Genomic DNA, 144,179 nt, shown 5'->3' with positions numbered 1-144,179 from the left:
TAATATTCCATAGCATTGATATACCATAATTTATTCAGCCATTCTCCAATTGATGGGCATCCAGTTTCCAGTTTTTGTCAGTACAAAAAGGGCTGCCACAAACATTTTTGCACATGTGGGTCCCTTTCCCTTCTTTAAGATCTCTTTGGGATATAAGCCTAGTAGAAACACTGCTGGATCAAAGGGTTATATCTGAATTATTGCAAAAGCCTCCTGGTTGGCCTCCTTCCTTCATGTTTCTTTCCCCTCAGTTGTCAAATTGAACTTCCTAAAATACAGGTCTGATTGTGTTATTCTTCCCTCCCCTTACCCTTTATTCAATAGATTCTAGTGGTTCCCTATCTCTAGAACGAAATATAAAACCTCAGTTGACTTGCCTCCTTTTTACCTTTCCAGTCCTATTATACTTTATTCACTTTCACATATACTATGATTGATCTCATGACATGGATCTCTTGCTGTTTTCTGCATATATTCTGTTTCTGACAGACTTTTCATTGGCCGTCCCTCATGCTTGGAATTCTCTTTCTTTCTCTTTACCTTATAATTTCCTTTAAGTCTTAGCTAAGGTTCAGTCATCTGCAAGAAATCTTTCCCACTACCCCTTAATCTTAGTGTTTTCCCTATGATATTACCCCCAATTTATCCTGTTTGTTTCTTGTTTGTACATAGTTCTTTGCATGTTTTTTTGTTTTTTTTTTTTTTTTTTTTTGCTGTAATTCAGTCATGACTCTTTGTGACCACCATTTTCTTGACAAAGATACTGGAGTGGTTTACCATTTCCAGCCTTCTCCAATTTATTTTACAGATGAGAAAACTGAGGTAAATAGGGCAAAATAACTTGCCCAAGACACATAGCTAGTAAGTGTCTAAGGTCAAATTTAAACCCAGATCTCCCTGACTCCAGGCCCAGTACTCTATTCATTAGCTGCCGTGTGTTCATGTGAACTTCCCCTTTAGACTCAACTCGAGAGAAGAGAATTTTTTTTTTTTTGCCTTTTTTTTATATTTACATTGCTTAGCACATGTGCCTAATATATAGGAGATATTTAATAAAATGTTAATTCATTTAGCTGAAGCTTATTTTGGTCTGAAGCATATGACATTCAAAGTATAATATTAATGATGATAACTAACATTTATATGGTATTTTAATGTTTGCAAAATGTTGTACATCCATTGTCTCATTTGAATCTCACAACTCTTTGAGATAAGTGCTATTATTATACACCTTTTACAAATGTGTAAACTGAGGCTAAGAGATATCAACTAACTCCTTCAGAATCATATTACTAGTAAGTATCTGAGATGGGATTAGATTTTGGGTCTTCAGAACTACAAGTCCTATAGTCTCAGATGTGTTCTGCCCCTACCTTTCAGCCCTTCCACATTCATTTCCAGAATATTTTATTAGAATAGACTGAAAAATTTTTAATAGTATTTTGTTTTTCCAATTATATGTAAAGATAATATTTAACATTCATTTTTAAAATAAAATTTTGAGTTTCAGTGCTTTCCCCTCCCTTCCTTACCTTCCTTTCTCTAACACAGTGGGCAATATGATATAGGTAACATATGTGCAATAAACTGATTAAACTAGTTGATGCCTTTCCCTGCTGGGTTATGTTGTCCAAAAAATTTCCCAAGAAATTAGTTATTTTAAAAACATATATACATATGTGTTGCATTGGGGCATCTTTCATTAATATATCTATTAAGGAAACACATCTCCAATTCTAAAACTTTAATTTGAAATGTTTGGAACCAATTAAATATTCTAATTTTAAAAATCCATCTGTTAAGATGCCCCTCAACTTCCATAAAATATTTCAATTTATTATTTAAACAGGAAAGTACTGCCTAGGAGAAATATTTATTAAAAATATTTGTGTCATTTGTGTATATGTATAATATGGCTGTATATGTTTATATATATATATATATATACACATAGCTGTTTGACAGGGACAAGGGTTGTCCTTACATAATGCACACCAATGTTCCCTACCTCCCTCTAAATCAAGGCTGATCCCTATAGCATATAACCCAAGAGCAACAATTTCTTTTTAATGATTTATGTCATTAAAATTACCTACTATAACTTGAAAGAATAAAGTTATGGATTTAGTTAAGTCTAACTATTGCTTCTAGGATGACCTGTAGAAGTAAAGTTATGTTTGGGGTGTGAATAGATGTGTGTTTGTGTACCTGCATGTGTAATTTTTTGTTTTACATTCATAAATCCTGCCTTCACATTTTTAGTATATATGACAGCTAGGGGCTAGACTTGTATCTGAGGTCTTTTTTCTGCTTAAACATATGACTCTAAGTAAGTCACTTAGCTGTGGTCTACCTCAGTTTCCTTATGTGTAAAATGGGCATAATAATAGCACTTGTCTTGCGGAATCATTTTGAAGATATTTGTAAAGTGTTTTGCTGACCTTATTATATAAACATTGGCTATTATTGCAATTCTTAATTCACATGTCCATAATTAACATTTATATGAGATTAATTTGTATCTGTTGATATACAGTATTTTTATAAAGCACCCCCCCCCCTTTTAAAAAGTAGGCTTTAATTGATGTTTTTCTTCTTATATTACAGCCATTTTTGGAGATGTCATTCTTTCTACTCCCAGCTTCAAAACTGAATTGGTCCCTGAAACAAAAACAGCTAACAAAAATATTCATGACAGTTTTAATGTAGGCAATATCCTGTCACTATAATCTCCCACTTTCTGCTAAAAGGAAGGAGATATGTTTTCTTATTTGTTCTCATGGACTAAGATTAGTTATTACAATTACAGTTTGTTTTCTTTATGTGTTCTTTTCATTTACATTCCTATAACTTGTGAATCTTTTTTTTTGGTTCTGCTAATTTCATTCTGCATCAGTTTATTGGGATTTTTCTGGGTATTGCACAGTAGTATTCCATTTCATTTAAATAATAAAATGTGTTCAGTCATTCCCCACCTATTATTTACTTTTTTTGGTGGGGAGAGGAGGTAATAGGGATTAAGTGACTTGCACAAGAAACTGGAAGCTGAGTGGATGCCCCTCAGTTGGAGAATGACTGAATAAGTTATGGTACATGAATGTTATGGAATATTATTGTTCAATAAGAAATAATCAGCAGGATTGTTGCAGCCAACTTTAAAAGCTCAAAGCATATGAGCCCTTTGATCTCAGAGGCAAGATGAATGAGGCAGGAGACTTAGAATGTGAAAAGAGCTCTAGTTTATTATGCAGCACAGACTTGTTGATATACATTTCTGTAAGCATGATCAATGCATGAACAATAAACAATCCCTAATCACCATTCAGAAAAACAGCTTGTGGGCTTTGCGTATGCATGGTATCTGCCAATGGGAGAGCGCCAGTCCAGCAATTTAGCAACTCACTCACTGGAGAGGGCCTGTCAAGGCATCACATAGCCCCTGGCTGTGACCCTCTGGCTTACCTGTTCCCATGATCATAAATCAATACTTCTTGCTCAACAAGGATATTTCTGCACTGTGGCAGAAAACTTATTGTGCACCAAAGGTCGAGGTGGTCTCTGTGCTCCCTCTCAGTAGAGTCCCATAGCCTAGCACAGGATGATTTCAGAGAGGCCTGGAGAGATTTACTTGAACTGATGCTAAATGAAGTGAGCAGAACCAGGAAATCGTGGTACACAGCAACAACAAGACTATACAATGATCGATTCTGACAGTCATGGCTCTTTTCAACACCGAGGTAATTCAGGTCAGTTCTAATGGTCTTGTGATGAAGAGAGCCGTTTGCACCCAGAGAGAAGACTGTGGGAACTGAGTGTGGCCCACAACATAGTATTTTCACTTTTTTGTTGTTGTTTGCTTGCATTTTGTTTTCTCTTTCATTTTTTTCCTTTTTGATCTGATTTTTCTTTTGCAGCATGATAATTGTGGAACTATGAATAGAAGAATTGAAGAACATATATTTGATTATTTGTTCTCTAGGGGAGGTGATGGGAGGAAGTAGGGAAAAAATTTGGAACACAAGTTTTTTCAGGGGCAAATGTTGAAAATTATCTATGTATATGTTTTGAAAATAAAAAAGGTATTTTTTTTAAAAAGTGAGTTGCCCAAGGTCATACCAATAGTAAGTAAGTATCTGACGTCAGATTTGAACTTAGGTCCTCCTGACTTCAGAGCCAATGATCCATCCACTTCACCATCTAGCTGCCCAGGTTATTGACTTTGTAAGATACCTCTTACCTGAAGGCTCATGGCATTTTACTCCATGAGGTTTGATCAGATGAACCTTGCAGTCTGTTGAAATCACTTTTCTCATGGTTTGTAATGGCTATAGAAATGGTTCTTGTTTGGATGGACCCCTTGCATTGAAACTCCCTCTTCCTTTGATTGCAATCTCTCTTCCTTCCCCCATCTTCTTCCTGGATATCTAAAGAAAGAGAAGTGCTGAAAAAAATCCTAAGGCAGAAGGACTCTTAAAAGCAGGAGCAGAGCTAATTTTTGTAGCTGTTAGAGATAACCAAAGAATTTTGATAGATTCCATGCAAGACTTTGTATTATAAACCAAAAAGGACTTGCGTGTGTAATTCCTAGCAAAGTACACATCCCTCATTGAGAGTCCAGAAAATTAGGTTCCCTTGATCAATATGTGGGAGTTTCAGTAGATAATTGATGAAGGAAGTAGTGATTGTGCTCTGGACAAATTCTGTGATTTGCTATCACAGATAGAATAGGGTACATCTTCCTATTTCTCCACTTGTGTGATCACACATCTCTTGAGGTTATGCCTCAGAGGTACTGGAGATCCTACTTTGTAGACCAATAGTTTAGACAGATAATAACTAGGAGAATATGAATAAGTAATCTGGTCAGGAGTCTAAGGATGCTATGAACAAATCTTTTCTCTTTTTGACAGATTTAACTTATATAACTTTTATAGTGGAATTGATAGAGTACTGAGTTTGATATCAGGAAAATCTGGGTTAAATTTTAACTTCTTGTATTACCTACCTGTGTAGGTTAGCAACTTATTTTCTTGCAAACTACTTCTTAGGATTTACACACTAAGTCAAAGACAGGTTGTGATTCTTTAGGTAACTTACATTAAATACTAGTCTTAGGAACGACAAATCAAGTGTAATGTTGCTAACAGAGAGAAATGAAAAGTTAAACATTCACAGACAATCTTATTGTTAGAAATGTGAACTCTTTGTAGGTAAATGGGATCATAGTACCTACTTGCTGAACCAAGAGGAATATAAAGAAAAAAAAAATCAAGCTTCATACTCAAAACATCATCTAGCCTATGTCTCTACATGAGAAATGAAATTTATAAAAGCATGAAAATCATAAATATATTGAAATTAAAAAACATTTTTGTCCCAGTTATCAATATCTTTCAAGCAAAATTATTTTGCCCTCAATTATCCAGATAATGACTTATTTATCTACTTTGTTTCATGAGTATAGGCAAGGCCTTAGAGTTATTTTAACTTTTTCCTGACATGTGTAAATAACTGATACAAAAAAGTGATAATTTATTAATTAAATTGTGCAGGTGACCACCCAGTACTTAATGAGAACTAGCAATTAGTGTATGTAAATCAGCAGTCTCTCTGTCCCTGTTCAGAATAGAGGAAGAGTTAATTTGTAAGAAAGCTTGTCTCTGGTCCATTTACTTTACAAAAGTCACGTTTTCTCCTCCAAAAATTCCAATACCGATCATATTTGTTGTGAGCTTTATCATCACTCTTAATGCCCTTGCAAACAGAAGAAATAAAATGCTAACAAACCATCATCCATTACCTAATTATATTTATCTAGACAGATAATGTTGGGGGTAGAGGGGGAAAAAAAGAGCCCATGGTAAAAAATATGTTTCTCATTTGGCAAACAAAGATGAAATTTATAGCTTAATTATTCCTCATAGTGCCATAGAGAGACTTTTCTGTTAATCATGCTCAGATCCTAAGATTTTGATTTTTTTTCCCAAAGAGGCTTAAAATGTGTGTTGATTCCCAATTAAATCAGCTCCCCCTTCAGTGGGGGAGTTGCTAATGGGATTTAAATGCTGGTGAGGTTTCACTAGGAGCCACAGTTGGCAATATTTTTGACATTGATAAAATATTTCTCTTTGCATGAAACAAATGTCATATTGTACAATATTATCATTTTACAACTGTCATGTTGATGATGAAAACATCAACAGCATTTATCTTAATTTAAAAAAAAAACTATGGTTTAAAAACTTGGGAGAATTAAGATTGTTGAAATTATTCTAATTATTGGGTAACACTAGAAATTTCACATAGTCACAGAAGTACTACATGCATGTACTCCTTGATTCATTTCTAGTAAGCAATATTCCCAGGTGGCTACAATTCTTCCTATGTAGTACAATAGTAAGGGACCAGTGTTTGACATTCCCATAGTCAATCACAAGGATTACATCCATCTTATCTGTAAGGACATTGGGGAACTTGCTCAAGAGGTAGTTTTCCTAATTTGATGATTACCCAAAGTCATTCTAGCATAAAGGCTAAAGTTAGATATTTTACCACTCCCAATAATTTAGAAACTGATTTTTTCAATAGGGACCAGATTTAGAGCAGTACCTTGCTCAACAGCCCTTCTATTATGTGAGTATAACAGAGAGTATATTTGTAAGGTGGACACAAAACAGGCAGGAAGCTGAACAGTGGAAAGAACATTAACTCTAGAAGCAGAGAACGCTGGTTCAGATTAACATTTATTTCTGGGGTTACCTTGGAAAAAAAATCACAATTTTCCCAAGACCCAAGACTTGGATCTTAACCCAAGACCTCAATTTTCATCACCTGTAAACTGAAGTCAAATGTCTCTGATATCTTTCTCAGCACAATCTTTTTGATTCTAAGATCAGAGGATAATAGTTTTAAAACTGTTTCCTCATCTCTAAAATAGGAGTGATAAGAGCACCTAACTCAAGCCTTAAATGATTTTATAAAAGCTGTCTTCCTATTATTCAATAAATATTTATTAAGCAACTATTAAGCTATTGACAGGTGCTGTACTGGAGAAATTTTAAAAGTATAGGATATTATACCTGGTCACACAAGGAGCTCACAATTAGTGGCTGTATTTAAAAGATTTTGTGAAAGAAAGCAATTGGAATTGCTTTGAACATTGTATATTCTGATGATAGTCTGAATTCATGCAAAGGACAAACCAAGAAAGACTGATTCATTTTATAAAAAGATCCACAATAGAATAGATTCATTTAAATCTCATTCTTTCTGTTCACCTTTAAATTGTGATTTAGCTGAACAAATGTTGCTGTTAATCATAGCATTTTGGAAACCCATCCATTATAGAAAATGAGATACATAGCAATCATTATTCTTTGGGATTATCATGGTTTATTTTGTCAGTGTCTACTTGGTACCGAAATTCTATAGGAACTGACATTTTTCAAGCAACATATTTTCTATTGAAAGAGCTTTTTAATAAGGGTATACATGCCAAGAAGAATCAAAATACTAATTCTGAAGATAGAAGATCTTGGTTCAAGTGCTGCCTCTGAATTTAGCACCGGCATGATCTTGGCCTAAATAAACAAATAAAATCACAACCTCTCAAGGCCTCAATATCATCATCTATTAAATGAAGTGTGATTGGACCAGATGCCTTTCTCAGAATAATCTGAGCACATAATTTCCATGAATTTAAACTAAGAAATATTGAAAGAAGCACATCCTATTTCTTCCTATTAGAGGAAACTCTAATTCCTGCCATAAGAGAAAGCAGATTAGAGCCAGAAGCCTGGTCATTCTGCTCTCCTCAGAGAGGTCATAGAAAAAGGGGAGGAGATCCTAGGTTAGAATTATCTCTTTGTTCCCTTAAACACTGTTAGTCTTATATTTATAGTTTTTAGGTTCAAGCTAAAATCTAGTTACTATTTATTAATGGGAAAAGAGGGACCTCGAGTTCTATATCCAAGGCTTAACCTCTTTCTCATCAAACACTAGTTCTACAATCAACAGCTATAACAAATAAACAACTTATCCAAGTTAGTAGCAAAACAGAAATTAGAGCAAATATATATAGCAGAATATTATATAGGAGACAATAAAGAATGAAGGAGCAAGGAACAATACAGAATGGGAGCAAGATAACTTAGATCACCCAAAAGAAAAAGTCCCAGATTTCACCCAGGTGGAAATCCCCCACTCTATAGTGCAGCAAGCAGGTATGAATAGGGACATAATGGAGATTCTTAGTTCTTCTTGTGTTAGTTTCTGTCCAGATTTTATTCTTCAGTCACCTGAAGTGATGTTAAAATCACCTGTTTATCTCTCAAAGCCACAAGTTGGAAGCCAGAAGTACATGGAGGGATTGCAAAGATTGAAGAGACTCTAAGAGACAGAATCTGGTAGTATCCTCTCTACAAATTCAAGACGGTTATGATGCCATTAACCAACATTTCTTTGAAATGGTTTCTGAGATCTTCTATGGTAGATAGGTACCTGCCAGGATATTTCTCTGAAGTGTCTGAAATTGAGCTAGATTCTGTGTATTGTACTTTGAGCACATCCCAATCCTATTTTTGCAGTAGGAACATGTCTCTCTTGCTAAGTTCCAGTTTAAACATACTTTTCTATGCTGGTGATACTGGAGAGTCTACAAAATCACACATCTGAAAAATCCAGCTCAGAAGGTGAATAGCTGAATCTCCTATGTTGTTCACTAGACTCTCTTGTGAACTTCCATTTTCTTTTAAGCCTCTGCTCAGTCTTCCTGGACAATCAAAATGTGCAGATAATAGGTTTTCAGTATCCTACTAGAATTTTGAAAAGACTAGAATTAGTCCAATAAGTACTGACATTCTACTCAGGATTGAAGAATATGCATATTTCAGAGATGGAGTGTTCTTTTCTGTTGACACTACAACTTCCTTGGGACATTTCAAGTTCATGTACATATATCCCACAAGTCACTAATTTCAATCTGAGGCACAGGCTTTAAAGATATTTTACTCAAGTATCTATTATTAAAAAAATTAGAAAGTTGTGGCAACTTGAGATTCACTCTTCAGGACATCATTACAGTTTACATCCTCAGTTTTTACTGTCAACGATTCATGATGTCCTATGAATCTAAGTGGAATAGACTCATAAGAAGTTGATGATAAGATTAATGTGACTATCCTTGGGGATCCTTTGCTAGTTCTACTCTGATTTCCTAAAGCTAGATTAGAAGAGTGACCAAGATTGCATTCTTTACTAATATATCTAACACAAGTATAGCTAACTAATCTATGATTATGATAAGAAGTGGATTTGTTATTCTGATAATGACCTGATAGAAGTGTTGTGATGACAGGACTTTGTGCCCTCCATTCCCTGTAAATAGCAATTGCTGCTGTTTTGGTCAGAAATCCTGAGTGTCTTTCCCTCAGATTTTTTTTGACTAGATAAAAGAGGGCATTATTTGCCTCAGTCCTTACCGAGCTATAATCACTGAATTGGTATTGCCTCTGTCAAACTGAGACCTGTTAAAGACATTAGCTTAAAAAAGCCAACGTCTGGCAGAGCCAAGATGGCAGAGAGTAGAGAGGAGCTATTTGAGTTCGTCCTAGAGATCATTCAAATCAACAGCAGATTAAGCCTCTGAACTAGTTTTGGAGTGACAGAACCCACAAATATTTGGAGCATGACAAATTTCCAGAAGAAGATACTTTGGAAGAACTTCAGAAAAGGTCTGTTTCAATTAGGCAGGCGGAGAGGCTACCGAATCCAGATTGCAGTGCAGGGAGACCAGGGTTGGGAGCTGGGTAGGAAGCCAAGGCTTTCTATGAGATTCTTAGGCTACACTGTCCTGGTTACAAGTCTGTGGTCCAGCAGATTTGCTGTAAGACACTCAAAAGCAAATACAAAAAACAAATGATGAGCCTCTGAGCCCCAGAAGAATGTGGGACCTGGCCATACCTATCCAGAACTGGAAGTTAGTCAGCAGCATCAGCCCCAGGCAGACTAAAGTGACTGTCACTCCTTTGCCTTAAGAGCAGACTTCAACCTTTAAAAAAATGAGCAAAAAATCCAAAAAGAACTCTGACCATAGATAGCTTTTATAGAGAAAGAGAACAGACCTCAAACCCTGAGAACCCTAAAGGCAAATCAGTTCCAGATGAAGTCTCAAAGGGTGATATGAGTTGGTCCCCATTTCACAAGGCTCTCCTGGAAGAATTCAAAAAGAATTTTAAAAGAGAGATAGAAAAATGGGGAAAGGAAATGAGATCTTTGCAAGAGGGTATAGAAGAGGAAAACCATAAATTATTTGAAGAAAACTCCTTACAAAATAGACTTGATGAAATGGAAAAATATAACTCCTTACAAAAGAGACATGAAAAAGAAACCAATTCATTAAAAACAAAATCTGTGAAATAGAAAAAAATGCAAGAACAAAATACTTCATATGCAGGAGATAAAAAAGCTACCTGAAGAAAATAGTTCACTAAAAATCAGAATTGAATAAATGGAAATGAATGACTCAAGGAGACCTCAAAAATCAGTCAAACAAAACAAAAAAAAAAAAGAAAAAAAATAGAAGAAAATGTAAAAATACCTCATTGGAAAAACAATTGACCTGGAAAATAGATCTAGGAGGGACAATCTAAGAATTATTGGACTTCCTGAAAGCCATGATAAAAAAAAAAGAGTCTAAACATCATCTTTCAGGAAATTCTCAAGAAAAACTGTTCTGATGTCCTAGAACCAGAGGGTAAAATAGCCATTGAAAAAATTCATCAATCACCTTCTAAAAAGACCCAAAAATGAAAACTCCAAGGAATATAGAAATTAAATTTCAGAATTATCAAATCGAGGAGAAAATATTGCAAGCAGCCAGAAGGAAACAATTCAACTATCAAGGAGTTACAATCAGGATTATCCAGCACCTTCCACTTTAAAAGATCTAAGGGCATTGAATCTGATATTCTGGAAAGCAAAGGTCAGCAAAACTGAGCATCATATTTCAGGGGAAAAGATGGACATTCAATGAAACAGATGAATTTCATCCTTCTGATAAAAAGACCAGAGCTGAATAGAAAAATTTCTATTCAAACATAGAAACCAAGAGAAATATAAAAAGGTAAAAAAAAAGGAAAAAAAATAATTTTCTTTTAAAAGTTAAAAAGCTTATATCTCTGTATAGGAAGATGATATACTTAACTCTTGAGATCTATATCAAGAACCAAACTAACAAAAATCATATGATTATCTCAATAGATGCAGAAAAAGCATTTGATAAAATCCAAACACCTGTTTGTATTAAAAACACTAGAGAGTATAGGAATAAATGAAGTTTTCTTTAAAATGATAGTAACATCTATTTAAAACCATCAGCAAGCATCATATTTAATGGGGGCAAACTAGAACCATTCCCAATAAGATCAGGGGTGAAAAAAGATTGCCCATTGTCACCATTATTATTCAGTATTGTATTTGAAATGTTAGTTTGAGCAATAAGAGAAGAAAAAAAAGATTAAAGGAATTAGAGTGGGTAATGAGGAAAACAAATTATCACTCTTTACAGATGATAAGAGGGTATACTTAGAGAACCCTAGAGAATCCACTAAAAAAAACTACTAGAAACAATTCACAACTTTAGTAAAGTTTCAGGATACAAAATAAACCCACATAAGTCATCAGCATTTTTATATATTACCAACAAAGTCCAGCAACAAGACCTACAAGGAGAAATTCCATTTAAAAAAATTGTTGATAATATAAAATATTTGGGAGTCTATCTGCCAAGGCAAAGTCAGAAACTATACATACAAAACACTTTCCACACAAATAAAGTCAGATCTAATCAATTGGAAAAATATCAAGTGCTCATGAGTAGGCCGAGTGAATATAATAAAAATGATAATGCTACCCAAATTAATCTACTCATTTAGTGCCACACCAATCAAACTCCCAAGAAATTATTTTACAGATCTAGAAAAAATAATAACGAAGTTCATCTGAAAGAACAAAAGGTCAAGAATTTCTGGGGAATCAATGAAAAAAAATGCCAATAGTGTAGTTGTCCCAGACCTAAAACTATATTATAAAGCAGCAGTCATCAAAAACATTTGGTTCTGGCTAAGAAATAGGGTAGTTGATCAGTGGAATAGGTTAGACTCAAAGGCCAAAATAGTCAATAACTATGGGCAATCTAATATTTGACAAATCCAAAAACCCAGCTCTTGTGATAAAAACTCACTATTTGACAAACTTCTGGGAAAATTGGAAACTAGAATGGAAGAAACTAGGCATTGACCCACACCTAACACTATATACTAAGATATGGGTTCGTGATTTAAACATAAAGAGTGACAATAATCAAATTAGAAGAACATAGGATAATTTACCTCTCAAATCTATGGAGAAGGAAAGAATTTGTGTCCAAAGAAAAACTGGAACTCATAATTGAAAAACAAATAGATAACAAAACTAATGCAGACAAGATTGGAAGGGAAGCAATAAATTGGGAAAATATTTTTACATTTTAAGGGTCCTGATAAAGGCTTCATTTCTGAAATATAGAGAAAATTGACTCAAATTTATAAGATTTCAAGCCATTCTCCAATTGATAAATGGTCAAAGGATATAGACAGACAATTTTTAGATGAAGAAATTGAAACCATTTCTAGTCATATGAAAAAGTGTTCTTAATCACTATTAATTAGAGAAATGCAAATTAAGCCATCTCTGAGTACCACTACACACCTCTCAAATTGGCAAAGATTGCAGGAAAAGATAATGATGAATATTGGAGGGAATGTGGGAAAAATACATTGTTGGTGGAGTGTGAACTGATCTAACCATTCTGGAAAGCAATTTGAATTTAAGCCCAAAGGGTTATCAAAATGTGCATAACTCTTTGATCCAGCAGCATTTCTACTGGGCTTATATCCCAAAGAGATTTTAAAGGAGAGAAAGTGCAAAAATGTGCAAAAATGTTTGTGGTAGCCCTTTTTGTAGTGGCAAGAAACTGGAAACTGAGTGAGTAGATGCCCATCAGGTGGAGAATGGCTGAATAAATTATGGTAGATGAATGTTATGGAATATTATTGTTCTATAAGAAAAGTCCAGCAAGATGATTTCAGAGAGGCCTGGAGAGACTTACATGAAGTGATGCTAAGTGAAATGAACTGAACCAGGAGATCATTGTACATAACAACAACAAGATTATACGATAATCAAATTTTCACTTTTTCTGTTGTTGTTTGTTTACATTTTATTTTCTTTTTCATTTTTTCCTTTTTGATCTGATTTTTCTTGAGTAGCAAGAAAATGGTATAAATATGTATGCATATATTGGATTTAACATATATTTTTATGAATACATGTTTATACAATTATCTTGTAGCACAAGAAAAATCAGATCAAGAAAAAAAACTGAGAAAGAAAACAAAATGCAAGCAAACAACAAAAGAAAGAATGAAAATACTATATTTTGGTTCGCACTCAGTTCCCACAGTCCTCTCTCTGGGTGTAGATGACTCTCTTCATCATAAGATTATTGGAACTGATCTGCATAATGAGATCATTGTTAACATATATTTTTACCATGTTTAACATATATTGGATTACTTGCCATTTAGCAAAGGCGGTAGGGAGAAAAGGGGAATATTGGAACACAAGGTTTTTTAAGGGTCAATGTTGAAAAATTATCCACACATTTGAAAATAAAAAGCTTTCACACACACAAAAAAAAGACAAGAAAAAAAGCCAAGGTCTCCCACTGCATCTAGGGCCATTTCCAGTTGTTTGGATCTATATTTTGCCAATAGATTCAGATGGTTCTTGAGGAGAAAGTGAGACTGGTGGCTTTGCACAGCCCATCTCACTTAAATTCAACTCATTTGCATATCATGCCATCATTTTCCTGAAGTTAGAGTCCTCTTCAAAAAGGACAAACAACAAGGGTGCTTATGATATTTATATAACACAGGAGGTAAGACCACTTCCCTTCTGGGTGGAGTTGAGTTCTTGGATATAATTTGATCTCTCTCTGTAGGAATGCTTTAGTTTGATTAGAAGGGCTCCTACTTCTTTAAGCCATTCTTTATCTTCAGGCAGTGGTCAAATCTGAAATTCACAGAAATAACTTCCTATTGTCAATTCTTTGGAAGGATTAGAAAAAAAAACTTGAGTCATCTCACTTTTCTTAACATCAGAGGTATTAATTGTACAATTTTACTTTGTTAACTTCAAACAGTGGGCTGATTATGGGGAAAGGAACAAGGGAGGGAAGACAAATGCCTGGCTTGAATTCTTTCACTGTCCAATTCAATATTTGAATGTTACAACAATAGCAATAGAATGAATATATTAACCCTGAGTGCATTACAAATTAATTAGTTTATTTACCCAAAATAACATTGCCAGCGTGTTGAACTCCATTAAGACAATGCCTCTAACCTCAAAGTTGACATTTTTCTCTACTAAGATCAATTTTTGAACAATTCTATATATCATTCAACAAGTGGGCCTAGGAAGTGACAGATCCCACTGGAATACTTTTTTTACTATGCACAGTTTTCAAGTTGTCATGTAAACAAACATTTATTAAGCACCTGCTACATACACATCAGGCACTGTTCTAAGTGCTAGGGAATACAAAGAAAGGCAAAGGATAGTTCTTCCCTTTTAGGAACTCACAATCTTGTTTATGAGGATCTGAGTAGAAGATGATGAATTCAAAGAAATATACCACTTGAGCTGACTAAAAGTATCTTCTGCTTTTATTTTTATTTTTTTTAATCTCCTGATCTTTCAGTTAGTGTTTATTTTATTTATTTATTTTTTAAATAACTTTTTATTGACAGAACTCATGCCAGGGTAATTTTTTACAGCATTATCCCTTGCACTCACTTCTGTTCTGATTTTTCCCCTCCCTCCCTCCACCCTCTCCCCCAGATAGCAAGCAGTCCTATACATGTTAAATAGGTTACAGTAGATCTTGGATACAATATATGTGTGCAGAACCAAACAGTTCTCTTGTTGCTCAGGGAGAATAGGATTTAGAAGGTATAAATAACCCAGGAAGAACAAAAATGCAAGCAGTTTACATTCATTTTCTAGTGTTCTTTCTTTGGGTGTAGTTGCTTCTGTCCATCCTTGATCAATTGAAACTGTTAGATCTTCTCTTTGTTGAAGAAATCCACTTCCATCAGAAGACATCCTCATACAGTATCATTGTTGAGGTATATAATGATCTCCTGGTTCTGCTCATTTCACTCAGCATCAGTTCATGTAAGTCTCGCTAATCCTCTCTGTAGTTGTCCTGCTGGTCATTTCTTACAGAACAATAATATTCCATAACATTCATATACCACAATTTACTCAACCATTCTCCAATTGATGGACATCCATTCATTTTCCAGCTTCCCACTACAAACAGGGCTTACAAACATTTGGCACATACAGGTCCTTTCCCTTTCCCTTCTTTAGTATCTCTTTGGGTATAAGCCCAGTAGAAACACTGCTGGATCAAAGGGTATGCACAGTTTGATAACTTTTTGGGCATAGTTCAAATTGCTCTCAGAATGGCTGGATGTGTTCACAATTCCACCAACAATGTATCAGTGTCCCTGTTTTCCCAAATCCCCTCCAACATTCGCGTTATCTTTCCCTGTCATTCTGCCAATCTGACAGGTGTGTAGTGGTATCTCAGAGTTGTCTTAATTTGCATTTCTCTGATCAATAGTGATTTGGAACACTCTTTCATATGAGTGGTAATAGTTTCAATTTCATCATCTGAAAATTGTCTTTTCATATCCTTTGACCATTTATCAATTGGAGAATGGCTTGATTTCTTACAAATTAGTCAATTCTCTATATATTTTGGAAATGAGTCCTTTATCAGAACCTTTGACTGTAAAAATGTTTTCCCAGTTTATTGTTTCCCTTCTAATCTTGCCTGCATTAGTTTTGCTTGTACAAAAACTTTTCAATTTGATATAATCAAAATTTTCTATTTTGTAGTCAATAGTGATCTCTAGTTCTTCTTTGGTCATAAATTCCTTCCTCTTCCACAGGTCTGAGAGGTAAACTATCCTATGCTCTTCAATTTATTTATGATCTCATTCTTTATCCTAGATCATGAACCCATTTTGACCTTATCTTGGTATGCGATTGTTAAGTGTGGGTCAATGCCTAGCTTCTGCCATACTAATTTCCAATTTTCCAGCAATTTTTGTCAAATAATGCATTCTTATCCCAAAACTGGGTCTTTGGGTTTGTCAAACACTAGATAATTAAAGTTATTGGCTGTTTTGTCCTTTGAATCTAACCTATTCCATTGATCAACTAGTCTATTTCTTAGCCAATACCAGATGGTTTTAGTAACCACTGCCTTATAATATAATTTTAGATCTGGTACAGCTAGGCCACCTTCATTTGATTTTTTTTTTCATTAATTCCCTTGAAATTCTTGACCTTTTGTTTTTCCATATGAACTTTGTTGTTATTTTTCTAGGTCATCAAAATAGTTTTTGGGAAGTCTGATTGGTATAAGCGCTAAATAAATAGATTAGTTTAGGTAGTATTGTCATCTTTATATATTTGCTCACCCAATCCAGAGCATTTGATATTTTTCAGTTGGTTAGATCAGACTTAATTTGTGTGGAAGTATTTTGTAGTTTTGCTCATAAAGTTTCTGATTTTCCTTGGCAGATAGATTCCTAAATATTTTATACTATCAGTAGTTACTTTAAATGATTTCTCTTTGTAACTCTGACTGTTGGTTTTGTTAGTGATATATAGAATGCTGATGACTTATGTGGGTTTATTTTATAACCAGCAACTTTGCTAAAGTTGTGGATTATTTCTAATAACTTTTTAATAGAATCTCTGGGGTTCTCTTAAGTATACCATCATATCATCAGCAAAGAGTGATAATTTGGTTTCCTCATTGCCTATTCTTATTCCTTTAATCTCTTTCTCAGGTCTTATTGCCAAAGCTAGCATTTCTAATACAATATTAAATAGTAATGGTGATAGTGGGCAACCTTGTTTCACTCCTGATCTTATTGGGAATGGTTGCAGTTTGTCCCATTATATATGATGCTTACTGCTGGTTTTAAATAAATGCTACTGATTATTTTAAGGAAAAGTCCATTTATTCCTATACTCCCAAGTGTTTTTAATAGGAATGGATGTTGGATTTCATCAAATGCTTTTTCTGCATCTATTGAGATGATCATATGGTTTTTGTTAATTTGGTTATTAATATGGCCAATTATGCTGATAGTTTTCCTAATATTGAACCAGCCTCCATTCCTGGTATAAATCCTACTTGATCATGGTGAATTATCCTGGGGATGATTTTCTGTAGTCTTATTGCTAATATTTTATTTAAGATTTTAGTATCAATATTCATTAGGGAGATTGGTCTATAATATTTTTTCTCTGTTTTCAGCCTACCTGGTTTAGGTATCAGTACCATGTCTGTGCCATAAAAGGAATTTGGTAGGACTCCTTTATTCCCTATTTTTTCAAATAGTTTATAAAGCATTGGCATTAATTGTTCTTTGAATGTTTGGTAGAATTCACATGTAAATCCATCTGGTCCTGGGGATTTTTTTTAGGGAGTTGATTAATAGCTTGTTCTATTTCTTTTTTTGAAATTTTTCTAAATTTAAGCAATTTACTTCCTCCTCTGATAATCTGGGAAGCCTATATTTTTGGAGGTAGTCATCCATTTCGCTTAGGTTATCAAATTTATTGGCGTAAAGTTGGGCAAAGTAACCCCTTATTATTTCTTTAATTTTCTCTTCATTGGTGGAAAGTTCTCCCTTTTCATTTTTAAGACTACTAATTTGATTTTCCTCTCTCCTTTTTCTAATCATATTTACCAAAGGTTTATCAATTTTATTGTTTTTTTCATAAAACCAACTCTTAGTTTTATTAGTTCAATAGTTTTTTTTTTACTTTCAATATTATTAATTTCTCCTTTTAATTTTAGAATTTCAAGTTTAGTAATTGATTGGGGGTTTTTAATTTGGTCTTTTTCTAGCTTTTTAAGTTGACCTTCTCTTTCTCTATTTTGTTCCAGTAAGCCTCTAAGGATATAAAGTTTCCCCTTATTACCACTTTGGCTGCATCTCACAAATTTTGGTATCATGTCTCACCATTGTCATTATCTTGAGTGAAGTTATTAATTGTGTCTATAATTTGCTGTTTCACCCAATCATTCTTTAAGATGAGATTATTTAGTTTCCAATTACTTTTTGATTTATTTACACCTAACTTTTTGTTGAATGCAGTTTTTATTGAATTGTGATCTGAAAAGAAAACATTTACTATTTCTGCCTTCCTGCATTTAATTTTGAGGTCTTTATGTCCTAATATACGGTCAATTTTTGTATAGGTTCCATGAGCTGCTGAGAAGAAAGTATACTCCTTTCTATCACCATTCAGTTTTCTCCAGAGATCTATCATACCTAATTTTTCTAATATTCTATTTACCTCTTTAATTTCTTTATTTGTTTTGTGGTTTGATTTATTTAAATCTGAGAGTGCAAGATTGAGGTCTCCAGCTATTATAGTTTTGCTGTCTATTTCTTCTTGTAACTCTCTTAACTTCTCCTTTAGGAACTTAGATGCTATACCACTTGGTGCATATATGTTTAATACTGATATTGCTTCATTGACTATAGTACCTTATAGTATATATATATATATATATATATATATATATATATATATATATATTATATAGAAAGATATAGTTTCCTTCCTTATCTCTTTTAATTAGATCAGTTTTTGCTTTTACTTGATCTGAGATAAGGATGGCTACCCCTGCTTTTTTGACTTCGCCTGACGCATAATAGATTCTGCTCCAGTCTTTTACCTTTACTCTGTATGTATCTCCCTGTTTAAATGTGTTTCCTGTAAAACAACATATTGTAGGGTTCTGACTTTTGATCCAGTCTGCTATCTGCCTCCTCTTTATGGGAGTTCATCCATTCACATTTATGTTAAAATTACTAATTCTATATTTCCTGCCATCCTAATATCTCCAGATTATGCTTTTCTTTTCTTGCCCTCCTTCCCTCCTTAGTATTAAACTTATTGGTCCACTTGCGTCACCAACTTTCCTCTCTTTAGTATTCCTCCCTCCTCCCTTTGAATCCCTTCCCTTTCTTGTCCCTTCCCTTATTACTCTTTTTCCTTTTCCCTTTTCCTCTCCCTTTTTAATGAAGTGAGGAGAAGATTCTCCTTAAAACAAATGTGTCAATTATTTCCTCTTTGAGCCAACTCTGATGAAAATAAGATTTGACAATGTTCCTCCCCCTCTAAGTTCCCTCAGATAAATGGTTTCCTTTGCCTCATTGCGCTGTAGTTTCCCTCTTTTATCTCCTTTCCTTTTTCTGATACTATCCTTTCCATTTCTACTTCCCTTTTTATGCTATATCAGTAAAATCAAATTATACATGTGATTTTTATGTATATCCCAACAAATACAGTTCTCAAAGAGTTCCTTTTTACCTTTTCTACTTGTCTTGAGTCCTGTTGTTGGAATCAAATTTTTTTTAAGTCTGGTTTTCTTTGGAAACAGATGGAATTCCTCTGTTTCATTAAATGTCCATTTTCTTCCATGGAAAAATGTTCAGCTTAGCTATTAGTTTATTCTTGGCTGCATTCAAGTTCTTTTTGCCTTTGAATATCAAATCCAGGCCCTTGATCCTTTAATGTTAGGGCACCAGATCTTGTGTGACCCTTATTGCCTTGGCACCTTGGTATTTGAACTGTTTTTCCTGGCTGCTTGTAGGATTTTTCTTTAGTCTGAAAATTCTGAAGTTTGGCACAATATTCCTCAGGTCTTTATTTTAGGGGTCTTTTTCAGAAGGTTTCGATGGATTCTTTCCATGCCTATTTTACCTTCTGGTTCTATTACTTCTGGGCAGTTCTCTTTAATGATTTCCTGTAAAATAGTATCTAGGCTCTTTTTTTTTCATCATAATTTTCGGTATCCAATGATCTTGGTTTTCTCTCCTAGATCTATTTTCAGGTCTGTTGTTTTCAAGTAAATATTTGACATTTTTCCAATCTTTCATTTTTGGTTTTCTTGACTGATTCTTCCTGTCTCAATGAATCCAGTCATTTCTATTTTCAGTTCTGATTTTTAAGTGTGTTATTTTTTCTTCATTAGCTTTTTACTTCTTTTTGCATTATGTCTGATTGAGGTTTTAAATGAGTCATTTGCTCTATAAATTTTTTCCATTTCACTAATTTTTTTAGTGAGTTATTTTTCTTTCTCAATTCAAATTCTGTTTCCTAACTTATTGGGGTTTTTACCTTTTCAATACACATTTCAGGAAATTTTCTTTTCCACTTTTCAATTTTTCTTTTAGTGAGTTATTCTTTTCTGTACTTTCTTGCAGCTTCTCTTTCCTTTCCCCATTTTTTCTTCTAGTTCTCTTTTAAGGTTTTAATAGTCTCTTCTAGGAGAGCCTTTTGTATTGGGGACCAACAATTGTCTGAGACTGTCTGCTATTAGTCTCTTCAGGGTTGAAAAGATGTTCTCTTTCTGGTGAAACTATCAATTTCCCTTTTGTTTTTTTACTCATTTTTTAAACCTGTAGGGTTTGCCTTTGGGAGGAGGTTTTCAACCCCCAGAGCAGTGAAGGTGATGGACAGGTAGCTGCCTGGCTCGCTGCAAAAGCAGTGGGTACTTGAGTGCTCTGGGAAAGGTTCCCACCAACTCAGGCCTGAGGGCAGGCTGGGAAAAGTCCCGCAAAGAACCCCGCTGTGTGAGATGACTGCCCTGGGGCTGGGCCTTTGAGCAGTGGGAGTTTCACTATCCCAAGCCAAACCCCCCGGGCTGTGGGTGTTAGCAGTTGAGCAGTGAATGGTTTGCAGGGATAAGTTCTTGCCCGGGGCCAGCCTGTTGGGGAAGTTCTATTGCCCAGGCTGGCCCCCACTGTTGATTAGAGGCTGCGGCTGGCCCCCCTGCCATGTGGGTTTGTAACTGCCCCCCAAAAAGCCCTGATCCGGGGATGTTCAGGGCTGCATTTGCCCTAGTCACTTCCGGGTTTGAGTAGCTGGTCGTTTGGGTTCTGGTGTTTTTTTTAGATCCCTTGTTTTAGGTTTAATTTCCGGTTTACCGTAATCAAGGAGGCGTTACAGGCAGGTGGTCTCTATCTCTTAGCCCGAGATCCCCCGCCCCTGATCCGCCGGGATGCTGCCTCCATTGCCTGTCTAGCATTCCTGGCCCTCAGGACAAACCTTTCCTGGTGGTCTTCCAAACTTGGTAATTGTATTTTCTGATCTTCTTGAATTTAAGTAGTGAAGAGCTATTTTGGGCTGGATAAAATAGTGGGTTATGAGGGGAATGAGAGGAGCTTAGAAAGTTGTGTGTTCTCTGCCATCTTGGCTCCGCCCCTATCTTCTGCTTTTAGAGGATCATACTATGTTGTGGGAATATTTATGTCCATGAGGGATGCTTCCATATCTAAAATCCTGAATGTGAATAGTGTCCCCTAAACTCTGGGAAATACTACATACCTTTTGGTAACATCAAAGTCTCTCACAGTCTCACAGACTTTTAATAGTGCAGTTTTCAGTTTATGTGAGTCTATTTATATTGTTCAGTGGTTTCTCATGTGTGGGAGGAATCATAGAATTGGTCTAACATCCATTTGGGAAATAGCTCTTGAGGAGTGCCCAGACCAGTTTGATATAGTATAGGGTAGTTAGGTGGCTCAGTGAATCTCAGAGGCTTGAACTTAAACAGTCAATCAATAAGTATTTCTTAAGTGCCTACTACCTGTTAGTCATTGTAATAAATGCTGAGGATACAAATATAAAAAAGACAGTTCCTGACCTCAAGGAACTTAAATGGGCAGCTAGGTGGCAAGTGATGGGCACCAGCCCGCAAAGGACCAGTTAAATCTGTTTCAGACATTAACATTTTCTAGCATGTGACTACGTCCTTAACCCCTTGCCCCAAAAAAAGAGCTTACAATGTAATGGGGGGAAATAACAGACAAAAGGAAGCTGAAAAGTTGAAAGGGACACCCAGTATGATGGAGAAAAGACCCAAGTTCAAATCTTGCCTCAGACACTGTGTCACTCTGGGCAAGTCATTTTTAATTTGCCTCAATTTCCTCACCTGTAAAATGGGAATAATAATGATATTTATCTTCCAGGATTATTAAGATAATATTTGATTGTATATTTCATAGTTTTCATGATAAGAGATATTTATGATTGATTCAGAAGAATAATTTTTATTTGAATCCTAACTCAATTCATAGTATATGAAATATCAATTTGAAAATGTAATCACACTACCAGCAAATAGGTAGGTAGTATTGTTGAATACAATAATTAGTAGTCTCCTCCTGTTCCAATAATAATTTTAATTTGAAACTAAATTTATTGGTATGATAGTAATTGCAAATTTGGTTTCTTTTAATACTTTTAAAAAAATTCTGTAAAGGTTTTTGTAAACATCTTTTTTATTAATAGTTAATCATAACATGGAAAAATGTTGGGTAGTTTTTGTATCTGAAAAATATTCCAAACTCTACAACCACAGATCATGAAAAATTCTTATAGAATTTTGCATTACATATTCATGTCAGGTTAAAGAAATTTTATAGTGGTAATGGAGTGCCATGAAATAAATAGTTGCAATCCAGATTACTGTAGTTTATACTTTTCTGTATATTTCAAACCAGGTATATACTATTTGTATTGAGCATACCACAGAATGAGAATTAACCAAAGTCCATCAATTTTAATATGTGTTTTGGTTTGTAAACAAGATTATAGTAATTTCTTGCACATTTTTGGAAAATAATTGCATGAGAACTTATGTATCTGCTTTCAGATATACTGTGTAAATAAAAGTTTCATTCATAAAAAAGACAGTATTTGTAAACTACTTTGGAAATCTTAAAGTATTATATAAATATTAGCTAGTATTGGTATGTTTGTCAGTGGGACTGATGACAGTATGACCTAAATTCCTGGTGCTGGAAGTTTAAGATTGAAGTTTAGGCTTTGAATGCCAGGTTAAGGAGTTTATACTTTATTTAGAAGGGAGTGGGAACTACTAAAAGTCTTAGAACAAAGAGCTTTTTAGAATGGCAATTACACATAGTATAATGCCCTGTGATCAAACAACCTGTCCTCTTAGGTTTCTTGAAGTTAAGAACACAATTTATTTTTTGAAGAAATGCTGTGGGAAAAGACAAATATTTATCACAAAAATATGTAGGTCTAGGATTGAAAAGATTCAATATATGCAAATTCAGATTTATAAAAAATATAAATAAAGGGAAGGAGTCCCAGTAGTCTGATTATATGCATTAATTGAGAAATTCTTTAATTTAAAAAGTATTATTTATACTGTTCCTTTGGTAAAAGCTCCTTAAGTAGATTTAAGGTCAGTCAAATGATAATTCTATTTACAATAAAAACCTCAGAAATACACCCCCCTTACATATATACATATGCACACAATATACATATTGTGTTTATATATGTATATATACACATATATACATACATACATATAACACCTCTATCATGGTTTGATACATTAATGCCAACAGCTGTTAGTTCTAGAGTATGAACATCAAAATGAATTATTTGAAAGCATTGTATTTATTGCTAAAAGCCTTTTTACATGGTTATTAGCAGGAATATAAGATGAAAATAGATTTCATTATGAATTATCAATTCATTTGTGTAATAGGGGCATGTCTATCCAACTACATTTTCAACAGAAGCCAAGGGAGCAATCAATCACTTTGTGGGGTAGGGTTGAAGAGAAGGGAATAAACTCCTAAGATAGCATTACTTCTTGAGGACTATATTCAGGGGATATATGTAGGATGCAGGGGAATTGAAAATACATATTGAAATAGAAAAGAAGAGGTGGGGGGCAAGTGGGGAGTGGGAGAAAAGGGATAATGTATTAATAGTGGGCTGGAGGTCAGTTGTTTGACCAATCTTATCCTCGATTTTCACTTCTTGTAGATACTACTGCTATTGCAGCTGCTACTACTACTACTATTATTACAATTGACGACAACGACTACTACTATTATTACTACTGATAACTCATAACTTTTATATAATGCTTTAAAATTTACAATATGCTTTATAAATATATCTCATTTTACAACCTGAGAATGCTATTATTATCTCCATTTTACAAATGATTTAGCTGAGGCAGACAGAGTCTAATGGACTTTCCCAGGGTCCCACACTTTGTAAATGTTTGAAACTATTTGAGCTCAGATCTTCTGTCCAGGATTCTATACAATGGTTCATCTAGTTGTCCTTGTAACATTATTCTTTGAAATATGTTGAGTTGGAGATGTCAGTGGGACAACTAGAAAGAGATACTCTCCAGTCAGCTAAATGTTGTGTGAATAAAATCCATTCATTACAATGCTAGGATTTTCCTTCATTTTCTCTCTTCACCCCTTGTCTTAATTATTTGCCACACAATAAAACTTTTATTCTTCATTGATCACCTCTTCTGAAACTCCCAATCCCTCCTTCAGTCCCCACAGTGGGCTTTTCTGGGTCCTCCTTGATCTCTCTGAACTGTTTGAGGCTATTGAATGCTTCTTCTTGGACATTGCTTACCCCTTCTCCCCTGCCCTTGGTTTTCATGACATAATTCTTACCTGATTCTTTCCTACCTTTCTGACTCCTTTACTGCATCATTAGCCTTTTCTTATCCTGTCCCTTTTCCCAATATCTGCCCTGGGACTTCTTTTGTTTTCTTCCCTTAGTGATTACATCACTAAGAAATCACTAAGATGTGATTACATCTGTTTCCATGAGTTCAAGTAAAAATGCAAATATGAGTTCTATGCAAAATAATTTCACATATACATTTGTAATCTCTCTCCTGAATTTCATTCCTATCTTATCAATTAAATGTTCTGTCAACATTTACAACTCATTAATTCCAGAATTTAACAAATCAACTCTCTTGTTTCCTCTTAACTTTCCTCCTAAAGCTTTCCTTCCTCAAAACTTCCCTATTGATCTTCTAAGTCATTATTAATCTCAGAGTCATTCTTGAATCTCTTCATCACCTGCTATATATTGAATCAGTGGCTAAGTCTCCTTGATACTCTTTCTGTAATAATTCTCACATCCATTATCTCTCCATGCATGCAACCACCATCATCTGTCAAATGAGCTGGAGAAGCAAATGGCAAAACACTCTTAGTATCTTTGCCAAGAAAACTCCATAGACAGCATGGTCATTAATGTCACGAAGAGTTGGAAATGACTAAAATGACTAAACAATAACTCTATGCCAAGCATTGTGCTAAACACTTATAAATATTAACTCATTTGATCCTCACAATAATCTTGGGGAGTGAGCATTATTGTTATTCTCATTTTACAGTTGAGTAAACAGAGGCAAACAAAGACTTGACCAGAATCATACAGCTAGTATTTGGTTCTTCATTTGAACTCAGCTCCTGACTTTAGACCCAGGACTCTTATCTACTGTGCCAGTTAGCTGTCTGTCAGGATCTAAAAAGATACAAGAGTTCAAAGAAGTTTGGCCAAATGAAATATGATGAAGTGTAATAGGGATAAATATAAAACTATTCAACTGAATTCTTTAAAAATTGACTTTACAAATGCAAACTAAGATAGACAGGTGTTTGGGTTTTTTTTTTTTTTTTTTGGTTTTGTTTTGTTTTGTTTTTTGAGAAAGATCTGGGGGTTTTAGTAGGCTGCAAGCTCAGTAAGAATCAACCTTGTGATATAGTAACCCAAAAGGTTAAGATTGTAATAATAGTGTATGCTTAGGCTATAATAATAATACAGCATAATAAAAGAAGCAACAGGTCCATTATATTCTTTTCTGGTCAGATCACATCTGGTATATTTAGAATAGGAGACAGTTAGGTGGTACAGTAAGTAAAGTGATGGGCCTGAAATATTGTGAGTGACCTTTCACAGCCCTCCCTCACTTAAAAACAATTAATTCACTTTCATGTCATGGCATTATCTCCCTGATATCAGATCCTCCTAAAAGACAGAGGAAAAACAACAATAACAAGAGCAACAATTTATCACAGTGATTGACACATAGTAAGTACTATATAAATGCTTATTCTCTTACCCACATTTGAAAATTCACACATTTGTTGATTGTTTTTGTTTTTATATCACCTCCATTCCTAAATGTATTCTCCCTCAATTCTTATAATAAAGAACAAAAAAGAAAGTTTAGACAAACGAGTCAGCATAGCAAAAAAGCCCAAAAATATCAAAAAATATTTTATATGCATATGCAATGCAAATAACTATAGGGCCCTTCTTTCCCCCTCTATGAAAAAACACAGAAAGAATAGAGTAGCTAGGTGGCTCAGTGGATAAGAGTACTGGGCCTGGAGTCATGAAGATATGAATTTAAATCTTACCTCAGACATTTCCTAGCTGTGTGATCTGGGCAAGTCATTTCATCTTGTCTTAACTTCCTCATAAAATGGGTATAATAATAACCTCATTCATCAGGGTTTCTATAAGGATCAAATGAGATAATAATTGTAAGTCACTTAGCATAATTTCTGGCACATACTAAATGCTATATAAATGTAAGCTATTATTCTTATTAGGTATGGATATGTATTTGAAGAAGGATATTGCATGTCAGAATGTTTCAAGAGAAGAGTGACCAGGATATTAAAGGGACTTAAGTCCATATCAAAAAGGATTTGTTGAATTGGAGATATTTAACCCAAAAAAGAGAAAACTTTAGGGAACATAACAGTTATCTTCAAGTATGCCATACAGAACTAGACTTTTCCTGTTTGGTCCCAGAGGTGGCAGAAAGTAGAAATTACAGTGAGGTAGATGTCAGATTATTATAATGAAAAACTCCATGACAATTGGTACTACCCAAAAGCAAAATGTAGCCCTGTCCCCAGAAGGTAATTGTTTTCCCATTTTTATGGGTCTTTGAGCACTGACTCAATGACTATTAGCTAATAATGTGGTAGAGGAAATTGTTCATTAGTTACACTTAGAATTGCAGATGATTTCTGGAGTCTTGTGATTATAATTGTATGATCACAATATACATGCAACTGACACTCAAATGAGTCCTGTGAAGTCATAGAGTACATTAATTGTTATCCATTATATTGAAGCTACTTGAGTCCATATCAAAAAGGATTGGTTGAGACAGAGATGTTTAACCCAAAAAAGAGAAAACTTTGGGGAACATGATTGCTATCTTCAAGTATGTCATATGGAAGATTTGACTTGTCCTGTTTGGCCCCAGAGAGCAGAGGTAAAAGCAAATGCAATGTTAAATAAAGAACTAAGGCCTCACAAATAGACATCTAGTCTGGTTGAAGTGCTCAATTAACAGGATAAATAAGGGTGAACATGGATTTACAATGAATATGTTCTTGAAATGCTACATGAAAGTTTATCACTTAAAGCATTTAAATTTTTTTTCTTTAAACATAAGTCATATAGTATTAGAAAAAATGAAACTAGAGTTTTTTACTGTCCAGCAACAATATTTTTTGCTGTTGCCATGGCTCTTTGGAAATGGAACTTAACACAAATAACATCTTCTATTTGGTTAAATAAGGGTACTGTTCAATGTAAACTTAACTAGTTCTTTTAAATAGACACAGTAATAGTGACTCTATCCTTCAAGTTAAAAACAACCACTGAGGTATGGTGATTGAGAGAGTAAGCCTCCATAAACTATGGATGTAAAAGTTAGAATTAGAATTAGAAATTCCATTCCACTGGCCTTACAGTATAAAATACCAGCTAGTATAATCTTTTTTTAAAGAACACAAAATACAATGACATGATTAAAGAATATACTTTCTGCACAAAGCATGCTGGGAGTCCCTGTTTTCAGTTAATTGGAGATATGTGTGTGCATCCAGGATGGAATAGATTGCAAAGAACCACCATTCATCTTCCTTTCAGTTAAACTGACCCAAGGGATATTTTTTAAAGTTTGCATATAAAAAGGCACAGTTAGTGTAAATTTTCAGTCAGGGATATTCTATAGATTAGGTGCACAGTGCCCATAATTGCAAATTTACTCCTCTGAGTCTGATGAAGAATCTCATTTTTCAGATCTGCCTTGCAAGTATACTTTTCAAGGCTCTTGTTCTGAGATGCCAGGCCAACATATATATGTGTTAACTTAGCACATAGTAATGAAATCAGGCACATTTCATTATAAAGTAGAATTCTGAAATTCTTCAAGGCAGTAATAAAACCTTAAGAGAAAAAAGTCTCTATCAAAGTGATTCATTCTTCTACCTGGGATATCAATTCTTCAAAAAGAATTTTAAAATCCTACCATAATTTTTGAGTTGGCTTCAAAAAGCATAGGAAACAAAACATTTGAATTTATGACAAAAGGGGTAAATTTCAGTAATTCTCTGCCAAGATAACTAGTTAAAAAAATGAATCCATTTTACAGATATCACTGTAGAATTGTTTGGAAAGTACTTGTTAGATATTGGAAATTTTTCTCCAACATGGCCAAGTGCAGCTCAAAAGGTAAAGTGATTCTTTAGCATGGGAAATGCTGCAAGGTCAATACTTGTGTTTTCCATTTTTTTTTTTTTTTTTACTACATTCAAACTCTACTCCAAAGTCTGCTCTCTGAAGAATGACTTAGATAAGTTTACTGGTTTTTCATCAGAATGTTGCCCAAAAGTTATGATTTGATTTTTTTAGCCATAGGAACTCATGTAGATATAGGAAGTTAAATTTTTTTTTGACTGATTGAATTACAAATTTTCCAAGGGCTATTAAAGATTATTTGGGTTACTCAAAGGATTACCCATGCCAATGAAATCACAGATTCTTGTGTCTTCACTCAGATCATACCATGATGATTTAAAATGTTGGGGGTTTCCTTCAGTTCTCAAAAGTTAATCTATTACTGATTTGCTGGGGGGTGGAGGGAAGGAGGAGAGGATTCTATTTCTATTTTTAAAGGACTAGCCTAGCTAAGATTAAAGATCACCAGGTGAAGAATATTTTCAGCCATAGTTTCTCATCAAGTCCATGTACTATTCATAAAATATAAGATATTTGATAAAAAAGTAATAACTAACATTTAATAGCACTTTAAGCTTTAAAAAGTACTTTACAAATATAATCTTATTAAATCCTCAAAATAAATCCTGGGGGTAGATGTTATTGTTCTTGTATTACAGATGAGGCAGTTGAGACAGAGGTTAAATGACTTGCCAGCATCATGTAGCTAGTAAGTGTCTGAGATCACATTTAAACTCAGGTCTTTCTGGATATAGGAATTTGTTCTTTCTAATCCTCTGTCTACTGGGCCACCTAGCTGCTTCCTTGAGGGCAGAAGTCTTTGTTTTGTTTTGTCTTTTTATCTTAAGGACTTAGCATAGTCTTAACTTAGAAGGCACTTTAATTGTATTAATAAATAGAAGGCATTTGTTGTATTAAAAATAATAATAAAATAAATTCCTGAATTGACTATTAAAGCAAAAGGCAATTCAGTCTGCTTGAATAGAGTGCCAACATCAGTGAACAGTTTTTTGATGTTATAACTGCTCTGTAAAAAAGGAGAAATAAACAGAGTCTAAGCAATTTGGTTGATAGACATAATTGAAAATGAAGGAGGGTTGAAGATTTAAATCACTGAAGTTATCTGGAGAAGTATATTAGTTATTGGCGAGACCACTAGATGGAGCCATAGTGCATAGCGTGCTATATTTGCAATCAGCACTTCCTGAATTCAAATCCTGCCTCAGCCAGTTATTAATTATGTGACCCTGAGCAAGTCTGTCTTACTTTCCTCATCCGTAATGCAATAATAATAATGCCAACTTTACAGAGTAACTATGAAAACAAAATGAGAGCATATAAAGCACTTTTCAAACCTTAAAATACTATATAAATGCTAGTAACTAAGATGTAACCTGTAACAGATTTTTTGAAAACAAGAATCATTCAAGACAATCAAAAATATATTTTAAAATAGAGTAAAACCTCATTAATTTGGGGTTCAACTTATTTCAAATTGTAATAATCATTTGATAGATTGGACTGAAATCAACTTGTACAAATCTCTTGGACATAGGACACAGGACAATTTAATTGGGATCCAATAAAATTTCCAGGGATCTACTGAAGAAAACAATGGCTTTCAAATGTTCTTTTTAGGGTCATTATGAATTTATCTAATAAGGGAATTAATTATTGATATTCACGTTTTCTAATATATTGACTATAATGTCCAGGCTAGCTTTCCAGAGGATCTCTGGATAGGCCTTGGTCTTTAGGTGGAGAAGTGATAAAGGCAGAAGAGCCACTACGAGGCACCCTGCTGTCCTTGATTCAAGTATACCTTTCCAGAGTGCCAGCCCTCTACAATTAGCAGAATGCAAAATTATATATTCTGTTGAGAACTTTTATGAAAAAACATTTGAACAGAAAATATGTAACAAATAATGTTATTATAGTAAGGGCAATTAATTCTTAATTTAAAAGATGACTTTTACTTATAACTTAGAATTTCCCTTATAGAACTATTTATCATAGAGTGAAATTCACAAAAAAGATAATTTGGGACATTGTAAAGGTTTTTAGTTTCCGATCAAACAGATCATTTTATCTCATTTCATTTGGGTAGTCCCCAAGAAGACAAAAGAAGTATAATAGAGGTTCAAAATCTTCTATGTACATAGTATGAAGTCATGTTTTCAGGATAGAAAGTGAATGATTAGAACATTATTATTTAAGTAAGCTACATTTTGAAACAGCTTGTAGCAGTGTTCAACTGTTTCACATTTGGAGCTCTGTAGATGGTGAAACTTTGGAGAAGTATAATTGAAACAAGGTGTTAATTCAGTGGAATTGATGAGATGATTGTTCTCTAATTCACATATATACTTAGTACTTAGTATGGTGATGTAATGGTTCTCCAAATTCACTCATAATCAGTATGCTATAATAATGTAATTATAATAAGGTATATTAGGGCTAATATAGACATTCTGTCTTTGACTGTTCTCTTGGTGGTTCTCCTGCCTCCTGCACTATGGGGGAGACTGGCAGACTGGTAGACTGCTGGAAGAAACTGGGGACAGTCAGTCAGCTGTGAGTCAGACTGCTGGAAGAGACTGTGGAACAGACTGGTTCAACTGGAAAACTGAAGGAGAGAGGACAGTCGCCACAAGGGTCTTTATCTTAAAGTCTGAGCACCACCCAGTCCTCTGTCTATCTATCTCTGAGTCTGTCTCCCTCCCAGATCTCTTAGCTCTTATATTCTCTATTATAAGTACATCATCTACCACTACACACCTGTCAGACTGGCTAGAATGACAGGGAAAGATAATGCTGAATGTTGGAGGGGATGTGGGAAAACAGAGACACTAATACACTGCTGGTGGAATTGTGAACGGATCCAGCCATTCTGGAGAGCAATTTGGAACTATGCTCAAAAAGTTATCAAACTGTGCATACCCATTGACCCAACAGTGTTACTACTGGGCTTATATCCCAAAGAGATCTTAAAGAAGGGAAAGGGACCTGTATGTGCAAGAATGTTTGTGGCGGCCTTCTTTGTAGTAGCCAGAAACTGGAAACTGAGTGGATGCCCATCAATTGGAGAATGGCTGAATAAATTGTGGTATATGAAGGTTATGGAATATTATTGTTCTGTAAGAAATGACCCACAGAATGATTTCAGAAAGGCCTGGAGAGACTTACACGAACTGATGCTGAGTGAAATGAGCAGAACCAGGAGATCATTATATACTTCAACAACATTACTATATGATGATCAATTCTGGTGGACCTGGCCATCTTCAGCAATGAGATGAACTAAATCAGTTCTAATGGAGCAGTAATGAACTGAACCAGCTACGCCCAGCGAAAGAACTCTGGGAGATGACTAAGAACCATTACATTGAATTCCCAATCCCTATATTTTTGCCTGCCTGCATTTTTTATTTCCTTCACAGGCTAATTGTACACTATTTCAGAGTCTGATTCTTTTTGTACAGCAAAACAATGGTTTGGACATGTATACTTATTGCGTATCTAATTTATACTTTAATACATTTAACATGTATTGGTCATCCTGCCATCTAAGGGAGGGGGTGGGGGAAGGAGGGGAAAAATTGGAACAAAAGGTTTGGCAATTGTCAATGCTGTAAAATTACCCATGCTTATAACTTGTAAATAAAAAGCTATTAAAATGAAAAAATAAATAAATACATCATCATAGTGTCAACTAGTAGAACTATACTAAGTACATGTAAACTAGAGAATCATCTCAATTCCACTGAGTTAACATCTTGTTGAAGGATTAAATCAATCATTCTGAGTCTTAAGTATACCTTTTCAGAGTTCCTGCCCTCTGCAGAATTGCTGTACTAATACTAAGATAAATATATATGAAAATACTAAAATCTTAATTGATGATACATTCCATAGACAACTTTCCCACATTTGTGTTTATTAAAAACCAACATTGTAAGCAAAATCTGTGCAAAAAAAAATCTGACTTTTGAGGCACAAGTTTTCATAGAAGAAGTTATTGTCTAGGATTCCCTCTTTGCTATAATTATGTCCTCACCCTCTTCCTGCAACAGTTTCTCTTTTGTTAGATTTTTTTATCTTAGGCTCAACATCCACAAGGAAAGTACTCAGTGTTTCTAATTGTATAAGCTCTCAGTTCTTCACAGTCATTTTCACAGCTTCAAGATGTATATGGATAGTATCATCCACACCTGAGACTGTTCCAGCACTTTTGTTCCATTCTTCAATTCACTGTTTACAGTTTCATGACTCAGCTTCATCAAAAATTTCACGAGTTTCATCCTTCTTGCCACTGTCAATGTTTTGGTCCAATAGGTCGTAAAACCATGACTGCTATGGTATTAATATGGACAGAGGGAGTGAATGGCTGTTTCCAGTGTTCTTACAATTCTATTTATTTAGGCAACACATATTTACTGAGAATTCACCATGGGCAAATCTCTGTACTAGACACTATATGACATTCAAGGCATAGCCTTTACCTGCAAGGAAAAGCACCTGTCATATTATGTGCAAATAATTAGTACTCTAATTTAAGGAATTTGGGGAGGTCTGTTCATTTAAAGTAGGTTCAGGAGAATCTTTGCTTGACAAAAGTTCTTAGATTTTGTCACTATAAATTATAGTCAAATACTTAGTGGAATTCCGGAATGGAACCTGCATAGTAGGTGTTATTCCCTGCTCTTCTCTTATCTTCCCATACAAATTACAACTTTGGTGATTGTCCAACTGGTATGACTTTTGTTCATATCCTATCATATGTTTTATATGTGGGGTCCACCTGACATGCTAGGAGTCTTCCGTGAGGTTTCTTGACATCTCAAATCAATGACAGAGGAGATATCCATTTCTCTCCTATTATTGTATAGACTTTAAAAGTATATTTAAGAAAAAAAAATGTTACTTTTTGAATATTCAGAAAGATTATTTCCAAAACTATTTTTAATTAGTAAAGGCTTATTGCATATCCTTTTTTTAAACGAGACAAGTGAAAATGAACTAAAAGAATCAAAGTAAAAGAAATTTCTTAAGAGTTTATCAACATGGTCATGAATCTAGTTTTAATTTATTTCCCAAATGTCAGTCTTGGATTCATCATTTGTTTTCTCTTGAGGACTGCACATGGGGAAAAGATTTGAGCACCATTATATATGCTTAGGCTTGAAGCTAAAAATAGATGTTTTGCATTTATTAGCCTATTTGCAAATAGGCCCATATATGAATTGGCATCTGAGATGTGTAAATACAGAAAGAAAGATGCTTGTAAAACAATTAAGGGAGAAAAACACTCAAAAAAAGTTTAAAAATTGAATATTCCAAAATAAGGTAATACAATTTTTAAAAAAATACTTTGAGTTAAACTTTAGACTATTTTAATAAAAAAAAATTTGACAAGGTAGAATTTTAAATTGTTTTATTTTTCAGCCACAAGTTCAATTTTAAATTATAGGGTTCAGATAGGAATTAACTAATTTTCTAGTCCAATTCTCATTTTAAGGATAAGGATACTATAACTTGGGGAGGAAAAGTGATGTTTCTACACTTGAGCAGTACCTGCTAGATAGACCTACCTATTTGCTAATGGCACAGTTTCAGCATATGGACACCATCCTTCATATAGATTGACTACTTCGGAGTGAGTCTATTTAGGGACTCATTTCAGAAGTAAACTGATTCAGAGTTGTTCTATTACTAGAGATTCAATCCTGATTCTTTAGTTTAGGAATTTAGAGAAATTGGTCTTTATAAGAATGCTTTAGAAACTTCTTTGAAGTTCTCTGATGAATGGCATAATATTGCCACATCTGCCAGGTCTTATCTGTCATTTCTAGGAAAATCACTTAGTGTCAAATAACCTATGTGGATCAAACCATGTTTTTGCTTTTAAGATTTCCAAATTAGAAATCTGGGCTTATTCTCCAATCTTCCCTCAAAAACTTAAAGAGAGACTGAATGACAAAAGTCATTTTAGTACTTGAAACAGCTTCCTGCACTCTGAGGACTTGTTGTTCCCTTACTGTTATTCCCAACTCTTCTGTCATTGATCTGAGCAGAGGTGGAGTTGTGATGCATTCAGCTCTCTGGAGGGATTTCTGAGCCACACTTTGACTTTAAAATTGAATTTCACTGGATCTCAAAGGTTCTTTCTCTAGGTAGATAGCCTACATTCATGATCATTGGGGAAAAATTGTCTTCTTTCAAGTGATCTGCACAAAACATTAACAGAGGAAAAATGTCCCATCACTGTCAATGGGATGAATATTCTATCAAAATTCTTCTCTCATTCTCCTGTATTGAGATTAACTTTACCTGCTGAACCTTGTAAAATTTATTTCAGTGGCCTATGACTACCATACATCAGCATCCGACCCTTATCTATATAAAACAATAAGCATGATCTTAAGGCACTCTTAGAGCCTGTCTAAGAGATGTATATTTGCTGACATACAACCTGACTCAAGCCAAACATCATTACCTCTGTGACTGATTGGAGGGCAGCCATAACTTAACAGTTTTATTTCCCTCTTGCAGCTGAGCTCCTTGACCATGCTGGCTGAGCTGACACGGCATTTCAAGTCCTGTTACCAGCTCAATGGTTCTCTTGTAAAAAAGCACCTCTTCATTTAGCCTCTCCATCTTGATCATTGCTGATGGGCTATCAATAATTTCAAGCTGGTTGAGCAGTTGGCTGAAGGTTAAATAAATTCTGCCTGGTTGTTTGCATGATCGTACCCAAGCGGAAGAATTCCAATTTGAAGCAGGTTTCCTTATGAGTGCTCCTTAGAAAATTCTTGTAGAGTCAAATGGGTTAAAAAATTAAGTTTGGAAGGCCCAAGTACACTTGAAATGGAAACAAAGACTTCACAACACTCTGAAATTTCTTTTAAAAAGAGAAGAAAAGGTAAAAAAAAAAAAGATCTCTTGGTGTCCTTAAATTTTTCTCTCGTTATTAAGGCTGGAATTTTAAGTATATATTTAATTCCTCATTAGCAGGAATATTTTTTCCATAACAAAAAACTCTTTTTCTACATTGGCTTCTGTGTTTGTTTATCAAAAATAAGTAACACGACAAATTCTGTACATTGTGATTTAGTTGACTATGTATAAGAAAGCATCATGACTGCTAGTGAGTCAAATGAGCTTTTGATGTACTAAATGCCAATTGTAAACTTTTTAAATATAGTGTTCTAAATAGGCTTATTAAAATGTTATAAAGATGAGTATCTGATTTAAGAAAATTACATTTACTGGGGTTTTTTTTTTAAAGGCATAAATCAACGTTATAAATTTCTTCTTTAGTGTTAAGACAATGATCTGGCAGGGGGCTCTCCTGACCTTGCAAGTGGGTATTCCATGAAATTAACAACTGCTGGTACTTTACAATGCTGCTGTATTATATCTAGGTGATTATCCCATTTTCTGAGTGTAAAACCGTATTTGAGATGTTTGAATCAATGTAAAATTTCTTGAGTAGGTGACATAAATTTCCACTTTTTTTGAGGTCATCCTTTAAAAGAAATGCTCCCTATATAAGAATAATCATCCTTTTAAAAAATGTTCCCCATATAAAAGAATTCTGTTTCTATATAAGTTGTATACATGGGCTCCATAGCAGTTAGATTTTTCAGGCATGGATCAAGTGTACTCTCTGGAAATTAGAGCATGGCAGGAAGCAGCAACCATGATAACAACTCTCACAGTCTGCATATGGTCTCCTCAGCCCCTGATTATGTATTTATCCATCCTTTGCATTTTCAATCACTTGCAATCATGAAATGATGAACTGTTTAAGAGGATCAGAAGCATGCTAGACTTTCTGTAGGGCATCAGGGCACACAGCTTTGCTTTGCCTGATACAGCTCATATTGTCTTCTTTCTGATTTGATAACCTATAATGTGCAGCTGCTTGTTAGGGAAGAAAGAAAGAGCATGAGAAAATGATCTACAAGGAAATGAAATAATAAAATGGTGGGAGTCAGGTAGAAGGTAACACAGTAAAGTCCAATTGTTAAAAATAAAGTATTTAAATGGAAACATTTAATCTTAAGGCAATTGATTAGTTCTATTATTATTTTTTAACTAATTTTCATTCCAACCATTATAATTTTTGCTTTTCAAAAGTAAAGATAGGTTTTTGCTTCTTTCCCAAAGGAAAGCATAAAATCTTTTCTGGAGACAATAATATTGATTAAAAAACACATTTATAAGATAGTTTAAGTATAGTCCTATTTGGAGGTCAAATAGATGGATTGTGACCTTCCAAAATTTCTCTAAACTTAGAAATCTCTTCTTATTTGCTTTAGACTTAGATCAAGCAATCTAGGTTCATCAAGGATGGAACTTTTTAACTTAATCTATTACCTTGTAACTGACTTTTTACATGAATCTCAAAGTCCACCCATAAAGTGTACCAATCAGCTATAGAGGCTGCAAAATATGGCAGCTTTAAGATAGCATCATCTAGAACTTTTCAATGCACCTATCTCAATTAAAGTCCTGTGTGTGAAACACACACTTAAAAGCAATACTCATCTTTTGTTCTCTTCAGGGAGGATAATTGTGATTTAAACTTTATTAGACAATGATATTTCCAACTATTTTTTGAACTCTCGAAACATGGCTATTAAAATATTTGCCTATTATTCAACAATGAATTCTAGGTTAGCAATAGCTTGTCTTACCCTAAAATTGTGGTATGACAAAATTTTTTTTGAAAAGTTAAAATGAATTAATTTGGGGAGGGTATTTCTTAATTTGGGGGAGTGGGAAGAAAGAAAGAGGTTGGGAACTTTATAGCAATCTCTGAGATAATTGGAGACATCCTGGGGTGTAATAAAGGCAGAGTTAGAAATCATTGACATAGTAAATCAGAAGACCTTTGGTGCTCTTCATATGAATGTGTCTCTACTGGGTAAACCTATATATGAGATAGTCAATGGTACTGCTGCCTAAACCATTGGAATAATCAAATAGGTCCTTTCAAAGTAGAGGCTCAGGTTAAGGAAAAGGAAAGCAATGAGTCCCAGCTTCCTGCTGTTAAGGTGATCACCTTATATATATATATAGCAATTATTCTCTGTACTAAGAATCATTTTACCATGCACCTCAAGTAAGGACTGAATTCCCCACAAGGAAACAAGTTATTTCTAATCATTTTGAAGTGCTCAGCACATTTATGAACCACAGTAATTAATATATCTGTCAATAGAATAGAAATGTAGCTCTAATAAAAGAGAAGGTTATAGTAAGTCAATAATTAAGATTAGCAGTTTGGCAAACCATTTGAATCAATCTCACAAATTCATGTCAAAGAATACTTAAAGCAGTAACAGGAGGCTCTATAGGGTAGCAGCCATTGCATTTTGTTCTAAAGATATGTTATCCCCATCTCTATCTATATAAATATATAAAACTTATAAACTTCAGAACCATGGACAAGTTGCTTCAACTTAGAGCCCAAATTTGTTCATCTGTAAAATGAGGCTAAACATAACTCCAATATCTACCTCATGAGAACAAATGTATTAATCTATATAAAGCATTTACAACTTTAACATCCTGGTATGGACCCTTATCCCCTCTCTTGCACAGGGAGGATTTCAGTAACCTTTTGTTTAGTCTTCTCACCTCATTTCTTCCTCCTCTACACCATTCTCCCACTCAGCTACCAAGGGGATCATTCTAAAATGCAGGTCAAACCATGTCATCTTCCCCTTCAAACCTATCAAAAATTTCAAGGGACTCCTTTATACTCATTTCAACCTTTAGGATCAAATATAAAGCCCTCTAGCTTTTAAAGAACTTAATCACTTAGCTCCTATCATAAAAACTATTCTAGATTTTTTTGTACTTTGTTCCCCAATACTCTATGATTTAGGACATTCTGTGATCCAATGACTCTTGCTTTTACTTACATAATTCATCATTGCCAACTCCACTATCTCCTATGCCTGGTATGCTTTCCTTCCTGACCCCTGCTTCCTTGAATGGATAGCTCAATCTCTATCTCTATCTCTATCTCTATCTCTATCTCTATCTCTATCTCTATCTCTATCTCTATCTCTATCTCTATCTCTATCTCTATCTCTATCTCTATCTCTATCACTATCTCTATCACTATCACTATCACTATCTCTATCACTATCTCTATCTCTATCTCATCTGGCTATGGAGGTATGTATATGTAATCTATATAAGATAAAATAGAGATAATCAATAGAGGAAAGGCACTAGCACTGAGGGAGACCAACAGGGAAGAGATTTGAGGGAAGCCAGAAAAGCCAGGAGGCAAAGATGAGGAATACAAGAATAACATATATCCATACACACAAGTAACAAAAATGACACATTAACATGGTGGTCAGAGGTAGGGGTTATTCCCCTCCCCCCCCCCCAAAAAAAAAAGAATGTAAGAATATAACCTCCTTGGGGGGGGTTGTAATCTGGGGTGATGATCTGAGATTTGAAAAAGTATCTTTTGTTCTTTGCCTCTGGCTTTTATCATATTATATTCTCCTTCTAGAATGGAAGTTCATGCAGGCAGGAACTGGATTGAATAGGAAACAAACACCCAGCCCAGTTAAGCATTTGATAGCCTCAGGCTTTCTTCACTCATATTTTTAGATACTGCTTCAATGGGGAAAGGAGTTAGGGGTTTCAGGAGGAGAACTCACATTAGGGAATAAAAAGGGACTGCCCCTTGCTTGTGTCTCTCTCTCTCTCAAACCACACTTTGTGTATCAGAGACTGCACATCCTTTCTCATGAGAAAGAAATAGAACTTTTTTCTGCACTCATATTCGGATTCCTGACACTCTTAGTGTAGCTACCATCCCACATAATCCCAATCCTGCAAAACAAACCTCTGGCTATCTAAAATAAGTAATCACAATTAAGTTTTGGTGTTAGTATTCTGTATTAATTATAAATTCATCCTGTACATTTGAATATTTTCTAGTAAACTTATACTCAGATAGCATTATCTATGCTACCTTCAGTTTTTATTGTTGGAGATCATGATTTCATTACTTGCTCTTTCTGGATCCAGGGGAAGCATATTTTTCATTCTCACTTTAACTCTGTACATGTTTACTTGTGTTTCTCAAGTACAGCAAATTGATGAGTTATATTTTCTAATTTATACTGCAGTTTTCTTGATTTTATTGGCAGGCTTAGCCCAGTAATATTAAAGGCTATGATTTTAAAATTTCTCTTATTCTTCATCAGATACTGATATATTACTTGGTATGTATGTATGTATGTATGTATGTATAAGCAGCAGTACTAAGTACCTGCTGTTTATTTTGCTTGAGGAAATATAATACTAGTATTCTTAACAGTGACTACCCCTCTCCTTTGTGAAGACTAAACACAGCAAAAATAGGAATTGCCTTTTAAAAAAAATGATTGGAGCAACTAGGTGGCCCTGGAGTTGGGAATACCTGAGTTCAAATCAGCTGTATGATCCTGGGCAAGTAACTTAACCCCAACTGCTCTACAAAAAAACAAAAACAAATCAAAAAACCCCTCCAAAGCCAAACCAAAACAAATGTTAGTTACTTGAAGTTTGTTTAAAGCAATCTGATCTTGTTTCTAAGTTCACTTCACTTTCTTCCTTTGTCTTCACTTTTCCTAGATCCAGATCCCTTGATTTTTTTTTTACTGTTATTAATAATAACTGACATCATATAGCTTTTTAAAGTTTGCCAGCACATCATATATATTATTTCTTTTGAGATTTTTTTTCTTTTTACTCTTTCATGGGCAGGATGATTTTCCTTTTCTACTAGTCTTCCTTATCCCTATCCTATTGAGTCTTAGTATTTTATTTTCAACCTATGACACTTTCTTTACTTCCTTTCTCTGGAATATTTCTTCTCTTTCATATTATATAGAATTTGACCATGACTGTTCTTGTTTTGTTCTGTCAGTGATATGTCTGAGACAAGATGAGACTTCAAAAAGAAAATGGTCCTGTTTCCTTTAATACATAAACATAGAGCAAAAATTTCATGCCATATGAATCTATTTATCTTTATTAGGTTTATTTTATTTTGAAGACATTGCTCATTTCTAGTTTCCATGAAAGAATAATTGAGAATCTGTCATCTGTCATCCTATTGAATTTATACTTGTTCACGTAGGAATTGTTTTTAAGGATATGCTTTCTTTGGGTACAAGCTATTTTCTTTTGTTTTTGGAATATCATATTCTGATATTATCTTTCCCTTCCCATAGCTGTTCATAACTTGTTTCAAATTGACATCATTTGACATGTAAAGAGATTCTTCCTAAGTAAAAGACTTTTTTTTTTTTTTTAAACTACAAAGCTCTAGAACTTGGTAACTACATTTCTGGATGAGTTGAATTTTGTATTCCTCTGGGAAGCCAGACTATGGGTCTGCATGTTGTCTCCCCATGCTCCATGTTTCTTGGTAAGATATGGTATTCAAGCATTTTATTTTATCATATTTTTCTGAGAAGCCAGTAGTTCTTGGATCATCTCATTGAACTCCATATTCGAAGTCATGATTTGTAGGGATCTCAAGTATTCTTTCAATTTTACTGCCTTTTGATTATATTTTGAAATACATGTATAACTTTTGATGCCAAGGAAATCCTGGTCCTATCTCAGATAATTATGGAGGTTCTGTTGTGTCTCCAAAACAGATATTAGTTTTCCTTAAAACATAACAAAGCTGTGGGACACAATTGACTTTTCCTTCTTTTGATGAAACTTCCTGGTCATCCAAGGACTTGAAAAATATCACCTGGGTGAAGCTGAGTCTTCTCCAACTTGAAGGAATATTGAAGATGGCATGAGTCTCCCTATCCTGCTTGTTTATCAGAGTGTTTCCAAATGCAGATGAGAGAGGCCACAAAAAGTGTAGTGCTACTATAATCTTGCTGTGTTAGGGCAAAGCAAACTTCTTAAAAAAACCCACAACTCCATAATAAAATTTTAAAATATTCCATTTGTCTTCACATTGGACTAAAATTAACAAGGTACTGGAAGTTCTATTTGATATTTATTCTCTTTTTCAGTATCCACTGGCTTTCAACCAGATGTGTCCTATCAATTATCTTCATAATTGACTTTTTAATTTTTTTATACCAATTCTAGTTTCTCTATTTAGAGCTTTTTTAATTCTTTTATTAAGCTTTTCATCCACCATATATTTCTATCCTTTTTCCTCACGGTTCAGTTGTTTCTACTGCCCCATTATTATTTTATTTAGAACTTTCACACTAACTTTAATAGATTTAAGGCAAGTAGAACTCTTAAGTCCATTAAATTCAATTGCCTCATTTTATAGGTGAGGAACTAAGGTTAAGAGAGGTTAAGTGACTTGCCTAGGTTCACTCTGCTAGAAAATATCTGAGGTAGGATTTAAATTCAGGACTTCCTGAATCTATTTCCTAAAGTATCTCCACAATGATATGTTCCCTTTCTTATTGTCTCATAATATTGTTTCATTATATTAGTGCATCTTTTTTGTCTCCTCATTTTAAAAATCTCTCTATTGTGTCTGGTAAGATTTTCCTTGTGAGGATTTCCTTGTTCTTTTACTTTGTATTTGTTTTGGTTTTGAGATGAGGGGAAAGCACTTACTAATGGAAGTTTCCATCATCTGGAAATAGAAAAACAATATTATGTGTTATCTATTTAACTAACATAACTATTTCCAAAGTAATTATCAGCTGGTATTTTTTTTTTTTGCTCCAAAAAATAAAAGTAGACGAGACAGTGAATCCTATTTTATTATACAGAAAAGAAGAGGCACTAAATAAATTACCTCATGCCAGAGAAGATTCGCTTCATTTAGAAGGGGATCAGAGCCAATTTCATTTAGAAGGGAACCAGAGACAATGTTATATAATAAAAAAATTTCCTAATGGTAATATAATAATAGAAGTTTTAGTTATGAATTAAAATAGAACTGGTATAATTTGAATTTAGTCAAATCCTAACCACAGCAAATGTTATTGTGTTCCTTGGGATTTGTCAAAAGGGGTTTGAATACTTTCCAATGATTCTAATCACATTCTGAAAGAAGCACTTTTTGTTTTTTGAGACCAGCATTTTTGATTTATTGCAATTTCCATTCCTGGATTTCAACTTATGTTGTATTATTCCAAGGGATCAAAGCACTCTACTTGATAAAAAGACATAACCAGGACATTGTACAACATAATGGCTGTGTCTACATAGTCTTGACATGAAATAAGGGAATGAAAATGAGTGGTGCCAGAACTGGTTGTGATGTGGTTAGTGGCAGTGCAGAGAGTTGTAGGAACCCCCTTTGGTCGACTCAGGTCCAACATGAAAAGGATTCATGAACCCGAAAAGTTTGAATGGCAAAAGGGAAGGTTATTCTGTTGGCACTGAGAAGCCAGCTTTGCTAGGAAGGCAGACTTCTTAGGGATAAGGTCCTGGCAGAGAAATAACAAGAAGTTATCACCGAGAAGAAGATCTCTTCAAACAGGCAGGAGTTCTGGTAGGCAGCTGTGTCCCTTGGCAAAATATAATTCCTACTTTGGACTTCTGCAAGGATATGAGTTTAAAGCTGTTATTTTATAAGATATCTGAGACTGGGGTTTCAATTGAATGAGATTCCTTCAGTGTTGTCACTGCCCCCAGGCCTAAGTTTCCAATTGAATGGGACCACTTAAGTTGGAGCTAAGTAGGAGTGATCCTGGACTCATTTTCATCTCAATAGAGGATGCAGCTAGTCACCACCAAGATAACAGAATGAAGCCACTTTATCTTGATTCCCTGAGGCGAGCCTTTCCCAGAGGAGAGTTTCTCAGAGTTCACCCCCATCGCTTCCCCCCCAAATTCAGGGAAGACAGTTTCAGGATTCCCCCCATCAATTGTATCTTTTCTTTTTTTTTAATCTTTGTGTTAATGTTTTTCCCTTTTTGTTTTTTTTCTATTTTGGGGGTTGTTTTGTGTTTTGTTGATTTTCCTTCCTTCCTTTCTTTTTTCCTTCTTTCCTTCCTTCCTCCCTCCCTTCCTTCCTTCCTTCCTACCTCCCTCATTCCCTCCCTCCTTCCTTTCCTCCTTCCCTCTCTTCCTTCCTCTCTTCCTTCTTTCCTTTCATCCTTTCTCCCTCCCCCTTCTCCCTCCCTATGCTCTCCCTCCCTATCCTCTTCCTCCTCCTCTTCTTCCTACTCTTCCTTCTTCTTCTTCTCCCCTTTTAATTTTAACTAGCACTCTCTTACAACATATAAGTACAGTCAAATAAACTAATCATATTTGCAAATGAGGTCCAAGGCTGAGTACAGGGACTGTACCAGGGAAAGAAGGTGGGGGTACTTCCATTCCCAAGGCTCTGTGCTTATTTGCCTGAACACATATTATAATGTAAGCACTTCCAAACCAAAGTTTTCTGACTGTTGTCAGGGAATTAATACATACCTAATATTTAGTATGATCTTCACAGAGGTAAGAAATACATATTCAATCAGACCTCATGTAGACTTGATTTTGAAGGTCATGAAAAAAGAAATTTTTTCCCAATGAACTTAGGTTCATGGACTTAGGGATTGAGAGCTAGAAAAACAACCTTAGAAGTTTTTCTGGTCAAATTCCCAAATGAAGAAACTGAGCCTCAGAGAGGTTATATAACTTAGTAAATATCAATATCATTATATTAATGATATTAATCATGATATTTATAATAAAACACTTGATAAGACATTTCCAGTAGAAATTTGCCAGTAGAGATTATGTTAACATAGCTCAAAAATATTTAAAGTAATTTGAGCATTTTTATTCCAATTTTTTTGTGAAAGGTGAAGAGTTCTATTATCTAGCCTAATGTTATAAATATGAATTATTACAAATAAAACCATGATACTTCTTAATTGAAGTTCCCCCCCTCCCCTGAACTGATATAATATACAATGTTGACCCTGGATTGACAACATCTTAAAACATAAGAAGAAAATTAAAAACCAGATCTTCTCTGGAAGAAAAGCAAGATCAATATGTAAACAGCAGCAGGGCCTCATCCAGCATGTGTCACATAAATATCACACTATCAAACAAGAAATGTAAATTATTATACATACCCTGTAATTGAAAATTGTATTATACATTAGTGAAGTCACCCATTTATCTAATCATAATCAGTTCCAATAAAATCTCATTTAGGAAAGTTGAATGTAGTTCAGGGTGATTGGTTATGTGAATTTCAATCACAGAAGTCTCTGTGTTCTCAGCCACTTCTCATAGAGTTTTGACAAATCAGTAACTTTTCAAACCTACCACAAATGGTAGACACATATGCCTTTTCTTACATATTAAATTATGAAAGTTCTCACTTATTTAAAATATTTAGTGGTTCTATTTGGGAAAATGTTCAGTTAAGTTCTAATGTATATATATAGGTATGTATATATATGTAAATTCTGTAAACCTAATTTATTATTCAATATGGGTGATGTTAAACTTTTACACAGGCATTCATTTTTTAAAATATGTTCTCCAACCTGTCTACTAGTCAAATTTCACAAATTCCCTACTTTCTACCATAGAAATAATTTTGAATTTGACTATGATCTGGCCTTTCTCTATAAGAAAAGATGGTATATGTTCCCATCTCTTCCAGCCAGATAATAAAATGATAGTCACCCCCTCATTGCTTACTCCTGATAAAAAAAGTTCCAATTGGAACCTGGAAAAATAGAAGAGCAAGAGCTGGAGTATAAAGAATATAAAAAGCACCAGGTTATGTTCTAGAAAATAAAGACATGAGCTTTTCAGCTACTACTTATGTTTCAAGATCCAACTTGTGAAATCTTCCAAATAAAAATGATTTTAGTTTAGTTCATTTCTACAAGTATTTATTAAGGTACCATGGTAGGTACTGAGAACCTAAAGACAAAAACAAAATAATTCTTGTTCTCAAGGAGCTTATATTCTACTCATTAATTTTCCCCAATCACCACCCCCTTCTAGTTTTCTTGTTATTGTCAAGCACAACACCATCATCCCAATTAGCCAGGCTCTCAATCTAGATATCCTTCTCAGTTCCTCATTCTCTTCCCTCTCCAACCCCCAATATCCAATCTGTGCCAAGTTCTATTGATTCATTACCCTAGTGTAGGCCTTCATCAAACTTGTGCCTGAATAATTGCCATAATCTGTAGGTTGATCTATCTGCCTTGATTCCTTACTCATGTCCATGCTTTATTTGGCTGTCAAATCGACTTTCCTAAGGTTTAGGTTCAACTTTGTCACACTCCTACTCCTTCCCTATTACCCTAACAATCAAATATAAAATTTTCTATTAAGCTTTCAAAGCTCTTCATAATTTGTCTCCTTTACACCCTTCCAGTCTTCCTAAATCTTACCTCTCTCTACATATCCTAAAATCCAATGGCATTAGTCTCCTTACTATTCCTCACCCAAGACCATTTCTCTCTGAACTTTATTCATTTTTACTGGTTGTTCCTCATTCTTGTAATTCTCTCAATCCTCATCTTCACCTACTGGCTTCCTACAGAATTCCTAAAATTCTGATTTTCATAAAAAGCCTTTGTGACTTTATTTTAGTGCCTTCCTTCTATTAATTATCTCTGAACTTATCCTATATATATCATTTACACATATTTACAAATAACTGTGTAAACGATATATATATATATTGTCTCTTCCATTAGATTGTAAGCTGCTTGAAGATAGGGACTGTTTTTACCTTTCTTTGTATCCCCAGCTTTTAGCATAGTGCCTGGTGGAGTGCAGGTGCTTAATAAATCCATATTGGCCCATTGAAGGAAACATTCTGTTCTCAGATAAGAAATATAAAATAATTTGAGGACAGGTTGAGATGAGATCAGGCAGTTTCATAGAGGAAGTAAAACCAGAGTAGAATCTTGAAGAAAACAAAGGCAGAAATAAGAAGTTGGAGTCCGGGGTATCCAGTCATGAATTCTTAGGCTGAAGCAAGAAGGAATCTAAATTTTCCTAAATCCAGTTCATTACCTCCAATTTCTAGAATTAGTCTGCCATCTTTGAAATGGCCAATTCTCCCTGTATGATAAGATGAATATATAAAAATGACTATGTCTTCAAATAGAAGTACAAAAAGCATTTTTGTCCCATGATGCAATCTGGATTCTTCTTGGCTCCATCTCCAATTTAGATTTCTTGTGCCTATCTGCTCTGAATCTTGGCACTTTCACTGCAATGAGTTTTGGAAAACCCACTTATATTGCATCTTTGCTGTGCTTGCACCTCTAAACAAATGATAACTAGTGGACCATAGCTCTTCCCTGTAATGATGATAGATGGAAGGGTCGAAACAACTTCCCAGCAGTCTATGAGAGTAGGCTGTGAATTCACTTTTGGAATTTATCAATATAAGATGCATTAATGGATATTAATATTAGGTCATAGCAAATGTGAATTTAGCTGTGTTTGAATCTATCACCAGCTGCCAGGAGTTCTTTGCTATTTTTCTTTTAAATTGTCAATAGATAAAACATGAGAACTAACTCTCTCTTTCTCTGTCACTCTCTCTCTTCTTATTCACTGTCTTGAATTTGCATACTGACGAAAGAACATTTTTTTTAGTACCATCTCAAACAATAATAATTATAATACATTTTAATTTATGGGCACCCATGCCTGAAGGCCTCCAGGCATTTTAACAGAAAATAACTAAGAGAATAACTTACAATCAAACAAGTCAAAATACCCAAATAAATAAATCCCAGAGTCAGCCTATAAATAAATCCATGGCATTCTGGACTCAGCAAGTCAAAAAAAAAAACTATAAATAAGATTTACCACTGGCAAAGATGAAAGGAAAAGTGAAATTACTTTCTCTTTATCCCAGTGAATGTCTTAACAGATATTAATCCAGCACTAGGGTACTGGGAAAACTAGTGATTTTACAGGTGTCATTTAGCTTCTCTATATTGTCTCTATCCTTGGGCATGACCCTTCTGGCACCATTTTTTGGATAATCTGCCAGGACCTTTCAGGGATGGAAATTTTCATCACTTCTACAACCCTGCTGATTGACTTCTCCTTGCTTATAATAGTAGAGGTGGAAACTAGTCAGATTCTCCAGAACCAGACCTCTCCCCTCCAAATAAAGCAACTGGCCTTATTCTCTGAGCTATTGGCCACTCACCAATCTGTCTAGGGATCTAGATACTAATTTATCAAATTTGGGAGCAGCCTCTCAAAGGACCAGAGTTTTTTGATTGGTTGCCAAAGAGTTATTATCTACCTAATACCAAGTATTTCACAAATACTATCTCATTTAATCTTTACTACAACTTTGAGAGATAGGTACCATTACAATTAAGAAAACTGAGGCACGTCAAGGTTAAATAGCCATTTCTAAAGAACTCTCCTTTTGTTGACTTGGCCCAAGGTCACACAACTAGTGAGTACTTGAGGCCTGATTTGAACTCTCAGGTTTTCCTTCTCCAGGCTCTAGCCACTGAACCACCTGACTGCTTCAATAAAATTGTGAGTTTCTCAGAAGCAGAGATTATTTTATTTTTCCATTTGCATCCCCTGAATTTAGCACAGTGCCTTCTCCTTCATTCATGAAGATATTAATTTTTCCTATTCAATAGATAAAAAATTGAATCAAAATGAGTTTAAGTAATTTGCTCAATGGTACATCATGACATGTAGGATTCCTGTTTTCTCACTTTCAGTTTCCTTCTCTTTGTGTTAGATATAAAACTTAGTTTCTGCTCCAGATAAAGTTATCACAATCTAGTCCCTAGGTAGTCCTTAGTATTCAGCCCTTGGTATGTTAGATCAGGTCTTGGGTGGGGTGAAACTTCTTAAGAAATTGTGTTCTCTTATTTCCAAGCCACCATTTCATCACCACCAAAACCAGCCCACATTCAGGCTGCACCAGCTGACTGAGAAAGGAGGGGAGACGGGGCTTGGCAGATTCTATGTCCAATTACCAATTCCCGTAGCTACCCTCAGTTTTTAGTGTAATTGATGTGTCATCGAGTTTGTCCTGTGATTTGTTACGGCCTTGTTGATTAACAGGGGCACTGACAGAGTCCATTGTTTCTCTGCAGTTCTTTTTGCCAGGAATGTGTGTTCAGCAAACAAGAAAAAAGCAGGCAGAAACCCTGGTGGGTCCGATTCTTACTGTTGTCACGCTTCCTTTTCTGACATTGCTGGGGGAGCCATTACTGGTCTCTCCTGAATCCAAGCAATAGGCCATTTTAAGTCCCCATGACAAGGGAAAGGTTTGGAATACCACCCTCGTCTTTTCTTATACCTTAAGCAATTTGAAGGGCCTGGTTATATAGATCCAAATATGAAGAGGATAGCCAAAACTTTGGAGCAGTCAGCCAAGCCTAGAACTCTTCTTCTCTTGCAGAGTTTAAAGAGGCAGCAGGATATAACAGGGATAGCACTGAACTAAGAGTCACAATCCATACATTTTAGAGCTAACTTTGCTACTAGTTAGCTAAGAGACCTTGAGAAAGCCATTCAATTTCTCAATGAAACTATTGTTATTATTTTAAATCTTAATCAGGACAATTAGTAGTGGATAGAAAGGTCTTACATTAAGACTATCTGAGTTCAAGTCTTGCCTTAAGATATTAATGCTATGACCCTGGAGGAATAATCCTACCCTATGGTAGGAATAATCCTAACCTACCTCCTCCCCTGAAGGATACTCTGACTTTTCTTATGTCTCAGTTGGCTCAGAGTTCTGATTGATTGTTTCCACTTAAACTTCATATAAAATGAGAACAAAAGGAGTAGCAACTATAAGAGGCAAGATGGCATTGTGGATAAAGCTCTGCATGGAGACTCAGAAAAACCTAGCTTCAAATCCCACCTTAAAGACTCACACTGTTGATGTTAATTTCTTGAAACGCAAGTTCAAAGGAACTCCAGGAGCTCTCTGATTCATAGCTGGCTAGAGGACAATCAATAAGTCAGATAGGGGAACTTCATTCAATTGAATCAACTAGAGGTGTCCTCAATATCTCTCCTTGTTGAATATTCTTCTTGTACTATGGCTAAATAAATCTCTTTTCACTAACTGTTGAATGACATACTAGTATTTAATTTTGTTACAATATTGAACATAAACTATCAATGAATTGACCCAAGTCAAGTCTAGCAGAAAATACCTCTCAGTGCTACAGGAAATCCTCCAAGTCTTAAACTGAAGAACAATTATTACTGTGGTACGGTAGAGAAAACTTTCTTATGGAGAACAATCTATCCCTATGAATCAGTGTTCTGCAACCCCCTCTCTAAAACAAAACAAAATAACAAAATAATAACTATGCAAGTTATTTTGCTAGGGTCTAAGGTCATGAAAATGAAAATAGAGCAGGGAAAGGAAGGAAGATGAAATGAAGTAGAAATCATAGTTCAATTTGGCCAGAAGCTAGCCTGAGAGAAGAGAGTGGACTAAAACAAAGCAAGAAAGGTAGTTTGAAGCCAGCAAGCCTGTATAAGTCTTAAAAGTAAAGCTAAAGATTCTCCACATTATCCTAAAGGGGGGACCACAGAAGGTTTTTGATAGCTAGATTGATAGATAAGGTATTTATTCAGCACCTACTCTGTGGCAGGCATTATGCTAAGCACTGGAAATTCAAAATAGGCAAGCAAGACATTCCACACCCTCAAGGAACTAACATTCTCATGGAAAAAACCAACATGTAAAGGGGAACAGAAAAGGGAAATAGATAAAGGGGCAAAGAAGCTCCAGGCCCTAGGATAGATTCCAAAGTTCCATTGGGAGGGAGGCAAGGATTATGATTAAAGAGCAAATATCATGGTGAGAAGACCAGGAAGTGTTATAGAAGCTGAGTAAATTGAGACACATAATAACATGGTTAGGACTTGGGTGGATAGAGAAAACCTGCATATATTTATGGATAGAAGGAAAGAGATTAGTTAAGAAACCAAAAAAGTTATCAAAATCATTTAAAATAATAATAATTTTGATAATGAAAATGTAATAAAGTTTTAATAGGTGTAGACATACCAAATGCTCATAATCTCCAAACTACTTGGAATGAAAAACTCTTGAAACATAGAGACCAAACAAGAGAAATCAAGCAGATAGGAAAAGAATAAAATTCATATAATCCCCATCATGTTGTGTGGTGCCACAGCTATCTCAAAGATGCCTAAGAGTACAGGAGTAGATAGTTCCTTATCCAGAACTATTTCTTTGTAAACTTCAGGTGAGATGAGAACAAGATAACAAGATAATAACTATAAGAGTCAAGATTGTGTTATAAAGTTCTAGGCTTGGAGTCAGAAAGACCTGGATTCAAATCCTGATTCTATCACTTACTGTGTGACCCTAAGCAAGTTACATACTGTATCTGAGCTGAAAGCAGTCAAAGGAAAAAGTCTGATCAAATATATCAAAAAAAATTCAGATCAAATTCCAAAACACAAGCCAGAAAGTGAAACAATGGTCTGTATTAGGATAAAAAATTTCCAGGGCAATATCCGAGGATGAATTTCAGAAGAGACATAGAAGCAACTTGGATTCTTCCTTCTTTTAAAAATGGTCTAAACTCCAACATCTCACACTACATTCCAAAATAAGGTCAAAATGGGTACATGATTTAGACCTAAAAAGGAATACTATAATTGAATTAAGAGAACAAGGAATGATTTACCTGTCAGATCTATGAAGGGATGAATTTATGAACAAACAAAAGAGAACATTATAAAATTCACAATGGTTACATACAAAAAATAATTGCATTAAATTAAAAAGTTTTATACAAACAAAGCCAACACAACCAAATTAAAAGGAAAACAGAAAGATGGGAAACAATTTTTACATCAAATATTTCTAATAAAGGTGTCATTTCTCAAATATATATAGAACTGAATCAAATTTATAAGAATACAAGTCATTGCCCAGTTGATATAGTCAAAGGATATGAAAGGCAGTTTTCAGATGAAGAAATCAAAACTATCTATAGACATATGAAAAAATGCTCTAAATCACTTATTGATTAGAGAAATGCAAATTAAAACAATTCAAACATTCTGGCTAATGTGACAGAAAAAAATGATAACTTTTGGAGAGGGTGTGAGAAAATTGGGATTTTAACTCATTGTTGGTAGAGTTGTGAACTGATCCAACCATTCTGGAGAGCAATTTAGAAGTATGCCCATAGGACAATCAAATTGTACATATTCTTTGATCTAGCAGTACCACTACTAAATCAATATTTCAAAGAGATCATGAAAAAGGGAAAAGTACCTATCTGTATAAAAATAATCATCACAGCTTTGTGTGTGTGTGTGTGTGTGGTGGCAATGAATTGGAAGTTGAGGGAATGTCCATCAATTGGGAAATGACTGAACAAGTTGTGATATATGAACATAATGAAGTACTATTTTACTGTAAAAAATAATGAGCAGGTGGATTTCAGAAAAATCCAGAAAGACACATAAAATATTATGCAAGGATCATATATGGTTGACTTACCTTTTCTCAGCAATATGATGATCTAAGGCAATTCCAAAAGACTCATAATGAAAGATGCTATCCACATCCAATGAAAGAACAATGAAGTCTAAATGCAGATAGAGGTATATAATTTTCACTTTTTTGTTATTGTTTTTGGTGGCTTTCCCCTTGTGTTCTGTTCCTTCTTTCACAACTTTCACAACACATGACTAATGTGGAAATGTTTCCATGGTTACCATATGTATGGCTTATATCAGATTGCTTGCTGTCTTGGAATGGGGAGAGAGGAAGGGGAAAAAAATTAGAAAATATTTGAAAAAGAAAAAATACTATCTTTGCATGTAATTAGAAAAAAATAAAATACTATTTACCAAAAGAAAGAAAGAAGAGAAGAGAAAAAAGAAAATAAAAGAAGAGAAGAGAAAAAAGAAAAGAAAGGAAAAGGAAAGAAAAGAAAGGAAAGGAAAAGAGAAAAATGGTCTAAACTAATGGCTGGAGCTTTTGAGCAGTTTTTGTTCTGGGATGATGAAGGCATGTATTCTCATGAAGCCAAGGAAACAGGTTAGGGAGAAGCCTGAGCAGTAGAAAACCTGGCGAAATGGAGGCAATGGGGGCAAAGTCAGATTCACTGCTTTGAAAGTTTATAAATACTGTTGTTTTAAGCGCAGGAGGTATGACTGTTGATGTTAAGGAAACAATGGATCTTTACTACTACTCAAGCCATTTTCTATGTATATTTCTTACTTCACTAGGGAGCTGCAAAGTCTTCCTCGACATTAAAAACTTTCAAATCATGCTCAGGGACAAATCCTGAAAGCTTATAAAGTCCCCTCATCTCTCACTGTCGTATTCCTTATCGGCTGACAGTTCTGGCTGGTACCCAGCTACTGTTGGGCTCTGGGCCAGTCCCTTTAATGAATTTCTCTAATTTAGTCCATACTATTCCGCCTCTCTGTGAAATGCCACTTGGACCCATCTTGTCTAATATTTGAATCAAATGTATTTAATGACTGTCCCTTCATTAAACATTGCAAGCCTTTTAAGGCCTTGGCAAAGAGGTGGTTCACTTTTTGTAAGCAAGTTCTGCCCCAAAGTCAACAGCCAGTGCCAAGTGAATCCTTGCATTCCTTCACGATTATTCTGCCGGGGCCTCTTGGGTGAGACTGTCTCTGTCACTGGGGAAAGAGCAGCTTTTCCAGGCCAATGGATTCGTGGCTCTGGCTATATCTCATGTCTTGACACTAGATGTCAGCGAAGGGTAATTGTTGTCTCAATTTAGAGGCCAGCCTAGGTAGCTGCTAGGAAACCTTAGTTCACTTTTTTATAGCAAAGGTGAAGTATGGCTCCATCCCCACTCCAGACATATATTACAATAAAAGGGGGATATCGGCGTCTAGTGTTTTTAAAGGCAGTCGTAAAAGATGAATAACGAGGCAGTTTAAAACTAAAAGACAGCTGCCAAGCTCAATGGCCGTGATGGATGCCTGAACACCCAGTGTGGAGAAAACCCGTTCTCCAGAGACCACCATCCAAAAAATTAATTACTCCCATTCAGCATCTTTAAATGTGCCACTTAATATACTGCCACCATAATTAAATTTCCAGCCCTGTGACCTTGAGACCATTTCCTGAGATAATAAATGAGATCAAGGTTTAATCGATGCAGAGCAAGTTGAAATTGTCCAAGGAAGCGAAGAACCATCATGATACAACTCAAGGTTAGGGGTGGGGGTGGAGTGTGTGGAGTTGAGGAAAGGTGGGAATGGAAGCTAGGACTTAATGATCGTTCCATTCTTTGGAGAAAGGGGTTGATTTTCAGTTGATCTTATTTGCAAGCCAGGACAGAATACTTTAATAGAAAGAGCGCCTCATGCTAGGAAGCCTGAGTTCTAATCTGGATTTTGCCAGTAATAACTATCTGGGTGGGCTTGGGCAAGTCAATTAATCTTTCTAGGTTTGAGTTTGCTTATTGATAAAATGAAAGGTCTCACTACTAGATAGTCTATGTGGTCTCTTCTGATCCAAAAATCCCAGAACCTCATATCCTCCAGGTTCTGATTTGATTGGTTCAGATGGAGGTGGGTGGTATAGGAAAAGTGAATCTGGAATCATAAGTCTGAGTTTACAACCTTGCTTCGCCAGTTGCTACTCATGTGGCTTTGAACAATTAAATTTTTTTTTTTGTATCTTGGTTTCCTCATCTAAAAAATGAGAGAATTGGACTAGATGATTGCAAAGATTCTCTTCTTACTCTAAAATTATTATTTTAAATCACAGGGCTAATTGAATATCAAAGGAAAGAGTTTAATAAAAATGAAGAGAGGAGGATCTGAGAAGATTAGATAGAGATAGAACCACACTAAAAAAGAAGGGCAAATCTAGGGTAAATCACCTGTGTGGCTTCTCTGATCTTCCCTGTTGATGTTTTGGTACAGGTAATCTTAAAAGGGCATAGAATAAAAATGTAGCTTGATGGATGGTTATATGTGAAAAGAAAGAGCAAATTGACTTATTCTTAGTTAGTACGGAGCGATTATAGTGACAAAGATTTAGAGATAGAAGGGATCTAGTTCAAATCCTTCATTTTTTTTTAGCTGAGGAAACATGTTTAATTACCCTTAAGAACCCTTCTCTATTAAGTGCCAGAAGCAGAATTTGACCTAGCACTCTTTACCATATTGCCTCTAGTTCATGCATTCAGGATGTAGTTTTTTTTTTTTTTTTACTCAGGCTGATAAACTAAAAAAAAAAAAATTAGTATGTGACTGGTGGAGAACCTCCCTTTTCCTTCCTATTCCCAAGTGTCTACCTCCTAGAATTATTGTTCTGGTACCCACTTTCCATAGTTGTGTAGACCCCTCAAATAATAAGGCTTTGATCTTCCTGGATTATTATAGCACAGGCACAGTTCAGTTCTTTCAACAATCACTTATTAAACGGTTTATGAATACATGCTACTATTCTGGGTGTTGGGTATATAATGAAAAAATGTTCCCTGACTTCAAGAAGCTTACATCTATTGCTCAAATGTTACATTTTCTGAACATATATGGGATAAACCTTTTTTCTTTCCTCTGAGTTACTTTCCTTTCTTCCCTTTTCAACCACTTTTCCACCACTTTTCCAGCCCCCCAACTTCCACAAATATCCTAATACATGTTATGAAGGTTGTCAATATGACCATTTCAGAGAAAAAAATTGAATATTGTTGCTGTTGTTTCCAATTTGGTGGATGACAAATTCATGGTTTGATTAGGGCTGGACTTAAATTAAGAAGACCTAAGTTCACTTTTGTTTCAGGTAGTTACTAGTTGTATAACTGTGGGCAAGGCACATAACCTTCCTTACCCTCAGTTTCATCATCTGTAAAATGAGAATAATAATGGCCCCTATTTCATATAATTATTGTGAGAACCCATTGAGATAATATATGCAAAATACGTTACAAATCTTAAAGCATTATATAAATGCTAGCCTTTGCTAATTAACATACTTGTTATTCAATTGTTTCATGATGTTTGATCCTTTGGGATCCCATTTGTGGATTTTCTTGGCAAAGATCCTTTTCTAGTTCATTTTCTAGAAGAGGAAGTAAGGCAAACAGAGCTAAGACCCCTGCCCAGGGTCAAAGAACTGTGTGTATGAGAGGCCAGATTTGAACTCAGGAAGATAAGTCTTTCTGATTCCAAGCTTAGTGCTCTATCCACTACATCACCTAGCTTCCTGTAATTAACATATTGCTTCGCCATAAATTGAATTTACTGTATGAGGACTAGCAAAACTAAAGAAATAAAGGACATAGCTAGTATAGTCCTTTAAAATGCTTAGAATAAACTTGGAAATTCATTCATTCAAGAAAAATGTACAGAGAACAAAATTTGCAACTATGAAAACAAAGAAAAATTCCAATTGATGCTTTGTCTTCTGTATTAAGAATAGCAGAAAAGCAGAAAGAGGGGGCATACTAAGAAAGAGGGTATACTAAAGAATCATATAGCTTTTTAGATCTTCTGTAAACATTAATTTAATTAATGGTACTCTAAATGTGTGATCCTTGTCCAATAACCAGTAAGTTGACATACTACTAGAGGAACTGAATAATATCAATATTGACATTCTCATTATAAATTAAGGCAGAAGACATAAAGAATCACTGACTTCTTTATTATGGATGAAAGGAAGGAATGGGAGGGAGGCTGACAGGTTCTTTTAAAAGGCAAAAAAAGAGATGGGAAAGTTGCTAACAGGAATCATCATTTCATGGCATGCCTGTTGATCTTGATTTTTGGCACTCACAATGAACAGAAGCAAAATGACCACTGGGAAGATGATTGTTCCACCAAAATCAAATGAAGATAATGAAGAGGCAGTAAATTTGATAATGTGTATTGAAGAGATCTTCCAAAGCAAATCTTTAACTTTCTGCCCATAACTTCCCTCCTTTGGGTTGTCTTGGAAACAGATCCTAGTCATCCTCCTAACAGATAAGTGAGGTGGCAGTTTTCAAAGAAGAAACACAAGCATCATAACCATATGAAAGAATGTGCACAATTTATATTTTGAGATAATTTTGGACTTTATAGAGGTTATGAGATACTGTGTGGCTCAGTGAATCAATCAACCAATAAACATTTATTAAGCACCTAATATATACCAGGAAATGTATTAAGTGCTAGGGATCTAAAGACAAAAGTGAAACAGTTTCTACATTAGAGGAACTTATATTCTAATACAGGAGACAACATATACATGTACTTATTCACAAAATATATACAAATGAATTTGGGGTAGTTTGGGGAATGAGGATAAGGAAAAGCCTTACATAGAAGGTGACTTGAGTTGAGTCTTAAGGAAACAGATATTTGAAGGGGCAGAGCTTAATAGATAATGCATTCTAGGATTAGAAAACTATCAAAGTAAAAATAAAAATGGAATTTTACGTGTATGAATCAGAAAGTAGGTTGTCATGGTGCGATCCTCAAATGTTTGTAAGTGAATAATGCACAAGAAGACTGAAAATGAATGTAGGTGCCAACTTGTGAAGAATTTTCAGTCTCAAAAAGAAGTTTTCAAATCATGGGAGTAATAGGGAATCTTTGGCCACTTTAGTTTATTGAGAGGAAAACCATTTTAGCATGTGGAAAAAGTCTTGAGATAAGGAGACCAAATAGGATTATTTTTCCCATCATCCAAGTAAGAGGTAATGAGGGCATGAATTGAGGTGAGGTAGAAGGATAGAGAGAAGGGGATCCATATGAGAGATGTTTGGAGATCAAAATGACAAAATTTGACAATTGATGGATATAAGTGGGATTAGTGAGAATGAAGAGTCTAGGATGACACTGAGGGTCAGAACTTGGGTGACTATAAGGATGATGGTGGCTTTGACCATAAAGGGGAAGCTCAGAGGAGAAATGGTATCAGGCAGAAAAATAATAAGTCCTGTTTTGGACATGTTAGTTTGGAGTGGAGGGCATCTAGTTTGAAATGTTTAATAGGCAATTAGTTTATAGGCAAGCTTAGAGCTCAGAAGAAGCTAGATATACAAATCTAGGGGTCATCTGCAAAGAAGTGATAATTGAAGCTTTGAGAGTTGATGAGGTCACCTACTGATAGTGAAGAGAGGAAAAAAAAGGATTGTCCAAGATAGAACCTTAGAGTAGGTTCTATACTTAGTTAGAAGTACTAACTTCTAACTAGTTAGAATTCAGGATGTAGTTTTTTCTTTCACTTAAATCCACTTTTTTCTTAAATTCACTTAAATTCACTTTTTTCTTTCACTTAAATCCAATTCACTTGCAAGTCAAGACATTCAGCCTGTGATGTCATTGGTCCTCTTCAAAAACAAATGACAAAAAGCATCTTTTCTGGGGAAGTTCAAATAATATACTAACAGACCAATCAGTGGGAAGACACACCTAGGTTTAAAAGACCCCATAAACCCTTATTAGGGGTCTCTGGTAAAGTAAAAAAAAAAAAGCCTAGATGACTGAGAGAATGTGATATTCTAGACCAGAGGTGTCAAATAACACTTCTGAATTAACCCATAGGAATGCAGTTCCTATATGTTTTCAGTGTGTTGATGTATCAATAAAAAAAGAAATGTATAAACCTGTATTGTTTTCTGAGTCAATTTCATAGTCAGGAAGAATCTCATTTTTATCTGAGTTTCTTTCTATTTATCAATTGCCCTAGACAGCACTATGGAAATTTGGAAAAGGAAGTTAGACATTCCAAAAGGTAGAAGTGAAAAGGGAAATTATTTCAGGAATGGGGAACAGTCTGAACAAAAACTTGGAAGAAAGAAGTATCATACTGGAAATGTTTGCCAGTTTAACTAGACTGAAATGTATGAGGGGAGTAATTGTAATCAACCTGTTAAAACAGACTAGAATATCCTGCTTCAACGGTTCTTTAAGGATTCCCTACCATTGGAGTCTTTCCTTTGAATCAAGTTTTTAGCTGCAGAGGCTACTATCAAAATGCAATTATATACCTTGCTAAAGGAAAGTGGGTAATTGTATTATCTTGAATTAGTTTATCAGTTTAACTAGAGGTTTGGCCATATGAAGTGGCCTGAAGGGAGGAGGAGAAGGAAGAGGAGGAGGATGAAGAGGAGGAGGAGGATAAAGGGGGACAGGAGGAAAATACAACGACAACACAGCAGCTACTAAGGGTAATTTCTGAATGAAAGTTTGAATGGGTCACTGAAAAAGGGAAGGAGGGATCCCATGGGCAATAGAGGGAAAGGGTAATGAAAAAGACCTAGATGCTTCTGGATAGGAAGCTGAGTAAATCTCAGAGTACAGACCATACAAAATTATATCTCAGAAGGGTAAAATATAGGCATACAATTCCATCTCTCAGTTTCACAGTTGGTTAATGATCAAACATTTAGAATTGCCTCAAATTTTATCTTTAGTTTCCCCTTCTATCCTTTTCCTAGATTATCTTTTCTTTTCATTTTAAAGGCAGGGCCATTGAGTCCCTAAATTGCTCCAAAACCAGAAGAAAAGAAGAAAAGAAGAAACAAAGACCAGGAACTTTTTCTTGGGTACAAAGGGTGCTTGTGTTTAGAACCCGCAACTTGAAAAACAAGAAAATCCCAAAGATAAATACTGTCTCTCAATCACTTTGTAAATTACCTCTGCCTTGTTCCTTGTCACACACAGAAGCAAGAGGCTTAAAGGACTTGTTCCCTTTAAGCAGCAGAGATTTACTAAAGAAAGAGAGAAAAGTTAAATTAAGATTTCTGTTGACTTTGCCACTGATTGATGTTGCTGGATGAGTTACTATTCCTTAATAAATATGAAGAACTTCAAAGATTACTGAAGGTGATAGAGGACTGCAATAAGACCGATACTTAGATGTTTGTTTAATATCTATCCTGTCACCACAAACTGGTATATATGTTTCATCTCTTTCCAGAATGAAAATCTCACAGGAAAGGGACAAATTTACACAAGTAGGTAAAAAATAACAGTAAAAATATAAAAAGAGGCAGCATGTGATAAATTTGGAGTCATTTAACAGGGTTCACATCATAACTACATGTAATCTTGGGCAAATCACCTTCTTGGACCTCAGTTTCCTCATCTATAAAATCATAGAATTAATTCAAATAACCTCCACAATTCCTTTCTTCACTGTCTATAATTCCATAAATAAAATTTACAAACTATACATAATTCATTTCAGTATTTAAAAGAAAAGATTATTGCTATATTTTCTTTTAAAACAAGATTCTACCAAAAAACATGTAACAACCACCCCACAAAAGTACATTCCCCAAAATAGTTGAACAAAGCCACTGTTTGTTACTAACAACACTATTTCTATGTCATTTTCTATGGTTTAGCTTATCAATCATTAGCAGAGAGGGTCAATCCTTTTACTTTGATAATATTGTACTAACATTGACCATTGGATTTAATTCAGGTTTTGTTGACTCAGTACTGACTTTATTTATATAGTTGTTGTCATATTCCTAATCAAGTCATTATTTATTAAGTACTTCCCTTCTAAGTACCTGGGTACCTGCTAAGTGCTGGAGAGATACAAAGAAAATGCGTTCCAGAAAACAGTTCCTGCTTTCAAGGTGTTCACAATCTGATGAGGGGGGGGCAACATATAAAGGTCCACATACAAGCAAAATATATGCTGGATATATTCGAGCTAATTTTCTAGGGAAGATACTAGGATTAAGGAAAACTGGGAAATGTCATCTCATAGAAAATGAGACTTTACCCCATGCCTGGAACTTTTTCCCTTCTCATTTCTGCCTCTGGGTTTCCCCGATTTCCTCCAGGTCTCAGTTAAAGTTTGTGATGATAATTTAGAGATGGAGTTTTAGGCACAAGTTTTATTTAGGTCCATTGTCATTGGATTACAAAGTAGAGCTAATGTAGAGAGGAGCAAGGGGAAATGGAGTAAGGTATAAACAGACAGGAGGGGCCAGACAATCAATGGTAAGGTATTGAAGTTTTGACCCAGAGCTCAGAAATTTATCATGTGTTGACAATGCTTGTGCTCTTTTAGCAAGTAGAAAAAAAATAGTCATATAGCTAAATACCAGTTGGCTGCCTTCTTTCCTATTCCACCATACAGAGTTCAAATAAAGATTTAAGATTAAACTGATTGACCTCATGTAGGCAGTAAGTAGTCACCAGGTTGGCAGATGGAAATATATGTGGGTATATAAATCAATCTAATTTGGAGAACCCAAAACATAAACTTAAGTGGATCCAAAGCAAGACCCAAATGCACCCAAACCAATACTGGGTAGGATCCAAGCATTTCTTATAACTACTGGGATACCCTGGACTGTCACTGAACTCAGCCTGACCTCTACAGTAAACTTTTGGTAGACAGTCTTCTTGCCATGTAAAGCTAAGGTCAAAGAATATTAATAAAGGATGAATAATATATAATAAATATTTTCTTCATACTCTCCTCTTTGGGGCTTAAAGCCTACATTCTCATAAGAGCAAAAGCATAATTAGATAATAAAAAGCTGGTTTATAATTTCAAAGGGAGTTCATTAAAATTACCCCAAATTAATGGCATCCTCCTCACGACATCTCATGTAGAGCTTGATAGAATATTTTTAGAAATTAGTAGGGCCAGATTGGTGACAAACTTTTCCCAATGTCTCATATTCAGAAGGATCAATTTGAGTAGGTCTCTGGGGACTTATATCAGGAAACACGAACATAGGGGCCATGAGTATTACAAAAATCATAATCCCATGCTTCCTTCAATGTCATAAAAAATTGAACAAACTTAATTAAAAGGAATCCTAATTCACATATCCTTAAGGATACAAACTTCATTAAACAGACTTTATAGGTAAACTAAGTCAGGCTACAGATTAAACTATGTTTAGAGTGTTCACAATGGATTAATTGAGAGGAATTTTGCATATTACCAATGTAATCATGAAAACTAGGGTCAGAGAAATCCTTCTTTATAGTTAGCTAGAGGAACAACTAAATCATTTTGGGGAATTCACATTTCCCTTTGGCTTCTACCTGAGGAATGTCAAACAGTTAACATTAGTATTCTAGAAGTCAAATTTTGATTAGGTAAGGTTAATGTAAATAGAAGACTTTCAATTAATAAAAGAGTTGCAGAAGGAATAGCCCTGATCTTCAAACAATAAATAAAAGGAATCTTAACCCTATGAAACATTTGAAGTCAAAACAATGAAATTATAATTATCAATATTAAGTAACATCATGTCTCCTTGTTCCTGGTAACTTACTCCTAACTAATGTCTATTTAATCATCATATTTCATCTTAAATCCCAGGTGATTCATATTGTCATTTAGTTCCTGGAAACATCTCTTAGAAATTCTGGAATAGGAATCATTGTTAGGGCAGCTCTGGAAAGGATTCTTATTAGTTCTAAGTCCCTTGTAGAGATTTCCTAGGTAATATTGCTAAAATCTACCAGTACAATTTAGTAAAACTTCAGTTGGTTTTCCAACAAACTTGTTTGTAAGGTGAAAACCAGTTTAAACTTTATGAAAATTTTAGTTTTTATGTACTACTTCAGTGAATTTTAGTTTTTACATACCACTCGATTTTTCTATTTATACTTGTACTCTATGCTAAAGGAAGAATCTTTAAAAATATTAAACAAAGATTGCAATATTGGAGGAGGGGCAGGAAACATAATTTCAAATTTTCTTTACAGTTATTAATGTAATTTATTTGTAAAATCTTTAATCCAATTTTGAGAACTTATTTCTAAAACATAGCCAAAGTCTACTTTGGCAGACATCCCATTAGAAGCGTTTTGAGAGAAATTAATATTATATTATAATATTAATAACTAATTATTAATTGTGATCGACCCTCTTCCCTTCTATTTTCTGTAAAGGCCCAACTCCTCTTAAAGTCAGTCTTTGAAAGCATGACTGATTGAGGAAATTTTTCTGGACCCTCAAGGAACATAGCTGTCTATATTAATGGAAGCCTACCCAACTAAAAGACATAATTTCTGTTTAGAACATAAATAGAATCCAGTCTAAGTGAATCTTTACTCTGAGGGAAGAAATTCCTGTCTTTGATCTTCTCCATTAGAGTTTAGTGTGACCCAACTTATGAAGAAGAAAACCAACCAGAAGTCTTGATGGAAATGGCATCCCTTATCCAGATTGCTGGAGGCTATTGAATCTCAAGATCAACTCCATTCTCAGCAGGAGGAGCTGAAGACTTTTATCCTACTTCTTCATTAAATGTCCATCAATCAAGGTTGATTTTCACTTGTCAGGAGAATTCCCTTTCAGAAGGTATTTAACACATTTCTGGGTCTTGGCATCTTTGGTTACCAAGAAAAAGTAGTGACCATCAATTTATCGATTGCCAGCTACCTAATTAATAAATCAATTATTAATTAATGAGAAACTCTCAGCATTTTCATTCATCTCAGTTTGTAAACCACTTACACACACGCATACACACACACACACATACACACACACACGCAATCCTCTTACTATCCTGAAAGAATGAGATACATTATTCTATGTTTCTTACATTGTTAAGACCTAATCTTATCTATAACTATTCTAACAGCAAGGGAATGGAAAAACCTAAGAACTCATTTTGCCTAGTTGCTTAGATATGGAGTTGATTGTAAATTCAGATTAAAACAGTAAGATCTTTCATACTTGTATTCTAATATAACAACACAGAGATATTTTAGTGTCGCAACAACAAAAACTTTTACAGTTCACCTGCCCCAATTATAGAAATTTTCTATGAAAGCAAAAAGGAGGGACATAGTTTTTAACAATTTCATTAAGGTCATAGACTGGCCTAGAATAAACATAAAAGGGGAAAAACTTCCAAAGCTCTATTTGATTCCTGGTAAGATTCATTGTTAACAGTCAATCATTTAACAGTTTCATATTAATTACAGAGCATCACAACCAGGCTTTCAGAATTAACAAGGTGGAAAATTTTCCTATTCAGGAAGGAAATAGCATAATGGATAAACTGAGTGAAGAGGATTCTACCTTTGCTTTTCCAAGGTCATTCCCTCAACTTTTTCAGGCACAGACATTCACTTGTAGCAGTCTTATCAAGTATGGCATTTGCCATAGTAAGGTCAAGTATGAATTAATTATGTCATTTGCCTTAAATGGTAAACTACTGGCTTAATGACAATTTAGACAATCATACCTGAAATCAAAACTCGAACAATACTAAATGATAGTCTCAAAAGATCTCAAAATAGCAAATTTCACTAATCACAACTTAGGGCTAGGTTAGTATTGTTTTTCTCATGCTTTTGCAATATTAGTTAACAACAAGGTTATATAGGTACATATTAGGCTTTATCTGATTTATTTTTCTTTGGTTTAAATACATCCGAGAGCAGAAATCAATCATTTAGAAATTAAGAATAATTGCCTTCTGATATTTCACACCTAATATGAATATCTGACAGTTTGTTAAAAAACCCAGAAAAAATATAGCTGCTATAAGCTTCCAGACTAAATAAATATATTGTCTATTGACCACCCTCTAAAGCAAAAATAAAATCTTTAAATATAAAGTCTGTTATTTCGAGGTTGGCTCAAAATTTTAACTTCTATACATACTATTTATTAACAGATACAATTTAATGATCGTTATAAGTGATACTCTATCAGGTAAAATTCAATTCTTTACTGTATATAAACTTTTAAGTCACTTTACTTCAATTGTGACTTTTCTTAAGCTGTTTGAAAGGTCATCATTTCACCATTTCACCATTTCATACTTTAGAACTTCACAAAATCTTGTTAACACTTCTCTCATAGAATTGATATGATATGTCCAAATAGAAAGTCTTCAAAAATTTACAGATGAGGGGGAAAAAGTCTGTGGCAATTTCCCCTCTTCAAACAGTAAATTGTCTTTATAACAACTTTGAGAGATAGGTGCTATTTTTATCCCATTTTACTGTGAAAAAACTAAGGCAAATAGAATTGAAAGACTTAGTCAAGGTTACACAACTAGTAAGTGTCTAAGACCAGATATTAACTCAGGTTTTCAAAAGTTATAAAGGTTATCACTTTAATGCCAATTATCAAATGTATTTTGCATTAAGTTCTGATTTACCACAGTTACCCTAATAGAAAAAAAAAAATCTCACTTTAAATGATTCTACATTAAAATTTAGTTTCAAGATAAACTTCAACTAAATCAGATCTAGATTTTAATTACAAAAGGTAATGCTCAAAATCCTAACTTTTCCCAAGAGTCATTAGCTGCCAAGACTTGAAAATAGTCATTTTATAATTTGTCATGATTATAATTTTATATATATATATACATATATATATATAAAATTATAATATAAAACTGAATTGCTTTCACTTAGTTCAGTTTCGAAGATCCATGGTGGCTGTTTCACATTCCTATCTTTTTTCAGAGTCCATAAGGTAGGGTAATTGATTAGTATAAAAATACCAAATGGTAGAATCATGAGATAATTTTCCATGTAAGAGGATTCAAAAATGCATTCTATTGAGTTAACATTGACTGGCAAAAAGTTTTTTCTTGTGCATTTCATATTATGTATATGAAATAACAATATAACACAAAACTCTTTTGTGATAATGTTTGAAAATCCTCAAGTGAAACACTCCTCAAGTGGTCCTTCGAGGACAGAATTTTAATATGATACACTCAAATAACATACACCATGTTGGAAATTTATAGCGATAGTTTCCATTTAATGCATATTAAGTTTAATAGAATATTGTCTGTCTGAAATTGCTAATAGGCATTTTTCTAAAAATTTCTCTTATCCATCTTTTCTCATTGAGATAAAAAACAACACAACTTCTCAAACCTTTAAACCTTTTATTTTTATTTTCAAACTCTTCATTCTCACTATCAGCATAGTGTTGCATTGCCATTTATATCTTAAAATACATCCACAATGAAGAGAAAAATACAAGTAATAATTATAGTAATAACCTTTCTTAAGGTGTCACCCACTCTCTTCTTATCTCTCATATTAAAGCTTCTCTCTTGAGGTTTTCTTTTTTTTTTTTATTTGGTCTCTTTGTTTTCAATTTTTAGGAGGCTCTTAGGGTTACCCAAGGTCACACAGCTAGTAAGTATCTAAGGTCAGATTTGAACTCAGATGTTCCTGATTCCAGGACCAGTGGTTCTATCCACTATCTAACACCTGCCTGTGCCTTGTGTTTTTCTCCCCTTTCAAGAGGTTTTGATTAAATCCCTACAAATTTCAAAACCACATCTTTCTTGTTATACTCCAGTTATATACACTTATACTTTGTACACTTCACTTTACTCTTGCTGCTTTTCTTGAGTCCATTTCATCTTATTTTCAATCTTATTCTAATCTAACAATTCAATGCTTCACTCCTGAATAGATTCTCTTATGCAATAGCAATTAATTGCTAAACTTTTACTTTTTGAGTTGCATAGTCTATTTCAATTTAATTGTCTTCATTCCTAATTTATCTAATCAAATTCTGTTGAATCATTTCAAACTAGCTTCAATTCTATATTCTCTAGGAAGAGAAATCATCTTTATTAAAAAAAAAAAAAAAAGATCTGCCACCCATGGTGCCTGTTTCACACTCTATCAAAGCCATTCTTTTTGTTGTTGTTCTATTTTGAAAATTTGGTACATTTCTTGAGTCTTGAGTTGATGAGAAGGATCAAAGTTTAAACATAGTCTCTCTTTTTCAACTATCTTTTAGGAAGAGTTTTTACTCATCATTTTCTTTTTTTTTTAACTTACTCTTCAGTGTTTCATCTCCAAAGAGAAATTCTTTTCTTAGAGCCTTCCTAAATTGTAATACATAAATAGAAGTTGAGTGGAGGAAGAAGCTTCTTCAAAATAGCTTCAGGCCTCTATTGTTAGTCACTAAAAAGATCATGGATAAACCAACAATAAAGGATCAACACCATCATGAAAGAAAGATCTGTGATTTCATTAACATGAACATTCTCCCCAGAAGATTGCATTCTTTCTCCACATCTTTAATAGATGGATTCATGAGTTGCTGTGATCAAAATAATTCATCATCTTGTATCCATTTTCCAAGTGACAGTGAATAATTTGGACTTTTAATTTTTTTAAAAAAAGTATAGTTATCACATTTAAGTCCAAGTAACTTTTGCTAACCAAAACAAGAACAACTTATTCAAAGAAAAAAGCTTATGTTTATAAATATATTGATATGGTTCTAAAATCATTTTCTGCAGCTTGTGTAGACTGTGGTGTCAGCAGAAACCCCAAGATGGCATTATTGTCTTGTTTTCTAGATTGCTCGTTAAAAGAAAACAAAAACAAATCTGATTGAAATCCATTTAAGTAAGGGATAACTGTGAAAGGAGTGGGGGATTTTGTCCAATAATCAATACCAGAGCAATGGGCAGAATACGGAGCTTGATGGAGTTTGACGGAGATTACAGAAAGGTCTATCTAAAAATATCTCCACTTGTCTCCCTGCCGTATTTCATCAATGAAAAGATTAATCTACCAGAGTCTCCTATCTAAACACTAATATTTACAGAAAGGGGTAGCATAGCAATAGGCTAACTAGCTAGCATTTATAAATGCTCTGTGCCAAACACTTTATAAATATCATCTCATTTGATATTCACAAAAATCCTGGGAAGTAAGTGCTATTAAATGGAAATATAATAAATTTGTAAAATGGAGGCATATTTTATCAGAGAACATTAAGGCAAACAGTGTTTAAGCATTATTTGAACTCAGAGCTTTCTGACTCCAGCTGTGCCCTTCACCTATAGTAATTAATTATCTGAAGCAGGATTCAAACCCAGATTTAGCATTTTACCCACTATGGTTTGCTACCTCCAGAGTTTAACCAAGATTAGTCACTTACTAGGGACCTGAAGGAATGAGCTACGGGCCAAATAAGCTTTGATCAGACAGTGAGATAAAAAGATGGACAGTATGGAAGCCCTTTCAGGGAATGCAAGCTTCACTGAAACGCCACAGCAAAAGACCAGAGTAGCCAGAGCTTTACATGGGGACATTGAACATTATAGGGGACAGTGATTAAAAAGGAAGAATAACAAATATTAACTTCAAGGACTATGTTTTCATTTTCAGTCATGTCCAACTCTTCATGACCCCATTTGGGATTTTGTTGGCAAAGACACTAGAGTGGTTTACCATTTTTTCCTCCAACTCATTTTACAGATGAGGAAACTGAGGCAAACTGGGTTAAGTGACTTTTCCAGGGTCACACAGCTAGTGTGTTAAACCAGATTTGAACTCTTGGCCTGATACTCTATGCGCTTAGAACTACCTAACAGCCCTTTACTTTGCCTAAGGCCAATGTTAATATTAGAAATTTATTTTTCTTAGATGATAGAAAAAAAAAAAGAGTACTCTGTGCACACAGTTTAAGGGAATGGTGGTATCATGAATTTGAGGAAACATTTTAGATTTCTCATCCCTATCTCTCTTTTTAAAAAAATTTTGCTTTGTCTTTAAGTTTATAAGCCACAGTGATCTAATCCTATTGATAAGTAAACACACTCATAACCTTATTTCTATCAGTATTACTGGCAAAAAACCCGACAGATAAATATTTCTCATCCCCACATATATTTTTGCCTACTGGGTTAACAAGCTGAGATTAGACGAGGAAAAGTCAGAGATGTTATAGGTAGAAGCTTTTTGGAGAGGCCCTAGATTCCAACTTGCATATGTCTCAGGTCGGCTGCAGCTGATCTCAAGAGCTGTTGTCTTTAATGCAAAATAGGAAGGGTCCGGAGAATAAAAAAGAATTAAAATATATTACAGTAGCAAAATAAAAAAAAAATATGCTCATGAATCTTCCCCTTGTCTAGGACTAGTGCTTCTTCAAACTTGGTTCATCAAAAACTAAAGACAATGCCATGAGTGAGTGACACATTCGCCTTCAAGCTAAATAGTGTCAGCTGTTGGAAAATGGTCTCATGCTCTGGAGAATTATACTGTAGCTAGACAAAAGATACTTTAATGGCCTATGCTTTTAACTGTCAACATAAAGTATTTGTTTTTCTTTTTTAAAGTACCTTATGGCTCTATGTTTATACATGTATTGACAAAAATTAGTGATTTCAAAATCACCAAGTTAGTGCCTTCTAGTGCCTTCTAATGCTCTCGAGTCAGAACACCTGGGTTAAACTCCTGTTTCTGATACTACCAGTGTGATTTAGGACATGTCACTTAATTATTGTGGACCTTAGTTTCTTCATCTATTAAACAAAGATGTTGGACCAAATGACCCCAGGAGTCCTTTCTAACTCTGAATAACTGAGCTTGTTAGAATAACTGCTTGGTTGTTAGGATTCTGTAGATTCTTAAAACATAAGCATACATGTACATACATACACATATATATATATATATACATAGATATGGATAAGTGTATGTCTATATAAATTGATGTAGATAAATATAGATATGGACATAGAGATATATTGATATTTATGGACAGAGACAGACAGAGACATACACACACAGACAGAGACAGACAAGACAGACAGAGAGAAAGAAATTTATTAAGTGCATACTATATATCAAGCATTGTCTTGAGTTCTGGGGTTAAAACTACAAGCAAATAAGATAGTCTGTCCATAAGAAGCTTACATTTTAATGAAGGAACACTTTACATATTGGGAATCTGGAAAGAGGGAGGGTATAAGTGAGTGACATAGTAATGAGATTGCTGGGAAATGGTAGTGAAAGCCCATCTGTTAGAACCCAGAAGTAGAATTCAATATTCTGATTGTAGGGAGATAAAGATGATGAAGCTGATGACTGGAAAGTGGGCAGGAGAATGTAGATATAGAAATAAGATGAAAGTTCACGTATCAGAACTTGGCTTCTCAAAGAACATTTATTCTTTGAGCAATTATTTTCATTGGAATTCCATAATTATAACTCCAATACCAGTTAAGGATGATTGGCAAGGAATGTCAGAAGTATAGGTCAAGTAGGTGGTCATGAATAAACAGATCACTTTTCAGTATATATGTGTTTTGTTTTCTCTTCAAAATTGATGAGGGCTATTTATTACTGGAGAAAGGAGTATTGCATGTGTTTCTTATAGTCAGGTTTACTTTTTGGTTTCTTTTCACATTTATAAGAAATGCCAATGGTAAACCCAAGATTTCAGTGAAATATTTTTAAAGGTGGAGTTTCTTTTCCTCAGCTTAATTTAGGATCTCTGTGATAAACAAGATGTTTTACATATGCCTGCTAGGAATAATTGATAGTTCATGCTTCTGTGTGTTATACTTGTTAAAATATTTGCATTTAAAAGCAAAGTTGGATTTGTAGCTTGGGGCTATATGTATGTCTTTCCTAAGGAAGATCAGACAAAAATAGCATTTTGAATTGTAATTGTTTTTAAATTGTAAATTTAAAGGCACAGACCTGACTTGGAAACTGTTTCTTGTCCTCTTCCTTCAGGTAAGGGAGTAAACAATGATTGCAGAAATTCAACATACTGTTTGGAATTTCTTATTTTTAAAAAGATGTCGATGGCCAGAAATGACAGTAAATAAACCATTGATTCTCAGACTGCTTTGATAGTCTTGTACTATAACTCACAGGGGTCCAAGGGTTTGGAGTCAGCTTGTTTTCCATCCTACAATGTTTGGAGAGCCTTAATTGGAATCCTCTTCCTCCTCTAAAAACTGAGTTCTCATTTGTTTCTGCTGGCTTCTCATCTATGTCCCTAAAGAATGATTGCTATAGAGCTTATCTCAAAAATATCTGACCACTGTTCCCTCTTTTCACCTCCAAATGCTTGCTCAGGATTCCAGGTTTTTGTATAATAGTCTCCTGAGCCTTGGAATGTGGGCTTTGACATAGGAGAGAAATGGAAAATCAAGCAATTTTCTGAAAAATTTTTTAAAAATAACAGTAGGTGAATGTTTACTTTAGATGCTGAAAGTCACACATAGTCATTCATCTTAGTGAAAAGTTATTCAATTATCCAGATAACTCCCTTGATTCTGCAACCCAATGTTAATTTCTGGTAGTCAGGGCCCATTTCCATATAGTGATAGGGGATATGAATCTGTATGAATGGCTGACATTGGCTTAGAAATCTTTAAGATACCATTTGATTAGTTTCTAGCATAGTAAGAAGAACTGCTTGCGTCTCAGCTCACACAGTTGCAAAATAGAGATAATATCACAGAATGGCTGAAAGATAATTTTAAAGCAATTCAAAATACTTAACTATATCTGTGCTTTGATTAATTTGAAACAATAGCACTAAAAAGGAGGTCTGAATTTTGGGAATGATAAGTGAAGGTTAATGAAACACTAGCCTAGGAATCAGAACACCAGGCTTCTGGGCCCAGCTCTATCATTAACTTGCTTTCCTACATTTTACACATCCAGTCAAACCAGTCTCCTTATATCTGTTGGAGGCTGGAGAGGAGGCACACTGAAAGGTGAGAAAGCCAGTTGGTGGTACATGATAATAGGCAGAAAGAGATGAAAGTCTGGAAAGAGGAATTACTCTTGAGTTGAAAGAGGGTATGGATGGAGAGATTGTGGAGGTAGAAAGCACAATGGTTGGCAATTGATTGGATGAAAATAAATATAAATTTTGAACTTAGGTGACAGGAGGATTTAAAGAGATGAGGGATTTAGGAGGAGGAGATGAGTTTTGTAGAGAAAGTGATGGTTTTAGTTTTGGACCTGTTGAACTTGGGGATTATCTTGATAGAAAATGTTCAGCTAATATAGTTGTCAGAAATTAAGATCTAGGCAGAGGAAAGGTTGGAATGGAGCTAGACATTAGTAACAAGTTATCTGGGAAAAAGTGATAGCAAAAGCCTTAGTTGTGGATATGAACATCAGTATTGAGAGTATAGAAGGAGAAAAGAGACCTTAGAATCCTGGAAGATGCTCTCTCTCATACAGTTTTGAGAATCAAGCAAAAAAGTCAGAGAAGGAGGAACCAGGATGGGTAAAAGGAGAGCCATAAGAATATATGATCATGATTGCAAACATTTAACCCATATCAGATTGTCTTGGAGAGAGTTGGTAAGGAAGAGTAGAGGGAGAAAAATCTGGAACTCGATATTTCACAAAGGTAAATGTTGAAAATTATCTTTGCATGTATTTAGAAAAATAAAATACCATTAAAAAAGTATATATGATCATGAAAGCCAAGTAAAGGGAAAATAACCAGAAAGGGGGGATAATCAGCAGGGTCAAATACCACAAGAAGGTCAAGGAGGTTAAAGATAAAGGGAATGATAGTGTTAAGGAAAGAAATGATGATAATTATTGTTAAGCAAGGGGAAATTGGAGTATATTTTAAGAATGAAGAAAGAAAAAGGCAATAAAGGGAAATTAATATGGTTCTGTTGGTGGCCAGCATGTTAGATTTTCACTGTTTGGTAGAATATGAGAAGGGGCTGTCTAGTTTTTGTGCTTGTATCCCTAGCACAGTAGCTAAGACATAATATATATATTTAATAAAGGTTGACTGAATTGGGTTGAATTAAATGGAATTGAATTTATGATACTGATGATAATTAGCAGAAGAAAAGGCTAGAAAAATGTTGAAACTTACCTTGCATGTAATAGATACTTAATAAATGTTAGTTGAATTGAATTGACTAGAAAGTATCTCTTAAAGAGATCTTTATAAGAATCTCTAAAGTAACTTTGAAAGGATGATGATCAAAGGAGTGAAACTATGTACAACCGAATGAAAATGTTATTTTTCTGATAATGATGCTTTAAAATAATCTTAGTGGACTAATTATCTTTTCTTGTTTGTACTATTTACTACAAGTTATTAGGAGCCATATCTGGCAAAGTGAATAGAACAATGAACCTGGAGTCAGGAAAATCTGAGTTCAGATATGATGTTAAATACCTTACTAGTTTACCTCCATTTTTTCATCTGTCAATTGAGCTATAGAAGGAAATGGCAAACCACACTAGTTTCTTGCCAAGAAAACCCTAAATGGGGTTTTGTGACCAAATGGGGTCACAAAGAATCAAAGAGGACTAAAAAGACTGAATAACAACAAATCATTATTCAACAAGGAAAACTGGGAAAGAGGGAAAGTATGAATAATAGGAGAGATGAAAGTAGGAAAGGATGGAGGAATTACAAACAGAAAAATGGAAGTAAAAAAGGGAAAGAAAAGAAAGAGGGAGGGAAGAAAGGAAGAAAGAAAAGAGGGGAGGGGAGAGGAAGGAAGGAGAAAAAATTACAGAAGATAAAAATAGACTTTATCTATTCTTCTTCTCCATTCTATATTTCTTTTATTCCTCCATATTTTGAGGAGACAATATATAGTTTCTTCTTTGCATGATTTGTAGGCTGATGGTTGTTGATTTTTCACAAGCAATAGAAGTTTCTTTGAAGACTTGGTCAGAGTAGTAGAAACATGATCAATTCTGTTTGCAAAAAATAAAAGAGTGTTCAAGTGCCCATTCATGACTCCTCAACAGTACTGATCAAGCTTTCAGAAGCATCACTACAGAAGAAATACTACTCTGGTCTACAAGGAAATCAATGTGGGTAGTCCAGGAGGTTTGCTGATAATCTACTTTAAAATTATCTCGTTAAACTCACCTCCTAAAATCATGATAATTTTCATAGTAAAATATCTGCTAAAAATGGAGGTGGGGAAGGGAGAGAACAATAGTCCAGTAGTGTAATCTCTGACAAAGAACAAGTTAATATATTAGCAAAATGAGATTATCTTGACTTTATGTCAAATAAACTATGATTTGAAGCATAGTTCAATCTATGCAGCATGATAGAGGATTGGTCTTAATAGTAGAAGGTATGGTAGAAGGATGGTCTTAATGACAAGAAGACATGTCTTTAAGTACTCCATCTGACACATACCAGGAGAAAAATCACTTAATCTCTCAGTAGCCCAAGCAAGTTAACAAGACTTTGATAGGCAAATATCTAATCTCTATCAATGGAGGGAATTTCCACACCAGTATTATCCAACACATATGAAATGCAAGACTCAATTAAAAAGAAGATTCCCCAGAACCATGGTCACAAATAGTCATAAGGCTGGTCATGTTTCAGTACTTATTAATTGATCAAGAAGACAAACTACTATAAACCAAACTCATCAATTGTACCAAGCTGAAATTTTATTATAACTGTCCCAAAGTAACCTAATTTAATTATTACTGCTTTCTTCCTTCTGAGCCTCTGACATTATTTTTCTGAATTTCTCCATTTAAAAAAACTAGTGATGATATAAATAATACATGAAGTACTGAAACAATTACCTGGCACGGGGGATACAAGTTTGGAATCAGGAAGATGAGTTTAAATATGGCCTGAGATACTTACTAGCTGGGTGATTTTGGGCAAGGAACTTAATCTCTATCTGCCCAAGTTTCCCATCTGTAAAATGGTGATAATAATAGCACCTACCTTCCAGGGTTGCTGTGTATATTAGCCAGCATTATTTGTATTATGATTAAGTAGTCCCACCAGAATCAGTTTGTTTATAGTGTCAAAGAGAAGTAATTCATTTGTATTTGCAAGGAAAAGTCAGGATATGAGAATAGGTATGATTGCCAATCAGAGAAACATAGATCTTATTGCCTGAACATAGGCAGGCAGGGCTTCATGCCTCTGTGAAATATAACCCCCTCTCCTAAACAGATTTTTCGAGTTCTAGAAAATCAGATATATAGGCTGCTGTTCAAATGTTAAATAATCCCCCTTTCTGTAAGTATTGGTTTTGGCTGATAAAAGTCATGCATACAGTCATATTTCAGAGAAATTACCATTCCTTAATGAGAACTCTAGGTTGAAGGAAGACATTTCACTCAAATGATACTGAAATTGATATGATCAAAATGAAATATGTGGCATATTTATCTAATCAGCTAGAGCTACAATCTCTAACCATAGTCATTTACAGCTCAATCAACTCATCTAGTTATTATCAGCTAATGATACAATGAGTGATTACCCCAGAGAGAGTGTAATAAGTGAGTCCATGAAAATCAGCACTTCCATTATGAAGTGTGACAGGTAAGACTGAAAATAAGGACCTGGAATAGTTTGTGCCTTGCAGACACAATATTTAAAGTGACAAAGTGGTGTTTTTGTAACTACAGATGAGACTTTTATTTCTGTGTACCTAGTTTCATTGCAGCTTTAAAAAGCCACAGTGAATTGTGTTTTTTTCTTTTTTAACAGAAAGGAATTGTAAAGAAATAAAAGGTGTTTGGACATAGGGTCTCATCTTTCAGACCCAGCAAGCTGATAATAATCATTCTAATGAATGAACATGTGCTAGATGTGAAGGGTGGGGAATTAGTGAGGAAAATGGCGGATGTTTGCACACTAAACAGTGGGACTCACGACATGGTATCAATATTAATCTATCTCCTGTAAAATCTTAAGACCTTTTCATTTAAAGGATAAAATCCTACATAACAATATAATCTGTGCCTTTCCAAATTAGCCACAAACCATCTAGTTACTCTCTAATTACTTCATTTTTTACACCTCTAAATGTTACTGACCTAAAAAAAAGATTTGATCAAAGGCTGTGAAAATTCTAACCCCTCCAGCAAGTATTAAATTGGTCCACTCTGTGTCCTGTGCTGACAAATCATTATACTCTAGAGCCATACCATCCATGAGAGTTTTTCAATTAAAGAAAAAAAAAATGGAGTACCAGCAGTAGTGTTTCAAAGTTGCCCATCTGTCTACACTTGACTTGAGGAGAGGAGAGAAAGGGGAGGAAAGGAAAGGGGGGAGAAGAGAAGACAGGGGAAAGAAGGGGAGATTAGAGGAAGAAAGGAGGACAGGAAAGGAAAAGATAAAGATGGAGAGAAGAGAGAGAAATAGAAAGGTAGAGGGAAAAAAGGAAAAAAGAGGGAAGGGGATGGGGAAAAGGGAGACAAGGAAAAGAGAGAATAAGAACAAGGCTAGAAAGGCATTATTAATTATCTACTATGTGCCAGGTACTGTGCTAAGCATTTTATAAATATTGCTTATCTGATCTTCATAACATCTCTATGACATAGGTGCAATTATTAACCTCATTTTACAATCGAGGACACTGAAGCAGAGATTAAATAATATACCCAGCATCACACTATTAGTGTCTAAAACTACATTCGAACCCAACTCTTTCTGACTCCAGGCCCAGCATTATTCCCATTATCCACTATGTATAAGCAATACTGTTTTTTTAAATTATCCATCTGTTTGGACTTGAGTTGGAGAGCAGAGGAGAGAAAAAGAAGGGAAAGGGGAGGGGAAACAAGGAGAAAGGAGGAGAGCTGAAGAGAAGAAAGAGGAAAAATCCAAGTTCTATAAATAGCAACTTTTTGTACATAAGTTAAGTGTAAATGAACCTTCTGTGTACCTGTATGATCTGGGTGTCCAAGCAGAGCAAGGCTCCCCAAGACAATGGTATGCAATATCTCTCTATCTTAAAAAGATCACACAAGCATTATGCATTTCCTGATGTTCTACCTACAATATTGTTTTGCACAGATTTCCTCCTGTTTTTCCAATTGTATAATTTGTCGTGATACCAATTCAGACTCCTTGTTAAATCAGACTGATATGAGACAGTAAGGAGATTGATGTTTCATGCTATCTTTACTAGAAATCACTCAGAATGTAAGATCTTTAAGGGTAGGGAATATGTTTTTATTTTTGTATACCCAATACCTGGCACTCTGTGTGGAGCAAAAATTGTATTGATTAATAGTTTAGCTTCTGGAAAAATCCTAGTCTATCTAGAGGCTACTGGAACATCTACCTGTGGAAAATATGACAGTGCCTAGATGATGCCAAAATAATCAATAAATTAAACTGAGAAAAATCTTATTTGGATTCCTAATTGTTTCATGTTCATTTAAACCCAGAGCTATAAGTAGTAATTATAATGCTACAAGTATCACAAATCACATATGTGTGACAGTAGGAAAACTGTCTTCAAATCAATTTTTAAAAATTAATTTTTCATTAATTAATTTAATTGATTAAAAATTACTTGCCGATCTCCATCAACAGACATCTTAAACAAGATGTGCAAAACAAAGCTCATTATCTTTCCCCCTAAATCCACTCCCTCCCTGTTGCCATAGAGGGCAACCCCATCTTCTAGTCCCACAGGTTCATAACCTAGGACTCATCCTGGATTCCTGTCTCTCCTCACCCCTGTTTCCATCCTTAGCTAATCTCTTGCTAAAACCGCCAATGTTTGCAACATGTCTCAAATTCACCCTTCTCTCCTCTAACATTGCTACTACTCTGCTGCAGATCCTTGTCATCTCATGCCTGAAATATTGCAATAGCCTCAAGTCTCTCCCCACTCCAATCCATTGTTCATTCAGACACTAAAATGATTTTTCCTAAGGCTTAGGTTTAACCATATCAACCCCCTACTCAATAAGTTTCATTTGCTCCCTGTCATCCAAATGTTCAGTTCAAAGAACTTCCTAATCTTCCCCTACTTTCCCCACTTTTCCAGGCTTCTTCTTGTTGTTCAATCATTTTTAACTCTTGGTTTTTGTTTGCTTGCTTTTGGCAAAGATACTGGAGTCATTTGCCATTTCCTTCTCTACTTGGGGATATGGAACTGAACCAAACAAGGTTAAGTGATCTGTCCTGGGCCATACAGTAAGTATCTGAAATAAGATTTGAACTCATAAAGATGAATCTTTCTGATTCTAAGCCCAGTGCTCTATGCAAATGGCACCACTTAGCTCTCCTTCCAGTCTTATACCTTACTCTTGGTCACATACTCTTCAATTCTGGCTGTTCCATGAACAAGACAATTTCTCAGCTCCAGGCATTTTCTCTTTAGGTTAGAATGCTCACTCCTCAACTCTTAACTACTGGCTTTAAGTCCCAACAGAATACCCATTTTTTAACAGGAAGTCTTACCCAATCCCTCTCAATTCTAGTGTTTCTTGCCTGTTAACCATTTCTTATACGTCCTGTATATATTTGCATATATTTGTATATATTGAATTTGCATTTATATTTGTTGCATTGCATTTGTATATATTTCATACTCACCCTTCCTTTCCTTCCCTTCCCTCACTTTTCTTATTAGAAAGTTAGCTTCTTAAGATCAGGATTGTCTTATATATCTGTTGGTATCCCCAACACTTAGCATAGTGTTATACATATAGTATGTATGTAAGAAATGCTTTTTTTTCCTAAGAAATGGAGAGAGAAGTTTTCTTTTCTCGAAACCAAATAGTATTATTCATTTTTAAGCACTTTATATCATATACATTCATGTGTGATGTGTATACATACATATATGCACAAACAATAGAAACATACATACCCTCACACAAAACTCCTTTCTCCTTTCATAGTGGAAAAGCAAGCCCAGAAAATTCTAATCATAACTTTCAGTTAAAATGATGAACTGCAACCTGACTAAATAAATAACAGACTTTAAAATGTTGGTTGCTCCAATCATCACGGAGACAGAATGAGGGTGATCAGATTAAATAAAATTTGTTCATTCAGCAAAAATTTGTTCTCCATACCATTTTATCACTACTCACGCCATCCTTATAAAACACTTTAGACAAACTCTTTATATACTTTAAGTGGAGTGTGGTAAGAAAAGGATAAGACATCCAATTTGGAAAGTAGATATCCTTCAGCTCATTTTATTTTGTAAGGAATGTGAGGCATCTCAACAAAGTAGATGAGGAATATTTATGGCTCCTATATGGAATCTCTTAAAGAAAGAAATTGGTGTTTGAATTTTGTCTAGAAAGAAGCCAGGGACTCTCAGAGATTGAGGTGAGGAGGCAGAATTTTTTTAGGCTTAGGGCTTAGTTATGGCTTTTAATTAAGTACCTAGATGGGCAGTAGATATGGCCCTTGGCCTGGAGTGAGGGAGATCTGAATTCAAATTTGACCTCAAACACTAACTGTGACTCTGAACAAATCACTTAGACCCTTTCTGCTTCTGTAAAATGGGGATAATAATAGTACCTACTAACCAAGGTTGTAGAGAGAAACAAATGAGATAATATTTGCAAAATGATTAGCATAGTGCCTGGCCCATAGTAGAATCTTAGTTTCTTTCCTTTATGATCTTAAGTGACTCACTGGTCCAAAAGGTGGTCTTTTGAACACTAACATTCTTCCAGTGTTATTATATGACTGCAAATCATAGAACATCACAGCCTTTGAAAAACCAGATGATCCAAAGAGTGTTGGAAAAAAGAAAATTGAAAATTGGTTGTGGTATATTCCCTATAATGAGGAGAAAAATAGGATAAAAGATATTATGCACAATCAGAAAAGGTGGTGATATGGTCACACAATGATGTCGAGAGACATAAACTCCAAATGCTGTACTGATATAAACAAAATATTAAAAGAATCAGAGAAAACTCTCTAGTGTATTGGATAATTCTCTGTGGAAAACAAGGCAGGACTAACATTCTACATAATTTAGAAAACAGGCTCCTTGAGGGTAAGGATTGTTTCATTTTGTCCCTAATGTCCAATACAAGTATATAGTTTGATTATATTGTTGACTGATTGACTGATGGAAGGCACACCCACATCAATACCAGTGAGCTCACAGACCTATGGTAAAGTAATCATAAGAAATCTCTCTGAAGCCATGGGATCCATTTTAGGTACAATCAAACAGTGAATAAGCATTTATTAAGTACCTACTAAATACAAGGTATAGTACTAGACAATAGGTATTAATAAAAGAGGGTTTAAGATTTATTTAGTTTCATTAGTTACAATAATTACCTTGCTACTTTCCTAATACATATGTACTAAAGCCAAATCAATCCTACAGATGGATCAATACATTGACCAAAGTTATTAAAGTTTTGTTGAAGTGCAGTGATCTCTCTGAAAATCTTTACTAAAGTACCTACAATGAGAAGTTACCAGCAATGAAGTAACATGAAAAGCACTGCTTTGGACTCCAAGATAATAACCTTCTTGAAATAAGATAACATATATTATATTTATTTGTATCTTCTTTAATCTCTGGCAGTGTATTTAGTGCATAGTAGTTACTTTGGACACTTCACAGAGGAAAGGAAATCCTTTGACATTAAAAATTTTTCCATTGTTTTAATTTATGATGTCATTGATATATCTAAAAAATGAAACAATGAAAAAAAAGCTTTCTCCATTTCTTTGGACTATAAGAGCAAATTGTCAGTACATTAAAAACAATCCTTCATATCATTTAGTCTTTCTAAGGTACGTGTAGTACAATATAAATTTCTGTTAGATATAGTTAATCTAACTTCTAGATTTGACCCATTGGCTAAAACTGGGTATTTCAGACATCTTAAACACAACATGTCCCGAATGGAATTAATCATATTTCCCTTCTATATTTCCTTATTATTGTTGAGGATACTGCCATCTTCCCCATTACCTAGGTTCTCATTGTTAATGTCATTCTCAAATTTTCATTTCCTCTTTTGACCCACCATATCCATTCTGGTCTGCTGACTTTAGCTTTGTTATATCTTTCAAATACAATCTCTTTGTTCCTCTGCCACTGCCATCACAACACCATGGTGCAAACCACCATTACCTTATATCTAGATTTTTGCAAGAGTTTTCTGGTTGGTCTCTCTGCTTCAAGTCTCTCCCCACTCCAGTCCACTCTCCACTCAGCTGTAAAAGTGAATTGCCTGAAATTCAGTTGTGAACATTAATTGCCTCTTACTTCCAGGATCAAATATAAAATCCTTTATTTAGTTTTCAAAGCCCTTTCTATGTTGTACTCTCCTATCTTTCCTGTTTTCTTACATCTTATTCTCCCCTAGATTCTCTGAGATTCAGTGATAATGGTCTTGTTGTTCCTTACCTAAGATGCTCCACATAAACTCCACACATTTTTCACTGCTTATCTCCCATGCTTGAAATACTGTTTCTCCTCATCTTTGTTACTTGGCTTCCATCGTTTCTTTAAGTCATAGCTAATTCCCTATTATTCTTCAAGATGCCATTCCTGATCCTTAATGATAGTGTCTTCCCTTTATTATACCTAATTTATTCTGTATATAGCTTGTTCATGTCTAGTTATTTTTGTGCTACCTCTCCTATTAGACTCCTAGAAAGCAAGGACTTTGTTTTGACTTTCTTTAGATCCCCAGCACTTAGCTTAGTGTCTGGCACATGGGAGATGCTTAATAAATGATTATTGATTGAAACACTGACGTCAACACCACAATGTTCACCCACCTTATCCTTGAAGTTAAGTTTGTGTTATTTGGAGTCTTTTTGAGGGGCTGGAGAAAAGGAGAGAATGTGAATAATATCAGGAAGATAAGGAAAGAGTTGGAAACAGCATGTGTATCTTGGAAAGGTAGAGCAGAAGTCAGTTATTGCTAGATAGAACATGCCTTTGGTGAGGACCCAAATGTTACTGATGTTCTTTAACAGAAATAACTGCTGGAATCTTAAGTTAATCTAAGGCTCAACTTAAGCCTGAGCTCCTGGGCAGCAACTTTAACTTATCTGGCCTCTCACTCTGGCGTGTGTACCCCATTAAACCTTCAAATTCCTGTTGCTTTCTTTTTGCCTTTCCTATGTAAAAGAGAATGAGAGAGAAGGAAGCAAGGAAAATTCTTTGACATCTTCTGGCATGTGTGAATCAAGTCATAGGGGAGACAACTTGATTGTAGGCTTCCTGAGGGCAGCTTTGTGTCCCTTATCAGATAGCATAATGTCTTACATATACTTCTGGGATCTACATTTTCATAGTCTCATAGATTTAGTTTTGGAAAAAAACTTTGTGAGTTCAATATATTCATTTTACAAATGAGGAAAATTAGGCTAACATATATTACATAAGTTCTCTAGGGTCATATAGCTAGTAAGTTTTCTTGATTAAGTCAGGCATCAATATTCACTTCATCCCAATAAGATAGTCTTCATGTAGTGTTGTGAACAAAAATATTTATCTAATGTTAACCAACTTTCTTGTGTGGTTAACTTGGTTAGTTTTCAGATGACAAACAGTATATCCCTGTTCTACTTCTGGATTGTTTCAGAGGTGTTCTGGTGACAGTCTAATGACAAGTTCTCAAAAAGAAAAAGCACACAATTAAATTTATTTTTCATTTTTTTCATCATTTTCTTAGGTCTAGATAACAAACAAAACAATAAATTGAACCCTGATTTGTTGTGTTTGCCAATATTAAAGGTATAAAAGCTCACATCGAAAATTTAATGATTGTCTTCAACCTTTTGGAACTTGCTCTAACACATTTGGTTGGCCTAATCTTTGAGAAGCCATTACCATCTCCATGCCAGAAATAGGGATCTGAGCTAGACTTTAGTGAGGACATGATAGTCACTTGTGAATTTTCTATTTTTGTTGTTGTTTGCCTGATTGTTTTTTTTCCTCTCACTCCTCCCCTCCCCTGCTTTTTGATCTGATTTTTCTTGTACAACATGATAAATGTGGAAATATGTTTAAAAGAATCGCACAGGTTTAACCTGTATTGGATTACTCTAGGGGAAAGGGGAGGAGGAGAGGGAGGGGAAAAAATGTGCACTACAAGGTTTTGAAAGGGTGAATGTTGAAAACTACTTTTGCATATAAAAAGTAATTTTTTATATTGAGTTTAATGAAAAAAATAATATTTTCTCATGTCAAGTTTAAGAGAAAAAGATCAACCTTATAAGCATGTTTATAATAATGGTTATTATAGAATTACTATTTTCCTACTGATGGAAAAAGTAACCTCTAATCTTTAAATAAGCTATATAATCACTAAATAACTAATTACTTAATAATCTATAATCACACAATCTTATAACCATCATACAAAGTCACAAATAACTTCACTCCTTTGCAATTTTCAGTCATGGGTCTATTAGACATATTGAATTGGTTCCCCACAGCCATCTTGAATTCAAAATGTCCAAAACTGAACTCCTTATCTCTCCCTAAGCCTTCTTGTTTTCTATTATTGCTCCAACTTTTCTATTACTGTTGAAGACACCACCATCCTCCTACTAATCCAGGCTCTCAAGCTAAGTGGTATCCTTAACTCTTCACTCCCACCTTCCATATCCAATCTGTTGCCAAGTCCTTCTGATTCTACTCTTTCACACCTCTCATATGGGGTCCCTTTCTCCTGTGATACTGCCACTATCCTAGTCTGAGCTTTTATTACCCCAAGCCTGGACTACTGCACCAACCTTATTTTTCTCTCTGTCCCCAATATCTCCCATTCCAATTACTCTTTCACTCAGTTGTTAAATTGATTTTCCTAAAATGTAGGGCAGACCATGTTATTCTCTCCCGACTCAAACTCTAGTGGGTCCCTATTACCTCCAGGATCAAGTTTAAAATTCTTTGATATTGAATGCCCTTGCTTTTTCCTTCCTATTTCCAGTCTTATACTATACTCCTCCTTATCCTGGCTACCCTATTCATCTTCCACTTAGATCAAAGGGACTAAGGTTAGATGAACAGTTAATTGTTGAATACTTTATTTTTGTTTTTGAAATAATGTTTGGAATGAAAAGAAAAGCACTCCTCACATTTATGTAGAAGAATTACATCTTCTTTCATTCTATCCCCCTAAGAAATCTAAAGGTAATACTAATATTTTTATCCCCATTTTACTGATAAAGAAACTGAGATTCATAGAATTATAGGTATTTTACTATAGGGGGGAGCATTTATTGCCTTAACATGGGCTACAGAAAAATCATGTCTCCCAAAAGGATTTTTGTGTCCTAATGTGGCAGTTAAACTTTGGATACCTTTTCTTCTTCTCTGGAAAATCATTCCCCAGCTTGAACTAAATGATTTGGACAGAATCAAAACCACAACAGCTGGAGTTTTATCACTGTTAAATCCAAACCATTCCTAAGCATTTCTTTTCTAATCCAGAACACAAACTCCTTTCTAATTGGGCCACTAGCTGTAACTGAACAGTGTGATCTCTACTGTGAAATGAATATTACTAATGTAAAAAAACCCCAGCATATCAATCTTTTTTAAAATTTAGTATCTTAATGTGATCCATGACTTAGTCACCTTTTGTACTGCTTTCTGTTTGACTATAATTTTATCTATTAATCATGTTAATCCAATAGAATCTGCCTTAATCAAATGTGAGTCAATTACCCAGTTCTTCAAATTATATTTTTTAATGAAAGACATTTTTTAAAATTGAATACCAATTAGAGCCAAGCCAAACTTGTTCAGAAAAGTTTGGATTGTCACAGAACAATATGGGCTCTTGACTATTATTGTATCCCCAGGCCTTTTCTTCTAAAGACTCTCTGTGTGTCTTCAGACAAATCAATTAACCTCTCTGGGTTTCAGGTTCTTTATAAAATGAGGCTATTCATTCTCTTCAATTAAGTGCTTCAATCACTTTAAAGTGTAATAATTTTCTAGTTTGGGATTTCTTATTACTTATGAATACAGATACACTTGAGGAAGACCAAGTGAGGTGGCATCCCAAGAGACAAAAAAATGACTTAAATTGAGTCCTGATAAGTTACATATATTTATTTACTTATTTTTGTTTAGTACCTGTAATTTCATATATGTGGAGAATTCTCATTTTGGAAACCCTTTCTGCTTATATGGATGAAGCCAAGTTAAGTCAAATAAAACTAAGATATAAAACTTTTACTAAGCCCTTAGTATGTGCCAGTCTATTTGCTAAGCAACTATGAAACAATTTAGAATCTTAGAAGCACTCAAAATGTTATATGCCCCTCAGTAATAGAATAATCAGGATATGTCAGAATGAAGACGAACTCAGACCTTCTTGATGCTAAAAACCCTGGCCCTCTAGCTTTTGCATCTTATTGATTCTCTGACATCTATATGACACTTTAGATTTTGAGATACTTAAAAATATCAAAACCATACTTTGTTTCAGGCACAAATCTATCGGAAACAATTTTATATAACTCATCATTAATCTAAAATACAAGCATTTCAAACTTGGAAAGGGAGAGAGATGTCCACACTGGCATAGTTTCCTCATGTCTCTGCCCCCAAAAGGCTTTAGGTAACATTTATAGAAATCTTGAACAAGGAAAAAGACCATAGTATGTCAAAATCCAAATTGGGCTCAATATTCCCAAACGATGCTGCCTACTCAATTCCTTCCTTGACCACTCCCTGTCAGTATTCTGGCATAAACAAAAACATATCCTCCTACAATCGAGGCAAACCCTCAATACAGAAGGGTCCTGAGAGATCAATAATCTAATCATTCCAGGAGTGGGAAAAACAATGATTTAAACAAGACAAGAGTTTTTCTTTACTCAGAGTTTTGGTTTCTATCCTTAATCCATCACTCCAAGAAAGGTCTGTCTCTTCTATCTGACAATATTTCAAACAATGAAATGTAAAAAGGGGGCTTTTTTTAGACTAGAGAAATATTATGTCTTAATAAATAATAAATAATAATAAAATAAATTTAAAAAATAAAAAATCCATAAACAATAAATAATTAAATAAATAAATAACTAAAGGATGAGCCTTGAAAGAAGCCAGAGGAGCCAGGGGGCAGAGGTAAGGAGGGAAAAAATTATAGGCAAGGGGAGAGCCAGTGAAAATGCACTCTGGAGTTGGAATGTCTTATGTGACATGGTCTCACAGGGAGACAAGAAATGACAGACATGAGACTGAATCCAGTACTTCCTAACTCTCTCTCCACTATATCAGTAATCCCCTTTCAAAAAGTCAGGGCTATAGGCGGAACCTTACCCTTCCTCCTTCATTTGGCCTCATCGAAATGCGAAGATTTGTTGAAAGAAGAAAAAGAATCTTGCTCTTTAGATGGACAACTGTCTACCATTGTGTCACTATTAGGTTCTAAACTATCAGTCAGTGGGGGAGAGAATTGTTTAAGGACCATACTCTATAAGGACTGCCGTTTGGGGAAAGGTTGCAAGTTATCTGAATAATGCTTTCCTTACAGATCCTTCCCTCTATTTATGCTGATATTATCTCTGCACACTTTTCAGGGTATTCAGCTAATCATAGTATCCCATTTGATGGTGGTAAATTGTTTACCTAATGGTAAATGGCAATTGCATGATATAGGGGACTTACTACTGGACAGCTAAGCGTCTCTGGTCAGCTCCCTAGATCTGGTGTCACAACTATTCCAGAAAAAAAACCAAAACACTAATTTATTATTATTACCAAAGAACAGTTTTCCTGGCAGTTAACTTGAGTTTTGTGATTTGGCCTGGATATCCAACTGGGTAAACTGAGTGACTGGACTATTTCACAAATGACCTCTTATGGCCATTTGTTTGAATCAGAAGCTTCTATAAAACAGTAGCTCAAGATTTCAAATAGAAGCCCCAACACTTGATTGGGGATAATTGTTTTTAGAATCTTAATCATTCTTTATTATATAGGGCTTTTAACTTGCCAGATGACTAGAAGTCAGATATCTCAAATATCTCTTTCCAGATAGGTCTTAGATTCCATCTCTATAAAGGTGGGGCGAGGGAAGGAGGGAAACTTGTGGTCATTTTCTAGTTTCAATCAACTCCTGTGGCCTCAGGATAGCTTACATTCAACAGGCAGAACAAAACAGGGCACGACAAACATGCTTTTAAAAATCTAGGGTAGCTAGGTGGTGCAGTGGTTAGAGCACCAGCCCTGTTCAAATTTGACCTCAGACATTTAATACTTATTAGCTGTGTGACCCTGGGCAAGTCACTTAACCATAATTGTCTCAGCCAAAAAAAAAAAAAAAAAAAGAAAAGAATCAACTCTATTCTTTAGCATGTCTCCCTTATTCTTACCTCCCCTGCATCTGAAGTGTATTGTTGCTTTCCTTCTTTGACCTCCCTAGACTTGATTTCTTAGCTACCAGTCCCCTATTGTTTAAGTGGATTTCTGGTCCAGGTTCCATATGACTTGACTTGTCCTACTAATGCCTAACCCTTTGAGTACAAAGTAGGTCATGTTTCCCATTAAGCCACTAAACTTGTGGCTGTTAAAGGAAGGATGCCAGATGTGTTATTCTGTCCTTGCATTTGAGAACTAAGATCATATTTGAAAATTTTAAAGGAGGGAAAGAAGGAAAGAAGAAAAAATACTATTTAATCAAATCATTACCAAATCAATACTTTTCAGAGATCACCTCCGAAATCCTAACAAGTGGTGAATATAAGCTCCTTGGAGGCAGTTGTTTCCTCATTGGGGTGGTGGGAATTTATGTTTGAAGTGTTTGGTACACAGTAAATAATTAATAAATGCTTGTTGCCTCCATCTTCCCTTAATAAATGCTTGTTGAACCGAGCAACTTTATTTTCCAGGAGCCACATGTACACACCTTTTTCTCTAATTCTCTCATTCTTTGGTTCTTTACCAAATAGGAAATGTCAACGTTAGAAAAATGGAAAAATGTCAACATATAGAATTGTTAAGTATAGAAATGGTTATGGGTTAAGGGCTTAAGGACAGCATAGGGGAAAGTAAAAAATATACCCCAAGTTAAAATATGAATCAGGTGTGGAATAGGTAGCTGATTCCTACATAGAAAAAGGACTACTAAGCAACAAAACCTAGTAATATCACTACTTATATAAGCTCTTGACAATGGAGGGGATGAGGAAGATACCAATGGAATATGAAGGAGGACTTTCTAGTGGTTGTCACTCTTGCTATATGACTATTTTTTTAAAAAAATGTCTGCACTCCAACCCATCTTCTCCACAGTTTGCACAACCTCACCTAGACCTTATTTCTCACATTTAGCTTTCTTGATTACACTGACATCCTGCAACACTTTCTGAATTCCTACACTTCCTGTCCTCACAAGTGTTTTGGCAATTCTCCTGTCTCTGTTCACCATTTTATGTGTTAAACCTTGTCTGTCCCACTGGATTGTGTCTCCTCCTTTTTTGTATCTTCCATATGTACTAGCACAAAGTTAGGCATTGAATAGGGACTCATTTAGTTAGTAGCAGAACTAAGACTAGAACCCAGGAGGACTCCTAACTCCCAGTCAAGGCATGGTAAAGGGGAAAGAATTCTGAATCATGCAGTTCAAGGATCTGAGTTCAAATATTACTTCTACCTTAATACCAGTGTGTCTTTGGACAAATCAATGAATTTTTCTTGTTCTCAATTTCCTTATTGGTAAGGCCTTCTTAGATGCTTCTTCCAGTTTTAGTTCTTAAGATCTTTTCTCTATAATATTCTTACTTCTCAACTCCTTCAACTAAGTTGAAAACTCCTCAAGCCAGGAAATCTTATGATCTCTAGACTCTGTGACCTTGGATAGATTTAAGTCCTAGCTCTGTGACTATGAACAATTCACTTAATTTTTTCCAGATCTTAGTTTCTTTAAATGGAAAATAAGAAGGTTGTATTAGATGATCTCTAAGTTTTCTTCTATAAATAATAGAAAAGTTGGTATCGAAAAAGGTCTAGTCCTTTTAGAAAAAAAAGTTTAGATAGGCAGTTCCATTGAAAAAACAGCCATATCTTATATAGTTAGGTGCTAAAGACAACAAATGAGACAAAAATCTCATGTGATTAAAATTGAAGTTGAAAATTCCTTAAATAATCTATAAAGTAGACTATTGCATCTCAAAAAATAGTTGTAACTAGAAAGGGACTAGTGTCTTTAAAATAAAGGTTCTTAATCTAGGGTCTGTAAGCTTGTTTTCTAAAAGATATTTTGATAATTATTTTTTTTCCATTTTTAATTAACTGTCCCTCAATTAACAATATCCCTCCCTATTGAGCACTCTTTAAAAAAAATGAAAATAAAAAATGAAGCCCTCAATAAATATAGTCAGGGAAAACAAATTCTCACATTGACTATTCAAAATTGTATATTTCTTTCTGCATTCTAAGTTCATCATCTCTCTGGCAGAAGCTGAGTGGTTTTCGTCTTCATTTTTGTATTTGTTGTTTCATTGATCAGAGTTATAAAATCTTTCAATGTTGTTTTTTCTCTATAATGTTGGATATTTCAATTAATTGATTTCCTTTCTAATTCCTTGGTTTTTAAAAATATCTCTAAGAAGATGATTTTGAGTAAACCATAAACTGCCAAAGGGGTCCATGACACAAGCAAAAAAGTGAAGAACCCCTGCTTTCAAAGAACGTAATTTGCAAAGAGAACATGATAGCAAAAGAAACAAATGAATGTTTCAATTCCCTTCCCTCTCTCTTTCCTCTCTCCTCCTTCTCTCCCCTCCTTTTTTCCCTCTTTCTCTACCCTCCTCTCTATAGTGTCTTGTTCTCTTTCCCTTCCTTCCTATCCTTCCTCTCCTTTTCTATCCATCTTCTTTTCCCCTCCATCTCTCTCTCCATTTCCTTCTCTTCCATCTCTCTCCTTATCTCTCTCCCCAACTCTTTTACAGTTCCCTTCCCCTTCCTTCCTCTCCCTTTTTTCTCTTCTCCTTCCCCCTTTCTCTCTTCTCTCTGTCTCTCTTCTCTTTTCTCCTCTCCTCTCTTCATTCTCTTTCTCTTCTGTATTTGTCTCAGTCTGTCTGTAACTTTCAGTGCACTTACTAAAAAGTAGCATTTATAAAGTACTTTAAGGCTTGAAGTCACTTTACAAATATCTCACTTTATCCTTACATTAACCCTAGGTGGTAGATTCTATCCTTGTTTTATAAATGAGGACACTAGGCAGATAGGGGTTAAGTAACTTGCTCAGATATATGCTTCATATAATTTCTGAGGTCAGATTTGAGTTTAAGCCTGGTTTCAGTTCTAGCACTACTCACTGTGACACCCACCTTTATCCAGTGGCATATTCCAGTGACATATAAGACTCAATTCACTGAAACAAAATTATTTATTTCCAAGAAATATCCGAAGCATCTCTAATCCTTTGATTTAGAATTTTTTAATTGATAGTTTTTTCAACCAAAATTTCTTCTCAATCCTTCCCTTGCCTTCTGAAGAGATTTCTCCATATAACAAATAACATTTTTTAAAGGAAAAAAGGTAGAAAATCAGTAAGACCGAGCAAGAAAATGAAGATGTCTGTAATATACATGCCTGTAGACCTCCCATTTCTACAGAGGAGTGAAGTGAGTCTTTTTATATCTTTTATTTAGAGCGACTTATTCTTTGTTATTTTGTAATATTCACTTTGTATTGTTTTGGAGAGTTTTCTATTTATGTGGTTGTCACTGTGTTTATTTTTCCTTTGGCTCTGCTTACTTCATTCTGTGTCAGATCTTTTAAAACTTCCATGCTTCTCTATATTTATCATGTTCATCATTTCTTGTTATTTCTTCATTCTTGAAGAGGATCATGACATCAGGGAGAGTATGCCATGATATGCAAGTGAATTGAATTTGAGTGAGGAAGGGCTCTGCAAAGTCTCCAGTCTTCAAATCCTCTTCTCCCAGTCTTTCATCATTCATTATGCATAATTCCATTACATTCATGAACCATAATTTGACTAGCTAATCTCTAATTGAAGGATATCACTTGGTTTCTATTTCAAATATTTCCAGTTAATGCTGAAATTATCACTTAAAAGTAATTTTAAATGACTTCATTTTAGAAGTGAACTTTTTTTTTCAAATCTACTGACAAACTCCATCAATTAATTCACAGTATTTATTAAGTACCTATTATGTGTCAGGTATTGCTTGTTAAGTATACAAAGAAAAAATCAAGCAGTCCCTTCCTTCAAGGAGTTTATAAAGTTTTGCTTTTGTTTTGTTTTTTTTTGTTTTATTTTTGGAGAGAAGATAACATGTATCCTGATCACCACTGACATTGTATATGTTTGAACAGTTTCTTCATTACAGGTGTGATTTTAATAATATTTTATGCTGAATAACTCTTTACTATATTCTTGAAAATGGGGAAATGGGAATGATAAGAATATGTACTATGTGCTGTATAGATTCATATTTTGTAATATAAAAGAATATGGATTGTTTAGGGAAACCAAAAGCTGATCCTGATTATAGGAATGAGTTTCCAAGGAGAAGCAGACTCTTTCTCTCTCCTGGAAAACTTGTCAATTGTATTGCAAGAGTAAAAGTTCCTTTCAGATATTTTTGTTTGGTACCCAAATTTTGAAAAGTAAATAAAAGCAAGTAATTTTGTGTTTGGAAAGAGTATTGACCACTTTGGGGAAGAAGACAAGCAATCTTTAATTTCAGGCCAAATTCATTTCTTAAAGAGATCCCATTTGAATAAGTTGAATCAACTTACCTATCTTTTCAATGATCATTATGACAGTTTAATTATTGGTAATTAATACAGTTGGTATTCTTTTGTGTTTCAACACAAAAGTAGTACTCTAGATTATTTCACATTAAATGTTAAATACTCATCATCTTTCACTTCCTGATAATAATTCCCATATTTGTGGCCTTTTGAGGGAAATTATTGCTGGCAGTTGGTAGCTCTGTTAACTTGGTGCTCTGATTGATGATAGATAATGTAATAAACATCCTATCTACTAACTCCTAACAGCTAAATGATGTCCATATTCTTCACCATAACCAAATTGCCAATACAATATTGACAATATGTCACCAAATTAGATTGACCTAATGTCAACATTTTTCTTTCTGCCGTCTCCACTGCTGGGTCTTAGAAAAGGCTCCCTTGTTATTCAGATTAATGTTAACTACGAATAATGGCCAGATAATTCCTTTAAATGTTGTTATAAATTCGGCCTGGTTATTTTGAGATCACAATAACAGTTTCTCCTTAAGGGAATCTGTAGTTTATAGAATCTATGCATGGAAACTATTGTTATAACGTTAGGCTTAATGGTTTTGAAGCCATCATGATAGTTCTCCCTTAAGAGAAGATATAAGTTTACAGAATATATTCATGGAAAAATACTGACGATAACATTTTTTGTAAGTTAGTATAGTGTTGTCCCCTGATAATATTTAGACTACCATGTTTTTGTTTTTCTCCCTGATAACAAACCCTCATAATGATATTTTGCCTTGACCTCTAATATACAATTCAGCCATCTACAGAGAGGTTATCCAAAATCAGTCCTACAAGAGCATTTTGGGACACAATATCCCCTCCAGCAGGAGCCCACCTCCCTGCAGAAACATCACCTGAATGAGCCCCTAATTTTGTTCTCCCCAACACAGTGCTGCCCTTATGTGAATTAATATTCTATATTAGTGTGTATGCCGGAATTATATGTCTGGCTCCACTCTACTTTTTCTCCTTCCCCCTCTCCCTATTACAACAATAAAGCTTTGTATTAAACTGACTCCTTTTATTTTACATGTTATTCTCTGGACCCACACTCATTAGGAGGTTGCTTTGCTTCACATCTCTGGTTTTGCTCATGGGCCTTTCATTAGACATAAACTGAGTAACCTGTATGAGGGCTTAACTTATTGATAGTCACAATTACATTGGGAGTGTATGTCAATGTGAATACGCTTTCTAGCAAGAATCAATAAGAGAACCCTACATACTTCCAAGAGGGACTCACTTAGGCCAAAAGATAATTTCAAAACATATGTACTTATTTTCATATTTAATTCATTGGCAAGGAATAGGAATTTACTGGTTAAAGAAAATTACAAATAGTGAATTTTCTTCATTCTCATCTATCTAGCACATCATAGATAAGTAAAAGACTGATTTGCTAGTTGATAAGCCAACAGCTGTTCTTGACTTGAACTCCAAGTCATAGTAAGGTCATATTACAAAACAGAAAATCTTACTCTAATATTCAATAGTCTTATGACCTCATTGATATATGTATTTGATTAACCAAAATAGGTTTCAACTTAGCCAATCCTGCCTTTCAATATGACACTCTTGCATACCCCTCCCTCTTGGGCTCTGCTCAATATAATAGGAAGCCTTCCTTAAATTCTCTTGCCATAGGGTGGGAACAAATGGATATAAGGGAGAACTATCCATTTGCCATATAATCACTAAGATAAAGCTAAATTTTTTATCCCCTTTCTTGCCCCTCTACTCTTTCTCTATCTAAAACTCAACCATTATATAAATCTTAGATCTTACTATATGAAAACTTCTAGGATCACATTGAAGTCTTTCCTTTCAACTTGCCGGAACTTGTACTATCTAACCATGTATTTTGTTTTCTGATTATTCATATAGCTTTGATAACTTTTAGGTGGATTAACATCATGCCAGACATTATATAAATGATCAATAACTACTGAGTTCATTTGAAAAAACTCTTTCCTTTGTAACTCAGCTTAGATACATGTTTAGTCTATTATATAGTATGGAGAAAAATAAAAGCATGGCTTTTCCATGAATTATAAGGTCATTAGAAGCCCAAATTCTAAATTACTCTAAGTACTTAAGCAATACAATTCAACCTCCAGTCTTGTATCCTTGAAGTCATGTATGTCTGCTTACAAATTATGATGCTGGATAAAAATAATCAGTAAGAATGACATGCTCTTTGAAGCATCATGGAGTAATCACAGACTGAGAAAGCCCAATTGTTTTTCTCCTCACTGGTCATTAAGATTAATCTGTGTTTTCATATCAAAAAGCAATTTGGTAGCCAGGGCAGATTTTGGATCTGTATCAAAACAAATTTGCCCAAAATATAAAGATCATCAATGTATATAATTAAATGGCAAAATATTCCCCATGGTTAACTGTCAACTGCATTGACTAAGTAATACACTTACATTTTAATTAGCTGCCTTAGTGTGAGTAGGGTTAGGTACAGAAAGCAATAAAATTATGATATATCAAAAGTACCTTACTGCTGAAATTTTTACTTCTTTTAAAACCCAAATTGCTTGAAAATGTTTTAAACTGCATTTCTCAGTAATTTTTTTGTTATTTTTTTTTAGAACAGCTGTGTGGCACAGTGGATAGAATATAGTTCCTGGAGTTATGAAGATTTATCCCTCTGAGTACCAATCTGGCCTTAGACACTTACTTACTAATTCTGTGACCCTGGCTAAGTCATTTAACTGTTTGCCTCAGTTTCCTCAACTGTAAAATTAGCTAGAGAAGGAAATGGCAAACTACTCCAGTATTTTTGTTAAGACAACCCCCAAAGGATTCATGAAGAATTGGAGATGACTGAACCACAAATATTTTTAAATTGTCAGTATCCCCCAAATCTAACACATGCCTGAAACACAAATTCTTTTTTTTTTATTAAAGCTTTTTATTTTCAAAACAAATGCATGGATAATTTTTCAACATTTATGCTTGCAAAACCTTGTGTTTTTCCCTTCCTTCTCCTCATCCCTTCCCCTAGATGGCAAGTAATCTATGTTAAACATGTTAAAAGATAAGTTAAATCCAAATATGTATACATATTTATATAATTATCTTGCTGCACAAGAAAAATCATATCAAAAAGGAAAAAATTGAGAAAGAAAAAATTCAAGCAAAAAACAAGAAAAAAAGTGAAAATGCTATGTAGTGATACACACTCAATTCCCATAGTCCTCTCTCTGGATATAGATGTCTCTCTTCATCACAAGACCATTGGAAGTGGTTTCAATCATCTCATTGTTGGAATGAGTCACATCCATCAGAATTGATCATCATATAATCTTCTTTTTGCCATGTATAATGATCTCCTGGTTCTTCTTATTTCCCTTAGCATCAGTTCATGTAAGTGTCGCCAAACCTCTCTGAAATCATCCTGCTGGTTGTTTCTAATAAAGCAATAATATTCCATAACATTCATATTCCATAACTTATTCAGCCATTCTCCAACTTATGGACATCCATTCAGTTTCCAGTCTGAAACATAAATTCTTAATAAATTCATATGAAATGATTGATTTCAGCAGCGGCTTTTTCCTTAACTACATAGTAAAATGTGAACATTGTATCTTGATTGTTCTTTAATAGATCATTTTGCCCATTTTATAAACAGATTAGGAGGCTTTACTTACTGCAATATTAAGTACTGTCTTTAAGGTTCTTATGGGATTATAGGCTTTTGAATCAGAAGGGAGGTTAGGTGTAATCTTGTCCAACCCTTTCATTTTACAGAAGAGAAAAGTAAAGCTTAGAGAGGAGAAATCATTTAGCCAAGATCATACAGACAGTGGGCAGCAAACCTGGGATTCAAACTCTAGATTTTTGACCCTAAATTCTTTTTTTCCATTATCCCATTCCATTTTCCATTATTTCCATCAATTAGCCAAAAGGAAAAATTTATAAAGAACTAACAATATGCTAGACACTGTGATAAGCACCTGGAATATAAAAACAAGTAGAAGATTGTCCTCAAGGAAGTTACATTCTAATAGGGGTAAACAACATATAAAAGGAAGCTGAAGCATGTGGAGACCTCTTTTTCAAATGTTATGGGGGCAATAGGCTGAGATGGGTTATTACCCTTTGTGCTCTTCTCACCCACAAAATACATAATTGTACTCTTGATTTGGGCAGGGAAAAGTCCTTTTTAAGTTAAATTATTATCTAGGAAACCTTTGTTATTATTCGGTTATTTCAATCACGTCTGTCTCTTCATGAGCCCATTTTGGGTTTTCTTACCAAAATTACTGGAGTAGTTTGCCATTTCCTTCTCTGACTCAAAGCTAAGGCAAATCTTAGCTTCATAATAATCTAGATAAATTATTTCCTTTTCAAAAATCTGGAACCATGTGCTATTTTATCTGATAATCACTGACACCACCAATCAAATATAAATGATCTAGGAATTCTTCAACTTGTATCTGATTTGCACCTGTGAGAAGCTATAACAATTAAAAGTTATAATTATTTATTTTTAGTGCTAAGGCACTGTGCTAAGCTTTTACAAATATTATCTTATTTGTTACTCCCAACAACCATTCAGTAGTAGCTTTTTATAAGGAACTCTCATTCATATCCAATTTGGAACAGTTACATAGAATACAGTGTCAATGCTATGAGGTCAGAGTTCCTAGCTATAAAATGACTAAAGTAGTTTAATTTGATGAAATCCAAATCCACTTCTATTAGGGTATAATAATATTTAATTATAGTCAAATGAAATATTTACCAAACATGACTTGTTAAGGTCAAGAAGATTAGTATTGGTCAAGCATAGGACTTGAATTAATTTTACTTATTAAAGTTATTTCTTGGCCCTCTCTTTCCTCCTCCTCCCCTTCTTATTGGATGCAACATTTTTATGTACTTGCTGACCTTTGGAAATCTTAGTATAGGAGAATATGGAACCACCTATGGTTAGAAACTCTTTTAAAAAAGAAATACATTTCATTATACTTAATAAGATAGTTATAGCATTGTAGAAAGAACTGAATTTGGAGTCAGAGACCTAGATCTTAATTCTAGCTCTGCAATTTATTGTGTAATTGAGAAAGTCATTTCTTCTCCTTTGGCCTCTTTTTCTTTTCTTTTCTTTTCTTTTTTTTTGATTAAAGCTGTTTATTTTCAAAATATATGTATAGATAATTTTCAATGTTCACCTTTGCAAAACTTTGTATTCCAAATATTTTCCAAATATTTGATTGAACAATAATATTCCATAACATTCAAATACCATAACTTATTTAGCCATTCTCCAACTGAGGGTAGATACTCAATTTACAGTTTCTTGCCACTAACAAAAGGGCTGCTACAAACATTTTTGCTCACATAGATCTTTTTCCTTTTTTAAATGATCTCTTTGAGATACAGGTCTGGTAGAGACACTGCTGGATCAAAGGGTATCCACAGTTTGATAGCCCATTGGGCATAGTTCCAAATTGCTCAGTCCTAATTTTCCCACATCCCCTCCAATATTTGTTATTAATCTTTTCTTTAGCCAATCTGAGGGTTGTGTAGTGGTACTAAGAGTTGTCTTTATTTGCATTTCTCTGATCAATAATGATTTAAAGCAATTTTTCATATGACTATAAATGGTTTTAATTTCTTCCTCTAAAAATTGTCTATCCATATCCTTTGACCATTTATCAAATGGAGAAAGGTTTGAATTTTTATAAATTTGAACCAATTCTCTATATATTTTAAAAATGAATATATGATATTATATAAATCATATATATCAAATTTATATCATTTTATATCATTTATATTCATTTATATTTTTTAAAAAATTCATGCCAATTCATTTTTCTTAATCTGTAAAATGAAGAGGTTGAGCTAATTGATCACTAATGTACTAAATCCTGTGATCCTATGATTTGGATTCAAGTCCTACTTTCAACACTCACTACCTGAGTCACTCTGGGCAAGTCACATTACCTTTATGTGAAACAGTTTCATCTTTAAAATACTGGGAGCATACAAAATGGCCTCTCAGGTCCCTTTTTACTTTAGATCTCTGATCCTCTGATGCTGGGATCTGGGGCAAGCCTTTACTTCTCTAACCATCAGGTTTTTCTGTCTACAAAATAGGGATAATTATATTGTTATTTTCTACTCCATAGAGTTATTTGTGTTTTAGTTATTTCAGTCATGTACGAGTCTTCATGACCCCATTTGAGGTTTTCTCAATAAAGTTACTGAAATAGTTGTCATTTCCTTCTCCCCAGATCATTTTACAGATAAGGAAACTGAGCTAAACTAGGGTTAAGTGATTTGTGAAGGATCATACAGCTGGTGTCTGAGACCAGATTTGAACTCAGGAAGATCTATTCCTGACTCCAGGCTTAGCACTCTACCTACTCTATCTACATCCTATCTATATCCTATATGTTTGCAAAAGATATTGTGAGACTCAATTAAAATAATACATTTTAAGTTTGAATCTTAGTTGTATAATTGACTAATCTTGGAACTATGTTACTTAACATTTCTAGGTCTCAGTTTCTTAATATATGAAATGAAGATGGGAGGATTGGATCCTTTCCAATTTTAACAAAATGGCAGCTATTAACATTTAAAAAATCTTCCATATTACTTCCATTTGGATAAATTATGTTTTAGTTTTAGTTGATATTTTAGGAATATTGATAATCTGGAAATCATCAAAGGGTGATTGTAGAACATGCCATATGAGAATCAGTTCAAAGAAATTCAGATGTTTAGCCTGGAGAAGAAGTTTAAGGAGAATATGGTAGCACTCTTCTAGTATTTGAAGAATGGTCATAAGAAAAGACAATCAGAATTTTTCTAGCTGGCTCCAATGGGCTAAATTAAGAACAATGCATAGAAATTTTAGAGGGAAGAGACAGGTTTATATTCAATAAAAGGAAAATTTTTTTCTAAATATGTAGAATAGAATGGGTTTTCTTGATAAATAACAGATTTCTCTTCTTCCCTTCTCTCCACCTATTCCGCGGCCCTACTTCAAGTCAGAGATTGGATTTCCACTTGTTGGATATGTTTTATAGAGGATTCTTTCTCAGGCATATGTTGGTCTAGACAGTCTCTCAGAAATATTGTGATTCTTTTGTTCTTTGGGGAAAAAGCTATGTCAGCAATAATCATTTTTGTTTCAAGTTTGTTGATACATGGCCAGTATTTATATTGCTTGTCAAGGGATTAAATTTATAAGTAGAAATAATTCAATATACAAATCTCTATCAATCTCTTCTAATGACTTAAAAAAGTCTTTTTTAATAGGAACAAGAATATATCCTAACAAGTTTGACTCTCTTCCTGAGAGCTAAAATTAATGCTTTTCTAGTGCCTTATTAAAAACTAAGAAATAAACAAATTCCTAATGATAGCCAGTTGGAGTTGAAAAGGGGATATGGTATCAGCAACAGGTGAAGTCTAGATCATTACTTAAGGCTTTTTTACTTTTTCAGATCATGATTGGATCATAGAATCATATGTTTAGCGCTAGAAGAAACCTTCTAGATTACCTAATCCAAAATTTACAAGTAAGGAAACTAAGGCGCAATGAATAATTTATTCAAAGTCCCGAAGATAGCAAATGGCCAAACTGAGATCATATATTTCTAGCTTAAAAAAAATAAAAAGCTATCATCTAGTTTAAACCCCTCATTTTACACATAGAGAAATTGAAGCTTTAGAGGTCAATGACCTGGTTAATGTCTCACAGTAATGTGTCAAAACACTGTCACAGTGACAACAGAGCCTTATAACATGTAAGGCAACATGTAAGTTGCCAAGTATCAGAAGTAAAGCATATAAGCCCTATCAAAAAAGAATGCAGGATTGCCAATCAAACAGACCTCATAAGTGAAAACTTTTTTTAATCCAACAACATCAGAAGCACAAGACAAATCAGAGGCAAATTTCTAAGTACCACGTATTTGGAAACAATTACTATGTGCCAGGCACTGTGACAGGTGTGAAAGAAAGAAAGGAAGGATGAAAGAAGAAAGAGAAAAAAGGAAGGAAAGAAAAAGGGAACAAAAGGAAGGGAGGGAAAGAAGAAAGGAAGAAAAGTAGAAGGAAAAAGAAAGAAAAAAGGAAGGAAGGAAAGAAATAGAAGGAAGTAAGGGAAGGAAGAAAGAGAAGGAAGAGAAAGAAGGAAAAAAAATTAATAGAAGGAAAGAAAAAAGAAACTGAATGAAGATAAAAGGAAGAAAGGGATTGGAAGAAAAAGAAGAAAAAAGAAAGAAACAAGGAAATAAAGGAGGGAAAGAGAAAGTAGGAAGGGGAAGCAAGGAGAAACAGAAAGAAGGAAGGAAAGAAAAGGGGAACAGAAAGAAGGAAAGAAGAAAGGGAGGTAGGAAGAGAAAGATGGAAGGAAAGAATAGAAGAAAAAAGAAGGAAGGAAAGGAGGAAATAAGGGAGGGTGAGAAGGAAAGAGAAAGAAGGAAGGAAAGAAACAGAAAAAAAACAGAAGAAGGAGGAAAAGGGAAGGAGAAGGATGGGGAGAGAGATAAGGAAAAAGAAATAGAAGGAAGGAAAGAAAATAGAAGTAGAAACATGGAAAGAAGGAAAGGAGGAAGAGAAAGAAGGAAGGAAGGAAAGAAAGAAACAGAAGGAAACAGGAAAGGAAGGAAGAAAAGAAGGAAAAATGAAGAGAAAAAGAGAAACAGAAAAAGAGAGACAGAGAGAGAGAGGGAGAGAGAGAGAGACAGAGACAGAGAGAGAGAGAGAGAGAGAGAGAGAGAGAGAGAGAGAGAGAGAGAGAGAGAGAGAGAGAGAGAGAGAGAGAGAGAGAGAGAGAGAGAGAAAGAGAGAGAGAGAGAGAGAGACTGAGACTCAGACTGATTTTAGGACTAATTTAATTCAGCGGTGACTTTCTGGACAGATGTCTTAGATATCCAAATTACTGCAATGCCATTTTCTCCTCTTCCCCCCTCCCATTTTATACCAATGCCAGATTAGCCATTTATGATTTGTAAAATAAAATAAAATAAAATTGTTGGGGCAAAATAAATAATTATAAATGCCAGCTATGTTCCCCTGTTTTCCTTTTGATCTGTAGGTTACCAGTGGATGAGATAATCTTTTATTTATATTGCATGTGGTAAAATTTTGAAATGGGATTTTTGCGTGCATCACACTCTTCCCTCCATAATTAAGCCTGTAGGGCTGGCTGGTTTATTTTTTAATGCAGTGCTTGTCAATTTCTGTTAACACTAATTTAGAGTTCATAGCTCCATATATCATGGAAATGCGAGGGCAAAACAATTTATATAAAAAATATTTTGAGTGCAGTTGAACAAATTGAAGATCATTTCTGCACTGACTATTGAGCATTTCAGTTCCGGTTATGCAGCCGATTTATATGGCCATGTGGGGAGCTAACCTTTTTCTGCTACAGACATTGGATTTTCTCAGGTTCGCTGCCTTGCATTCACTCACTCCATTTTCTTTCATACACTCAGGCTCTTCCGTCTCTTTTTAAACTGTTTTTCCCCCCTTTTGCCATGTGTTGTCATTTTAATTGTGCCCCAAACTCCAATCTTGTCAGTCCAGCCAAGATCTTGCTGCCATTAGGAGAGGAGGAGAAGCAGCAGGCGCCCGTGCTTCCCACAAAACCTTACAAGGGCAGATCGGGGGCTTTCATCTCCTCCCACCTTCAGCCGACAGAACAATAGACAGCAATAATCTCGTGACACCCACAACTAATTTATCCAAGCAGCAGACAGGTAGCACTCTGAAGCGCGGCTCCTGCCTAGAATAGGTGCAGTAAATAAGCAGCTTAATCGTGGCCTTTCAGGCAGGAGGGCAACATATCACAGCGTGGCATTTTTATAATCTTCCTGGCATGCCTACAGCCAGGAGCACTGCGCTGAGCGTATGTTCCCTCTTCTGTCGGGCTTAGAATGCATGTAATTGTTAGATTGTGACACATTGTGCCTTTAAGCAAGTTTAACTGTTTTATATCTCCTCTGATCTGCAGCTTTGTACATCTGTTAAGCTGCCTCTTAAACTTCAGTCAGCACATCTGGGGAGCTGCTGCTTCCCAAGCCCCGACTAGGGGCTTGGGCTGGCGTTTGGCAGTTTCTTTGTGATGGCTTCCTGTTTATTCGTGGAGTCCTACACGGACAGCGTGGCTGGGATGCGTTTCCAGGCCGCAGTGAAATAGACCTTTTCAATTATATCCCCTCTCCCCCAACCCCTCACACGTGGGATAGGGTGGGATGGCACCCACTTTGCAAAGTTGATCTAATGACTTGTTTTAGAAGGAGAATCAATTAAAAAAAATAAAAACAAAAACGCCCCCTCCCCTACAATAGATTCCATCCTGTCACCTTACAAAGGATTTCCAGAGTTCTACTTGAATAGTATCATCGACCTAGAGACCATCGAAAAACATCCTGCTGTATTACAAGTGAGGAAACTGAGAGGGAGAATGCTGATGTGACTGGTGGTTGCCTAAAATTCCCAGGTGATAAGCTAATCAGTCAATCAAAGGGCCTGGAGTCAGGAAAATTCAAGTTCAAATATGGCCTCAGACATTTACTAGCTGTGTGATTCTGGCTAAGTCCCTTAACCTCTCTCAGTTTTAGTTTCCTTCTATAAATATGAAACATAATAGCACCCACCTCACAGATTTTTGTGAGGATCAAATATTTGTAAAGTATTTAGCACAGGATCTGGCTTAAATGGCCCTTAATAACTGATTGTTCCTTTTCTTTCCCTGTTGAAATATTCTTGACTTAAAAGTATTATTTAAGTCCTGAAATTAGGCTCTTAGAAAAGCTTAGTTCCAGAAGGTTCCACAGGGATAGCAAAGGGACACAGTAGGATGAAATTCTTTGCTTAGAACAAGCCTTAAAATGAGAAATGCTTGACTTCCCAAAAGCAAATTCTACGTCTAAATTGTTGGAGAGACTAAATGCCCAGTTGTACACAATCTCTCTTATGACTATTATTCTTAATTATGGATTAAATAAAACAAATGCCTATTGTGCTCAGAGCATTGTAAAGGGTGTTATATATCAATATATATATATTCCCCAAGTTCTATTTTTCAAAGGATTCATACACTAATAGGAAAAACTCCACATATAGCATTTTAGGATACTATATCTCTTTCATTAAACAATGGGATGTTTATGGGGTGGGAGAATTTTAAAAATTCCTTAAAGTAGTAAAGAGATCTCTAAGATGGACAGAAACACATCACATGATCCTCTGGACCAAAGGGCTTTTGAGGATGAGTTGGAAGCTTGTGCTCAGAGTACCGAAGCAAACTTTTACTTATCCTACTGCTTACTTTAGGACAATGAACATAATGGGATGGTCACAATTTTCTTTTATCTCTTTGGCAAATATTTCTCAAAGAACAAATAGTCTTGGAATGACCCATTCCTTGGACTAGAATGATCTGGAAAGGTCTCCTAAAGGAAGTAAAACTTGAATGGAGTTTTGCAGATTGAATGGGATTTGGATGGGCAGAAAGACATCCACAAAAGGACATGATGTTGCTAAAGAGGCACCAGGGGCATCAAGTGGTACCCTATATCCTATCAGAATTTCAGTCCAGAAAATGAATATTTAGTATATTTAATATCATAAGAACCCTAAAGGTTAAGTCTAACAACCATTCGCCTCCCTATTTTGTAGATGAAGAAACTGAGGTACAGAGCAGGCTCAAGGGATTTACTCAGTATTATACAATTAACAATACTGAAGCAATATTTGAACCTACAAATCCTGCACTCTATTTGCTAAACTATACTGTCTCTCATAATACATCTGAAAGTGTTTGCCAAATTTGGGGAGGTTAATATTATATGTGGCTCAATATTAGAATTATAGATGTATACTTCAAAATTATGCTTTACTAGATTTCTCATTACTGATCATCTAATAAATGTTTGCTGAAGATTTAATAATAACAGACATTTATATAGTAATTTTATATGATGTCACCCTGAGGGAGAGATGAGTGATAACATATGGTAAGAGGATCAAAACAATACCATCTCCTCAATATAGACTAGGATGCTGAGTCCTATTCCCTTTCAATCGGCTTATTTCTTTTCTGATCCCCACAGCTATCATTGGGAGAGCAATTCTTGTGGAGAAAAATTCTACTATCCCCATCACTACCAAAAATATTTAGCCAATTTCTGTCATGATTAAGTAAGTCTGATGTCCCCAGAAATAGTAGTATCTTGCAGACTACCAACTGGGTCTTTAATCCAATTCCAAAAGCCATAATTTAAGGAAGAAACCCTACTAACTATCCAATCTTGCAACCACTTCCAGAGGTGTCATAGTTTCTTCCTCTTCAGCAGTCAAAGCATTGAAGACCTGGAAAAGAAAGTTCTCACCACCAAAATTCTTGGTACTGTCAAGTGATTCAAAATAGATTGTGTCCACGTGGTACATCATTCATTTATTCATTCATTCATTTCTATCACTTTAAAGTTTGTGTTCTTACCTCATCTGATTCTTACAATGCCCTAGGTATGGCAAGTGTCATTAGACCCATTTTATAAATGAGGGAGCTTCTGTAGTCACACTTTATTAGAGGCTAGATTTGATGCCAGGTTTCTTTTGATGCTGGATTCAAGTGCTTTTCCCACTATATTACTAGATAGAGTGAGGGAGATAAAGAATGTATCCTGCCTTTAAGGAGCTTATAATGAAGTTGGGGAGAGAAGAGATGCACATGAAAAGTGTCAAATAATAACAAGAGAACAATGATACAAGAGTATCATCCTGAGGAAATGCCTGACTGTCATGGGAATATTATAGACAATAATCATAGCTCACATTTGTATATCACTTTCAAGTTAACAAAGTGCTTTTTATAGAACAATCCTTTAAAGTAACTAGTACAAGTGTTATTCCTACTTTATAGATAAGGAAACTCAGGTTCTGAGAATAAAGGAATTTGCCCAGGCCATCAAGTTAATACTTCTTTCAGATAAGATTTAAACCCAAGTCTTCTGGTACCAAATCCAGCACTCTTTTTCTTTTTACTGCATTGTTTCTGAGACAAAAATCAAAATCAAAAACAAAAAATAACTGAAAAAATGGATAAGGCTTCATGGAGAATGTGGTCTTGATAGAAGTCTTGAGGGATGGGTAGAATTTGAATAGGAAGAGAGATGGAATGGGCATTTCAACCAATCAATTAATAAATATTTACTAAGTGTCTACTTTGTTCCCAGCACTTGGCTAAGTACTAGAGATATGAAAGGGGGCAAAAAACAGTTCCTATCCTCAAGAAGCTTACAATCCAATAAGGAGCATACAATTTAATTTCAGAAAGCAAATGTACTAGTGGTAACCTAATAATTTTTCTGTAGAGAAATAACCCTCACCACATACTGTTTTCATAAGCAAGACTACTTAGTGACCTGTTGGAGAATCTCTGAAAATAGAGGCTAGTCTTAAACACTTCCCTAGACTGTCTCTTTAAATGGTGCAGAGATGACTACAATGAGGTGCTCATTTTTTTGTGTGTAGTGGACTCCTTTGGAAATCTTGGGAAATCTAATTCCATGGTTTATTGCCTCCATTCACAACAGAAAGAATTGGTAAACATCAGTTAGTGATTATCATATTATTTTCCTCTCATTTATCTATGAACCCCAGGTTGAGAACATCTGAGCTAGAGCTATATCATCTAGAACATTTGCTTTAGAAACTCACATCAAACTGCTAATCCTATTTCTGGCACTAAGGCATCTGGAGCCAAGCCAGTGATCCCCTGCTCAACCTGGGCAATAAGCAAGCAGAAAAGAATGAAAATCTAGAAAAGAATGGGAGACATGATATGCATTAGATGAGAATTGATGGTAGTAAACTATGAGATTTGAGATGATCAAAGAATGGCACCTCCATCAAAATATATTTAGCACTTTAATAGCATCCATCTATTAAAGCTTAAAACTGCATTGACTCGCCCTTAAGTCAGGAGGACCTGAGTTCAGATCTGGTCTCAGACACTTAACATTTCCTAGTTGTGTGACCCAGTGCAAGTCACTTAACCCCAATTGCCTCAGCAAAACAAAAACAAAAAGAAAAACAAAACCAAAAAACTTTCATTGACTCAGAGAACTCTTCCTTCCTACATTCTTCCCTTTTTTCTTCCTCCCTCCCTTCCTGTTTTTTTCCTTCCTCTCTCTCTCCCTCCCTTCCTTCTTCCCTTCCTCTGTCCCTCCCTTCTTTCTTCCTTCCTTTGACCCTCCTTTTTTTCATTCCTCCCTCTCTCTCTTTTCCCCTTTCTTCCTTCCTTCCTTTCTCTCCCTCTCTTCCTATTTCTCTCTCTTCTCCCTTCTCACACATGTACACAATACAAATATGTATATTTACATGTGTATATCTATGTATAAACACATATATAACATATGATAATATATGCATGATATATAAATATTTTCTAACTTTTGCTCTATTTTAAGTATTTTGATGGAGAAACCCTAGAAAAGACAGATAATAAGATAAAGCAACATTCTTTGAAGTTTTTTGCTTTGTGCTGCAGTTAGTGTAAATACTGTTGGTAATGCTAGTTGAAATGAAATAGTCTGCTCTGTAAGCTATACTGAACAAGCACTCTACTTTCTAATAACATGACTGTTAATTATTCTAGGTGACTTGGTCATTATATAATACTACCCAAATACCCCATAGCAACATCATCATGAAGTGCCCTGCTAGAAAGTACCAGAAGGTATTAATGTTGTCCCAACATTCAGTTATCTTCTTGTTTGCAGGACTAGACATTCTAAAAATGCTGAATGCTCAATTTCTAGCTTGTCAAAATAGGGCTACTCATTTCTGGAAGGAAAAAAAAATGGTCAGCTTCAGGATAGAGCCCTTAGTCCTCTTCAACAGATCCTGGGGAAACCAGCATGGATAGCCAGCTCAGAGGATGTCCGTCAGCACAGCCTTAGGAAACATGAATATGAACTTGATCCTGGATAAGCCCAGAGAGCAGGCAGGACAATGAGGCGATGCACTTATGTATTTCACTACCTTTACCCAGCTAAGGCCCTTCTCTCTGCCTTCCCTGGCCCTCAAATCCCTCCAAGAGGATTGTGGGATCAGATCTATACATTTAAATGACTTGCAAGGACATCAGTCAATTCCAATTTCAATAATGACAGCAAACCCCTAAAGGAGCAATCAAGTGTGAGAGAAAAAGAGAACTGGCTTCTCCCCTTTCCAACTTTAAGCCTGAGATAACTGATTGTGTGTTTAAGCTTTAGAGCCTTGTAAATCTTTGTTAGGCCAATCAGGACCCAAACCATCTTCCCTGTCCCCAAAGTCTATACCCTCTATTTGTACATGATGAATTTTCCGGGACAGTAAGAACAGGCTTTTTACAGTTGCCATCATTACTCCTTTGCTTAGCAGCAAGGAAGTCAGGAGCTTGGTGGAGCTGACAGCAGTCTTTACAGTTCAACAAGTCCCACGGCTGTAATGAAAATCCAAAGACCTGGAAACAATGTACATAGCTTCCCTGACTAATTTTATTATGCAGACACACTTAATAGCTCCTGTTACAATCACATTCAAAGCAGAGAAACAGGATCGGGTTGTGACGATCCCACTAAATCGACAAGGATTATCAGTCATTAAAAAGGAACCAAATTAGCATCAAGCTGTAATATTTTATACTTATCAAATATTCCGCTGGTCAAGGTCCATTACTGTACGCCGCCATAAAGTCAGGAAGCATCAGCTCATTCTCCAGAACATTTAAATCTCTATTGTATTTGTGTAGGATATCATTTCTGGGAGCAATAAAGCCTAATAAAAGTTACACCCCGATGAATAAAGTGTTAATAAATTGACCCACGACATTTAGATGGCTAATTATATTTGAGATAAAGGAAGAAGTGCTCATTTGGGTGAAGAGTTTCAAGTTGTACCCTACCCAACTAACCAACCCTTTACAGAATGGCTTTGCATTGCTATACTGTTGCATAAAATATTAATAATGCTGGTGACTGTTTCACTAGATTAATTATTCATTGGAGTTTCTTAACAGTTGCTGTCCATCTAAAGCATCAGCTCTATTTAAAAAAAATTTCCATAAATTGCACAACTTGACTCATGCCCACATTTCTTTTCATTTCTAAGGACACTTATGGAGCCATCATTTTTCTTCTATCTGTTAAGAAATTCTATTTCCCCAACAAAGTTATGAGTAGAAAGAGAAGAGAATGAAGGAAATGTTAGCGAATATTTTGTGTTGGATGTGCTCAGAAAAATTCAACTAGTGTAATATATAGATACTGCTCTTTCACCAACACATTACAAGTCAGAATTTCAGTGGGTCTGTGATTTCATCATTACGGTTATTTCCATTGTGGCAAAAAACAAAAAACAAAACAAAACCAAAAAAACCCCAACCCATCCATGCCTCCTTGTCCTGTGCAATTTGTGTCTACTACAGATCCTCCAATGAGGAAACCCACTTCTCTTAAAGATATGAAAAATCCCACCTATGTGTAGATGGGACCCCTCCAACTTGGTGGGGTCTGAAGACCATGAAAGTCACAGTCACCTGCCCTACCGACCAGATATGTTTCTTTTTTTTAAAAAAAATAGCTTTTTATTTACAAGTTATATGTATGGGTAATTTCACAGCATTGATAATTGCCAAACCTTTTGTTCCAATTTTTCCCCTCTTCCCCCTACTCCCTCCCCTAGATGGCAGGAAGACCAGTAGATGTTAAATATATTGAAGTATAAGTTAGATACACAATAAGTATACATGACCAAACCGTTATTTTGCTGTACAAAAAGAATCGGACTGTGAAATAGTGTACAATTAGCCTGTGAAGGAAATCCAAAATGCAGGCAGGCAAAAATATAGGGATTGGGAATTCAGTGTAATGGCTCTTAGTCATCTCCCAGAGTTCTTTCGCTGGGCGTAGCTGGGTTCAGTTCATTACTGCCCCATTGGAACTGATTGGTTCATCTCATTGCTGAGGATGGCCAGGTCCATCAGAATTGATCATCATATAGTATTGTTGTGGAAATATATAGTGATCTCCTGGCCCTTCTCATTTCACTCAGCATCAGTTCATCTAAGTCTCTCCAGGCCTTTCTGAAATCATTCTGTTGGTCATTTCTTACCGAGCAATAATATTCCATAACATTCATATACCACAATTTATTCAGCCATTTTCCAATTGATGGGCATCTACTCAGTTTCCAGTTCCTAGTCACTACAAAGAGGGCTGCCATGAACATTCATGCACATACAGATCCCTTTCCCTCCTTTAAGATCTCTTTGGGATATAAGCCCAATAGAAACACTGCTGGATCAAAGGGTATGCACAGTTTGATAACTTTTTGAGCATAGTTCCAAATTGCTCTCCAGAATGGCTGGATATATTCACAGTTCCACCAACAATGTATTAGTGTCCTTGTTTTCCCACATTCCCTCCAACATTCCGCATTATCTTTTCCTGTTATTCTAGCCAGTCTGACAGGTGTGTATTGGTATCTCAGAGTTGTCTTAATTTGCATTTCTCTGATTAATAATGACTTGGAGCATCTTTTCATATGAGTAGAAATAGTTTCAATTTCTTCATCTGAGAATTCTGACCAGATGTTTCCATGTGAAGACCAGAAGAGCCATGCCTACTTATCTTGTATGTCCTTACTGTTATGTCAAAGTAAACCTTTTAATTATGCAATGACTTGTAAGTGCCTCATTTTGTCCCAACATTGAATCTTAGAGGGTGCTAGCATTAGTTCCACCCCTAAAAGGAAGTTTTTCACTCATCCTAGCAGTTTTTTTACTTGTCCTTCATAATCTAGCTTAATAGTTATATCTAGGTCAGATAATAGATATAACATGGATGTATACATGTACGTATTTATATTTATGTTCTGCGTATCTGCTCTTACCACATAAAAGACCCATTATTATTTTTTAATTACAGCAAGATCCAGTTTAGTATAAATAATGAATCCCAAGAAGTGGTTTCATTATTCAAATTTGCAATATATATTTCTACTGGGCTGGAACCAGTGACCATATTTTAGATAATTATAACTTTAAATAGTTAAATTCAAATCTATATGATCAATTGCATTAATTGGGATCTAGTGGTATAGTTTTCCCTTCCACATCCCAGGGGTTAGATAAATAGCACTCCCATAGTTTAGAAAATCCACAAAAATATTTTTGACTCTCCCTTCCTACCAGAGAAGACATCTGAATTTCTTCTTTTTCTTTTTGGAGTATTTATAGTATTAAAAGATAAAATATGTTGATATTGTATAATACTATACAAATATTTTGTGCAATTGTGAATTTCTAAACTTTTTCTGGGCCATCTGCTAGCCTGCCTGTGTTGTCCAAAGCTTCTGCAAAACTCCATTCAAATTCCCATTTAATTTCTTATGCCAATCCACAGTACGTCAAAAACTTGACGGGGAAAGTTGCAAGAAGAGAGAACTCATTTTTTCATAATGAAGATTTGTCTTCTTTACCCTTACCTCCCCTATCCTCAACTGAAAGAGAAAAAACCCCATAAAACAAAAATAAATAAATAAACAAAATCTATGTCACAAACATAAATAATAAATTGAAACAATTTCTTGCATTGGGCACATTCAAAAATCAATCTAAACTGATTGCATCACTTCTCTACCAGGAGTTAGAGGTTCTCTCTCCCTTCTAGCTACTATATGCCTTCTCCTTTGAGATGATATCTCAACTACTATCTATTTTGTATAAATTTAGCTAGTTACATGTTGTCTCCCCCATTAGAATGTCAGTTTCCTGAGGGTAGGGATTATTTTTAGTTAGTTTTTTTTTTAAATAAATATCCTCAATATTTAACACAGCATCTGGGTACATAATAAATAGAATCAAAATTGCTTTTTCATTGATGGTTGACTTTGCTTTAGCCTTCAATAAACCAGATTATTCTTATTTATTCAATTGCCTTAACAAGTTTTTACTGTTCCTGCCACAAGCAGATGGGTATAATAGGAAGTCATGGAAAAGTAAATTAGGAGATCTAGGATCAAATCCTGCCTTTTGGCTAACTATGTGACTCTAAACTAACTTGATGTCTTTGAACCTCAGTTATCTCATCTGTAAAATTAGGTGCTTGAATTAGATGACCCAATTTAAACTCTAAATTCCCTTCCAAATCTGACATTCTATGAGTCTATTCTCTACAACGCAAAGACATTTTCCAGGGAAATATTATTTTAAAAAAAGGGAAAAATTTTTTTTCCTCAAAATTTATCTGGGCGGGGGTGGTGGAAGAAGAAGATATAAAGATCTGTGTATATGTCAGGATTGTCTGAATAGGGGAATATAGGAATAATAACAATGAAGAACTATGACAAATAACATTTGCAGTAACTGCCAAACTTTTAAACCATTTTTTTGGGGAGGGAGGAGGCAGGATATAGAAATTAATATTATGAAATCCCTGATAAATTTTTAGAAGACTAGACAGTCTTTAGGGGAAAGCTATCCTTTGAGATTAAGGTCATATGTTGATTCAGACTGACTAGGTATAGGTTAATTGCTGATCAACAGAATGGAGTTGGCTATTTCTCTTATAGCTGCCTACTGCTGTGTATTCTCTGTGTTGTATCCCAACATGGAAGTTCCCAGAATAGTACCACAGATGGTTCTTGCTTTATATAGTTCTGAGGTGAAGGCAAATGGGGGCCACACACAGACAGGAGAGGACTGGAACATCATAGGGACAGACTCATGGTATTCTCACAAAGACAGACACATGGGGGCTAGACAACAGGTGGGCAACTTGAAGGGCAAAGGAAGGTCTCAAAAAAAGTCCAAAGGGAGAGTGGCAAAATCTCCTAGTTCTGTTTTCATTTGGTGGTTTGTTTGTTTATTTGTTTGTTTTGGTGAGGTCTCAGACCACTAAGCCAAGGGGCAGGAATAGAAAAGAGTACAATATGATCCGTATGAACTTAGATTTTTTTTTTTTGCTAAGGCAATTGGGGTTAAGTGACTTGCCCAGGATACGCAGCTAGGATGTGTGAAATGTCTGAGACTAGATTTGAACTCAGGTCCTCCTGACTTCAGGGCTGGTGCTCTAACCACTGCTCCACCTAGCTGCCCCAGATTTTTTTTTTTTAATGTGGATTTCTTTCAGAATTCTTTAAGTGAAATTGAATTTGCATAATGTGAATTTACATGAAAACTGTGGGAATTAGAGAATGTTAGACATTTCTGGAAAACATATGAACTGCTTCATGCCCTCAAGTACTTATTGTGTAGTATAATGTTGTCTCTATAATTAGTTTACTACAAGACCTAACTCATTTTCAGGTGTAAACATGTCTCAATGCTCATGGGCACTCTTTCTTTCTCTCTCTCTTCCTCTCTCTTTCTTTCTCTTTTTCTGTACATGTGTATATACATGCATATATATGTGTACACACACTATATGCACATACATGGATAGATGTGAAATTCTTTCTTCATCTAACCTGAATTCCTTTGAATTTTCTCTTCTCTTGACAAATCCAAAAGAATATTTCTCTGCTTTTATTCTTCATCTCTCCAAAGTCCCCCCAAATAGAGAACTATTTCTCTAAAATTTTCAAGAGTCAAACCATAAGCACAGATAAGACTTTTATTCTCTTTTTTCTCTACCTCCTTCTATCCTGTTTCTCTCTTTTCCTTCCTTTTTTCTCTCATTCTTCTTTCTTTCTGTTTCTTTTTCACTCCCACGTCTCCCTTGTCCTTTTCTTTCTCCTTCCCTCCTCCTATCTCCCTCTCACTATCCCTCCCTCCAACCCCTCTTTCCATTCCCTTCCCTTTGTCCCTTTCTTCTTCAATTTTTAAAGCTTTAGCTTTGAAAAACTCAGCAGTAGAATCAAAAGGCAAATTAGAATTCATATTCCTACTTCAGCTTTCACCAGTGAAATATAGGCATCACCTGCTTCCTAAGGTTAGAGAGAGACCTGGATATCTTAAGTACCTTTGGTCCACTGTTTAATAAAATAAATGGCAAAAATAGTGGTGTGGATTGCTTTTATCATCTCCCCAAAAGAATAATACACAGGAGCCCAGAGCAAAGGAATCTGCAGATTCAGGAATGGAAAATAGGAAAAGTAGTATGGTGCCTCCACATCTATAAAATGGGAATAATGCTATTTGTATTAGCATATGTTGTTTGAAGGTGAAGTGAGTTAATGTATGTGAAGTGTTTATATGAACTATAAAGTATTATATGTATGGCCTATCATTATTTTTGCAACTCTCTTTGTTTTCCAATCACTGCTCTGGTGATTCTCACTATGTAAGCATTACATAGCATTAGTATTACTGCTCTGCTGCTACTAGCACTTCAGTTAGACTGAAAGCTTCTCAATAGGTGCCATGCTTTCTGTTTCTTTTGTAGCTTCCACAAAAGCTCATGATGTTGGCATAGAAGAGTTGTGCTATAAAAATGTTTTGAGTTTATTAAATAAAAAACACTCTTCCTCATCCCAAAATATGGTTTACCTTCATATTTTGATTATAAAAAAAGAGTTCTTGAGTATAGGTTCTTCTTTTTTGTTTTCACATTTATAATACAGTTTCATGCTTTTGTATGTAGGTAATCAAATTTTCTTACCTGGATGATTTTGGTGATTTATGTGTTTACCCTTTGAAAATATGCAGAGAATTTTGTTATGGTAAATATCACCAGGATTTTTCATCTTGATAACTAATAAGAGATTTATGTACTGATTCACACAATATGACAAGTTTAATAATTTAGACTTGTTGACAGCTCTTCTATGGAAAAATATTTTTCTATAGTTAAAAATTCCCTTTAGATGATAATTTTATTTAGGGTAACATCTTTTAATAGTTAATACTTTTCAAAAATGCACATATATAAACCCTAAATTGGAAGAAATTAAAAATACTTTCTTAATTTAATACTATATTAATTTTGTAAGTGAATCACAGGTTGACAATTGATATAATAAATAACAATGCAATATAAGATATAACATAATAAATTTCTTGGGTATTCATGCATCTTTCTCTCCCTTCCTCTCTTTTTTTTCCCCTCTCTCTTCCTCCCTCTCCAAGAAAGCATGACACACTCACACCCAGAGACTCTTCTTATTTTTAGACTTTATTCATGGATGAAGGTAGCCTTGGACCCTCAAAGGCTATGTCAGTAGAGATCAAGTTGGCAGGTTCTGCCTAGCTGGAAAAGCTTCCATTGGGATCCTCATGAGCCATGATTTCAGATGTTTGAAGATGAACCAAGTTTAATTGACAATGATGAATTCTTTGATCATGGCAACCTAGAAATTTGTATATTACCTTTCATTTATGCATATCCTTTCTGCTTTCCTAATAATGGGTATTGGGAATGATGGAGTTTTCTTTTTCTTTTTCTTTCTTTCTTTTTTGGCTGAGGCAGTTGGTGTTAAGTGACTTGCCTAGGGTCACACAGCTAAGACGTGTTAAGTGTCTGAGGCCAGATTTGAACTTAGGTCCTCCTAACTTCAGGGCTGGTGCTCTATCCACTGCACCACTTACCTGCCCCAGTTTTCCTTACTGTCAATAAACATTAGTTGTTGGCATTCTAAATGTGAAAAAAACTTTTCCTGATATCCAAAAAGTTGACATAATATTGGAGGAAATGAACAGCATCAATATCAATACTCACTGTTAATAACAGAAGAAGACATCCTGTAGCAAATGGAAGTATATAACATTTGGAGCTAAATGGAAGAACCAAACATTTGCAGAAAAATGGAAAGGTAGTTTATAAGTTTTCACTGGAGAGGTTTAAAAAAAAAGGATTGGTGGGATTTATCATGCACACAAAAGTGCCAAAAAGCATCATATAACAGAAGACTTGTGCTTATCTCATGTGGGGAGGTTCATAATGAATATAAACAGAAGAACACTAGAGGGAAAAATCACAATTTATTGCTGACATTGCAGAGAAGGAAGAAGTAGGGAATTTTTATGAGGAACTTGAGAAGATCCTCCAAATCAAGCCAACTTTTCCTTTGATATTTGATGACTTAAGTGCAAAACTGGGCATAGCCAAACCAAAAAAATTTTTTTGGAAGACAAGTTTTAGGATTAAGAAATAAAAAAATCTAAAGGAGAAGGGGGAAAGAGGAGAATTAAGTATTTAATAAACACCTATTTTGTACCATGCACTGTGCTAAGTCCTTTATGAAAGCTGAAGGGTATTTAGAGCCTAGATATGTTGAATACATACTAGCCTCAAAGCATCAAAATTGTGGTTGACCCAAATGGCAATGGAATGTGTTGGTCAATTCCTTTTTAAACAAGAAATGGGGGGGGGGGGGAAAGGTGTCATCAAAGAAATTCATTATGAAAAAAGGAAGTAGATTATTCATTCAAAGGATGACAGATGAAAAGCCAGTGGATGGCATTATCTTCCAGAGAATATTAAAAGGGCTAGAGAAAGGGCTCTGGTTCACTGTATTTATGTATAGAAGCATCTATATGCTCAGCTGCATTATAAAATATTAAGGAATAATATTGTGAAAGTATCTTAATTTGAAGTCCTTGACTCCATCATTATCTTCTTTGAGTAGAATTTGAAGGAAAGATCTTATCTTCCCACACTTAAGATTATTAGAGAAATCTGTCTTATTTATAGTGACCAATTAACAGTGTATATGTCTTTGATCTAATAAAGAGAATTATCTCTTTGTTCATCTTTGACCTTATTGAAATTAGATTCCTCAGAGGGAGTAGTTAAAAAGGATGAGATTGGTTTCAGGTTAATAATATCTAGCATTAACATTCCTATCATTCTGTTTAAATAGAAATAACAACAGAAAATACCCCTTGATATAAACTATGTAGTTTTGGTTTACTTTGCTGTGGAATTTCATCTTTTGTCCTATGATTACTATAAAATGGAATTTGAAAGTTGCTTGTGGAAGAAAGGGAATTCTGATTAGCAATTCAATTTCTTTTCCAGCAAATATGCTTGTGTATTAATAAACCATCTTGAAATATTTTTTGCTAAAATAGTGGGAGAGAGGGATAGAGCAAGGAAGGTAGGAAAAGAGAGAGTTTTAAAAGTATACATATATGGCTTATATATACACATATATACATAATTGTATATATATGTACATCAACTCAGATTTTAGAGTATAACATACTCTGCTTGTCATAAGGAAACCTAATCCTCTTTCTAAGCCAAACTCAAATGCCATCTCTACTCTTTTGAAACAGATTTATTACAATATGGATTTCCTTGTAAATATAACGATGTGATAATATGAGAATTATTGTTTTCTGTGACATTTGGCATTATACTGAGTTTTGCTTTATAATTTGGCATTACTAGTAAGATTGTTGAGTTAGTGGTCCTGTAACAAGGTAAACATTTAGCATGAAAGTACAAAATTTTTGTTGGTGTTTATACTGCAAGGAGGAAATAAGAGTATTATTGCCTTTAAAAGTCCTCAGTCTTAGATCATTGAGAACACAAAGAACAAGAATAATTTGAGGGACATTCCCTTTGATGGGAATCAAAAAAGAGTAAAATACTGTGAAGAAAGCAAGAATTAAATTGGGAAGGAGTAAATAAGTATTTCTTTGAATGGGATACCTTGGTGATGGCCATTAAAACAAAGAGGTAGGATTTGGATGAAAGAAGAAATTTCTAAATTCTACTTTCATCTAACTTAGAGGAAGGAAATGTAAAAAAGAGAATAACAATGTAGTCCAAAGCTTTGAAGGGGAAGGGGAATTGTACGTGTGTGTAAGGGTAAACACTGAAATCAAGTTGTTTAAAACAAAACATATTATAATAATCTAGAGACTATTAATAAAAGGCCCCCTTGCTAGACTTATATGAATTCAACTACAAATAATTTTCACAAAAAATGATATCAGGGCTCAGACAAGGACAAACATATTTTCAGTATTCCTTGCAATCTGATTAGAAACTACATTTTCCCCAGGTCCTAGGAGCTTGGCCTGATTGTAAGGTAGAGAGAAATAGCTAGACTTCAAATTCTTATGAGTTACTGTGCCCATCGATATAATAATATGTCATTTTGTGATATCAGCACCTAGCACATATTAAATATTCAATAAATGCCAACTGAATTGAATTAATAGTGAAGAAAGAATAGGGAGAAAATAAGTAGAATGGAAACTACATAGTAGAGAGAATCGTTTGCTTTAGCAAGCAGCTGAAGCCCAAAGGATTAACATATTTCTGGCCAAACTAAAAAGATATGAGATGATGGAATTGCAGTAACTTCCAGGGTCTACCTATGCCCTATAAAGGTCTCAGAGAGATATCATTGGCAATAAAGTGACAAGTAAGAGCTATGAAAATTAGGTGTCAGAGAACAAGTGGGAAGAGATGATCACCATGGTTCATAAGAAATGCAGCCTTCTGTGAGCTGTCCAGAATGAAGAAAAATGTCCATTTTCTTCAGGTTGAAGGAAGAGTTCAAGAATCAGTAGATAAGAAATGTCCTTTTGGGGATTATGCTAGAGAAAAGAAGTATGGAAGGTGACTCACTTAAGTAATGGGTACCATATTATTAGTGTACTAGTTTAACACTTTTTTTTTCTTTTGGCTAAGCAATTGGGGTTAAGTGACTTGCCCAGGGTCACACAGCTAGGAAGTGTTAAGCATCTAAGGCCACATTTGAACTCAGGTCTTCCTGACTTCAGAGTTGGTGTTCTATCTACTGCACTAACTAGCTGCCCTAGTTTAACACATTCTACTTATATCCTAACCATGCAGTTATCAGGATGAATTGCTAAAAACAGGCATGATATATATATGTAGCTTCCTATCAATGTCTGTAAAAAAAAATTCTGCACTTTCCCATCATCAACAACTCAGTAAAAGTTTCCTTATCTTTGAAAAGAAACAATCTGGTTCTTTACCTAATGGTTTCAACTTGTATATGGCTTGTTTTTAAAGTCATTTGCATAGTTACATAGTTATTTTCTTATTGTGCTATCGAGAGCTGTTGGAATACATGGGAGCCACCTGACAGTGGCTGCTGGAGATCCAACCCAGAATGGATCTCCTCTTGTGAGAGGATGACACAAGGAGACCAAGAGGCAGTTGCTGTTCTCTGACCTCTCTGACTGAGAGGCTGTTGCATTGCCTTCTCTTCCCTCTGCCTCCAATTTATCTCATTCCCAGTTCACAACACCTGAGTCAGCAAAGGCTGCCCTGCAGCTCCTTCAGATGTTATGATTCACATCTGTGGAGGCTCTCGGAGAATTGACCTGTCCCTTAATATTTTCTGTCCCATTAGATTATGCATTTCTTGAGGGAAAAGACTGTATTTCTTCCAGCAGCTTAGTTCATTGAAAAGAATGCTGAATTAGGAGTGGTAAAATTTCCCCCAATAGTCAACTTGTTCCTCAGCCAAGTTTGTTAAATATGTATTCTCTTGTTTTTTAAAAGTTCTCTGAATATTTGTGAGATTTGGGGAGAGGAAGAGTAGAAGGACAGTTGTGGAGAAAGTATCTATTTGAAAAATAAAGATTTAAAAAATGATAGATGTTTTACAGGATTGATCCAAAAGAAGACTTAACAGTCTAGTTTAGAAATTGTAGCACTCTTCCCATGCAAGCAATCCTGATTATAGCCAGAACTCTAGACTTCTGGATTTTAGTCTTTGTTTTCATATTAATTAGTTGTCTTCAGGTTTAAGTTATTTAATGGCTCCCAGCCTTCATTTACTCCTCCGTAAAATGAACATCTTGCATTAAACAGAATGTCTGTTTAATGTCATGCTCTTTCTTGCTCTTTAAATTCTGTAATAGTAGTTATTGACAAGTAAGGCTCACTAGCTTAAGAATCAGGAAACAAAAGATCAAATCCCAGTTCTCTCTTTAATTGATTTGAATGAATCATTTCATAACTATTCTCAGTTATATATGAGTGGATATCTAAGGGAAGTATCAATGTTATGATGGAAAAAATACTTTTTAAATAAACAGAAGAAATATTCCTAGTTCCATCATTTAAAATATCTTCAATATTTAATAATGAAAATGTTATGGAAAACATCCAACCATGTCCAAATTAGAAGTAGATACTTCCAGGAGAATGTAAGCATCTTGAAAGCAGGAACTATTTTTTCCCCTTTTTATCTCTCTATCCCCAACCTCATTTAAGCCTTGTCTCTGACACATACTAATGATGTAATCATGGACAAGTCACTTTGCACTGGCCAAAAAAAGACACTATTTACAGAAGTCAGTTATAGTGTAGTTACAGAACTACAATAAAATTGTAGTTCTGGACCACAAAAATCCAACAATAACAATAAATAAAAAACAAATAACAAAAAGAAAAACAAAAAAAAGGCACTGTGGTGCCTTGCAAGTAGTCAATGCTAAATAATAAATTATAAATACTAAATGTTCATTGTAGTGAACAGAATTGAAAATTTCATATACATTTTAGAAAATGTCATAATAGATACAATGAAGAGTAAGCAAACCAATTAAACTGATAATAAACCATCATTGAATTTTAATAATGTTACATTGAATTTTAATAATGTCTGAAATCACACATACATAATATTAAAGACTACTCAATAATCACTCACTTTCATAGCGTTCTTTAAAACCAACAAAGTACTATATCTATGGTATTTCATGTGATCCTTCATAAGAACCCTGTGAGAGGGGCACTATGAGTATTATTCCCATTTTATAGATGAGGAAACTGAAGGTAGGAGAGGCTAAGTGATTTCACACATCTTTGGTCTTACAGCTAATAGGTATCAGAGAATACTTTGAAGCTCAGTTCTCTGGCCTTAGCACTCCATCCACTTGACCATGCTGCCTCTCATCTGCTTCCAAAACCTTTAAATTCAATTCTTCAGGCTACAGCTTTGCGTGTGGTTAGTCAGAACTTATCTAATACTCAGGAGAGTTTCTAAATTAGTTTATTTTCTGTGTCTATATTTATACCCTAATGATAGGACATTAAGATGCAAATTAAATAGAAACTTAGTAAGCAATTTATGCCAACATCTAATGGGCACATCAGTAAAGTCTGTTAGCAAAAGCTCAGAGAAGATTTTCAAGGGCCACCTCTTGGCTCATAGGGTAGAATTCAATAGTACTCACACCAAAATATTTATGGTTAGAGTTCTTTTTTAGGAACCCGGACCCCCCAGTGGTGTTCCTCCAGCCTTTCTCACTGACAATGCTCTCTAAGTATCTGTTTCTTCAAAAGTAAAAAGCAGATTCTTTTTTTGTGTTTTTTCCTGTGGGATTAAAAATTAACAATCACAATCAGTCCTGCTTTGGGGAAAAGGTTTCACCTATAAACTAGTTCTGGAATTTCTTTTGGATTTACATTTTTTTGAAATCTTATTTTCAATGAATGATACCATCAATTTTTACATTGACCTCATTTTAAAATTTATTCCTTCCTTTCCCTCTCCTATGCAATTAGGGATTCTTTGTAGCAAATATTTTTTAAAAAGGAGATGAGGTGAAGATCAGTAAAACCAACAATACATTAAATATGTCTGCTATTATATCTGCTACATATTTTTATTTTGTCTTCCTACAAAATGTTACTCTTGCCCTTTGATCCTCCTAAAATCCTGTCTGTGATCCCTGGGAGATATCTCACTGTTCTTGTGTCCATGCTTATATAGATAGATAAATCTGCCTTGTCAATAGCATCAAATTTGAACAAAATAATAATTTTGTCTATCACATTATAGCCTGTCATTTCACTGCTGTCATCAAATTCTTGCTAAAGTAATTATATAAGTAATGTATTGAATCCATGACGTCAACTCAAATCACAATCAATTCAATCACAAAACTTTCCTATTTATTTTATTTTCCTGTTAATGATCCACCTCCATCTTTGCCTCCCCCACCATATACCTTGCTATATTTAAAATGTTTCTAGATCACTCCAGGGTGCCTCAGGATTGCTTTAACAAACATATCTCCCTACTCTCTACCACGCAAATTCAATTCCATGCAGTTTTGTTTTCTTTAGCTGATCCTAGCTTCCTGGTGTGTTTCTCACCAGGTCAAATGACTAACAAACAGGTGTCTGGATTTTACAGGGCAGCATGTAGCCCATAGGAAGAATTCAATTCTGTGCAAGAAGAATTTATTGTGCACCTATTGTGAGACAATGCTTAACAACTGTTCAAGGAGGAGGCAGGCAGGTGTGGAGAAAGCAATTTCCATGGGTCTTTGATAGAAAGAAACTGTCTTAGGGACCAAGGAAGGCACATCTGGAGTTGCACCTGGATCAAATTTCAGAAGATATCCTCAATGATCTCTTCAGACTGAATTATTTTAACACTTGGTTATACACAATCTTATATTATTCTCCATTTGATTTAGTCAACAAGTGATTGCTATATGTCAGGCACTGTGCTAATGGCTACATGTATAGCTTTGGGTCTTAACTTCTTGAACCAGATGGTTTAATACTTTTGTATCCTCCATAGACCTGGAGGATATGTACATGACAGCTGCTTATTGTATACTAAAAGAATTGGTTTCCTATTATCTACTGGAAACATGATGGTTGATGGCTGCTTCATTTCAGAACTATCCTGGTTAAGACAGTTTGATTGAAGTGTTATCTCCTAAGGGCAGCCCTACTGATTCCCCCTTGTTAGGGCTCACAATCTCCTCAAATTATCTCAGGTTTACTTATCTTTGTAAACGATTTGTCTCTTGCCAAACCTTTATTCCTCTCTAGACTGCTCTCCAGACTTTCAAAACCTTCTCTCCCTCTCTCCTACTTTTCAAGTCCCTTTCATGTGTATTCTTTCCCCTATTAGAATGTAAGCTCTTTGAAAGCAGGGACTACCTTTTTTAAGTCTGTATTTGTATTCCCAATACTTAGCACAATGTGGGGCACATATTGAGCAGTAAATGATTAATGAATGCTTGTCGACTTAGAAGGTAAATTCCTAGTGGGCAGGAGCTGTTTTATTTTATCCTTGTACATCATCCTAGAATTTTGTCTACTTTCTTGGTTTTTAATTTTGTTTTTGGTCCGGAAGTGTTATTGAACATGAGGAACATATGAGAAACTCCTGACTTAGAAACTGATGGAGGTAATTTACTGATAGAGGTAGATAACTCAACATAACATATAATCTTAAAGAGTTACCCAGACACTGAGACGTTAAATAACTTACTCAGCCATTATATGTCAGAGGTAGGCTATGGACCAATGCCTTCCTGACTCCAGACTACTCCTATACTTAGAAGTGAATTTAACTGAATTGAAATAAGTTGAAATGAATAAGAGAAAGGGCACTAGATGACTCCTGTCAATTCTCCTAGTCTGATGATTTCTATTAACTCCTTACATTTTCTCTGGGACTTTCCAGATTTGTGACAAATAGAATTGAATTTTAGGGTGTAATGATTCATTGTGCAAGATGCATTTTCAACCAAAGCAGTCATTTTACATTTTTTCCCAGGCAGGGGGGAAAGAGATCATTTTTATTCTGATAATAAAATGATATTTTATTCTGATAATAGAGCACTGGGAGAAGGAGGGAACAGTGAGGAAGATGACTGTTATATCTGTGTGGGGAGAGCTAAGCTCTATTTAGGTTTGCATTGCATACTCTGGGAACTTGAATGGACATGAAAGGCTTGAGAATTGCTCCCATAATCTCTTGATGTGCTGTTCTGTCAGAGTTACCAGAGTAAATAGTACCATGTAAGTAGTGATACACTCTATTATAGCATCAATTATGCATTGGAAGAAGAAATTCAAGGCCTCTTCTGGAAAAAAAAAAGCTGGATAAAGCAACACCCTGCACAGATGGCCTTCTGATACTATTGTGGGGGAGGGAAGGGAAGCCCTTTACATTTGGTGTTTGGCAGAATTAGGGAGAAAGGAGGGACATGAAGGGACTGGATTACTGTAATAGTCTTAGTGCCTTCTACCAACGTTTTGAAAACATGTTTAAGAATTGTTTCGTGGGGACAGCTAGTTGGTGTAGTGGATAGAGCACCAGCCCTGAAATCAGGAGGACCTGAATTCAAATCTGGCCTCAGACACTTAACATTTCCTGGCTGTGTGACCCTGGACAAATCACTTAACCCCAATTGCCTCAGCAAAAAAAAAAAAAAAAAAAAAAAAAAAAAAGAATTGTTACTGGTTTTCTAAGTCTCTGTAAACTACAATGAATTTCTTTTTTTCTGATGAAATGAACTAAAGTAAACTTTGCCAGGTTAGCAGCAATTCCAAGATTGAAATAGCTTCATTGGTTGAAAACTAACCAGATGACTAGAGCCAATTACAAGAAATATGCATACACTGAAGCAGGAAAGAATGAAGAAGAAACCTAACTGGTTTGTATTTGGGAAATTGCAGAGTACCTTCCACAATCCCAAGATCCCAAAGCTAAAAACCCATCTCTTTGACATGGCAATGATGCTCTGTGACTATAAATCATGAAACATCATTATTTCAGAAGAATTCAGAATTGAAACTGCAAGTAATGCAAAGGGCAATGGGAAGGCAAATGGTGGGCATGGAGGTGCTGTAGTGTACTGCCAATAATAACCTCCTTAGGCAATTAAGTAGAATGTTGGTTTAGATTACTGAGAGTTAGTTAAAATTCTATCTCATATTTTATGACCTCATATATATGATCCTGGGCAAATCACTTAACATCTGTCAGTCTCATTTTCCTCATCTTTAAAATGAGGTAATTGGACACAATGGCTTCCAGGATTCTTTCTAAATCTAAATCTATGATCCTAAAATAGAAATGGTGAAAGTGCATTTATGACCAAAGAAAGAGAGACAACATATGGATAAATTCCAAGTCATCAAATAAACAAGCATTTATTAAGTATTTAATATGTGTCAAGCACTTTACCGAGTTCTGGGAACATAGAAATACAAGTAGAAAAAATAGAAATAGAAGCAAAAGATACAAATAAAAAGTAGTGAAAAAGTATATTTCCTACCCTCAGGGAACTCATATTAAGGGGACAAAATGATACTTGAAAGAAAGCTGAAAAGAATGAAGGTAGGAAAGAGTGCATGATAGATAAAGTCCAGAAGTCTGCTTTATACCTAAAGAGGTATGAAGACATGACTGGCCTATGCATCTTTCTTACAATTGATGTTCTGGGAGATATTAGTCAATTATAGGGAGAGGGCACAGAAACAGAAAGAATTTCCAATGCAAGATGTCCAGAGGTAGAATAAATCTTCAAGGGTTTTGACAGAAAAAATTCATGGTCAGGAGTACAGCCTGGAGAAGAATGAAAACATTGCTGGTCAAGGGATTTTTCTTAAAATGGAAGTTTTAGGAGAAACCAGCCAATCATTAGGGAGAGGTTGTAGGAAAGGAGGGCTGGCAAGTACCTCGAAGGTAATTTAGCCCAATCCCTTCACTTTAAAATGATCTTTATGTCTATACTTACACATAGATATTTAAAGATCACAGACCCAAGGTTTAGAACCCTGATTTAGAAGGACTAGATTTTAAAAACATAATCAAAGTTGAATTCACATACTCTCCTCAATCAAAATCTATTGGCATTTAATGCTACTAACAATGCCAGACTGATCTGAATAGCATCAACAGGCAGTTATACCTAAAAGTGGTAGAAACAATCAAACAATGTAAATCAAGATCTTGGACTGAAGCTGAAGGTGTAAAAGAATGCCGAGGGCAGAAGAGTATCTTCCAAAGAAAGAGGTGTATCATTTCTACACTAATCACATTGTTTAGGTAGAATGTAGTAGATGTGACAGTGGGTTATGATTCAGCCTCCAGCAGGGACCATGCTATGAGGCTGCTTGCTAAGCCAATATTGGTAATATCAATTAATGACTGATACCAAGTCATCTTCCAGTTGTTTTGTTTTGGGGACAGGAGGCATCTGAGGAATACTCATCCACACCTACACACAATAATATGAGAAAGTTCTAACTATAGAGCAACTACATGGCTAACGGTTAAACTCAGAACTCCTGGTTATTTCAAGTTTTTTTTTTTTTTTTTTTAAAGTTCATAGCCAGTATTCTTCTCTGATACAAGGGCTCATACTCCTGAAAGCTAGCTATTCCTTCAGGTGACTGTTTTTCTGTATCCACATGTTTCCCAAACTTGTCCTTGATGTATTCTTTTCTGATTTTTATTGAATATGTTGTCTCCTACCAATATAGTTTCAGCGATAACATGACCAATGGATAGGAGATTGTCACACTCCGGCTCATTGTTCTCTGCTCTCCTGTTGACCTCTGGTACAGGCTTAAATACTTTCCTCCTCAAGACACTCCTGAGTCACTTCTTGACTATTTTACTTCTTGAATACTTGGACTTCCAGACTGACCTATTTTATCCAAAATAGCATCTCAAAGAACGACTGGCCCTATTCAACTGATTATGAGATAAGTTTTTGTGTGATATCATCTGCTTTTTCCCAATGACCCAAAGTCCCTACAATCCTTTCAAATTAATTAAGGACTTATTCATGTTTAATTTTGATTAAAAGATTGATCTAATAGAGATGCTGGGCCTACATAATTAATTAACATGGGCTCCCATATTCATATTTGAAAAAGAAACTACCATCTCCATTGACCTTTCAGTGCTAGCAAAGCATAGAATATAGATTAGATATTGCTTTCTCTTTCTTAGAGGGAGAAACTGAGGACTGACCTTAGGACCCTGCAAGATGAACATAATGGGAGTATGTGATCTGAATTTATTAGCAATAGTAATCACAGCTTCCTGATCCTAGTCTTCCAGTATTTTCTTGATTTTACTACCTTTTCCTTGGTGTTGTATACAGCTTCTGCTTCAATGTTATTTCCTTCTGTCCTTTTTTCCTATGGGTTGAAAAGGGAAGCAGAATTTTCTCCTTGTCCTTTCTACTCTTCTGCATAGTGGAGCAGTTAGTTGATCCTTAATCTCTCTCTGGGAAGAGGTGCATTGAAAGCTTTTTTTCTTGTGCTCAGATGAATGATTTATTATCCTTTTTCTCGCTTTTTGCTAGGAAGAATCATATCATTGTTGGGAATTCTACTTTTAATATTCAAGTAATTTTTGATAGATTTTTTTATGTTTGGAAAGAATCAAGACTTTCCCCCTCTTTGGGTTCTTGCGCAGTAGGCCTCAAAATATATTGGATCCATATATTTATTATTAAGTTAAGTACTTCCATCATAATCCATATGCCTAATATTTCTGTTGTTGGAGTTTCCTAGCCTGGGTTTCTTGAGAGATCAGGGAGAATCTTAGCTACCATCAGTTCCGCAGAACTAGGGGCCAAATATCAGAAGAAGCCAAACTAAAAGGAAAAGGTATTTATTATTAATGTACTGAGGAAGACTTCTTGGCCTGGTAGCAGCTTTAGCTTCTTAAAATATGAATTAGGTTTTTGTGGCCCCCATTTTAAACTCACTTACATTGCACAACCAATTAGTGAAATTCTGTGACAAAAAGAAATGAGAGAAAAGCATAAAAAGACTGAATTAAAGAAATTGTTAAGAATCAGGTTTCTTCCTGGAGGAAAAACCTGAGCATAACACAATCTCATAGCTCTGTTTCTTAGGCTTTCTAGGTTTGTTTATCTGAGGAGATGATATTTCCCTAAAACTTGTAGTACTCATCCTTCTCCTCAACAGTTCCCATTATCTCTGTCTCTGTCTTTGTCTCTCTGTTTCTGTCTCTGTCTTGGAGCAAAGGGCTTCCATGTATTCCTGATGCTACTACAGAATAATACAACAGTGCGCAACACTTCCAGTTTTAATATGTGATAGTAGGTGAGCATTATGTGTTCATTTCATAGAATACAAAAAACAAAATAAATCAAAACAAAAAAGTAGAAACAACCTAGACTTTGTCCACTTTAACTTACCCTGGACCATTTTTGATAACTGAATTTGATCCTCAACTTGACTTACCTAAGTAGCCAAAAATGATATTTAAATGAGGACTGGGTTTTTGTTGTTGCTTTTAAAAATAATTTTTATGGACAATTTTTGTTATTTATTTCAAAATAAGTAGAGAAATAAAAGACAAAAAAGAGAATATTTCCATGAAGACAGCAGAATGTAAAGAAAGGATTCAATAAAATACATGAATCTTCATTTCAGACTGATTCCTTTTTTGGAAAAAAACTTTGTGATAAATATTATACATTATTTTCAAAGATACTCCGATCCTCAGTGTTTCTTTCTAAGTTTTTATTCTCTGCTATGGCATTTTTTATTTTTTTCCCTTTATTCCTATCCTGCCGTAGAAAAGACCACAACTAAACATAAATATGTAGGTAGATAGATATTGACATGCATACGTGTGTGTGTGTGTGTGTATGTGTGTGTGTGTAAAACCATATTACACATACTTCTATTTATCAGGACTTTCTCTGGAGGTAATATCTTCCTTCATACATCCTTTGTAGTTATTTTGAGTATTTATGATACTCAATCTGAATTAGTCATAAAAAATTATTGGTTTTTTAAGCAAATATACCAGTCTACATTTATTTTATTCACTTTAAAAATTTTATTTATTTTAAACAAAATTTAAGATAAGAAAAAACAAATAGAAAAAGAAAGACAGAAAAGAGAAAACAAAACAAAACAAAATATTTTCATGTCCCCAACAGAAGAGCAGGAAGGATTCAAAATATGTAACGATAAATTTCCATTTCAAGAAAGCATATATAATAATAGAAGGCATTTTATTCATGTATATCCATCTTTTCTTTGCTTCCTTGTAGATGATTCTTTTGTTTTCTGCTAAATACTTTTTACTTATTTCCCCCCCCACACACACACGCACACACAACCTTCATTCCCTCATCCCCTAAGCAGATTACAATTAAGCATGGATATATTTATGTCTACATGTATGTACATATACACAGAAATATATGTCCATGTATATATACTTACATATACCCACACATATACATATATCTCTATATACATATATGTATACATATATATATATATATACTACATGCATACATACACAATACACATTTATATACATATACATTTTACATATGTGTAGACATATATTTAAGACAATATTAATATGGCTGACATATAATTAGATTTCTCTCTTGATTGAATTTTTAAGTTTGACTTTGTCTGAAATCAATGATTACTTGCCCTACTTTTTTTTCTAATAAATTCTACTCCTGATCCTTGTTTTTGTATTTGTATATATCTCTTATTTTCTATAGCTGCTAACTCTTCTACTTTAGTTAAACTCCTTAACTTGCCTTGCTATTACTTAACCTCCCCATCCATGGATACTCTCTCTTATCTTCTCCCCTCTGCTTCCCTCTGCTCTGATGTATGTTCACCCTGAGGTAAAATTTTGTTTGGCTTGTAGGGAAATATGAAGAGTTTGGAATTTTCTGAACTACTCTGCCATCTTCTCAGAATCATTCCTCAAAGTTGTTCTTAGGACAATGTTTTTATTGCTGTGTATACTGTTCTCTTGATACTGCTCATGTCACTTTTCATTTCTTTCATGCAAGTCTTTCCATGGTTTTCTCAAATCAACTAGTTCATCATTTCTTAGCAATATTCAATCACAATAATAAACCACAACTTATTTCAACCATTCCCCAACTGAAGGATATCTATCATTTTAGCCAATCTGATAGGTATAAGATAATATCTCAAAGTTGTTTTAATTTACATTTCTCTAATAAAAAAATTTTTTTAATATGACTTCTGATTTCTTCATCCTCTAACTGCCTGTCCATATTATTTGACCATTTGTCACTTGGGAAATGACTTGCATTCTTATAAATTTGATAAAATTCTTTATGCATTTGAAAAATAAGATCTTTATCTGAGATACTGAAACTTTTTCTCTCATCTTTCTGTTTCTCTTCTAAGTTTAGGTGCATTGGTTTTGTTTGTGCAAAACCTTTTCAATTTGATGTCTTTTAGCCTTGTTTTACTTTCCATTTGAAAGAATAGGAGTATTCAGAGAAGAATAGTATCTCTAGTATGAGGGTTAGCAAAGCCCTTTTCAGGGCTGCTCCTTCAACTTTTGGTGTCTACTTTCATCCAACTCTCACCTGTCCCTCCAAGAAACATGGATAATTTCTGAAGTTCTTCCAAAGTATCTTCTTCTGGAAGAAGATACTTCCAGAAACATGCACAATAGCCATCCTGATAAACAATTTAGGCAGACTGACTAAATTAAGTGGAGGTTGAAGCTAACCAATGGGGCTGGGACAACTATTAGGGAAATGTTTGTATATGAAGACTATTCCTGGATGAAATGAGCAGATGAGAACAATCTGTTCTAATGAAATGAAGATGCATTCTAGAGTGCTTAGAGCTTGGTCAGATATCCTTGCATCCCAGGCCATCATTAATCATATTGACTCAATGGCGATAGATATTTATCTCCGTCTCCTGAGGGTCTCCTGAACTTGTCTTTTTGAGTTGCTATATTTTCCAGAAATACAAGACACAGGGCATGTAAGAAGTCCTGGATGTGTCAAGGACAAGTCCCCCTGCTAACATAATTTGTTGTTTGGTACCCAAGCTGGATTCTTTGTATCCTTGGGAGGCAAGACAAAAATCAGCTAATCTGTGGCAGATTGGGGGAAATGCTTGTGCACTTGGGGTCCTTTGCAGATAAACAGACCCTCCTATCTTCATAGTCTAGTGGTTGCAAAGGGGAAAGAATTTGGCTTTTGCCACCATCTTGTTCTTCCTCTTTAGGAGGAATTACTATACCTTTCCCCTTTCATGCCATGTTCCTTCCAGTTTTCTCCTCTCCCTTTTGTTCTACTGTCATATTTGGGCAAAGTTATGTTAGGATTGTAAACTCTTTGGGTTCCACATGCATGTTTATTTTTCTTTTAATAAACCCCCCTCCTTTTTTTTTTTCAAATAAGTCTTCTAACAGTATGATTGTCTGTTGACACAAATGACCTCCCTGGTTTTCTTTAAGTACTATCTAAAATCCTACTTTCTATAGGAAACCTTCCCCCAATCGCTCTTAATATTAGGAACTTCCCACTATTAATCATTTCCTATTTATTCTGTATATAGTTTGTTTTGTACATATTTATTTATTTGCATGTAGTCTTCCCTGTTAGACTGTAAGTTCCTAAAGGACAGTCTCAACCCCATCATTCTCTAACCCAAGTTTCCTAGTGTTATTTTCCTGAAGACATAATTCATGTCCAGAGAAAATGGAATTTGTGGCCTAAGGTCTATCACAAGGGATTTGACCTCAACTTTACTCACAAATAAAGTGGTTACTTCTAATTTCATCAGGATATTCAGTTCCAGAAATTTGGACATTGAGGAAGAAATTCTTCCTCAGAGGATAGCCTAGTATGAAATTCCTAGGCCTAAACTGTTTTTTTAAACCTCTTTTTATATCCCCAGTGCTTGCATAGTGCCTGGTATATAGCAGATGCTTAACTAATGTTTGTTGGTTGATTGCTCGATACATAGAAAAAGTCATGGATACTGTTTTTATGAATGCATGTGTTATTGTGTGCTACACAATAAAGCACAATAAAGCATTGTGGCTATAATATTGCACATTTATTATTTGCTTTAATATTTATATAGTAGCACACCAGATCGAGTGCTGGACCTGGAGTCAGGACAACCAGAGATCTGGCCACAGACACTTCCTGGCTGTTTGAACCTGGTCAAGTCATTTGACTTCTATCTCAGTTTACTGTCTGACCCTGTAAAATGGAGATAATAATGACACCTAATCCAAGGTTGTGAAAATAAAGAGATAGTATTTGTAAAGTACTTTCTAAACCTTAAAGCACTATATAAATGATAACCATTATTATTAATGCCAGTACACATGAAACAATAGTTAAGAAAAATGAGAACTGAGACAATTTAGTGGTATTAGCTTATGTCTGCAATCGAAAAGTATAACAGTTTCCTAAATATTAGGAGTAGACTTAAAGATGAGGACATTTTAAGTACATCAGGCAGAAAGGTAAATGCTTGAAAGAATTACAATTAAAGCTTCTAATGCTAAGGCAGATAAGATGATGTTTTTTTCTAGTCACACTTAAGATTTCAGACCTTATTTCTCTGTGATCAAAATTCCCAGATATGACTAGAACCCAGTATATAATGACTGAGGAATTGACAGTAAGGATTTAGGCCTAGGAATTTCATACTAGGCTATCCTCTGAGGAAGAATTTCTTCCTCAATGTCCAAATTTCTGGAACTGAATATCCTGATGAAATTAGAAGTAACCACTTTATTTGTGAGTAAAGTTGAGGTCAAATCCCTTGTGATAGACCTTAGGCCACAAATTCCATTTTCTCTGGACATGAATTATGTCTTCAGGAAAATAACACTAGGAAACTTGGGTTAGAGAATGATGCGGTTGAGACACTAGAAAGGCAGACAGAAATGAGCTAGAGAGAGTCTGCAATTGTGTACATACTCTCTGAAGGAAGAAAGAAGAGGAATATTTCTCTTCTCCAAAGTTCTGCTGTCAACTTTGCTGGTAATACAGGTACAATGTTGAGTCATCATGCTCTTTACCAATGAGGACAGTCTTACATATGCAAATGATTTAAGTTGAAACCTGGGATATTTATTTGTTCATTCATTCTTTTATATATTTTTGGAAGGAAGTCTTTCACTTTCTTGGCATGTATACTGAGTGGTGATATCCTGGGTCAATGAGTGTGAACAGTTTGGTGACTTTTTAAAATATAATTGCAAATAGTTTTTTAGAGTACAGTGTCTAGTACATAAGAGGTTCTTAATAAATGTTTGCTAATAAATTAAGTGAACAATTGGACCAGTTCACCAACCCACTTGAGTGCTTTTATTTTCCTGATTTCTTAGAGACCTTTCCAAGAGTGCCCATTTTCATTGTAACGAAAATGGAAAATTTATCATTTCCTTATTCTTAAATACATATCATTTTCATTGCAAATGAGTAGCATCTTTACACTATTTATTCCTCATAGCAAAGAGGACTAGGAAATTCAGAAAGACAAAAAGAACATCTCTTGGGGTGTAAGGAGCTTTGGATAAGCCACCTTCTATGTCCTCTTCCCTCATTACTTAGGAAGGAAAAGTCAAAGAGAAGTTGTCACGGACAAAAAGGCAACAGTGGATCTTCAGGGATGAGGGTTAGGAGAGGAGAACATATTGCTGTGAGGCAGCTAACTTAGCTTCCTCCAATCCTACATGCCGACTCTGTGAGAGCATAATTTTTATTTTTAAGTAACACTAGGGGGCTCAACTCTCTTCTCCCTTTCTAGATGCCTCTCCCAGATATCTGGTTCTATGTAACAGTGAGGGTGGGGACTTATAATCCTTCCCAATTAGCGATATTCTGCCAATGACTATTCTCAAATTGTAGGACTTCTTGAAGAGTCTACTGTGCAAAGGATTGTAGGATGTGGTTAATGATTTTTATGGTTAATTAGTTAATAATGTTAATTTTTAAAATCAATTACTCCCCTTCTCAATCTGAAAAAGTGTGAAAATATATATATTTTTTTACTTTGGCTATATAGGCACATACCTTTCTAGTTTTAGTACTAAAAATACCTCAGAAGCCATCTAATCAAGTCTTCATTTTATGAATGAGGAAATAGGTAGAAGAAAGTTAAATGATTAACTCCAACTCACATAGGTAGTTTCAGAGGTGGAATTTAAACCTTGATTTGCCTCTAGAAGCAAATATAAAATGCTCTTTTTGTCATTCAAAGTTCTCCATAATCTAACCCCCACGGATCTTTCCAGGATTCTTAGAGTTTACTCTTTAATACATATTCTTTGTTCCAGCGACACTGACATCCTGGATGACTGTTCCCCATGCCAAAAACCCCAACTCTTGGCTCCAGACATTCTTTCTGATTGTCCCATGTCCCAGAAACACTTTTTCTCCTCTTCTGTGAGTCCTGAGTTCTCTATTTTCTTTTAATTTCCACTTTCCAACTAAAATCCCACCTTCTATAGGAAACCTTCCTCAACCTCTCTTAATTTCAGTGCTTTTCCTATTTATATTATTTCCTGTTTAGCTTGTTTTGTAGATTTCTTTTCTTGAGGTAATTGGGGTTAAGTGACTTGCCCAGAGTCACACAGCTAGTAAGTATTAAATGTCTGAGGTTGGATTTGAACTCAGGTCCTCCTGACTTCAGGGCCAGTAGTTTATCCACTGTGCCATCTAGCTGCCCCTCTATACCATTGTTTTTGTATGTTATCTCTCCTTTTAAATTGTAAGCTGCTTGAGGGCAGGAACTGTTTTTGCCTCTTTTTGCATCTCAAGTGTTTAGCACAATGTCTAGTACACAGTAGGTTCTTAATAAATATTTATTGAATAAATGAATAACTATAGAATCCTTAGGGTTTTCTTGATACCAAATACTACCATATTGATATAGTGCAGAAATTAACAGGCACATTTTATACTCCATGAGTCTGGTGGGATATTAGATCTCTCAAAAGGATCTGGGAAAGAAAAAAGAAGCCTAGATACAAACTACCTGGGGACCCATAGCAAGTGTGGTTCTCTCTTTAGAGTTCTGATATTTCATCCCAAATATTGAAACAATGTCTGTGAAACCGCTCTGTATTCCATCAGCAATTCTGGAAATGGAGTCCCTGTTCAAATACCTTCTTCCTAATTAATCTCAACCTCAGTAAAAGGAAGACTCATGGCTGCTTCTATTGGGGATGCTGCTGTCTCTAGGAGCATCCCCAAATGTATTTGGGGAGATGGGTAAGGAAACTTCACTAGGCTATGAAGAGAGGACGTTTTAGGGATTCTCAAGGACACAGACTATTTCCCCAGATTAAACAAAATACATTTCTGATCCAAAGCTCAGCTATAAAAGTGCCAAGTAGGAGGAAAACTAGCCCTGGCATAGACTTTTCTGTGCATGACTGAATGAAGCTCAAGGTTTGGCTGCCTCAAGGGGTCTGGATAATGAAATCATCTTTAATCTTTGTCCCTCCCAGGCACTTTCAACACCTGTTATCCTGATAGCATCACAAGCAAAGCAGTGGGTGAATTCGTCTTAGGGCTGGTAATTATTCCAGCTAATTATTCACTTGGATGCTCCTTCAGGTGGATCACTGGCCCTTTTCATTCTAGCTGATGCTACAGAAATAGAGGCAAGAGGCTACCATTTCCCATCTCTTGATAGGCCCCTTCTGTTGCCTGCAGCCTTTTCCGTAGGGCAGAAAATTTAAAAGTAAATTCAGAGCCAACCAATGAGAAAAGTACTTAAGCTAATTAATAAAGCACCTGGCTGCACATGCTGCAGAAGCCCAGTGGAGAGCATTAGCTACTCTTCAAAGCTCTCCTTACAGGCCAATGAGGTGTCATTTAGAATACGATAAGAACTGAACTTGCAATTTTCTTATTAGAGGAAACTCCAGACTAAGGAAACTCCCTCTACCAATGCTGATTAGCACCTTCTCTGAAATATAGTCTTGAGAGATTTGCCTGGGGTGCTGAGAAATTAAGTGGTTCTTCCAGGGTCACCCAAACAGTATAAATCAGATAGTATAAATTACCCAAATAGTTTAAGTCAAAGCTGGACTTGAAACCTTCTGACTTTGAAGCTGGGGCTGCTATATATTACATGAGGGATGGGGAATTTTTTTTTTTTCTGCTAAGAGCCATTTGGATATTTATAACATCATTCGTGGACCATACAAAATTATCAACTTATAGAACTCAAGCAGTGGGAAGTTATACTTAGCTTTCAGCTCATCATCCCCTACAGTTGATTATGCAAATGATTTAGCAGGTCTTAGCCAGCCTGTGGGCCAAACATTCCCCACTCCTGTATTAAGCTAACAGGCTGAAAGCAGCTTCAAAACTCCCAAGAGCTTTGGAACGTAATTAAAATGTAATTTGGAAATGTTTAACAAATAAATAAAAATACAATGCAACATAGATAATGTTAATTTGTGATTTTCTAAGTCAATATATAATCAGGAGGAATTCCTTTCTATTTGAGTTTGATTATTATCCAATTGCACTATGTCATGTGCCTCTCAAGATATTATCAATTGCTATTATCAATTTATCAAGTTATTATCAATTACTAGTTAGTTCTATTAGTTACTAAGAGAGTACATGAAATGGCCTGCAAAAATGAATCATAGTGGGGCAGCTTGGTAGTGCGGTGGATAGAGCACCACTCCTGAAGTCAGGAGGACCTGAGTTCAAATCTGCCCTCAGACACTTAATACTTCCTAACTGTGTCAGACTCTGGACAAGACTCAGCAAAAAACAATGAATCATAGGTAAAATTTGGGGATAGCAGAACTGAAAGGGAACTTAAGAGATAATATGGCTTAATCCTTTATTTTACAGGAGATAAAACTGGTCCAGGAATTATCTACACTAGGCCCCTTCATTTTACAAATGTAGTAACTGGTAATTAAGAGAATGAGATGACTTAAGATGAGCAAGTAAATAGCTACAAGTAATCAGTCATATAGTTTCATACATTTAGTGCTAAAAGTCACCTAATAGGTCATCTAGGCCAAATGCCTTATTTTTATTTTAATTTCAATTCTCTTAAAAGTTAGTATCTTCCCTTTAAGATTATCTCTAATATTATATACATATTTATAAAATCTCCACATATATTATATAATCCACATGTAATTTCCAATATCATGTTATGTATGCATACACACAAATATATACATGTATACATGCATAAAATATTAATATATTTGTATTTATATGTATATATCTATGTACATTTTCTATACAAAATACATATGTACACTATTAATTTGCACTAGTTTAAATATACATAATATATTATTTTATATATAAATAAGATATATACATATATTTGTATATGCATTATAATGCACATAACACATATACATGTATGTATACACAGATTATACAACAAAATATGTTTTATATGTGCTTATATACACATAGACATACACTCATCACACACATATACACATACATATACCCACATACATATTCACATTCATCCTTTTTAGGTTTATGTTATGTGGCATTTAGGTGATATAGTCGATATGGTACTAGGTCTTCCTAAGATCAAATATGGCCCCAGATACTTACTGCTGTGTGAACCTAGGCAAGTCACTTAACCCTGTTTGCCTCAGTTTGCTCATCTGTAAAATGAGCTGGAGAAGGAAATGGCAAAACACTCCAGTATCTCTGCCAATAAAAACCCAGATGGGATCACAAAGAGTCAGACACGACTGAAAATGATTGAATAACAGCAAATATATATGTACACACATCTTGTATATAGTAGAAAATATGTATATTCATACATATACAAAAAATATAAATAAGGCATGAGTGTGTTTAGATACATATATACATACACATGTATATAGATATATAAATATATGTGTATATCTATAGTTTGTACATATTTGCATGTTTTCCCCTCTATTAGAGCTTTTTCATAGCAGGGAGTGTACTGGGGTGTTTGTTTTTTTTTTCTTTCTCTTTTCATCTCCAGTTCCTGACACAAAATAAATTCTTGTGGCCTTGACTTCACCAAAATATGGGTTTACAGAATTTGGGAGTTAGAGAGGACTTCAGGCACCAATTGGACCAAATTCTACACAAAAGACCCCCACTCTTCCACCCCCACCCCATAATATCACCAATAAGTGGGCATCCAAGACTCTGCATGAAGACCTCCACCCCATCTCTGCCTGTTAAGATGACCCATCACACTTTCAGATAGTGCAAATTGTTAGGAATATTTTCCTAAGAATAAGCCTAAATGTGCCTCTTTCCTTTGCTTCTGGCTCTGCCCTCTGGAGTCAAATAAAACAAACCTAATTCCATAACAACTTTTCAAATACTTGAAACAGAGCTATCATGTCCTCCAGTTCCAAATGGAGCTCTCTTCCAGTGCTCAATGCTTCCACTGACTTGACCCTATCCAATTTCTCCTGGCCACATGTCTAGGAAGTAGGCCAGGACTAACCATCACTGTCTTCACTTTGCTTACAGAGCAAATGGGTTACAGAGAAGCTGTGCCATCTTGGTTAAGCCATTTTAAGGCAATGAATGGAGGTTTCTTGGCTCCCAACTCACTGTTCTTTCCATGAGTCTCTTTGATGATCAGAAAGCCTTGGAACTAAGTAGAAAACTATGGATACCGAGGTTAAGGGTGGAGACAACAAGTGCACCACTTTCATACCAATCCAGCAGCTGCCATAGAAATCTGGAGGGAATTCTTCTTGCTACCCCCAAAGAGGCTAAGGTTTATGTTACTCAATCAAAGAGTCTTTTGAAAGAGCTCTATCTGCTTGGAAACTAGTTTGCCAGGCTACTGAAGAATAAGAATGAAAGAAACATAAACATGTGGGCCACCCCTGAGCCCAGTTAAGCCCAGAGAATTAGGTTAGATTTATCCTTCCCATATAAACCCTACTGAAGGTCAGAAAAGGGCCACCTTTGGTTTGGAAAGCAAAGCAGTGAAATGTTAAGTAATCTGGTGTGTTAATATTTGCAAAACATTTTTCTCACAACAAGCCCATCAAAGAAATGTACAATTATTATTCTTTTTAAAAATGTGAAAACTGAAGCACAGAAGTTTAATACTTTGTCCAATGTTACAGAGCTAGTAACTGTTAGAACCAAGAAGTGAACCCATTTTTTCTGACTGTCCATTCCTTTCTCCATTGTATCATTCTGTTTTGTTATAGAGCATTATTATAAGCATATGCTCTGTCCAATTTTAAATACAGAACTTTACACAGGGAAATTTTCATTTGGCAAAGATTAACTGGAGTTAATGAATCAAAGAACTATCTATAACCTATGGCTCCCTGAAGTATGTATATCATAACAATAATAGCAAAAATAATTTCATGCTCATGATAAACAAGTAAAAATATACAGTAATATTTGGGTGATATTCAGTAAGCAATAACAAAGACAGATAATGAGTTCTTAGCATTGGTTTTAAATATAACTGAAAAAGGCTTACTTCCATCTGGAGCCATAACTATGGAAAATTAGAATGAAAAAGAACTCCATGAGTGCCAGCCATGGACCCAGCCAACAATAAATTGAGTGAAAAGCACCAAACAAACAGCTGGATCATATAGATTTATTTGTTGAAATGAAGATATTTATGATAGCAATCCAACGCAATCCAATAGCAATCCAGGCCACTGCCTAGTTATCGAAGGGTTTTCTTTAAAGTACTTGGATTTAATGACTGTGTCTCATGCAAAGAAATGGTGGACTATGCAACCCATTACTGCAGATTACACAAATTTGACAGACACAAGTTGGTAATTAGAATTACGTATGAGAAACTCAACTTCTTGCATGAAGTAGCAGACAACAGATCCCCAGACTAAAAATTTTGTCGTTGTTCCATCATTCCAGTCACATCTGACTCTATGACCCCATTTGGAGTTTTCTTGGCAGAGATACTGGAGCAGTTGGCCATTCCTTTTTCATTTTGCAGATGAGGAAACTGAGGTAAACAGGGTTAAGTTGACTTGCCCAGGATCATATAACTACTATCTGAGGCTGGATTTGAACCCAGAAGATACTAAAAATACAGATTTCTAATATTCTGGAGAACTCAATCAGTGAACTGTACTGTAACCAGACAGTTATCATTAGCTTTGGTATTCCTGCCTCATAAGTTCCCTCAGTTGCCTGGCCCCATTTGGAGGACTAGAGGGCATTAAGTTTCACTTTATGGAGAGCTCAGAATTTCTTGTTTATTCTTAATTTCCCACCAGCTCTTCTTTGTAATTTTGACTCCACCAGTATCATGTCCTTGTGCCTTATGCCCTCTGACTCCTTCCTCTTTTCAGCTTCTTTTTGTAAATTCCCCATTAGATAAACTCCTTGAAGGACTTTTTCTTTTTCCAAAAAAAAAATTTGTATCCCCAGTGTTTAGTGCAGTACTTGACACTTAAATAGTAGATGTCTAATAAATGTTTGTTGTACTCTGCTATACCAACTCATACCTCTCAGATTGGCTAATATGAGAGGAAGAGATAACAATAAATAAAAATTTTTAAAAAGATAACAATAAATAAACAAGAGATAATAATAAATACTGGAGGGAATGTGGGAAAACTGGGACACTAATAAATTGTTGGTGGAGTTGTAAAATGATCCAACCATTCTGGATCTGTGCCCAAAGTGCTATAAATTGTGCATATCTTTTGATCCATCAGAGTGTCTACTGGGTCTGTATCCCAAAGAGATTATAAAAAAGGAAAAAAGGCAAAAAAATGTTTGTAGCAGCCCTTTCTGTAGTGGCAAGAATCTGGAAATTGAGTATATATCCATCAGTTTGGGGGAATAGATGAATAAGTTATGGTATATGAATGTAATGGAATGTTATTGTTCTATAAGAAATGATGGGTAGGGTGATTTCAGAAAAACCTAGAAAGCCTTATATGAACTGATACTAAGACAAGTGAGCAGAACCAAGAAAATATTGTACATTGTAACTAGATTATGTGTTGATCAACTAGTGGATGTGGCTCTTTTCAATAGCGTGGTGATTTTAGATAATTTCAATCACAGCCAGATAGAGAACTATGGAGACTGAATATGGATTGAAACATCGTATTTTTGCTTTTTTAATTTGTTTTTTTCTTTCTTATGATTTTTCTTTTGATCTTTGCTCAGCATGACAAATATAAAAATATGTTTAAAAGGATTTCACATAATTAACCTATATTAGATTACTTTCTGTCTTGGGGAGATGGGAGTTAAGGAAGGGATGAAGAATAATTTAGAACTCAAAGTTTTACAAAACTGTATGTTGAAAATTATCTGTACATGGACCTGGAAAAAATACTATTGAAAAACAAAAACAAAAAGATAAATCTTTTCTGTATTGTATTATTACATAATGAATTGTTGCTTGCACTTACCCAAATTAAAACATTGATAAAAGGAATGATATTAAAAAGATATTACCATCTCAAGTACTAATACTCTCCAAGCTGCATGGAATGAAAAGCTTTCAAAGAAGAAAGCCCTTGGCTAAGAAGGTCAAAATCAGGCAGAGAAAAAAATGAGGTATTTACCATCTCTGTGGTCTTAGAGTTGAATAGAGGATGCTTTCATTGAGCCCACAGAGCAGGAGCTTACATCTTAATACTTTTGTTTAACTACTAAAGACTTTTAATTTATCCACTGTGCAAGTATCTGTGAAATACTTCATAGGGAGGAGTAATGAATTTGTTCCAGGACCATTCCTATCTGGAATCCTTTCCAAAAGAAAAAAAATGAGAAAAATATAGCAGCATCAGCACCACCACCAAAAAACAACAACAACAATAATCCAATAATTAAAGACAGCATTGTACAATGAAGAGAGACCTGGCATCAGAAAGGCTTGGGTTCCAGTCCCATCTTTGATACATTCTGGCTGTGTAACAATCCTTGACAAGTTACTTAACTTTTCAATACCCTCTAAAAAATCTCTAAGGCTCGAACTTGCCCAGAAAGTGTTGATCTGCCTTGGGAGAGGGATTTCTTCACCAGGAGCTCCTTTCCCTCATGAAATCACAGGTTCAGTCAATAACAACTGACATGGAAATGAGTTTTCAGAATACTTTAAGACTTTATTTCACTTGAGCTCCACAACAGTCCTATGAGATACAAATTATTACAGGTATTATCTGAGTCTTCTTGATTCTAAATTCAGTTTTCTAGACCCACATGAATCTTGCTACAAGTTAAAAAAAGGTCACTCCTGATTTATAAAGCAGTGAAACAATGAGTAACATAGTGCTTTAATGCATACAACCCCCCATGACATGATATAAATAGCCCAGAAAACACCCCATCATGGTAAAGCAAATGGTGACACATTCATTTACTGTTCCCTCTGTCTACACAAGTGCCAGCTATAGCTGAGAGGAAGAGAGGTACTAAAAGCTCGATGTTAAAAAACTCTTCAGGATCAGGAACCCTGGAGGTGTCCTTCTCGTCCATGGCCTACCCAACTGTCCAGTTTCCACTGATTGAGAAAGGGCATTTACAGAAAGTGGGGGATCCCTTTCACCAATACTTTCTGTAAATGCCTTTTAGCTTCTTCTTCCCAGTTGTTTTCTGATCCCTCTCCATATATATAATCTCCATGGGAAGAAAACTAGAGTGTTCTGATCCCTCAAACCCCACTCTCCCTTCCTAATACTGGTAGGTAGGGACCCCTGTAGATCCCACCTCACCCCAATTGAGAGACAGATACAGATGCTCATCTCTCTTGAATGAATAGGGAGTCACCCACTATAATCCTTCCATTAAGATAGAGGATTATCATTTCTCATCATCTGCCTTGCCACTACACCCATACAATCTCTAGGGCTTCATTTAATACTCTGACTTGCCACTATCCCCTAAGCATCCCAAGGCTTTGCCATTTAGCCTGTAATTGAACCCTAAGGATTAACAGACCTTTGTATCCACCCTGCAGCTAAAGCCTCCAAACAGAGTTGTCTTCCTAAATTAGATTATAAAAGTGAATTCCACAAGAATAAGGACTATCTTGCTTATATTTCTACATATCCAAGTCTTAGCACAATGGAATGCATTTAATAAATACTTTTCCATTCATTCATACTAAAAGAAAAGGGAGAAGACCTGAAGTCTTAATTTCCTTTCTTCTCAGACACAAAAGCATTACAAAATAATTTCCCTTGGAAGTTAATATTTTCACACTTGTTCACCATATAAGCATGTCAGTCACTTTACTGAAAAAGGGGATTTATCAAAAATTAATAGAAATTATTTACACACTTCTACTTCCAAAGCAATATCTCTAATTCTGAAGAGCAATGTAAGAGTCTTAGGTTATAGGTCAGTGTTCTTTTTCTATTTATTTCCCCCCTTTTTTCTGCTTATTGGATGGAGACCTAAATAAAACGAGCTGGCTGCCAAAGGCTAGTCACTTAGTTACCACTGTGCTTGTATCAAAGAGAGCCAAGATACCTCTCCTTACAAATGGTTTGTGACATCTTGGCTGGCAAAGACTGCTGGGAATTAAGTGGCTAAAGGTCCTGGTCTGCCTTCTCTTGGTTCTTTCCTTTTTATCCCCTCCCCAACCTTTAAGATATTATCTTTGGAAAACAGGCTCATCATGTTCTGTGGTCTTAATTGACAGCATAGGTTGGCCAATTGAACAGTTTTCAGAAGTACTCTGTTCACTTAATGAGTTGTCTTTGGACAAAAAAAAATGAAGTTTTATTCCAATGAGACTGGGCTTATAAAAGCAGAGCTAGTCCATAGAGATATAGCTTTCTGGGAATAGAAACAAATCTGTCAAAACTCTGAAGTGGGTCTCTCATCCAGCTTTTCTACCCTCTTTTCTCCTCCTCAAGGCATATGGTATGTCACTGAAGAAAAGAGAGATTAGTTGACAAAGCATTACCTTGCCTAGGCCTGTTTGTGTTTGAAAAGAAACCCAACAGAAATATTCAATGAAGCTTTAATTGTAGCAGAAATCAAGCCCCAAGCCCACTAGTGAGGGACTTTCTTCTCATTTATGGAGATCAGTATCCCAAGTCTTAGAGAATGGTAAAATTGGAGAGAACAGGAGAAAAGAGGGTTCTGGTTTCTCTTGCCTCTTTTCTAGCATCTAAAGGTTTTTCTGGCTTTTGTTGCCGCTGTTCATCTTTCATTCTCAAAGACAAATGATATCCTGAGGGTATGTCTGGACTTGAATTTGAATTGCACTTCAGTAAGGTAGAGCTGAACCAAATCATCAGCCTCACTCTCTCCTCTGGAGTCATCAAAGTCCAGTAGCGAGACTTTAGAGAGAAGATAGGAGAAGCCGATTTCTGTTCAGGTTACTGAAGGAATCCAAAATTCTGCGAAGAAACCAATATGTAGACCTTCAACCATGTACTTGTTCTCATGTCCTTGTTTGCTAGACTAGAGACTTAAGGGAATTTTTCCCTTGGGTGAGATCTAGCATCCTCTCTTGATTGAGCTGAGTTGCCCTGCTCCTAATGGGAGAATTCCTTCAATCCATATTGTCTAGCATATATTCTTATATCTACATTCACATATACACATGTACACACAGATCTATGCTTTTAAAATTTCTATTTTGCTACTGACTTGGATAAATGTATTTCTTTGATATTTGCTATCTGCATTCAGTATGGAACTGGTATTTAATGGTAAAGGTGTCAAGCCTTGGATATAAAGATTAGGACATTTCCCCCACTTAAAGAAATAGAGATAAGGGGTTTATTTTGGACCTAAAAATTATATCCCTTAGATATTCTTTAGATATTTTTAGTCCTGCTCCCTCCCTCTCTGAGGAAAGAAGAATGGCAACCAACTGTTGGTCTTCAACTTCTTGCTTACCCTCCTGTCAGGAATTAGAATCTCCCTTGGGGAAGGGTTGGTGCAGAAGATTCCACTACTCTTATGTATTCTTGCTTTGAACTACACATGACATCGAAGGAAAGGATGGGAATAAGAAGAGTACCAACTACACATTGGTACTATGCAGTAGGCTTTATGCTAAGCATTTTACAACTATTATTTCATTTGATCTCCACAACAACCCTGTGAGATAGGTGCTATTAAAATATACCCATTGGATAGGAAAAAATAATGATGATTGTTGGAGGGGATGTGGGAAAACTGGGACATTGATGCATTGTTGGTGGAGTTGTGAACGAATCCAACCATTCTGGAGAGCAGTTTGGAACTATGCTCAAAAAGTTATCAAACTGTGCATACCCTTTGATCCAACAGTGTTACTACTGGGCTTATATCCCAAAGAGATCATAAAGAAGGGAAAGGGACCTGTATGTGCACGAATATTTGTGGCAGCCCTCTTTGTAGTGGCTAGAAACTGGAAACTGAGTGGATGCCCATCAGTTGGAGAATGGCCGAATAAATTGTGGTATATGAATATTATGGAATAGTATTGTTCTGTAAGAAATGACCAACAGGATGATTTCAGAAAGGCCTGGAGAGACTTACACGAACTGATGCTGAGTGAAATGAGCAGGACCAGGAGATCATTATATACTTCAACAACAATACTATATGATGACCAGTTCTGATGGACCTAGCCATCCTCAGCAATGAGATCAACCAAATCATTTCCAATGGAGCAGTAATGAACTGAACCAGCTACGCCCAGAAAAAGAACTCTGGGTGATGACTAAAAACCATTACATTGAATTCCCAATCCCCATATTTATGCCTACCTTCATTTTTGATTTCCTTCACAAGCTAATTGTACAATATTTCAGAGTCTGATTCTTTTTGTATAGCAAAATAACGGTTTGCTTACTTGTATACTTATTGTGTATCTAATTTATATTTAAATATATTTAACATCTACTGGTCATCCTGCCATCTGGGGGAGGGGGTGGGGGGTAAGAGGTGAAAAATTGGAACAAGAGGTTTGGCAATTGTTAATGCTGTAAAGTTACCCATACATATAACCTGTAAATAAAAGGCTATTAAATAAAATTAAAAGAATAAATAAATAACAAAAAGAAAAAAAATACCCATTGGAGGTGACATATTAGAGAAGAGGCACCTTCCTGGGACCCTTCAAAATACTCTATATAAACAATTGCCTCTTCTTGCCTGGATAATGAAGATATATATAGCCTTACAGATAGTGAAAGGAGGTAAAGAGCACAGAATGTTGTTTCTGCTTCCTCCTTCCCTTCTTTGCTTATAGAAGCTACTCCTAAGAAGCCATCATAGGGTCAAGAAGAAATATTTTGCCATGTAAAATAATCCAGTCCAATTTGAATTTATAATTGTTGAGGAAGAACTGAGTAACTAAGTAGAGTGAGTCAAGGAGAATTAGTCAAAGGAAGGATTTCTGGAATAAATAAGCTTTTGGTTGGATCTTGAAGTATTAGGTGTAACTTAACAATGGAATAGGGAGGCATTCTGGGGTCGAGAATGATAACAGGAAATGCAAAGAAGGTGGAAACTAGTAAGTCACATATTTATCCCATCTTTTTATAATAAGTAAGATTCTGTATCATATTTTTCAGGCACAGTGGATGGGGGGGTGTCAGTGGAATTAAGAAATTTGCTATTTTCATTTATGAACCCTTTTTTCTGCTCCCAAATCTGTGTTTTATTATATGTCAGTTGTATCTGCTGACTATATTCTTATTACAAATGTAATGAACAGACATACTCTCAATGCAATCACATAAAAAGTTGTCAAGTGAAGTACCAACAGCTGGCTGTGCAGATGTCAACAACAGCTGCATTTTGTCATCTTGAGCTGTTTGAGTACCAGTTAATCTCTTTATCTTCCTTCTTCTCAGAACTTTGACATTTATGTTTGAAATTATTCTTTCATCCTAGATAAGCAA

The sequence above is a fragment of the Sarcophilus harrisii genome, chromosome 2, assembly GCF_902635505.1.
Source record: "Sarcophilus harrisii chromosome 2, mSarHar1.11, whole genome shotgun sequence".
In the NCBI taxonomy this organism is placed as follows: domain Eukaryota; kingdom Metazoa; phylum Chordata; class Mammalia; order Dasyuromorphia; family Dasyuridae; genus Sarcophilus; species Sarcophilus harrisii.
Note: the sequence above shows the minus strand (reverse complement) of the source record.